This window comes from Varanus komodoensis, unplaced genomic scaffold, assembly GCF_004798865.1.
Source record: "Varanus komodoensis strain SLA01 unplaced genomic scaffold, ASM479886v1 scaffold33, whole genome shotgun sequence".
Classification (NCBI taxonomy): domain Eukaryota; kingdom Metazoa; phylum Chordata; class Lepidosauria; order Squamata; family Varanidae; genus Varanus; species Varanus komodoensis.
In genome coordinates, this window is record NW_025335817.1 from 10,738,249 (window position 1) to 10,881,920 (window position 143,672).

The window sequence follows — 143,672 nt, forward strand, 5'->3', positions numbered from 1 at the left end:
ATAAATTAAAGGAGGGATTTCCTGCAGGTCTAACTTAGGGAACATTCTTAGGACCTTTTCCACCACAAACTGCAGCTCTTCCACACTCAGTGGGACATCCCTGGATGCAACCAAAAAAAAAAGGCTATATCCCTTTAATTCATATATTGAGACCTTTCAGAAGGCAAGTGCACATTTAGATTCTGAGCAACATCAACAACAAGAATCCCACAATAAAGAGATGCAAAAAAGGGGCCAGAGAACTACCTGGCTGTGCAGTTCCTTGGTTTCTGAATCATTGGCAAAGAAGTGCCTGTGCCACAGACACCAGATTATGAAAGCCAGCTAATATTTTTACTTTTTTAAAAATTGCATTTATATTTTGCCTCTCCTCCAAAGCAGTTCAAAACAGCATACATTGTTCAGGACAGCCTTCATTCAATAATTACAGTAACACAGATTCAGCTGAGATACAGTGACTAGCCCAAAGTACCCCAATGAACTTAATGGCTGAGTGGGGGCATCAACATACAGCCCCCTGGTCCTGGTCTCATTCTAACCTCTCCCACAGTAGCCTTATGTCGCACTCCAAGAAGAGGAACAAAATTTAGACCACTATGACTATTCATGCCTCATCATCCTGCATCCTCCAGATGCACTGGACTACATCTTCCATCATCCTTGGTCATGCTGGGGTTGGTGGGGGTTGATTTACAACACATCTGGAGGGCCCCAGCTTGGAGAAGTCTGTTCATGCCTCCCTCCCACCACACTAGCTGACTCAGTCAGTGATGCAAAGGCCATCACTAATTCTTGGATCATTCCAAAATGGCATGGCCTTGAATCCTTCAGTCCAGAACCTTCTTCCCTTAAAGAATGCCTAGCCAACTAAAACCCCTTGCAGAGCGAAGGCATGGCTTGTAAATGAGGAGTCACTGCTTCTCTTCCCATTTCTCTACAAGCAATTCCCAAAGAAAACGCAAGTAAACCATAGACATTAGTTGGTTACCTGAACATAGAAGTGAGATGTATCACATGATGATGACCCCACCTGCCCAAATAAGAATCAGTCAGAGACTTCCAAATCAGAAGGCAAATTGCTTGGAGGGGGAAGAGTCTAATTACATTAGTATTGCTACAGCATAAACAAAGCCTTATGCATCCTTAAAGCCTAAGCAATACGTCATGCTTTGTGCGTGTGGATTCTGGTCTGCAAAAGCTCAGGCCAACAAAATACTAACCCATCCAGAATTCAATTAATAATTTTGCCTGAAACAATTAGAAGTATGCATGGATCACTTTTTAGAACAAAGAGCTATTCAAAGAAGGAAGTTACAAATGTAAACTCTAGTACAGAAGCTGCACCCTCATTCATCGATTACAAGGATAGCCATTGTCAGAACTAGTGTTTATTTTAAATCTTATAAATTTTAAATAACACAAAGCTCCATCCATATACTGTACATGATGTTTAAGCAAATAAAGTGTTGGTTCTCGCAAGTCCCTGCTCCAGTACATTTAGAGCTTAGTATTTGAATTTAAAATGGGGATGTCATAACACTTTCATTACAAAAGCCAAATTCCATTTTGAAGACCCCCTCAGGGGACACATTCTAATCATGGGAAGACCTAAAGGCAAAGAGGGTAGAGCTAATTTTTAAAGCATCTTTTTAGTTGAAAGCTCTTCCTGCTAGTAACTAACTTTTAGGAGAGGCATCTCAGCCTCTTTGAAGGTGCGGGGGGGATGCACAAAATGCAAGAAATCAACAAACAATTCGGGCGAAGGGAGTATGACTATCTGCAGAGATAAGGAAGGCTGTACTGGCCTGCAGTTCTGCACCCTTCCTCTCAAGCATGGCTAAGGGAAGTAAAAAAAAAACCCCAGCTCTTGCACTGTGAACCAATCTCAAGCAAAGCACAGAACTAAACATGACCTGACAAAGACATGCCTACCTGCTTGAGCAAAGTCGATTGATCAGCTGTTTCTTAAACTCTTCACCACTTAGCTCACCTGAAATGGGGGCAAATAAAAGAGAAGAAAGAGAACACACACAATACATTTATGTATTTGTTAATCCAGATGCTGCAAGTCACAGGAAGAGGAAGACAGGTGGGAGGACAAAAGGACTTACTGGTACCATAAACCAGAGTTTCTTCAGATGTAGCCAGAGCAGTCAGAACTGTAGGAAATATCTCCAAAGATTTTCCACTCAGCAAGCTGTCCCTTTTGATAGCTTCAATAAAGAAAGTAGCCAAGTCAACCAATGCAGGGCCTGGCAGTTCATGAGCCTAACAAACAGGGAACAAGATACCAAAAAATTATCAAAATACCAGTCAAAGATGGCAATGAAAATTGTGTTAATAGCAGTGGCGGCGTTTGCATACTAGAATGGTCTTCCCTAGGCAAACATGGGAAATACCACACTCACATTTTGCTGTATTTCAGCAAAGTATTGTTTAACAAAGCAGCTCAAAGAAATGAGCCCCATGTCAGGCTTTCAAACTAGAAAGACACAATGGAAAGGTGAGTGAGAGCAGTGGAGGAAAGGAGAGGGAGAGCCACTTTTCAATGTCAAAACAAGGTGACAAATTGCTAGCAAGCATTTGAATGCACTTCAAACCAGGCTGCTTCCCATGCTGTTGTTGTTGCTTGAATAGAAATTGATGGCTATGGAACCAAGTGTCCTTTTAGCAGAGTCCCCTTCAAATGCTCCTCCTTTGGAAAATGGATGAGCAAGCTTCACAAGCTTATTCCTGGGAAGCAGGGGATGCAGCCTCCCAAGTTGCCCTCAGCTGCCCTCCTCAGGCCAGAGTCTGCTTCCCTTCTGCTGTCCAACCCCAGCTTACTGTCATATGAAACAATAATAAGATGAAGCTCTGAAATGTTCAAATGGCCATAGCATGCACAGTATCTTGAGAATTATCAGTATGCACATAAGCATTACCATCCTTACAGCATTACCAGATGTTTAGCCTGACCCTGCTGCAGTGCCTTTCACAGCACTTTCTCGCACAGAAATTAATCTGGCATTTTTTTTCTCTGACAAGAAGGCAGACTAATGTGCAATGCATTGAGATGATGTCAAAGGACAAGTAAGTCCTATTAAACAGTATGGGCATTCTATGCTATATTGACATGCAGAGGATGAGGCTGCGTAAGAGACGAGCAGTGCATTAACTGTGTGCTGTACAATTCAAGACAATAAATTTGTATCTTAGAAATGAAAGGGAACCATCTTCTAACCTGAATGAATTTTTCCTACCTCTAACATCAGCAGCCTTATAATCTCAGACGTGATCTCCACATGAAGGTCCCCTGACTCCACTAACTGGATACAATGATGGTATACACTGAGCCTCCTCACAATACCATTCTCTTGGGAGCAGGGAGAACCTACAGTGGATAAAAGGCAGAAACTAAAACAATAATGTAGGTTATTTGGATGAACATTTCAAGTCAGCACTTCAGCAAAATGGGTCAGACTAGATGGCCCAGGAGGACCCTTCTGACTCACTCTGTTTCTGTTTCTCTTGAGAGTTCATTTTCATAGGCATTGAACTTTCATTCATACAATTTAGATGGCTAAAACATTCTAGGCAACTCAAAACCTTGAACATTCCCTCATCAACAGAAATGAGTCCAATTGAACAGTCCCCTTATCTTTTGCACATTTTGTATCTGCAGGCCAAAAAAGGTTCAACTGTCTACTATTACTTGATGCTAGCACATTCCAGGGATACTAAGAATAGAAAAAAACAATCACTAGGCTTAATTCAAGAGACAGTATAAATTTATTACTGAAGCCTCCCTGCTTTCCTAATAATAGCATCCAGAAATATGGATTATTTATAACATAATCCTATGTTTTGACATTTTAAAATGTTTACTGAATTGTAGGCCTTTGCAACTATATTTAAACCTGCACAGAATTGTGTTCTTAGTGCACTTGCTTAATATACCTGTTTGATTATACACAACCATTATATAAGTAGATAGGCTGAAAAGTTGAAGAAAGACAGCTCAGGGGTCAGTCTGCTATAGGTCATATCTTGGTACCTTTGAGGATCCCACTCAGAAGAGCACCAATTTCTTTTCCCCTCAGAGCATGCTTCGTAACCAGATCATTCAACTGGAGCAAGAAGAAAGGCATTGCAAGATGTATTTGTCATCATTTTAAACTTTTATATCTGATTTCATGAAAATAGTACATTCTACCCACTCACTTCCATACACTAATACAATGGGCAAAATCCTATAGTTTATATGTCATTCCACAATCCCCAGCATTCCCAGGTGGCAGCTATTTCTGTTTAAATGGGTATACAATTGTGTTCTGAAGTACACTTTATACCCCTGTGCACGTGCAACCACAAAATTAATTTCAAGCTCATTCATAGTTGCTTTAGTTATTTGTGAACAACTTTCCCACAAGCCCAAATTTTAGAAAGCTTTCTAGGACAGGATTTACAATCAGTCCTGAATGAGAGTAACGTATTTATTTCATTTTTATACCACCCAATAGCCGAGGCTCTCTGGGCAGTTAACAAAAGTTAAAAACACACAAACAAAAAATATTAACAAGAGACAATAAAAACACAGCAACTGATCTCATTATTGAACTGGTGTGAGAATCACATTAATCACTCACCTCATTTTTCTTCAGGTTTTGCAAGCATATCTGAAGTTGCTCCCATTTTTCATCTGCTGCTAGAACCAGGATTTTCTGGTCCATTATAACAGTATTGGCAGCAAGAACTTTTTTTCTCTATTGTGATCTATAACATTAGCAAAATTGTTTCATAAAGAAATACAGAAAGGAAGCTGCAACTTAATTTTCTTACAGCCCACTAAAGACCTATTTATTCAAGCCAGCAGAATCGAACAGGAAAGTTTTTCCCCTCTCCCCTGGAATGCACCATTTCACAGAACTAGTCAGCTTCATCAGAAGCATTATCCTCAGCTAAGTATGATCCTGTCCACAGACAGGTAGATAGATGCATACAAATATACATGTGCACATACAGCCAAAAACAACAAACATTGGCTAAATGTGGTGAAACATAAACTAACAGTACATTACATGACAATTCTCTGAAAACATTACTGTAAATGCACGTTCCTGCTAATTGAATACAAGAATGCTCAGGTATTAGTACTTTACTAATGCCATTTGATTTATTCACATCTCTCCTTCACTTCCTATCAGGGGCTACTGTATTTATAGCACTTAGCAGGTAAGCCTGGCAGAACCCTCGATTCCAGGCCCATCAACTACGAAGCTCACTAGGCCAATCTCTCTCAGCCAAATCTACCCCACAGTGTTCTTATGAAGACTAGAGGGAAATTGCTCACTGTTCTTTGAAGGTAAAGCAGCATAGAGAATGAAATGCATGATTTTAAAAAGGTACTCTTCTTGAGAGCCAGTGTGGTATAGCGGTTAATGTGGACTGGAACGTAGGTGATCTAGTCACCCACTCAGACATGGATGAGCCAAGTGGGTGACTTCGGGCCAGTCACAGACTCTCAGCCCGACCTACCACCCAGGACTGTTGTGATAATACGAGTGAGATGGGGAGGAGAAATGTGCAAGCTGCCTAGAGTTCCTTCAAAAGAAAAATGGGGGGATATAAATATAATAATAACAATTATGTGCTCAGAAGCACCCTTGAATCCCCCCCTTCCCTGCAAGTTCCCTGTCACCTTTGGCTCATGGGCATCAATTACCTCTCACCCTGGCCATTCCACCCCGGGCTCCCAGTGACCCCTCCCTTGTATTTGCGGACGACCCCGCGACCTCTCGCCCCCGAAATCCCTCTCGCTGTGACGGGTGGGGACGCCGCCCCGCCGCGCCTCCTCCCCGAGCCCTCGCGCATTACAGGCTTCCGCTGTGCTCCGGGGGGCCTTTTCTCGGCCTGCCGGCCCCCTTCTCCCGCCCGAGCACGGCGCCGCCCTCTCCTCCAAGCCTCCCGCGCATCGAATCTCCCGCCCGGAACCGCTCGGCGTTGCCCGGAGCAGCAGAGCCCGCCCTCTCGCACCAACTTCCTTTGCCATAGGCGGCAGAGGCGACCCCCTTCGCAACTTCCGGGTTCCTTCGCCTGGCGGGAAAGGCGCAGGGCGGTGCCGTGGCGCAGCGCGGAAGGGGCTTCGCGTCCGCCTGAGCCCAGGCGATTTGTGCACCTTAGTGTGGCTCCCGAAACGGAGCGCGTGTCGTGGTCTCCTCCGTAGTTCAGTGCACGTCTTTGTGACCGGTTTGTTCCTGCGGGCGCTCCCCGCTCCAGCCGGTGGCTTCGAGCTCCGATCATCCAGAGCTGATGCCTCTCAGTGATCAGTTATCTGTTACATTTACACCCCTGAATTGGAAGGCCCTCCGCAGGGCAGTTTGCACGGTCCTCCCGCTCTCCATCTTATCCTTACAGAAATCCTGTGAGGTAGGTTAGGGTGAAAGCAAGGGACTGACCCGAAGTCACCCTGTGAGCTTGATGGCCAAGTGGGGACTGAGTCCGTGCACAGGAGTATAACCACTACACAACACTGCCTCTAACTAGAGCCCTGTGGTTCATAAACTCACCTTAATTATTTGCTTGCTTTAAGCAGGTGGCTTTCCATTTGCACTGGCCTACAATAGCCATCATCCTCAGCAAGCCTACACATACCCTACTGATGGGTGGATGGAAGTTGGAGGCAACACATCTAGAAGGTGCTGATCGAGGGAGCCTGGTATGAGCTTTCATGGACTGGAATTTCTGCACAACAGTTTGGAGGCTATTTCACAGGTTACGTGTTTTTGCATCTTACACTGGAGTTTCACATCTCTACTATATTTTACCATGATGTGTTTTATGGCTTTAATTCTTGTGAGCCACTACCTTTGACCATTGAGTGGTATAGAAAAGTAATAAATGAATAAGATGTTTAAAAAATATATTAGGGTATAATCCGCTGACTGTTTAGACAGGGAAGCAATGAGCAATTGCATGGCACTTCAGTTTCAATGCAAGTACACCTGGAACATGCAGCAGCATTGGCTTCCCCCACAGCTAGAGATACAATTTATAGAGACTGGAGAAAGAAAGTGGAACCCTGGGAAAGGAATGTGAGAAGTCAGGACAGCATTTATAGCGATGAAAGGATGATTTGAAACAAGGAAACAGGAAGAGTAAGAATGTAACACAAAAAATTGCTTAGCCATTGGAGGAGGCGGCCAGGATCAGATGGCAGGAGGGAACTGGCACATAGACAAGATAGCAGGACCCTTGCTCAGTGACCTCATGACTATTCATAAACACACCCTGCATAGGAAATAAGCTCATTATAATTCACCTGGGAGGAACAAAGTGGGAGGGAAGAACAGGTATTGGAGCAGCATGGAATAGGTGGAGGAAAAAGACTGTAACCTCCCAGTACCCTGGCCAATGAGGGAAAAAGAGGAGGGAAGAAGCGGCTGGGGAAAGGGCATAAATATGGGAGGTGAACATGTGCTTGGCCAGCTGGCAAGGGAAAGGAAATTCTGGAACTCCAGTTATTGCGATAAAGCATCAAAAAGAACTCTCTGTTGCCTGGTGCATTTGTTCTTCTGAGGGAAAGGAAAGGGTGTTACCAACAATCCCTAAAAGGCAAAACCAGGGACGATCATAGGGGCGGTGATTTATGAGAAGAGAGGTCAGAAAAATAGAAGGCATCCCTCATAAGCAGTCTTTCTGTCAGGCTCGCCCTGCCCTGCCATTCGGCCGGTCATGAACGCCAGCCATATCAGCAATGGGTGGCCATGTGTTCTCCTTGACAGAGGAGGGCTCTCTGCTCTGGGTTCTCTGCTTGCAGGCATCTGCTATCTTAATAGTGAGCGACTTGTGCCCCTCCAGATGTTTTGGTTACAGCTCCCGCAATCCCTCACCATCACTTTGCTGGCTAATGTCAAAACGCCTGGAGGGCTGCAGGTTGCCTGAAGGGGAGCCCAGTGTTATTTCCAGTTTGAAAGAACTCTCAAAAAATTCGAAGTTGCCCATCAGCAGTTGCAAACTGGGCAGGCAGCTACGCTTGCCTTCTGCTCCACAGAAACTGAACTGCATTTCTATTTAAATGAGAGATATGCTTCCAAACGTGCATCTGTACCTATAGGGTGTGCACAGCCAGACTTTATGCAACACCGTGTTTCCTTTGCCCCATTTTTTATAGTGCTTTCCCTGGTTTTTGGTGATGCATAAGTGGGTAACCTGCACCCTGCAACTCCCTGGACTGCTGTTGCCTTGACCTCATTCAGCCTCAGTCTGAAGAACAATCTCATCATTAGGCATGTCATTTACATAATGTTTGCTCCAATATAACCCTTGAGTGACTTTTCAGTTACGAACTCAAACAGAAGGCCCATTCAAGAGCAGCCAGGAACAGACCATTCTTATTATTCCCCATGCAAGTTGTTCTTTTCTTCCTGGATCATGGATCACACGTGTACCTTTGATAATTAATGACAAGCCCCATATGCACCCAGAAACAAGGGGAAGCCTTTGTTCCATGAGATGATTTTAAGCTGAATTTAAGAAGCAGGGATTAACCAATGTGGCCGCTCTGCAGCAGCATACAGTTTAGTTTTGAAGCTTTCCACAGAAGCCTGAGCTTTGGTGACTAAATTTGCAGATGATACGAAAGTGGGGACAGTGGCCACAACTGAGGAACAGGTGAACCAGATCCAGAAGGATCTGGACAGGCTGTGGAAGTGGACAGAGGAAAACAGGATGGCATTCAATGTGGATAAGTGCAAGGTCTGGCACTTGGGACACAGGAATAGATGTCACGGGTACAGGGTAGGGGAGAAGTGGCTGGAGAGCAGCACTTATGAAAGGGATTTTGGGGTACTTGTCGACAGCAGGCTGAACATGAGCCAGCAGTGTGACGCAGTGGTTAAGAAGGAAAATGCCACCATTGGATGTATAGCCAGAAGAGTGGTTTTCAGATCTAGGGAGGTGATGATACCACTCTACATGACTCTGGTGCAGCCACAACTGGAGTATTGCATCCAGCTCTGGGTTCCACATTAAGAGACATAACTAGGTTAGAATCGGTTCAGTGCAGAGTTGCAAGAATGGTAGCTGGGTTGGGAGGGATGACATAAGAGGAGAGATTGAGGAACTAGGTCTTTTCAGCCTGGAGGGGAGGAAACTCTGAGGGGATCTTTTAGCAACTTATAGATCTGTGAGGGGATGTCATGTGGAGGAGGGCCATGACCTGTTCTTCCCTGCAGTGGAGGGCAGGATGCATTCCAGTGGGGCAAAGCTCAAAGAACCAGGCTTCAGGCTGGATGTCAGGAAGTACTTCCTGACAGTTAGACCCCTGAATGGGCTTCCAACGGATGTGGTTGTGGCCCCATCACTGATGGTGTTCAAGGAAAGATTGGACAACCACATGTTAGGCATTACATGAACAGAGCCAGCTGGAACCAGGGGTCAGGCTAGATGGCCTGGGAGGTCACTTCTGACTTGCTTTGTTTCTATGTTCAATGACAAGACCCATCTCAGTGCAGGAGAACAGAACAGGCTGGGTTCCTATACATAGCAAGCCAGAGTTTGGGTTGAGTGTGGGCTGTTGATGAATTGTGGCTTGTTGTATGAACCCTACTTTGCTAACAATCAATGGTTTGTTAAAGACAAACAACCCACAAAAAGACCCATGGTTTGTTGTTGAGCTGTTCATGATTAACCAACCACAGTTTCTTGTATTGTTGGTTTCATACAACACAACAGCCTATGATTCAAAAACAACTCACAATCAGCCATTATGCTGTCTTGTTGTGTTGTGTGAATGGGGTTAATGAGAGGAAGGAAATCACAGGGCTTGGCCCTACAATATTCTCCAGAACTTTATTATCCATCCTTCTATTTCCACTTATCAGGCCACAGCAGTGTTGCTTAAGTAGCCAAAATAGCATCACAACCCTAACTACAAGACAAAGTTTTTACAGGATTGGGGAAATAGTGAGATTTGCAGAAATACAAATAAGTATTTCAGGGGAAAATACCTCAAATGAGAGGAGACCCCTGAAACAGCTCAGTGGGGATCGAGTGTGCTTGGTTGTCACAATGCCAACAAACTGCTGTGGTCAGGGAATGGGCATTAAAATGGGTTGGAAGGCTACACTTCCCAGTGGAGAGTTGGAAATCCTGAACAAGGAGCACTAAACTCACTTCTTATTGTAAGTATTGTCATCAAGGATTATTCTTTATTAATAAGCTTTTCTTCTTGGTAATTCTAGTGTTTACTAAAACAGCTGAACTGCTTCATCCAGAGCTAGCTGAAGCAAAATTGTTGGACTATAAATCCCATTATCCTCCACCATTGGCTATGATGGCTAGAGCTGATGGGAGATGCAGTCCAACAACAGCTGGAAGGGCACACAATCCCCACTGCTACTTACGCCACATCTGTTATAGCAGGAGTCTCCCACATCCCTAGCAGGAAACCACTTTTCCCGAGGTCAGTGCGATCTCTTCCTAGGACTGGGCAGACTTCATGCTGGCAGGACCGACTCTGCATTTTACTAGATCCACCAGGCAGAGGATGGTGCAAAAGATACACATGTTAATAATTCTGAGATCCAGAACTGATTTTAAGAATGAGAACGAAGCAGGGCTCAGCCTTCTTACACAAACATACTTACAGTAAAATACAAAAAATGAAAATACTTCCATACCTCCCCAAACTACTATCTTCATTTCAGCAGTAGAATTTAGGGTAGAGGTGGGCGTCATCTTGTTCCTAAACACCTGGGAGTCAGAAATCCTGGCCAATCTGCCACTGGAAACCATCCAGAAATCTACCAGTTTCCTCTACCAGATCTGCCTTTTGCACACCTGTGCTGTATTCTGCCAGTCACCCTCATCCAGGCCCTGGGACAAGCCACCCTCCATGGGCCTGCCGCCTCAGTTTCCTTCACAGTCCCACTGCGGCCTGCCTCCTCTCCATCATGACTTCCACAGGCTTGCCTGGCCGGTCTGAAGCCCATGAGAATGTCATGGGCACCCAGCACCTCTGCCTGCCCTCCCTTGTCTTCTGGGCCAGAGCAAGAGGCTGCAGAGCAGGCCAGCTGCTGTGGAGGAGCCACCTCAGGGGCTTGTGGGTGCACCCCCAGGTGTCCAGCCTGGCCTGCCTCTGATGCAGACCACACTGCATCTTCCTCCATGCAAACATGTGCACTTCCATTTCATCCCATTCCCTGCTCCCAATTTCCACGCCCCAAATTCCTTCCTAGTACTCTGTATTTTACACTAATGAGTGTGGCCCAGTTACACAATAAGGAGCTTTTATACTTGGCTAATCGGTCCCAGAATCCCGTCAGCCCCCCCCCCCCCCATGTGCTTCTGCAAGCCAAGGCCACTTGCTGTCCCTCTATCTCTCTCTTGCATTTTGCAGTTTTTAAAGGGTCCCCTCGCCCGGTTTGTGCTGACCTAATTAAAGCACTGCTGTGAGCATGGCCTTGTGATGTGTAATCCCGACCTGGTGACTCTACAAAGCTTTTGCCTGTGTTTCCTCCCTTTCTGACTTCGCCCGCTCTTGTGCTTGTGCTGCCTTTTTGGAGCAGGACTCCGCAGGATCACACACTGACCGTCGGAAACCATCCAGCTTCTCCCGTGAGTACTGGGGCCTCTTCCACCCACGCCTGCTTCAGCATGCCCTGCTACCATCACCACTGCTTCGTGCAGCGGGGGCCATGCTGAATGCAGCACCTTGGATTCCCACTCCCGGGGCTGGACTTACTGAATAACCTTATTGATCTCCTTCAACTCCTCCGTTTCTAACTTATCTGAGCATGCCTGCCTTTGCCAGCGTCAAGGGAAAGCACCTTTGGGCACCTTCCTAGGCTCACAGTCTAACAAGGATGCCTTCATAAGCACCTGGAGCTGTTCTTCCTCTTCCACCTTGCAGCCTAATACTTCACCCACCTTTCGCTCTGGCCCAGGCAGTGGTGGTGGTGGTGGTGGTGGTGGTAAGGAAGAGGAGGAGGAATGGGAGATGCCCCAGTCCGCGTGTCCGCTGGCTGCCAGGCAAGCAGGTGGTAGCAATGCTGCGAGCAGCAGCAGCTGGGCATGATGGTGGTGGAAAGGGAGACTTACTCAAGGAGGGGCCCACTGAGGGCGTCTTGTCCACAGGCCATCCAAAACCTGGAGCTGGCACTCCACAGAAAGGCGGGCTCCATCCATTCAAGCTAGGACAACCCAGGAAGGTGCTTTCTACCAGGTTGGGTTGTCCATCTATCCCATCCAGCACTGGCTGATCTGACAGACTGTGGGGTCTTCAGTGAGGAAGGGTCCTTCCACTGCTTCCTACCTGCAGATGCCACAGGTGGGCCCTGGGATCTTTTGGGTGCAGAGCACATGTTCTTTAGCCGAAACAAGAATAGCAGCCAGTTCCTTTGTATGATTATGCAGAAGTGACCCTAACCCCCCCTCCCCCTCCCCCATTTAACAGGACTAACAGGATAAAATGGGTGGCACCCTCTGAGTCCTTGTCAGGCTTTTGTCCCTTCCCCATTTAGAATGAAATTCATCTCAGCCACTTATAAGTGGCTCCCTGCAAAAGAAAAGAAATAAATTCTCAAAAAAATGAAGGAGGAAGACCATGATCTGAATAGTAAGTGCATTTGCTAATTTATACAGAGAGATGAACATGTAGACATTGGCACTGCGTGTTAAATGGAAATCTAGCCATGTGTGTTCTGTGTACTGGACTCATACTGACGAGCCCTTCAAAGAGAGGACTGTCTTCTGTGAAGGAGGACAGATGGCCACCCTACCCTAAGCGTTCTGCAGCGCTGAGCATGCACAGGTCTCAATCAGGAATGGTCTGCATTCTGCCTTTCAGGGGCTGTGTGGAACGGACGGAAAAAATGGCTTCAGTGGTGAGTACCCATCCTGCCGTATCAGAACCTAGGAAGCGGCCTTGTTCTGACTTGAACCTTTGATCCAGCTAGTGCAGTCTGGTTGACACTCAGGCTTCAGGCGGGTACTTTTCCAGCCTGAACATGGGTCCTCCCACAGGTAACAAGAATGGTCTGCCGCTGAGTTGCAGCTCCTTCCCCTGTTCTGTTCCCCACTTTCCTGATTATTCCCATGGTGGGTAATAGACAAGGGAATCCTTGGCTCCAGTCTGCTTTTTGCAGGACAGGGGTGGGGCGGGGGGAAGTAATGGGCACCCACAGTCACTTAGCAGGCCCTGAGCCCAAACAGGTCTCACTGTGGAATGCCAATTCGGCCCTCCCACCTTGTTCTCCTGGAATTAATAGCCACCATTCGATAAAATACATTTTGTGGAGCAGGAAATGAACTGGCTGAAAAGCCAATAGTTATGCAGTCCTAGATGCCCTAGGCAGAAAAGAGTCCTACAACTCCCAGCATAACTGACTGGGAAATGCTGGGAGATAACAGGACTTATTCTTCTCTCAGAAGACACTTAAAGTTGTGCCCTGGATGATTAATACACGCAGGAATTTGGGTTGCCAGTTGCCACTGCTTTCTACTTGCATTGCATCATGGTGAATCTTGTTAATGTTAAGTGAAATTTCCTCCTTCTCAAGAGTGGCTGGACAAAGCTTGCTCAGCAAATCGTCTCCAGGGCAAGTTGTATATAAAGATGGATATAGAAAACTGTCCGCCCTGTTAAATTTCCCATGGTGTCCACGCTGGCCAAGATGATGGAGGTGGTGAGGAGGAGGAGCAGGAGATTCTGTGGCCTCCTAGCTTGCCAACTCTTTGCCTGCCAGGCAAGTAGGTGGTAACAAGGATAGAAAGATGCTGAGGTGGTAAAAAGGAGGACTTGCTGCATGAGGAGACTCAGGGAAGCTGACCTGTCCAAAGGCCTTCACAAACATGGAGCCGAATCTGGGTGAGGACAAGGAGTTTAACTTGCTTTGTCTTTCTCTCACTGCAACGGTCCTGCCCTCATGGCCCAGCTCTGCTGAAGCTACTCTTTGCATCCCAAGCAACATTTTTCCACGGCACAGACAGAGAAGTGTTATGCTTCCCTTGTTATGCACACTACCCCGAGGCTGCACAGGTTCCCTCCACATGTGGCTTTTGTTGTTGTTGTTAGTCGCGAAGTCATGTCCGACCCATCGCGACCCCCTTCCTGTCCTCCACCATCCCCTGGAGTCCACTTAAGCTCACGCCGACTGCTTCAGTGAATCCATCCAGCCACCTCATTCTCTGCTGCCCCCTTCTCCTTTTGCCATCTATTGTTCCTAGCATCAGGGTCTTCTCCAGTGAGTCCGTTCTTCTCATTAGGTGGCCAAAGTATTTGAGTTTCATCTTCAGCATCTGGCCTTATAAAGAGCAGTCAGGGTTGATCTCCTCTAATACTGACTGGTTTGATCGCCTTGCGGTCCAAGGGACTCGCAGGAGTCTCCTTCAGCACCATAATTCAAAGGCCTCAATTCTTCAGTGCTCAGCCTTCCTTATGGTCCAGCTTTCACAGCCATACATTGCAACTGGGAAAACCATAGCCTTGACTATACGCACTTTTGTTGGCAGGGTGATGTCTCTGCTTTTTAGTGTGCTGTCTAGATTTGCCATAGCTTTCCTCCACAGGAGCAAGCGTCTTTTAATTTCTTGGCTGCAGTCCCCATCTGCGGTGATCTTGGAGCCCAGGAAAATAAAATCTGTCACTATCTCAATTTCTTCCCCATCTGTTTGCCAGGAGATGATCGGAGTGGATGCCTATTCAACTAATAACAAAAAGGGTTTCCATTAATTCATAGCATTCATCTAATTAACCTGACACATGTCTGGTTGGGTCCTCAAGTTCCTGTCCCTCCTGATGAGGATTGAGACATTTGGAATCTTTTTTTAATCAAGGGTGCCTCCAGTGTTATGCTAGCATATCTGAAGAATGTCTCAGGTCTGGGCCCAAGAATCACTGACCCTGCAAACTTCTTAATGTGGAACTCACTATCTCGCTTCCCCACTCCCCACCCTCCCCAGACTGGCACGTTTAGGGTTGTTTCAGAGGAGGAGCAAGCCCTGAGGAGCAAACTTGAGCGCCTGACCACCAAGGACCATGGCCACGTCTTCGGGAAGTGTGAGAAGATCCCAGCATACACCTTGCAAAAGGTAGGAGTCACTGGGCAGGGTCCAGAAGGCCAAATACTGGACTCAAGGCCTACACACAGCTCTGGAGAGTGGCGGGGCAATCTGGTTGGCCCCCCAAACTAGCAAAATGGAGCCAAACAGCATTTAGGGTAGCCTCTTATGCATCCCCAAAAAAGAGGACAAACAAGGCTACAGATTTGCCTAACATTTTGATGGGCTAATTTCTACACATGCACACTCATTTTGGAAGAATAGCTATCATTTAAACGGAAATGCAGCCCCTGATGGCCATCTGTGACCAGTTGACCCATATGCTTACCAGTCTCGTCTACTGTCCAGGTGTTCACTATGGACAGGCAACGTCAAGGCCCCTGCTCTGATTTCTTTCCATTTCCTATTGCAGCAAGAACAGCAAGGAGTCTTGTGGTACCTTACAGAAAAGCACATTATTCTGCTATATCTCTATGGCTTATGGTCCATGTCATCATCCACAAGAGGGTATGATGGAATGAATGTGTTTGTCTTTTAGGCGCTGCAAGATTCTCTCCTGTAGCAGAACTCTCTGTACAACAGATCTAGACAGGGAGTCCCTGAGATAATGGGCATCTTCTAACAGCCCTTCAAATAAGGATTGTCCTCCTTAAAATAGATCACACAGTCATCCTACCATCATTACCATTCGTATTAGGTTGGCCATATGTCTTACTTTGCAGAAGGAAGCCCTTTCTATCCTGAAGCAGCTCCTCAGTGGTGAGAAGATGGACAGCAGACTGACATCTCTAAGATATTGTGTACCTCTGTTTATAAGAATTCTAAATTTGCAGCTGTATGCATCAGTTACCATACGCAAATTTCACACAACTAGATCTCCTTAGTCTTCTTTTTGGCAATGCATAAATGGCCATCCTGGCTTTCATTTTGCATGGAATCCCTAACAGTGTCCAAAGTCGCCAGATAGAATTCTCCATCAAGATGTCCCCTCTTCTTGAGGTTTCATTTAAAGGGTCTTGCTAAGCGATATGGCCCTCAATCCTAGTGCTGGCACCACGAGTAGAATATCTCAGCTGGAGAGCCTTCTATGGTGCAAGAGTGGGCAACTGTGTGCAGCCCCCTCCCCATGAGTCCCCCGTAGTCTCTGATTCTACCACTGTTCTGTCAAACGTGGTGGCGGTGGCAAAAAGTGGTCTGCCGCTATTTTGCGGGGCCCAAGCTGGCACAGTTAGCTTGGATGTAAGCAACATTCGGCATCTTCGGCCTTCTGTATTCATTCACAGCTGAAATTCATTGGCAGACCACCTTTTTTAGGTTGGGGAGGCATTGTGACTCATTGCAGTATGACAGCAGGGGACACGTGTGACCACTGCTGCCTTAGAGAACACTGTGCCCCCGATGAGGTGCTTCTGCCCCCTTGCTTCCCATCTCAACTTTGGAATCACCTGCTTTTCCACTGCACTTGCAGTCCATTTTATGATTTGAATATATGGTTTGTAAGCAGGCAAGTAGAGAGTTGAGTAGACAGTTGCCTATTGAGGTGCAGATAGATCACTTTTACCTCTGGCCATATGGGGCCACGGGGTGGCATCCTCTTTGGAAAGGCCTGTGAATTACTTCCACACGGGGTAAGCTTTTATCAATCACTAAGCATGCCCCTTCCACCTTGAGAACCTCACTGACCAGCTTTGGCCACTGGGTGGCACCAAACATCCAAGCAGAGGCAAAGAGGGGTCCTGCAGAAAGCTGCCGAGAGAGGCCACTGGTTCATTTTGTTCAGAAGCGGGGGATGTAATGCTCTCTAGTTGTTGTTGGGCTGCAGTTCCCATCAATGCTAACCTACATAGCCAGTGGTGAGGGATAATGGGAAATGTAGTCCAACAAAACCTGGGGAGGGGGTGCATCTTCTCCAGGCTGATCTGGCAGAGTAATCCAGGACCTTCTTCTTCTGAAGGTCGTGCTTTGCCACTGAGCCAAGGCCTTTCCATGAGGCTTTCCATGAGGCCTAATCTGGCAATTTCCAGATGTGTTAGAGAGCTGCTCACATCATCTGCAGCAAGTAGCACTCCTATTCTACATGTGCATGTGTCATCATAGGTCAATACCCCCAAAGAAAAACATTTCCCTCCAACATCCCCCCTTTCTCTCTAGGGCAGGGATGTTGAACCTCAGGTAGTGCAACAAATCCAGCTTGTCCAGGGTCCCCAGCCCCATCATCTTCTTCCCAATCATTACTCAATGGTGGCTTCCCAACTTTTGCATGTTTTCCTCCCCTCAGCTATCCTAAGGGATTAACATGTCTTGTAGCAGAAATTTCATCCCATCCCTTTCCCTCCTTTGGCACCCCCACCACTGAAATGTGGTCCCCAAGAGGGTCTCTGCAATTGAATGCAGCCCTTGGGTTGAAAAAGTTTCACCTGCCCTTCTCTAAGGTCCGCTGGACCCGGAGTGGCAAGCCACCAATGTTGGTGGTCCCATACAAAGGTCTGCAAGGTGATGCCAACCAGAGGCCTCCTTGGTGGAAGGACATTTGCAGTCCGCAGCATCGTAAGGACAAGTGACTTGTTCAGCACAGAAGTGGCATCGTGAGACTCAGGGCCAAGACCCTCTTCCATTTCATGGTCAGCTTGTGGGTTTCCCATAGGTCCCTGGTGCTGAATGTTGGATTACAGAGGGGAAAGACCACTCACATGCCCAACACACGGTCCCCTATTTCTGCTCCCATGCAAATTGTTTGCCCCAACATCAGACCTGGCCCAGGCCCCATAACCCTTGGTGTGGTTCTGCTGGACAGGCCTGTGTTCTTATCTGGGAAGGGGCTTGTGCTGGTTCTCCCAGGAAGGAGCAAACGGAGAATGCCTCGCTCCAGGTACCTCCTCTTTGCCCACTGCCAAGCTACCCTCCCCTCCTCTCTGCAGGCCAAGGACGAACTGAATGAGACGCCGGAGAGATGCGAATCTGCAGTGAAAGAGTTGCAGGAGCTTGTCCAGGAGAGAGCCAAAGGGGGGGAGGATATCTGCAAGGTGGTGGCTGAGAAAGTGAAGGGGAAGGACGAGGCCTTCTTTCTCCGCTTCATCCGTGCCCGCAAATTTGATATCAACAGGGCTTACGATCTGATTAAAGGTGAGGCTCCTGGCAGCTGAGTTCCCATGTTCCAAGCTCCGCAGGCCCACAGCTGTTCCCAGTTAAATCTTGTTAAGAGGTATGAGAACGTGGGTGATTGTGTGTCCATTTTCCCAGAGTCTGAAAGGCTGCTCAAGGACCATTAGCTATTTAAAGCCATCCTCTGTTGGAAGGGCCATCTTGGCCAATTCTGGTTTAAAGATAAAGAACCCCTGGAATTGGTGCTTGTCCTCAGTTAGCACCTGGACATCAGAGGGAACAGACAGGCACACCGTGCACCTGACTGTGGGCCTCCCCACCTTGGTGAGAGGTACTGCATTTCTATTTAAGTGGCACAACAAGTTAAACCGCTGAGCTGCTGGGCTGCCGATCTAAAGGTTGCCAGTCCGAAGCCATGCTATGGGGCCAGCTCCCTCTGCCTTGTCCCTGGGTCATGCCAAGCTAGCAACCAAACAGCACCCCATGATGTCATGCTGGCCACATGATCATGAGAACATTTTTGGACAGCGCTGACTCTGGGCCTTAGAAATGGAGACGATCACCGCCCCCTATAGCTGTTTGGCTAGTGGAGTAAAATCTGCATGGACTCTTTTCCTGTCTTTATGTTTGTGTGTATACATTTAGAACAGCATGTGCACATTTTATGCAAAGCACAGTCCTTTTTTGTGGGGGGTATATATGACCTTTTTATGGTGGTGACACTTATGTATTCAGTCTTTAAAAATAGGGAAAGGGAAAGGGCAAAGACACATGTTGTACCTGGCCAGACAACTAGCCCTGGTAGCATGGAGCAAGACTAGCCACCAAGCCTTGTCACAATAGCTGACTGCTTAGGCAAAACATCAAGCTACAGAAAATGAGGTATGCTTGAGAATTATGAGCCAGCTGGGTCGTTCCCATCCCGTTTGTTTCGATCCATTCAGAAAGCGTGCGGGTCTGCTTACATTGCTTAAGGCCAAAAAGGGAGGACCCATGACTCCGGAATGGTCAGTAGTCTAGACTTAGGATATTGCAGAACTGCTCAGCACTGTTTACATACCTCTGTATACACAGATGTCTGTCTCTGTATACATATATATAAAATATATACATGCGTGGATGTTGAAAGCTTCATATATTTTATCGTCAAATAATTGTGGCAGGGGAGCAGGACAAAGAGCAAGAATATTATTTCTCTGAGGATGTTTTCCTTGAATAAGGCTGTGTTGCTTTTTCAGCTCAAAAGGCAACACTCAGAGCAAACTGCAAAATGATACAAAAACATGCAAGTTTGCCATTAAACAGAATTTAAAAGCAAAACAAACACTAAAGCCCACTAAAATGTGCACACACATACAGAGAGAGTTTGGGGAGAGGTGTTTAAGCCAGGCTGTTATTCTGCAAGCTTTGGTCGGCCTCTGCCTTTTTCAAAGATACATGTGAAGATGGGGGTGGTGGGGGAGATTGGGAAGGGGAACAGTTTAGAACTAACACACTAATGTTTGCTGGTGTGTCCCCCCCCCCCCCCCGCCTACTTCTGTAGCTGCACTGGCTCTTATTATGTTTTCTGATGTTGTACAGTACTTTGGGTGGGCTCTGGAAGGCAAAGAAGAAATATTTTAATTAAACAGAAAAAAATAAAATGAAATAATTATACCACATAAAATAAAAGCAATCTCAAAAGATTGGCTAAAGCTGGAGAGGAAGGGGAAAAAAACATTTCTGGTCACCAGGAGAAAGTATTTTGGAGAAGGGTGTCTCAAAAGGAAGACACCGCTGTGCACAGCCACGAAAGAGCTTGCTGGGCACCCTTTGGGTTTCCCAGTTGGAAGATGGACTAGGCAGTTCTCTGTGGAGTTTAAAATGGGAGGCATGTGGGAAAAGAGATGCTTTGTTTTATTGTGGCATCCCAATTGTGGGTGCATCCAGACAGAGGACTTTTAGCACTCATCCGCAAAATGCACTGAGGAACTTTTCCTGACTGCTTTGTTTATGGATAGAACAATGACGGGAAAAGTGACGGGGAAACATGGGAGGGATGCAAATGGGAGACTTCAGCGACTAAACATGCCGTTCACCCAAAGTGAACTTCAGGAACGAAGCAGTGCGATGGGACAAGTCTGGAAGCGCTCCCAACATGATGACGCCAGGGCTGAGGACCTGAGTTCGCCACGGAGACGTCTAAGGACACACAAAGAGGGGCAGGCAATTTGAAGTGTGTAAGGGGATGGGCTATTCACACTCCCCCTGCTCACCTTCTTTTCCTCCATAACTCTGCCCCCACAGTTGCCCTTCTCCTAGTAGGGCTAGCCTGCTGCTGTGGTGAAGATTCGCACTGGCGTCCCAGGGTAACAAGTCTGTGCATGATTCTGCCCCCTCCCCATTCGCTTTGGTGCTTTAATTTGCTTCCTCACTTTTGGGAGAGAGTCCCTGAAAAACCTCAGGCAGTGCTTTCACAAATGGCTTGGCAGGCCGTGCTTTGGGCACTCCCGGGACATGTCCTAACTTTAGCTTCAGGGATCATGTGTACTTGGCAGCACAAGTCAAGTCCGTATTGCAGCAAAGCCTTGCACCTCCAGCGCAGGTGCGGCCAGGAGGACCATCTGCCTGGGGCTCCAAGTCTGAATGTGCTCCAACAGGTCAAGAATGACTGCCCTTCCACTGTAGGACAAGATGGTTGGAATGCCCTTGCAATGCGTAGCATGAGCTAAGACACTGCAAGACAAGCAATGGTTCTTACAGCACTGGGTGGGTTGGTACAGGAAAAAAGCTAGAAAAGCATGTTGAATAATAAATTGAATAGCAGTTTTTGTAAGCCTGCTTTGACATTTCTTAATCCTTTCATGTACCATAGACATATAAAAACGCAGAAAGAGAGCAAGTCAGAAGGGATCTCCTGGGCCATCTAGTCTGACCCCTGGCTCCAGCTGGCTCTGCTCATGACATGCCTACCAGGAGGGCATCAAAAAGCAGACAGGGCCTGATATAGCCTGAACAGAGGATAATGGGAGAAAAAATGGGGATGGAGAATTTAATTCAGTTCTGGAAGAAAGAGGCCAGGGACTGGGTGGGGAGAGGTTAGCCGCTGGAATACAGTCCCCACAAACTTCCCTGAAGTGGAGTTTGGCCCTCAGGCTGAGAGAGGCTCTGCACCATAGATTTAAGCATGGTTTCCAGATGCAGAGCTCATGCATGCCCTGGAACATTCTCAGCTTTGGGTCAATTGGTGGTGCAAGCAACCGGCTGGGTATCTGCCACAAGGCCACCATAGAAGGTTCATTTGCCCCTCCCTAGCTTGGCATTCTGCTTTCTTTTCTCTCCCTCCCTCCCTAACTGCAGGCTATGTCAACTTCCGCCAGCAGTATCCAGAACTTTTTGAAAACCTGTCGCCTGAGGCCGTGCGCAATACCATCGAGGCTGGCTACCCTGGCATCTTAAGCAACAGAGACAAATACGGGCGGGTGGTGCTTCTGTTCAACATCGAGAACTGGGATTACGAGGAGATCACCTTTGATGAGGTCAGCATCTTACAGCAGAGGGCTTGCCTCAACCACAAACAGCCACCTTATAGAAACTTCTCGTGAAGAAAGGGTCTGTCACTAGACTACAGTTCCCAGCACTCTTGAGCATTGGCTATGCAGGCTGGGCTAGAGGAAGTCAGAATCAATCCGTATCTGGAAGGCCCCACACATTCCTCATCTTTGCTTAAAGAAACTGAAAGTTTCCTGTTAGAGCAGGGGTGGGCAACCAAAGGCTGCATATGGACCATGCTATCCATCTCCTTGCTGAACCAGACTAATGTAGCAGTAGTAGGAATTTTGGAGGTCCACCCTCCCTATTTTTTTAAATGGCACTTTTAGGACTGCAGAGTGCTGAAATAGTCAAATGTAGCATACATGCAAGCAAAATTCAGTGCCTTGGAGTGCTTTGCCACGGATAAGATAAAATACTTCAGGGCACCCTGCAGAATGCAGCTGGGAGGAATGGCCACCAAACTGCCTGCTGCTGCCCACCCCAGTGCTGGAGGCTGGGTCGAGAAAGGGGCAGTTCCATCCACTCACCCTCTCTTGGTCCTTGCTCAACTCTGCCTGCTGTGTGCTGCCAAAAGCTGCAGTGGACAAGGGGTTGGACTGGGTGATTGCCTTTGCCCCTTCCACGTCTTTGATTCTATGATCTTTCCCTTTGGTTCATTTCCCGCTTTTCTTCTCCCCTTCTCAGGTGGAGGTTGAAATCCAGCAAACTGCCCTGAATTAAAAGGATGGCTGAAGTCATCCTGCCATCCCTAATAGCTGCAAAATCTAATCGGGAAAGCGTGTTCCAGGATATTTTTCATTGTTGTGAAGTCGAATTGCATAGCATCTCTCAGCTGAAAGAGCCCCTGAGGTGCACTGATTCACATCCTGCCCTAGAACCCAGGAGACTCAGGTTGAAATCTACAAATATGCAATGATACAGATTTTTTTAACCATGTTTGTGAAAATTGAGAGCTTCTGTACATGAAGCATTTATTGTGCACTCATGATGCACCACTTATGCTAGTTTGCAAGTGCTTTGTCATCCTTCAGGGCTTCTCCTGGGTTTTGCAGCCATTTTCACAGCTTTTCTTTTTTTTAAAGAGGGGAAAGTCAGGTATTATTTCCTGATCTTGTGGGAACACACATGAAAAGTGTGTGTATTTTTGTAATTCTGCTATACCACAGCACCACCTTGTGGTTCTGTAATGGAATATATAGAAAGAAAATAAAACCCTGTGAGGAAAAACACAGAAACAGGACCCATTCTTCCTCCTGCAAAGCAAAAGCCTCAGTAAAGTGGGAAATTAAAATCCTCATGCAGAGAAGCCCTAGAAGTGCCTATGATCTATCTAACCTAGCCTTTTTCTAGTTGTTTTGGACTACAACTCCCAGGATTCCTGACTATGCTTCAGGCTGGCTGGGTTGGCAGCCTGCAAAATTCCTGGAGAGCAACTGGGATGGGGAAGGCTGAGGCCTACTGCTTTCCATTCTGACAGGCAGGACGGAAAGCAGTAGCCTGACCTAGCCTACTTCCTAGCCTGGCTGGCCACAATTCTATCCAGAGAATCTGGAACAGAGTGTGAGATTTTGCTCAGATGGCAAAAGAAGAAGGGGACGGCAGAAGATGAGGTGGCTAGATGGAGTCACTGAAGCAGTTGGTGTGAGCTTGAGTGGACTCCGGGGGATGGTGGAGGACAGGAAGGCCTGGAGGAATGTTGTCCATGGGGTTGTGATGGGTCGGACATGACTTTGCGACTAACAAGAACAAACCCTGTACTCAGCTCTGCAAGCTATGGACTTTAAGTGGCTTCATCTTCGCTAGTGCTATCATCTGATGATGCTGGAACCAATCTATCAGGCTGGGACTGTGTTCACGCACTGGCCATTCAAGTCCTTCTGGGAAGCAGGGCATGAATGCAATGGAACCCTCCCACAGGTGTTCCCTCTCAACTGGTCCTGAGAGCAGTGCTGTAGCGGCCAATTTTGAAGAGTAGCCCCTGATCAGGACAGTCTTCATAGGCACAGCCCCAAGGAGAATCCAAAACTTCAGGTGCCCATACCAAGAAATCTGTCTTAGCAGTCTTTTCTCCACTGTTAGTTGGTCTTTTGTACAGCAGATGGCTCTCGTTTGCCCATTTATGGTCAGTTCAACCCCAAATACTTTGTATTATTATAGGGGACAGTAAATTCCTGAGGAAGCTCATTCTCCCCTTCCAGCTGCTCTGGGAATTGTAGCTAAATTCAAAGGGAGAAGGGAATGCGATGCCATCAGCATCTGTGCCCATAAAGGAAGTGCTACTGCCGGGTGCCTGCACATCCTGGCTCCACTACACGGTGTCCCCAGTAGTGCAGGAAATATACCGCCATCACAACAAGCAGCCATTGTTAACCTTATCTCCTCTTCCCCTGGGGAAACCACCACGGAGAACTCTACTTGTACAAGGCTTTTACTACACAACTTCAGTAGCAAAGCTAAGAATGGCTCATCAGGTGCTACTTCTGATGCCAAGGTGGGTGAGGGGATCCCAGATGCATTATGGTTATGAGTACTGCCCATCGCTCTTCTCTCCACCCGTTTTTTATCTAGATTCTCCGTGCCTACTGTGTGATCTTAGAGAAGCTCCTGGAGAATGAGGAGACTCAGATCAATGGCTTCTGTATCATCGAAAACTTCAAGGGGTTTACCATGCAGCAGGCTGCCGGCATCAAACCTTCTGAACTGAAGAAGATGGTAGACATGCTACAGGTGAGACCGACCTGTCCACAGACCTCCCTGGCAAGCTGTGGAGACAGGCCAACTGGGCTTAATTGCCAGAGACAGACACTCCCTAAGGCAGGGGTGCAGCACATCAAGCTTAGGGGCCAAATGGCCACATCACTTCCCTCTGGCCTCACTCCCTTTCTACTCACAGTGGCAGGTCTGCAGCTTTTAGCTGGCGCAGCCACTGGCTGGGGATGAGCTCAGTTGTGGTTCAACACAAAAGGAGGGTGCTCTCCACCTCCCAAACATCTCAGAGACATAACTTGTACATCACTGCTGTCTCCCCACAACTTTTCTCTTTAGACGCTTGGTGAGTAACACGCTCTTTGACTTTCCCAGGATTCTTTCCCAGCACGGTTCAAGGCCGTCCACTTCATTCATCAACCTTGGTACTTCACCACAACCTATAATGTGGTCAAGCCCTTCCTGAAGAACAAGCTGCTGGAAAGGGTGAGTTACACTGCAAAAGCACCCAGAGCACGCTTGTTTTCTCTTCTTAGCACAGCAGCATATGTGACACAACCCTGGGAGGGCAAAAGTGAGCACAGGCATTTGCCATCACAGGTTTTTAATTTCTAGGGTTTGCCTGCCTGCTTTTCAGCCATACAGGCTAAAAACAGGCATGGTTTTGTTTGAATCAAGGGTTGAGAATCTCAAAGAGCTGAACTCTGTGTCTGATGCCATGTTCCAAAGGATGGCACTCTTGCAGAATTGCAAGTGCATACCACAAGGCCACCATGGAGAATGGGCAAAACAATTGGGATGTGAGCAGACGACTAGGACGAACCTCGATTTCCACTAGCTGATGTCAACCAGTATGTCAGAACAGTGCAAAACAAATTAGTACAAAGAGAAGCCAAATTATGCCCCTTTCCTTTGTCTTTCTGCACCCAGGTATTTGTGCACGGTGATGAACTTGACACTTTCTACCATGAGATCGATGCTGATATCCTGCCAGCAGATTTTGGGGGCACCCTGCCAAAATATGATGGCAAAGCTACTGCTGAAAAGCTGTTTGGGCCCCGGATTGATGCTGAAGACACAGCTCTCTAAATAGCAGCAGCCCAGCAGAGAAGACAGGTCAGAGGAAATGATCAGTCCCAACCATATTTTTAAATGTAGCGTCAGTCCAAAAGATTGCGAGCATGCAGTCTTCACTCCTCTTCATCACCCTTCCAAACAGAAGAGCACAGAAAAGCCCCTACAGTTCCAACTCTCTGGAAGGATCCTTTTGTCTATTCCCTCTCTTCACCCAGGAAAGGAAAACAGGCAAGGGACAGTCTATGACTGGGCCAGTACAGAAGAGGCAGTCTGGCTGTTTACTTTCAGCCACAGCAAGGGCCTCAGTTGGTTTACTGGTTAATCTTTTAAGTGCTGGGGAAGTGCTCTCTGTTCCATCCACTCTGCAGCTACAGCTGGTTTTGGGTGGTTGGTTAAGGAAGAGGGAAACAGACCATTGCATTGTAAACGGACCCACCAGAGTCCATCACCACAGGAGCATTTAAGCCAAGGGGCTGTTTTCTATATAAATACTGAGAAATAAAATGTTCCAATAGCACAGAGGCTTTGGTGTTGCTTGTGTGTAATAATGGAAAGCCCCAGTCGCCAGGCTATGTCCTTTGAATTTAAAAGAGAAACAGTACATGAGAACACAAGATAAGCCCTACTGGACCAAAGGCCCACCTAGTCTAGCACTCCGTACACATGGTAGCAAACCAGCTGCCCAAGGATTGCTCAGGCAGGATGGGTGCAAGGCCTCCTCCTGCCCAGCTCCTCAGCAACTGATGAATGCAAGCATGTGACCTCTGGTAAAGGAGGAAGCACAGAGCTCGCAGGGCTAGTAGCCACTGAAAGCCTCTTCCCTCGTGAATCTGTCCAGTCCCCTTTTAAGTGCATCCAAGTTGGCAGACATCACCATTTCCCGTGGCAGAGAATTGCATAGTTTAGACGCTGTGTCATGAAGTACTTGCTCTTGTCTGATCTAACCCTCCCACCAATCAGCTTCCATGGGATGACCCTGGGTTCAAGTGTTATGGGAGCGGGAGAAAAATGTCTCCTCTGCTTTCTCATCACTACAAACATTAGTTTAAGCACCTCTATTGTGTCTTCTCTTGTTCATCTTTTTTCTAAGCTGAAGAGTCCCAGTTGGCATAGCCACTCCTCATAAGTGAGCAGCTCTAGCTCCCTGATCATTTTCTTGCCCTTCTCTGTGTTTTTCCAGCTCAGCAATGCCCTTTTTCAGATGAGGTTCAGTTCTGGTCACCTCATCTGAAGTGCAGTCACACCAGAGATTGGTAGAAGAAAAGTAAGATTCTGGCAGTTCTATTTTCTGCCTCGTTCCAAATTATGCCTAGCATAGTTTGCCTTCTTCATGGCAGCTGATCCCTGGGCTGACATTTTCATTGATGCCTCCACCACGGCCCCACGATCCCTTTCTTGCTCGCTCACTGCTAGTTCAGATCCTGTCAGTGTATAGTTGCACGTGGGGTTTTTTGCCCCAGCATGTATCACTCTGCACTTGCTTATATTCTTTAGTACAAGCTGAATGGTACAAATTAGGCACAGCTGAACTGTTGTATCATGTAGCCGCATAAGAAGAGCCATGCTGGATCAGGGCAAGAACCACCCACTGTGGTGATCTGTTAATGCAGTGCTGAACTAGCTGTCCAAGGGAAACCCACAAGCAGGTCTTGAGGGCAATAGCTTGCTCGGTGAGGTGGGCCTTCTACCTAGGGTACAAGTTTAGACTGAAAGAAGGCTTACCACTTTGCTGGCTGGGAGATGCAGGTCTTTTTTCTGGCTATAGTTACATAGTTGGTACCTTCATTTTGTTCTCTTCTGGCTAGTCATGGTAAGAGGCATGAAACTATACAGAGCACGGAAGTCCCGTACTCAGGCCATAAACAATCTTAGGCTGCAGAGGATACAGAAGGTCCTGGTTAGACATTTTCAAGAGCCTACTGGTAGCCATGAGGGCTACAAGATTTTGTTTTTAATAACGCTTATGTTCTTAGGAGCTTTAATTCTGTGGCCAATTCCACACTGATATTTTTCTGCACTTGCTTGGAATCACAGCACACACACAACCTGTCAGCCACCCCTGAGAAAAACTGGTGAAAGAACAAAGAACATGGCAACCAATGGAAGCAGACAGGGCCCTGACTTGCCTCAAAAGTTTTAAGTCTTTTTCACCATTTTCAACCAATCTCTATTTGATAGAAATTACTTTTGAAAACATATTCAAAGGAAAACACTTTGGATTTTTAAAAAAATAAGCAGAGTTCACAGTGTTTGTGTGCACACACAGCATGCTTAGCCACCTCGTAAGAACTAAAGCTTTAAAAATAGCACACTAAGCACTAGTTAGTACAAAAAACAAAAATGCTTAGAAAAAAGAATCCATGCAACCATTACTGCAAATAGTGAGGCACACTTTGAGAAACCGTACAATTCAAGTGCAATTAAGTGGCTCCCTCTGTTCAGGCAGATGGAAAACTGAAAGTTTATGGACAGCTATTATGTTAAATGCAGCTTTAATGCATGTCCCAGAAATAGCTGCTTGGGAGTAGTATTGTGGCCTTCTTCAAAGCAAGTGAATTGTCTAGTCTAGCCTTATGTGATCAAATTTATGCCACCAATGGTGATACAGGCAGAATGCAAATGGTTGGTGAAAATACTAAAATGGTCCCATGAAAACCTTATCACGGTAAGCTTCAGGTCTTTATGGGCCCCTCAGTGAGGGATGTACACTGTACAGACCCTCCAATGAACTTCATTAGTGGTTCACTTACACAATTATTGCCATTCTTCCATACTGATTTGCTAACAGCCAAAAAACAAGAAGGGGGGTTTCAGATTGTGCTTTATCTGAGGCTAGGCAGGATAAGCCATGAGCTCCAAGGTCAACACAAGAATCTGGAGATGTTCATCATGCCCTCAATTGAGCAAACATGGCCTTTAAACCTGACAATGAGTTCACTGGATTCCCAGCACAGTAAAATTCAAATCAGTGTTGGGTAGTGAGATGATCAATGGACCACACTATTCATACAATCCATATTTAGAGTGTATTTCCTTGTCGCTTGTCAAGGCAACAGGCTCCAGCACAAACAGGAAGGAGAAATACTATCCAGAGAATTTGATTTTCTCTGTTCTACTCGTTCTATAAAATTAGATCTATGACCATCTCCACCTCCCACCCCACTTCCTCTCCTTCCAGATAAATGCCAGGCCTGTTTGATTTGCAAAGCAAACCAGCAGGGGTCCGTCTGAAAGTGAAAGACCTTGAAGAAGCCTATTCATTAGACCACTGGCTCTCACTCAAGCCAAACAGGATGTCTGTTCCAAAGCTGCATGGGAGTGGGGAGGTTTCTGAATGAAGAGCAGGACAGAGGCTGGCTCAGCCTCCCACAGCAGCAGCACAAGTTCATTCTACCAAGCAATTAAGGGGCCATGACAGAAAAAGGGATGTGGGTGGGGTACAATGTTCCTCTTCCACTCTTCTGAATTGAATTCTACTTTATTGTACCTACGTTGTATTTCTGCTTGCCCTCCTTCTGTTATCGGCGCCAACTCAGCTGACAGTAGCCAAGCCCTTTTGAGATATGGAAGCAGCTTAGCCAAGATGCCACCACCATAAAATCCAATGGAGCACTACAAAGATTCCTGTTTAACTTTGAGGAATTTGATCAGAACACACATCAATTGCAATTGATTACCAAAGCTGCATCTCCTAAGGGACAGGTGAACAGAAAGTAGGATGGAATGTCTTGATAGAAGCAAGTGATTTTCATTTCTCCAAGAGCCTGTGGATTCCCAGTAACTTAAAAATGGCAACCAAAACTGCAAGTTACAGCAAAACCTTTCATGAGTGATCCTGTATGCATTACTTTTCTCTCATTCTCAGTGCTCCTCACCTGTACAGTATGAATGTAGCTGTGGATTGCTTTTGCTGGTCCGGTTTAGAGTGATGTATCAGATTCCCTTATCTGAAGTAACATTCGTATTTGGTATGTCCAAGCTCATGTGGGTTTACGTTAGGGAACTACCTCTGCCTCAGAGTTTACACTTTGCATCCAGCTTAGTCACATTCAGTCTTTATTTTGCACATATCCTTGATTGGTGGAACTTTGGATTCTGGAGAACAGCACAGATCCCACAAGCCTCAGTGTGCCCACCCATATTCTAAGTCATGAGCAACCAAGCGATGAGACACAAAAACATGCTCTGAACTCAACTGTTCTTTATTTTTTTAAGCAAAGAAATTCCACTGATTCAAATAACAAAATTATTCTGTTCTGCAATGACCTCTGTTTATTACACACAAAACAGAAAAAGAAAAACGTATTGACACACTTTTATAATTTGAATCCTTAGCAGATTTAGAAAAATTGCATTGCTAGTTGCAAATCTTCTTCCCCCAAAAAACTGGTTCCTAAGATTCCAACAAGGAACCAGTGGCAATGAGTCACTTACACAAATGAAACCTTTTCAGGGCAGCATTTTTGTTTCCAAGTAGTTAGGAATGCGGAAATAATGGTTTCCAAAATATGTATTTGGAAACAAAAATTGCCAAAACAATTAAACTTCAAGAGACATTTTAAAAAAAACTTAAAGGAACCACTTGATTTACTCTGATAAGGCAGCTGCAGTGACAGAAATCAAGAAGAGTGCACAGGTACAGGTCTAGCTTCCTGAGGTACTGGGATATCCTTCTGCTTGGGTATGTTGAAAAGAAAAAAATAAGGGCCACCTCTTGAAAAGTTGTGCTTCTTAAATCAAGAGGGAGAATCTGTGAATTCATTGAGAGAATGAATCTACAGATACCAAGCATGAATGGTTCAAAATAGCCATGAAGTTAGATTGGAAGGATGCAGATTCCTGTGGACTGGACACTACACCTTTGATAAAACTTGGTGGCAGATTAAATTCTCAAGGTTTCCAGTTCACACAAATGTTTGATAAACAAAGCTTTGATATTAAGCTGCTTTGATATCAAAGTATTTGATATGTGCCTCCTTCAATAGGGAAGGGCAAAGCTGTCCATATAAGCAGTGATACTGTGCATACAGCCTTATCAAAAAAAAAAAAAAAAATAGAAGCCTTGCTATTGGCAAATCAGTATTTATACAAAATGATAAATGCCATATCTCAGGAATTTTGACACACTGGGTGCTATACCTGGTCTAAAATCAGCAAAGTTGTAGGGAATTGGGTGGCCCCAGAACTCAGGAGTTAAAATTAAGTTTTCCTGCATAGAGATTAGGGAAAAAAAGGAAAAAGTGGAGGGCAGGGGAGAGGAGGGGAAGGGGAGGAATGCCAATTCTCAGATCCAGCTTAGAAAATGCCCTTTCATGGTTGTACCCTTTAATGTAACCAGCAAAAGACCAGAACACCAGATGTTTAAATGAGTTATAGTATAGTTCCTGATAGAAAAAAAGGCTGGAAAACCCTGCACTCAAATTCCCTCCTTTCCACCCAGATGCATTTCTCTCATTTTGTCATGCATCCACACCACAAGGCCCTGCAAGAGAAAATTAGATTTAAAGAACATTATTCCAGACAGGAAGACATACAGAGAAACATAATGTTAGTTAGCAAAGACCAAAGGCCACAGACTCCAGCAGCATTGAATGGTGCCCCTATTTCAGTGGTTTTGCCCTTTAAGATGAGCAAATAATCCCCCTTTCCAATCAACAGCAAGGTGTAGTTTGCCCTTATTTAGATCAACATCAGTAAGTGCACCTGGTATCCCACTAAGATCACTACATAACATACAGCAAAGGAGAATTGCTAATAAAATCGGTATATGGAAGGGTTTGCAAGATGTGGCTTGGACTCTTACCACCTTACAACAATTGGTTACTATTACTGCTATCATGACTACAAAGTTGGAACCCCTTTCTCAGTTTCTTGGTAGAGGTGCTGCCATTTTCTTATGATAAATCCTGGATATGGACTTGGAAGTACCATTTCGGCAGGAAACCCAAAGGAAAGGCTCAAGCCAGTAAAACAATGCAATCTGTGGAAAACAGCTTATTGCAGGCTATATGTATATGGGAGAAGTATATAGCCATATGTAGGAGTATCTCCATTACAGCAGATTTGTTCAGTGGAAATGCCGATGGTTGGTTTTCTGTTTTTATTTTTTCACCATGTCATTGGGATGAATAGAGTTGCAATCATGATATGCTACCTAATCATATAAACCTTTAAATGCAGATCAAAGCCAGTTTTCAAAAATAAAAAAGGTCAGCCCCAGGATTCCTTTGTGAACCAATCTATATGTGGGATTCACACATTTCACCCAAAGGCAAGCTACTTTTAATACAGATATCAACAAGCTGTGAAGACATTACTCTGAACAGACTTAAAGCTTACAAAATGGTCTATATTACCAGGGAAAACTTAAGCTTTACAGTCCATCTGATGAAGGTTGTTTTAAAAATCACTCAATATGATGGCTCCTGCCACACAGCAAACAATGTAGCAGTTCTTCAAGGGGTCACAAACAACTTTCAGGAAAAAGAAATAATCTGGATGTGAAATGGTGCAAATAATTTGAAATGGTGCAGATAAAGAGTTCATGTCATGAGCTGTTACACATTATAAACAATTGCCTGCACACCGGAACCAGCACACACAACCCTTCCCCAGGATGGAATTGAACATACAAAGAAAAAGTCCTTCTAGTGTAGTGCATCCATGAAAAAATGATAAGCAGGCCCATTTTACTGGGGGGAAGCGCGAGGTGGAAAAATGCTTCCACGTACACCGTATCCTTGCTGACTTAAATACTACTTTTCAAAAGAAATTTGAGACAGTCCAATCTACTTACAACAGCAGGAAGATGCACTGCAGCAACATCCCAATTTCACTGAAAATGTGAACAGAAGTTTAACACTGTTCACTTTTTTTAAATAATGGAATTTGTACAGCTACTTCCTGGCCAGGCTCTCCTCAGCTCCTACAGAAGACTCTGTTTTGGCATTCATTTTCCTGCAGACCCTCAAATAAATTGAAAATCTCTCTCCTGTTTGACTGAAAGGGCAAGGGAGAACACCAAGTTTATGACATAAGATGCATCTCTGACCAGCCATGTTAATGAAAAAGAATGGTCTCTCCTTGTACAGCTTCATTTTGTGAGATGGGAACAAAAGTCTTTTTATATTCTATGAGCAAAAAATCAAGATGATTTCTAATGGTTAGCGGTTCCTGTTTCTATTCCAAGATCTACCATTCAGAAGAATGTAATCACAGAAATGTTCTTTATAATTGAATGGACATATATTCCCTGAGTACCAAAGATTAAGAATGCCATCAAAATTAGGCATCAACTCATTTTCATGCCTGCATACAAAACCAATCTGTAGCTGGTTCAAAACTTTAGAAAGTTACACTTACACCCACCCTCAGAAAGTGGTGATAAAAGCCTTTATATGCAAAGAAGCTCCCCCCCCCCCCCGTTACACTGGGATCACTGGACCACATGACAGCCCACTATAGGTCCTTTAACTTGTGGTGTGAGCATCTGCCATTCTGAATATGCAACCCCACCCAAGGGGTGTCATGCTGTGCAAATCCAGCAAACAAGGGTTTCCTAAGGGTTAAACCCCCCTTCCATTACCCTAAAGCAGACTGTGAGTTATGTAAGAGCTGATGAACCCTTGCATAACCCATACTCACTGAATTAAAGCAACACAAAAACAGCTGAGCAGAAATTGGCTGTACAACATGGAAACTATGGGCTCCATGCCTTACCATGAGCTAAATATGTTAAATCTGGTCTATGTGATTCAAACACAACAAGGTCTTCTTCCCTCAAGGGAAAATGCTATTTTCTTTCTGTTAAATCTAACCATACAGCAGCCACTTTTGGAAAAGTGAGGTTGGAAAGAGATGGCTCTCAGTGACTGATCCAGGACACCATTTTTGTAATTGGTTTTTAGGAAAGGTGAATTTGGTTAAAAGGCTGCAAGAAAGGGAAGAGAGCAAGCTAGTATGTTAGAGACTGAAATGATGTGAGCCAACAGCAAATTCCTTTTATAATTTACTTCCTAAAATGAAAGTTGATAGAGGATAATTATGTGGCAGTAACTTCCATTTTATATATTGTAGGTACCAAAATTGATTTAAGTGTTTATTTCAAGTAGAAGAAAAATTCTTAGTAGTTCTATATGCAGTGCAGTTTGTTAGTCTCCTTATACTGTATTTTGGCTCTTTGAGGAAGTAGCAAGAAATGGTAAACATCAGCATGTGAACAAAAATGTAAAACATACTGTTTTGGAGTGGGGGTAGGAAAGCCATGAACTCATTGACTAAATCTTGAGCTGTCTGGGTTGGTTACATCCTCAGATCTGGAAGAGTAGAAAAGCCTTCATTCCCTCACTTGACAAACTGTGTTCAGGCTAGTTTGCTGAACAGGCCTAGGCTGTTGGACTAAGGCTGAAAGAGTTTGATTCCTGACATGAAATAAATGCACCTTTGCTACAGTAGCTAATTATTGCTCAATTTTAAAAAATTAACCACCCACAAATAAAACATATACCTTTTTGAATTTCAAAGCTGGTGCATGAGATGATGTAACACAGTATTTAAGTTCAAAAAGAATTCCTACCTACACAAGATAGAAACATACAGTCAAACCCATATTATAATTAAAGTGCCTAGGTAGCAGAGTTAAAGGTTAAAACAATAAAGTGCGAATTGGTACGGAAAATGCAATGCAAGAAAATGTTTGTAAAGACAGAAGTGAAAAGGAGCCATAAGGAGGGGACAGTGAGCTGACGGTTTTGGAGGGAATCAACCACAAAGTTTCATTGTCCTTGTAAAGCTATCTAAATAATCCGTTTTTTTAAAAAAATACATTGATGGTGTAAGCTTTTCTCTTCCAGGGAGGGAACTCTCTGGCTTGGTGCTGAGACCGTCTCCAATGCATTATAAAAGACATCGCTTCTTTACTGTATCCCACCCCATTGCAATGCACACCCTGCTGAGGTCATTGTGCTAAAGACTACAGAGCACTGGACTCCCAAAATCATCCGACAGAACTCAGTAACTGTAAAGGCGTTTAGTACAGGTTGGTTTTTTTGTTTAAATCAGCATTGCAGACACCTAATGCACAACTCCTCTAAAGCAAGTCATTGTAGGGATATATTTTTATATGCTGCTCTATATGAGTAGTGGGTGAGGCAATAAAGAGCATGATATATTATCTTTCACACACAAATTTCCTTAAGAGCATTTACACTGATTCGCTGTGAAGTACTCAAAAAGAAAAGAAAAGAAAAGAAAAGAAAAGAAAAGAAAAGAAAAGAAAAGAAAAAGCCCACAGGTTGATAGTAATTGACTTCCAGTCAGGGATCATATTAAAAGGCCTGGGTTAAGAGCACACAGAAGTCTTGGTCAAAGTAGGTTCCTCTCCTCAGGAAAGGCAGGAATCACAAAGCCACCTGTTTAGTCTCAAGTAGAAACACGGCAGAGAATCCACTGGTTTGATCAAGCCAATAACCATCTATGTGTGAAGTCTCAATGGAAAAGCAAAACATACAACAATCCACCCAGCCACTGCTCCAAAATCGAAAAGCAACGGCTGTGCGGATAACTCTCCAGATACTTTCAAAGCAATCTAAACCCTAGAAGTGCATTAATATGAAAGAGCAAAGCCCCCCTCTCACAAAGGGATGCCATTCTGGAAAGTCAGCACTCCACATCTTTCCCCTTTGCTTTGTGGGTAGTCGTACTGAAGACTTGCAGACATTAACAGTTACTTTCTTCTAGACTGATATATATTTCTCACCCTGCTGGTGGGGTGGTTGTGGGGTAAGGACACGCAACCACAAAATAGAATACAACTCCTAACTCACGTCACTGACAGCTATACAAGTTTTGCAAAAACCAGCTGAGGTTATTATTGTTTGATTTCTGATCAGTGAACATGTGAGCAGAGAGTCAAGAGCACTGAAATGTCTTGCTACTTTCAAGGAAATCTTGTTGTTGCCCTTTTTTCAGAAACTTGAAGTGAGCAACCCACCAATACGATGCGTGAGTCCTTTCAATGCGTGAGAGCACTGCAAATGTCCAGGCATATTTCCAAGTTGCTCAAAACCAGATATTAGCCTCTCTTCTTGTAACTCAGCTTTGGCATGAAGCACTGTGGTTGAACCTTCTAGATGCTCAGAGGACAGGCTCAGAAACGGGGAAGAATAGAGGAATTCCAGAAGATGGAAACTAAGGTGAAACAACCTGAAGATTCTTTGGGACCCTTTTATTCTTGGCCAGATGATTGTTCGGTATCAGAACACTGAGAGGTATTCTTCTCCCACTGACAGATGGCATTAGCATACTCCACAACAAGCTTATCCATCCAGGTGAGGGGCTCTGGAAAGAGTACTGCACCCTCAAAGAAGCCCAGGTGACCCCCATGCAGTGGCAAAGCAAACATGACATTCTCCCGCTTTTCTGTAAGAGTAGAAAAATTAAAGTTAAGAACTCGAATAATTCTGCATTTTGCTAGAGTACAGTATTTTACCTACTGATTGATATATATTTCTCACCCTGCTGGTGGGGTGGTTGTGGGGTACGGACATGCAACCACAAAATAGAACACAACTCCTAACTCATGTCACTGACAGCTATACAAGTTTTGCAAAAACCAGCTGAGGTTATTGTTGTTTGATTTCTGATCAGTGAACATGTGAGCAGAGAGTCAAGGGCACTGAAACGTCTTGCTACTTCCAAGGAAAGGGGAAAATATCCTTTACTTGGTCTTGACCAATAGGGAGAGACGAATAGATGGGATGCAGATTAGGGGAGCTCTGGATCCAAGTGAGCACTCCATTCTTCGCTCTGAGATCAGGGGAATGGGAATGAGTGGCAGGTCAAGTACTAGAAGCTGGGACATCTTGAGGGCCAACTTTGGCCAACTGAAGGCCAGACTGGGGAAAGTCTCCTGGGAGAGGGGACTGGAAGGGAGTTGAGGAGGGGTGGATGGCACTCAGCAGAGGAGGCACAAGCCTTGACAATACCTCTAGTCAGCAAGGTGGGAAGGCAAAGGAGAGCACCACCGTGGATGTGAAAAGAGGTGATAAGAGTGATTAGATGTAAGAGGAACTTCCGTAAGAGATGGGCACTGGGACAGGTGGACGAAAGGGTACACTGGGGGAAGGAGGCCTGTTGCAGAAGGATTCTTTGCAAAGCTAGGGGTGATTATGAGCTGAGACTTGCAAAGAATATCAGGAGCAACAAAAAGGGCTTCTGTAGATATGCAAAAACCAAGAGGAAGGGGAGACAGGCGGTGGGACTGCTTAATAAGGAGAAAGAGGATATTGTGACCAATGTGAGGGAACAAGCAGATGTTAAATGATTATTTTACCTCTGTGTACTCCCCAAAGCAGGATGGGGGAGATCTACATGGGGGACAGGATGAGATTAGAATCACCCCCCTACAGGCTGAGAAGCTCCTCAGGGCACTGAATGTTACAAATGTGCCAGGTCCTGATGAGTTGCACCTGAGGGTACTTAGGGAGTTGGCCAGGGTACTCTCATGTACACTGGTCTGCATTTTTGAGGCCCCGGGGAGAACGGGTGAGGCCGTTCTAGAGGACTGGAGGGTGGCGTCAGTGGTCCCAATCTTCAAAAAGGGTAGTAGAGGGGACATGAGGAATTACAGGCCAATTAGCCTTACATCCAATTCTGGGAAAGACAAGGGAAAGGTTCATAATAGTGAGAGATCTAATTTGCAGACAATATTAAATGGAGGTGGTAGCCACCACTGAGGAACAGGTACTCCAGATCCAGAAGGATCTGGACAGACTATGAAGGTGGGTGAGGGACAAGGGGATGGTGTTCAATGGAGATAAGTGCAAGGTCTTGCACTTGGGGCATAGAAATGGATGTCATAAGTACAGGTTAGGGGAACAAGTGGCTGGAGAGCAGCACTTATGAAAGGGATCTCGGGATGCTGGTTAACTGCAGGCTAAACATGAGTCAGCAGTGTGATGCAGTGGTCAAGAGGGCAAATGCCACCCTTGGTTGCATATCCAGAAGCGTGGCTTCTAGACTGAGAGAGGTATTACTGCCACTCCGTACGACTCTGGTGTGCCTGCAGCTGGAATACTGTGTTCAGTTCTAGACCCCTCATTACAAGAGGGATATAGCCAGGTTGGAATCGGTGCAGCAAAGGGCCACAAGGATGGTGGCTGAGGGAATGGGGTCTTTTCAGCCTGGAGAAGAGGAGACTCCCAGGAGATCTGTTGGCGATATATAGGTACACGAGGGGGTGTCACATGGAAATGGGTCAAAACCTCTTTTCCCCTGCAGAGGAGGGCAGGATGCATTCCAGTGGAGCAAAGCTCAGGGAACTAAGGTTCAATTTAGATGCCAGGGCCCCTGGGTATGGAATGGGCTTCCATACCCTCCCTTCCATGGGAGGTGGTTGCAGCCCCATGAGTGAGGGTGTTCAAGGACAGGCTGGACATGCACATGGTAGACATGTCATGAGTGAAGCCAGCTGGAGCTGGGGGTCAGACTAGATGGCCTGGGAGACCCCTTCTGATTTGCTGTGTTTCTATGTTTCTTTCTGTACTCTGCAAAGCGTATGTGCATTGATGGCACTATATGAAAAGAGCTACAACATGGCACATTCCAGGGGCTGCAAATACAACGTGCCTCCAAATCCCCCCACCCCAGTCTAGGTTATCACAAAGCACCCCTGCTTGCAGACTGTTTAGGATCCAGAATCATCTTTCAGCAGAGCCTAAGAGGAAGGAAGCAGGCTGAGCTTATCCAGGGCTACATTTACTTTTCCATGATCTGGTATGGTTCAAAAGGGAAAGATTGTTGATGAAACTTTCAGTTCACCTGAGAGGGCTCTTGGTATTGACAGTAGACTATCATGCACCAAAGGGTCATCAGCAGCATTAACCAGCAAGAGAGGAACCATGATCTACAGGGGGAAAAGAGAACAAAGCCATGTTTGAACATATTTCTTTCAGCAACACAGAGCAACTATTCCAAACCTACTTATGACTTCACAGTTGAGAGCTCTAAGCCCTGCACCTGTAGGACCTGGAAAGCCTGTGTGTTGTAATGATTCGAGTGCATGACTGGAACCTGGCAGATCCAGCTTCTAGTCCCTGGTCAGCCATAAGACCTCCTGGGTGACTCTGGTCACAGATTCTCAGCCTGTCAGGGTTGTTGTCAGGATTATAGGAGCTACATAAGCAGCCTTGGGTTCCTCACAAGAAGAAAAAAGGAGGGATATAAATGCAGTGTAGTAGTAATAATAGTAATGACTAACTCTATTGCACACTTGTCCTATTAATATTCATCTAAAATTGATAAGGTAAGCTTTTCAGTGTAGCACTTGATAATCCAAAGCTTGTTAAAAGGCATTCCAGTTATGGTTGTGGATTCTAAGTGTGATTAATGCATATAACTCCACTCACATTTTATTTAATGCTTCCCAATTGGATAAGCACCCAGACCATGGGCTTGGGTAAGCATGGCTTTTCCCAAATTATTGCAGGAGTAAGTGTATTTCAAATACATTCTAGCATTGCATTCAGCTTAAGCCAAGTGCTGCTGAGAATTAATCTAACTGAAGCACAGAAAAGTTCTGTCTCATCTACAGCCTTCCAGTGTCTCTTCTGCAGGCCACTTCTTTTACAGCAAAATCCATCTACTACAAGGTAGTGAAGAAGGGCTTTTAAGTAGTATAAAATTCAAGGTTACAACAACTGCAGGATTACCTAAGATGGCATTATTGTCAGTGAAAACCATCTGCTGCAACCTAAATTTGACAGGAGTGGAGGCTATGCTAGGGTATTCCTAAACAAGGGCTTTATCATCCAATAACCCTATCTCAATACCATCCACACAATATCATCTTCCATTTGTAACCCTGCCATGTTTTCTTACTGTTTCTTCATTTAACAAAGGAATCCTTTAAGGAGAAAAGGCAAAATAACTACACAATGCTTTTGATTAGTAACAGTAGGAGCTGCACATCTGGAAATCAGTTGTTGGTGACTTTTTAATTAGAATTCTAGCAAGCAAACAAACCAGTCTGTGTCCTTACATTCAAGAGTAATTCAGAAGTTTGTTCTATGGAATCTCGAGAATAACTGCAGTGGATTCAATTGAAACTGTAAGAAATGCAGATCTACCTAACTACCTAAAGTTCTATCTCTTCCTAGCCAAGACATAGAAGCATAAAAACAGAGTGAGTCAGAAGGGACCTCCCGGGCCATCTAGTCTGACCTCCGGCACCAGCTGGCTCCGCTCACGACATGCCCGCCATGTGGACGTCCAGACTATCCTTGAACACCCGCACCGATGGGGCCTCAACCACCTCCCGGGGAAGCCCATTCCACACCCTCGGGGTCCTGACTGTCAGAAAGTGCTTCCTGGCATCCAAATGGAACCTTGGCTCCCTGCGCTTTGCTCCATTGGAGCGCGTCCTGCCTTCCTCTGCAGGGGAGAACAGGTCTTTACCCATCTCCATGTGACATCCCCTTAAATACCTGTATGTCGCCAACATATCCCCTCTGAGTTTCCTCTTCTCCAGGCTGAAGAGACCCAGTTCCCTCAGTCTCACCTCATACCCCAACCCCTGCAAACCGACCACCAACCTTGTGGCCCTATGCTGCACTGACTGTAACCTGACTATATCCTTTCTGTAATGAGGGGCCCAAAACTGAGCACAATACTCCAGTTGTGGGTGCACCAGAGTCATATAGAGTGGTAGTAATACCTCTCTTGATCTAGAAACCACACTTCTGGCTATGCACCAAGGGTGGCGTTCGCCCTCTTGACCACCACATCACACTGCTGACTCATGTTTAGCCTGCAGTCAACCAGTACCCCGAAGTCTCTTTCACAAGTGCTGCTCTCCAGCCACTTGTCACCTAACCTGTACTTATGACAGCTATACCTATGCCCCAAGTGCAAGACCTTGCACTTATCCACATTGAACGCCATCCTGTTGTCTCACCGCCCATTTCCATAGTCTGTCCAGATCCTTTTGGATCTGGAGTACCTGCTCCTCAGTTGTGGCCACTGTTCCAGTTTTAGTGTCGTCTGCGAATTTGATCAGCAGACTGTTCACCCATTCTTCCATGTCGTTAATGAAAAGATTAAACAGGATTGGCCCCAGGACAGAGCCCTGGGGGACTCCGCTTGTCACTGGCCACCATCCCGATGATTCCCCGCTAATGGTTACCTTCTGCTTTCGGTCAGTCAACCATGCCCTAATCCACCGGACAGTACTTTGGTGTATCCCAAAACTCCTGTTTCTCCACCAGGATATCATGGGGCACTTTGTCAAAGACCTTGCTGAAATCCAGGTATACCACATCCACTGCATCCCCTCCATCTAGCCATCTCGAATCCTTGTCACAGAATTCCACAAGGTTTGTCTGGCAGGACCTGTTTTTGCGGAAGCCGTGTTGTGTGGCTCTCAGCCTCCCTTCCCTATCTAGCATCACTAGATCTCTATTATGAGCCTTTCCATTGTTTCTCCTACAATGGACGTAAGGCTAACCGGTCTGTAATTCCCCACGTCCTTTCTACTACCCTTTTTGAAAATTGGGACCACTGAGGCCACCCTCCAATCCTCTGGAACTTCACCCGTACTCCACGAGGTCTCAAAAATGGAGGCCAGCGGGCGTGAGAGAACCCCTGCCAACTCTCTAAGTACTCTCGGGTGTAACCCGTCAGGGCCTGGTGCCTTTGTAATGTCCAATGCCCTGAGGAGCCCCTCGACTTCAAGGGGGGTGACTCTAATCTGTGCCCCTAAGTCCCCAGCCTCATCTAATCTATGCAGATATCCCCTGTCCTGCTTTAGGGAGAACACAGAGGCAAAATAGTCATTTAGCATCTGTGCCTGTTCCCTTATATCAGTCACTGGATCTCCTTCCTCCTTATTTAGTGGTCCCACCACTTGTCCCCCCTTCCTCTTCCTATTTACATTCTGAAAGAAGCCCTTTTTGTTGCTCTTGATATTCTTGCAAGTCTCAGCTCGTAATCAGCCTTAGCCTTGCGAAGAATCCTTCTGCAACGGGCCTCTTCCTCCCGGTATACCCTTTTGTCTATTTCCCCCAGTACCCATTTCCTACAGAGGTTCCTCTTTCATCTAATCCCTCTAACCACCTCCTTTCGCATCCATGGCGGCACTCTCCTCCGCCTCCCCACCTTACTGACTAGAGGTATCGTCAAGGCTTGCGCCTCCAAAACCTCCCTTTTGAGTGCTATCCACCCCTCCTCAACTCGCTTACCTTCCAGTAACCTATCCCAGGAGACTTTCCCCAGTCTGGCCTTCAGTTGGCCAAAGTTGGCCCTCTTGAAGTCCCAGCTTCTAGTGCTCTACCTGCTGCACGTCCCCAGTCCCCTGATCTCAAAGCAAAGGATGGAGTGATCACTCGCATCCAGAGCTCCCCTAATCTGTACTTCATCTATCAGTTCCTCCCTATTGGTCAAGACCAAGTCAAGGATGTTTCCCCCCCTCGTCGCCTCTCAGACCCTCTGTGTGAAAAACCCTCCCTCTATAGCGTCTAGGAAGCGATGTGACCTGGCTGTCACCGCTGAGTGAGTCTCCCAAGTAATATCTGGGAGACTGAAATCTCCCATAATTACTGTGTCTCTCCCCTGAGATATCCTTAGAATCTGGCCTGTCAGGTCATCATCCAGGGTTTCAAGTTGACCTGGAGGGCGATAACATGCCCCCACTGACAGGTCTCTTTCCCTGTCAAAACCCCTAAGTTTTACCCAGACTGCCTCCACCAAATCCCCATCCGTGCTGCATTCTATCTCACTGCATCCTATCCCTTCCCTGACGTATAAAGCCATGCCCCCACCTCTCTTTCCCTTCCTGTCCTTTCTAAAAAGGTGATACCCTTCTATGTCCACATTGCAGACTTGACTTTCATCCCACCAAGTTTCTGTGATTCCTACCAGATCATACCCTGCTATTCCCAGGAGAGCTTCAAGCTCTTCCTGCTTATTACCCATGCTCCTAGCATTGGTGTACATGCACCTCAACTCCTTCCCACCGCTTCCTTTGAGTTCCCAGCCTCCTCCTTCCTCCCATCCTCCCTGGTACCTGGCCCCTTCTCTGTAGGAGTCCTGTCAGTCCCTGCAGTATCTCTAAAACCCTGCTCCCAGAGCCCTGATCCTCCCCTCACACTTGTCCAGTGCAGACATGTTACTGGGGGGCCTGAACACCCCCCCCCCCAGCTCAGTTTAAAGTCTTCCAGACGAAGCTCGCTAGAGCTTCTCCAAAGGACCTTTTCCCCATCCTCGTGAGGTGTAACCCGTACCTTGCCAGAAGTCCACTGGCAAGAAAACGAGTGCCGTGGTCAAGGAACCCGAAGCGTTCCTTCTGGCACCACACCCTAAGCCAGTCGTTCACCTTGGAGGCCCTCCTGTCCCTTCCTGGCCCAAATCCCTGGACAGGTAAGATCGACGAGAAGGCCACTTGGGCCTTCAGCTCCCTGAGTTTCTTTCCCAAGGCCTCAAAGTCCCTGGTGTTCCCAATCACACCCTGCCTGGCCACATCGTTTGTGCCCACATGGATCACTAGGAGCGGCTGGTGACCCCCGGAGCGAACAAAACGCTCCACTCTGTCCTTCACATGCCAGATGCGTGCGCCCGGCAGGCAGCAAACCTCCCTTGTCTCCAGGTTGGGGAGGCACACTGCCACCTCAGTGCCCCTCAGCAGGGAGCCCCCAACAACAATCACCCACCGCCGTACCTTCCCAGTGCTGGTGGGCGGCCATGCCCTGGCCCTCGCCTCTCCTGCAGCAGCCCCCTTGCCGCCTGACGTCCCAGGCTGGGGGTCCTGCTGGTCCCCCAAGGCCTCATCAGCCCCAGCCTCCCCAAGTGGAGAGAACCTGTTTCCCAGCTCCAGATCGGTGCCAGGAGGAGGAGGAGGCCGTGCTGGCCTCCTCCTCCTGTGGGTGACATACCTCCATGTCTCCGCAGCTGCTCCTCCTGTGGTCTCTCCCTCAACCCTCTGTCCAGAGGGGGGCTGTTCCAGTGGGGCCTGGAGAGCTCTCTCGGCCCTCAGGCACCTCACCTCCTCTTCTAGCAGGGTCACCATCTTGCACTGAGGGCAAGTGTATCCCTGCCTCTCCTGGGGGAGAAGGGTGAACATGTCGCAGCTCTCGCAGCGGACAGCAACACCCGTGACTCCCGCCAAGGCCATCTCCTGGTCTGCCATCAGTATCCCTTCCGAGACCTTACCTTGGTCCCCTGCCTTGTTTGTCCTGCAGTTCCTCTCACTCGCCCAGTTCTCCCAGGCAAAAACCCACTCGCACACACACACAAGGATAAAATAAACTTAAATTTAAATTGGAAGAAAAACAAAGCACAGCACAGCACAAACAAAAACAAACAAACAATCAAACCTCTGTCTCAGGGAAGGGAGTCTCTGGACAGCCCGGGCCGCAGCTAAGGGACGCAGACAAGGGAGGATGCCTTATCAGCCCCTCTGGCCTGTGGCCCCGCCTGTCCGCTTCCTCCTGGCACCTCTAGCCTCTCTGGCCCTGCCCCTTCCTCTCCGCTGCTCCTGGCCCTCTGCTCCACTGCCCAGCTCCTACCTTGCCTTCGCCAGTCCCCTGGCCACTCAGCACTCTCTCCCAACCTGTGCCTCTGCTGCTCTGCCACTCTGCCAAGAGGCCAGAGCCAAAAACTATTTTGGCTCCAAAATATTTGGGGTATCAGATCTACATCTTTTTACCAACTGACTGTACCATAATTTTATAGCAGAGGTCCGCAATCCACAGCCCTCAAGTTCCTTCGGTGCAGCCCTCCAACCTGCTTGTTTATTTATGGCTATAACCCTCAAGGCCTTTTCCCTCAGATCCACACTGTCCATTCTGCCTCAAGCTTGCACCACCTACTGCTGTTTTTCCAGTCCCTTTTTTACACAAACCACAATATCAACATACTTCTTTTGGTCTCCACTGTTCCTTTTGTCAGCCCCCTCTTGCTCTATCTTCCCTACTAGCAACTTGGCGATTCTGGGTACTTTCTAGCCAGCAATGCTCAGGTACTCATCCCACTCAGCCTTTTCACTCCCCATACAGTACCATGTTGAAGGCTATATATGTGTGTAAGGAAGATTATTTAAGATGGGGCCCTCTTTAGGCATTGGGCACTCTAATGAGGTCCCCATGTCCTAGAGGCTGGGGACCACTGTTTTATAGTATTCACTGCAAGGCCATGTATAACTCTACATAATGCCCTACATAAAACCTTCTGACTGGACTCTTCATTCATGCATATATGCTACAAACCTGGCATGCTGTCCCTATACTCTGTTTATTCCTCAATGCACTGGGTTGCTCTCCACCCTCCTCATGTATACACAGATGAGTAATGCATGTTAAGGTGCCAATACATGTTTTTTCACTCCAGTTAAAGGAACCAAGGTAACAATATTTACTGTGTTAACTTACTCTGTGCAAGTAGTGCAAACAGCTTTCCTGTTCATAGTATTCTTTTAAAGAACTGTAGCCATGGAATTTCCTGAGACACAGAGAAAAACAATGTAAGTATGGGAGGGGGGTTGCTACTGAATTACATGTTTCTTCTAATTACATTACAGTTTCTTCTAATGCCTACACCCAGAATCAAACATTTCCACAAATAAAGTATTTGGTATTATCACTTCTATGCATTTAAATGCTTGAAGTCTTTAAAAGGAATTGTTTGATGGAACATCTAAAGAATACAGAGCTATTTACAAATTCCTCTTGTTCTTAACAGCCAAGTACAATCATTCCTGGATTTTTCTGGTGAGCATCAAAGAATAGGATTATGGGAGAGTTTAAGTAAACTGTTAGTTAAGAAATAAGAGACTAGACAAGGAAGGTGTAAGATGGATGCTCAGTAAGGGTATGTATATATTATATACACCTAGGTACTTCCAACAAATTTATCCTTTCTGATTGACCAGCAGTGACTAAAATTAAAAGCATCAGGCCCAATTACATTACTAGTTCTTCTTTGGATGGAATTTGTCCTAAGCCACTGAACAGACTGTTTCAAAATGGAAAAGGGTCAAAAACTTTATGAAGAACTTCAAACCGTAACGTTATAGTTCTCTGCAAGTGCAGAACTAACTTCTCTTAGGTCATACTCCTGCTTCTTCTAAGAGTCTGTATCGAAACCTACCTGATTAGTAAATGCTAACATAACAATGATGATTGTGTTTTTATGAGGGCTCAGTTATTTCCATCTATTCCAAATACTAACCACAAACCGGCCACTGATCAAATGCTCAAAAAATGATGTGCAAGAAGACTCCTATGTTGCTTATTTTTGAAACAATTTTTAGAGAAAGAGTACTTGGCAGCAAGAGTAAGTGGAATCCCCTTCTGACAAACTGATTTTTTGCCATAATGCAAATAAGGGAAACTATTTCTAATCAGAGAAGGCTCCATCTAAGCTCTACTGAAGGCTACTGAACAATATTGCATTTCTGTATTGGAAAACCTACCCTTGGTATGCCAGAGAGAAATTCAGCTATGTAACACAATGCATAGAAAATTATAAACATTGATAAAAAGCATTTTCTTTTGCTAAAACAACGAGGCAGATCACCTGTATCCCTCAAACTAATTCCATGTGACTCTCACCTAATTCCAAAACTCCAATACATGTGATCAGATCAGCTGCTGGTTGGTGAGAAAAAGGGTAAAGTGACGGGGCTGTCTGAAAGAGGACTGTCCACATTCACTTTGGGCTCTGAACCTGTCCACCATGGGCATGCAGCCATTGGCAGAGAGCCTATCCAAGAGAATAGCAACAGAAAAAAAGAACTCCGCATCTGTTGTAATATGTCAGTAGACTGTAATTACAGTTTATTAGTGCACATTTCCTTCAGACATACTTTCTTTCCCATCTCTAACTATTTAAGCATGGATGCTTAAAACGCCTAGCATTCGGGAGGTGTGTGTGTGTGGGGGGGAGGCGTTCCTAACTGAGTGATGCACTTGGCATCAATACAATAAGCCTACATCAAGCAGTCCCTCAGGTTTTAAGCAGCACCACCAGATAATACAATAATGTGAATTACCTAAATGAGCTTTGTATTAACACAGAGAAATGTTTTCTAGCAAAGGCTTAAGAATGATTTTGCACAAACACTGCATACTCTCAACTATGTAGTCTAAACAGTCAACACAAGAGCCCCACTTCACCCACCAACAGTGTTGCTATACATTTGCATGCTAGACTGATATGGGGAAAGCAAAGTCTGTACACAGGTAATAAGAATAGCAGTAAAGGAGTTATATGTACAATGGTGAACAACTTGGGACCAGGATAAATGAAGGAGCGCTTCTTTCCTTCATGCCCTCACGCCCTGTAAGATCTGCGGGAGAGGCTCTGCTCCAGGAGCCCTCTTTAAAGGAGACAAAAAGAACAACTACCCGGAGCAGGGCCTTTTCTGCGATGGCACCCAGGTTATGGAATGCGCTCCCTGGAGGGTTGCGCCTGGCGCCAAGTCTATATTCTTTTCGGCACCAGATTAAAACCTTTTTATTCAATGGCTATTTTAAAAATCAATTTTATCATTAACAGTCGCTTTTTTGCTTTTATATAATTTTACTGTTACTGTTTTATTGTTTTAATTCTATGTTGTAAGCCGTCCCAATATCCTGAGGCATGAGGGGACAGCATATAAAAGTTTTAAACAAACAAACAGCAGCCTGCATTTCAGGAAGGAATAAATGACAAATCTTATGTACGTGAGAAAGATACCACAATTACATCCTGGCATACCTCATGATATTGTCATCAATCTGCATGAGGGATGTTGCCATGTGAAGTCTACCCAGGTCTGTTTCTGCTAAACTGTGGGGCCTTTTGGGGTTCTCAGAAAACAAAGCTTGTCTGAAATAAACAGGAACAACAGTCAATGCAAGAATTTTATGTAAATATCAAAAATACCTGCTGAATTTACTTTTGATCCAAAGTTTGCTTCAGAAATTGCTTTTAAAATCCATGCCAATATACCTCTGAAATGCGCATTTTGTATCAATTTCACAAACAGTTTTGAATCATCCCTATGTGAAATTAATACAAAGCTTGAGACTGCCAGAAGTATTAACATCTATACAGATAAAAACATAAGAGTATGACTGAGTCAAAGTCAGAAGTGCTGAAGAACCAGTGTGAAGCAGTGATCAGGATGCTGGCCTTGAAACAGGCACCCAAGTCCAAACTCCCACTCAATTCTAAACTCATTGGCTTGCCTTGAGCCACCTATTTCTTTGAATTTCTGTATCTGTATTATTTGTATCTGTATTTATATTAGTTTTTGTATTACTGTAAACTTTGTTTACAGGATTGTTGCGAGTATAAATTGGGTATGGGGAAAACGCATTTACATGGGCATTAAAAGGGCACACATTTTTGCTGCCTTGAGAACTTCATGAAAGCCTGTTAAGAACAAACATCTCACATCTTACACTGTCTGCAGACATTATGCAAAGCATTTTCTCCAGTTAGAAGCAACACTCTGCAGCAATCCAGCACAAATATGGTTAGCTTCAGCAATCACACCAAGAATATGAGTCTACCTACTTGTTTTCTTTGGTAAAGGCAGGTTGCTTTTCTGTAATTGCCGTTCTTCAAGCGTTCATCTGCTCATCCACACATGTGGGCATTGCTGCGCAGTGCAAGGCCCGGATCGGAGAGAAACTTCCAAAGCTAAATGTCATCGAGTGGATGGGACCACCCCTCACTTTCTGGGCTTCGGGTAAGAAGGGGGAGCTCCTGCCCACTTCCTCAGTTGTCTTGCAGTGAGGGAGCCAGCAGTGCTTCGATGTCCAGGGTGGGCGGCCGAACATGCAATGGTTCAGTCACAGGCAAAGGGGGAGTGGCCACATGGCGCTTCCTCCTCTTCTTGGAAACAGTGCTAGTGGCGGCGGTTCTGCTTCCCAGCTCGCATGGTCTTGACCACGTAGGAGCCCTCAGGCCTCTAGTTTTGCATCAGCTATATGGAGGGCCCACTGACATCTGTTTTTTGAACACCTGGCAGTGTGGGCAAGTCTCTACTACATGCCCCTTGCCAAGGCAGAGGAGGCATAGGCAGTGGCCGTTGGCGGCAGGAGACATGCAATGCACAAGGCACAGCTACGGAACACTGGGTCCCTGGCCATTTTTGGCTCGAGGAGAGGAAAGCAAGAAAGACAGAGAAGAATGGAGGACAGGTGTACCTCAGGCCACGGGGGCAGCTGCAAGGAGCAAGCAAGCGTGTAGCAGGAGAGGGAGGAAACAATATGGGAGTGTGGAGGGTTTTTTTTAATAGGAGAAAAGAAGGGAGGGACACAGAAGGAAACAAAGGATGAAAGGTGTGAACTTGGTCACTTACCTATCAGCAAGGTGTGTAGTTGGAAAGAAACTGAGGAAGTGGGTGGGAGCTCCCCTTCTTAGCCAAGGCCTGGAAGGGGTGGAGGGACTCCCACCCCACTTTATGACATTCAGCTCTGGAATTTTCTCTCCGATCGAGGCCTTGCACTGCGTGGCAATGCCCAGATGTGTGATGCACAGAGACCACAAAGAACGTTAGCTTACTCTAGTAAACCACCCAGAATGGTTATTTCAACGTATGCCATTTACTGGGAATATTTGCCATGATATACATTAGACCTTGGAGTGGCTTGCATGAGTAAACCATGAGTCTGACAGCAGAGGATATACGGAGCCCAAAACAAGAATTATAGAGCAAATGCATGGGGGAGAATTTGGTTTTGGGGACAGGGGGGAGAGAGCAGTCTTACAACTCAAAAGATCCCTTATTACAGAAAAAATCTTTCAGATTAATTAAGTTGTCCTTCAAATCTGATAAAGGCTGCTCATTCTTACAAGTGAGAACTCTTTTAACAGGGAGATTAAAATACTTTCAGCTTACATTTTCAGAATAATTAGTTATCTGGCATGAATTAAGAAGGCTTTATACCCCATGTATAATTGGAGCCTCTTAATTCCATAAAGATTTTTTTCCATTTTGGCTCTGACGAGTACCAATACAGCAGCTAGTTACAAGGTTTTGACCCCCAGCCAAAATACCACGGACCTTCTTTAAAAACATGCATGGTTACCATTAGATACAGTTTTTAGTAGCTACCCATTGAAAAGGAGCTCAGTAGATTTTGTTGGAAGCTTATTCAATCTATAGAAGCCAGACTGGGTCAATAAAGCTTGTAATCTGAACACTGTACTTAAAACAGTTGTTTTAAGTTGTATGACCAACTGATGTGGAACTTTATTTATAATGTAACAGGCATACTTCTGTACCTGTGAGACAAGATGATTTTTTTCATGTTGTCTGCCATGAGGAAGTTGTAAAATCTCCGACACTGATCCCACTGCATAAATGTTTCCTGTGCCCTAAAGATAAAGATAATGGGAGGGGAAAATAAATTAAAGCAGGCAAAGAAAGCCTCTGGATCATGGCAAAAAGAGGTAGTGTTATGTAGATGGCAGTGTCTCTACATAATTGGTTTAATTCCTTCAAAGGACCACCAGAAGCTATCACAACTTTCAGAAGAGTGAACTCAAGAGAATCTCTTTGAAATTCACTTTTTCAAATACACATCAGCAAATGCCTAATATGGACCTGCTATAAAAAGACTGAGCCAGCAGGGGGAACAAAAGCTTCCAGATTTGGAATACAAGACAACAAACAGCTTGCAAAACAATATTCTAGGAAGTATTCAAGCTCAACATTGCCTCAATAGGTAAATCCTAAATTCATTTGAGTTAGGAGACTTTATGAAAATGGGTGAAAACACACAGAGATGAACTGGAACCTGTATCTGAAAATTACTTGGAACAATTAACAGGCAAAGAAAACCACAGGTACAGTATGCAGATGCGAGGTTTAAGATTTTTCAGGAACTTTCCAACATCCACCTCTTTTTATGTCTTAACCTTCCCATCCTGACTGCACACAAATACCAAAGGTAGCACAGTCTTGAGAAGTAATTTGCAAAAAAAAGTACACGTTAGACCCATCTTCTAGTTAAGTATAACATTCTCTTTTTCTTAGCTTCCAACAGTATTTGACACAGAATTTTTAGGAAAGTGGTGGTTGGAGGGGAAAGACAACGTGGTATGTTAAGCTTGTGGTGTTCTAATTTCTAAGTCTCTTGCTTTTAAAGATTTAATCCTGCCAGAAGATTTCCACAGCTGCAAAACGTTAAGCATAAAGGGAGCCTTTGTTGTCTAGTCAGAAAGCAGAGCTAGATCAAGATGTGTTCCGATAATATGGAGGTCGCTATTTCCTTAGCTTAACAGTACTGCTCAACATTTTGCCAAACCAGAAATAATTATGGACTATTTATTTTCAGTTATAAACCCCCTCAATTCTGGCCAGCATTCAAATTGCTTTAGTTAAGATACAACTGCAGTCACAGCACTGTAGAGTTAACAGATTTCTATGACACTTATTTCCAAATAAGCATGTTAATAATTGCAGTCTTAATTTTATTATTTGATGTTAAGACTTTCCTTATATAGATCTTTACAAATTAGGTGAGCACACCTAGTACTTGGCTAATATTCATAACAGTAGTCTTCCCTTGGATTCTGGCTTTAAACCAAACTAGATAGCCTCTGAACTATAGTCCACTAGGACTGGATTACATTTGCCAACTACTTAATCAAATCCGCAAAAACAGCAAGAAATTCCCACTCCTCAACAGCTTTCCCTTGTTTGAAGACTGGTAAGAACAGTTTCACTTAAGGTCTCCTGAAATACCATTTAATATCCCAGTAAAATCTTGTCTTGTAAAATAATACTATGCCTCTAAATGCCATAGCATAAACAGGCAGCTTAAAGAGTTTTTTTTAAAATAGCTTTCTATTTCCCAGAATATAAGTATAAGAACCAAGAACACAAGAAGCCATGCTGGACCAGACCGATGCTCCATCTAGTCCAACACCCCATACACACAGTGGCAAACCAGCTGTCCAAAGGATCATTTCAGCAGAATGGGTGCAAGACCGCCACCTGTCCCAGCTACTCAACCACAGGTGTAAGCAGGCATGCCTCACTGCTAAAGGAAATAGTACATAGCTAGTAGCCAGTGATACCCTTCTCTTCCATGGATCTGTCCAATCACCTTTTAAATTGGTGGCCATCACTACTTCATATTGTATCATTTCATAGTTTAACTATATGCTGTGTGAAAAAATGTTCTTTTGTCTGTCCTAACCCTTCCACCAATCAGCTGCATGGGATAACCCTGGGTCTGAGTGTTATAAAAGAGGGGGGAAATACCTTCCCTCTCCATTTTCTCTGCACCACACCATACATTATTTAAAAAAAAAATCTATCATGTCTCTCCTAGCTCAATTTTTCCTAAGCTAAACAATCCTAGTTGTTGTATCTACTTTAAGAAGGGGAGGGGAGTTGCTCCCGTCTTCTGATCATTCTTGGTTGCCCTTCTCTGTACTTTTTTCAACTCACCAATGTCCTTTTTCAGAGAAGGTGATCAGAACTGAACACAATATTCCAAGTGCACTCGTACCAAGAATTTGTATAAAAGTAGTAAGATTTTGGCAGTTTTATTTTCTATTCTGTACCTTATTAAGCCTAACACAGCATTACAGCATCACCTCCTATTTCTCCAAAGTACAACTTCTATACACACACATAATCTACCTAACCAGGGATCTGTTATACTAGTTTGCATGTAACATCTAGTTCACGCCTAGCTTGCAACTGACATTACATAGCAATTTGGCTTCGTTAAAGACTTGGATGTGCATCCCAGCAAGGCCTGGGATGTATTTGCCATCTTCACTTGACCACTGCAATTACTACCAACATTTTCTCTCCCACCTTTCAGGAAAGGTTGTTCTCCCAAGAGAATAAATGAAGTGCTGTGGTCCTGCAAAAGTATCAACAGGCTGAGTACAAAGCTGGAGAAAGTGGCCTGTCCCCCATACCTAAGTAAAAGCCATCAGCAATAGCATTGACTTCCAGCTCTACAAACCCAAAGCACGATCAAACTTACCTCAGTGCACTGTACCCCTGACATACACTAACGCAGCACAACACACTGTCCTGGTTAGAATGGTTCTCCCCAAGGTATTTGCACACTATATTTCCACCTAGACTGAAGCCCACAACAACCAGCTTAGTCTGGGGATATGCCTTCTTGATGTAGTTCACCATGGCTCCAAACTCCCATGTGCACCCTGTGAAGCAATAAAGAAATGAAGCAAGCTTTACATGACAGATTCATCCAAAGCCCCACTCTTTCCCCAAGGTGTCTCACACATATTTTAAAAAGGCAGCATTTCTAACAACATAATTCCCAATTGGAGAAGGATGGGTATTTTAGCACAGTCACAATATACCACTAGATCACAAAACACATGTGCAGAAGCAAAGAGAATGGTGAAATATTCATACACTGTTCAGAAGAACTTTTTACTGCCTTATTAACAGAACCTCCAGCTGTTGGCAGCTTTTAAATACTAGATCAAAGAGAGTCTTTCAAAATGCCTCTCTCTGTTCACCAGCCATCTAGGACTTAGCCAACAGCAACAACTAAAAATAGTCTTCACAGTATCACTCCCATCTCAGTAACAGAAAAGAAGTTAATAAAGGGAACGCCACCACTGCTTGCCACACCACAATTTGTTATCCCAAGTGCATAGAAAAGGATCCAGTGGAGGACAATAAAAATGACCCATGATTTGGAAATACTGCTCTATGAGGAGAGACTATGAGAACTGGGCATGATCAGCCTTGAGAAGGCTAAGAGGGGACATGATGTCCCTTTATAAGTCCCTCAAAGGCAGTCACAAAGAGGACAGTCAAGATCTCTTCTTGCTGATACTAGGAATAATCAATTCAAGTTGTTACAAACCAGATTCAGGCTGGATGTTCCTCAGTGTCAGAGCAATAGGACAATGGAGCCAGCTGCCCAGGGAGGTGGTGGGCTATCTCACACTAGAGACATGCAAAAAGAAACTGGACAGCCATCTGAGTGGGATGGCATAACTTGGTGTCCTGCAATAGCAGGGGGTTGGACCAGATCGCCTTCATGGCCCCTTCCAACTCTGCTATTCTATGATTCTTATGAGGGAGTTTTTAATTTTTATTTTTTGGGGGAGGACTTGTTGAGGTAAGAAGAAAAAGGTAGGGTTAGAATAGGCAAATAGTGAAAGAGGAGACAAGAATGAAAAGACTATGTAAGGCTTTGAGGAAAGTACTGAAGCTAGGAAACCTGGAGTGCAGCAAAACAGCAGTCAAAAGTGAAGTGACAAATGGCAGGAGCCCTGCCTATTTATCCTAAGAGGGAAGGGTTTGAGGCCCCCGCCAAAAATTCTAGGTTTAGCTAGGAAAATCTTCTTGAATGAAGTGCGCAGGCACAGTGCCCAGATGTGTGATGCACAGAGACCACGAAGAACCATGAGTCTCATCACAAATAGCAAGGTAAAATTAGTGGCAGGAGTCAACTGGCCTACAGCAACAAAAGAGCTTGTATCCCACTTTGGTATGAGCGTTATGCTTACTTGCTCTCTTAAAAACTCTGTATCACTCATTTTAGGTAGCAGCTCAGGACAGAAATTCTATAGGATTACCAGTTTACAAACATCTGTATGTCCAGTGAAGATGCCATCTTAGGAAAAAAATAGCTCACTCAAACACTCTTTTCTTCTGTTGACCCCATTCTGCTCCATTATATATGGATGAACATTGATGAGATAAGAGCTGTCTAAACTCACCAGGTTACTCTTTTGCTATCACTTTTCTTTTCTAGGTGGGTTTGACAGCACATCATACTTCCCTATGTTTTTATACTGTAAATAGAGGGCTTTGAAAAATCATTACTTGGAGGCAATATATGAATGCCAGCTTAGTTCAAGTAATGACATATGCATCAGTTGTGAAGTGCCTTTCTGAAATACTGCTTGGTTTCAAAAAAGAAAACCAAACAAGTCATCTTGTTTAGAAAGTAGTGAGAAAGGCTAATGTGTAACCACAAAGGGTACTCACAAGGTCCTAGAGGGATAAACAAGCTTATGCTTAAGCCAAATCTAGCACATGCCTGACATTAGGATGCTTGGTCCAACTGCAAGTTAATGCTGAAATGCTGCAAATGCATTTTGGAAGAACTAACAAATATTTACCATAAGTGAACATGCGTGGCGAAGTCAGTTCGATGTTTGGCAGGGCTCCCAGGTGGTTTAACACAGCACATCGATAACCATTCTTCTGGGCATAGTCAACAAAAGTGCGAATATACTGCTTCTCACTGTGATTGGCTATACCAGGGCAAATTACCATTGTGACATCTTCTGTATGATAAAAATAGTTGGGAAAAGAGAGTTTAAGAAAGAATGGAAGCTCAGTTCAATACATCACAATTTTATTCCATCCTATTTTATTCACCAAAGAAAGTAAACACAATGTTTCAGAACAAAGCAATTTCTTTTAGTCACACACACACTTTGTTCAATGTGCGCTCATATATTACACTATACTTATATCATAAAGGAAAAGAAGAATATGCCCTATGCAACTTCAAAGTTAATTGACCCAAGTTTTTCAACCAACAGAAGACGATTGATTGATTTTATTTTATCAAGCTACCATAGGCACCATCCAAGCCATTCCCTCAGTTATCTGATCACTGACAAAGCTAGTTTCCCCATCCAACACCAGTTGCTATAATCCTAGAAGATTCTGACAACCCCACTTTCCCCCCTCACTTTATTATGCATAATTTAATATATGCAAAATTGTAGAGCTAATTTTAAAGTTCTTTCAGTTTGGTTTTTGTAAATTGTTATAAGTGACAAAATATATATTCCTACATTGCTTTTCTTGGAAAGATTTGAAACAACTGGCAATAAATTATATAAAATAAACTATTCCTGATGTAATTTACCTTTGAATCTCTTGATACAGTAATGTAACATATCTCATTAAAAAGACAGGTTACTTACATGTAACTGTCGTTCTTTGAGTGGTCATCTGTGCATTCACACATACAGTATATCACAGAAGTGAGTACACCCCTCACATTTTGTAAATATTTTATTGTATCTTTTATATAATAAAACTTTTGTTGCTAGCAGTTTAGACATTAATGGCTGTGTGTTGAGTTATTCTGAGGGGACAGCAAATTTACACTGTTATACAAGCTGTATACTCACTACTTTACATTGTAGCAAAGTGTCATTTCTTCAGGGTTGTCACATGAAAAAATAAAATATTTACAAAATTTGAGGAATGGACTCACTTCTGTGATATACTGTATATAGGTGCTGGGCCTGTGCAGTGCCTGTTGCTGGGAAGATTTAAGAGCTTTAATGGTTTTGGTGGGAACTCCATGCCCCCTCCCCACAGTATAAATGGGCAGAGTCCCTGCCCTCTCACCAGTCAGCTGAAGACCACCTGTTTGCCTCCTGCTGGAACTGGCAAGAGAAAGCCGAAGTACAAGATTTAAGGAGACACGTACAGTAAAAAACTTCTATGTACCCAGTCACCGACACCAAAGTGGGGCCAGTGGGCGGGTTGTGTGAATGCACAATTTGTACAGTGTGACCTTGTAGGATGGTTTGAAAAGAACGTAGTGCCTTGCATACAGTGAGCAACTCCAGGTAGTTGCTACGCCTGGTCGTTTTGTGGCCGTGCCAGGTGCCCTGGGTTCGGAGTGAAGAGCAGTGTGTACCCCACGCAGTCAGAGAAGCGTTGGTATACAGCATCACGGTTGGAGCCGGTGGTTGGAACGGTACCCTGCAAGACAAGTTGGTGTTGACTGTCCACCAGGAAAGAGTTTGAAAGACTGAAGGCGGAGGTAGTAGCGGCTGGTACAGTAGATCGCACTCTGGATGGAAGCTGCGGCTGAACCACAGTTGGACCGGTCTCATCCACAGCCTTGCATTTGGTACCACCAATACTGCAGATGCCATGTGACCAAGCACCTGTTGAATGGAATGAGCTGGGGCAGTGTGTCTTGTGGTGAGGCAGCTCACAGAACATATCAGTCTTTGGAGTCAATCTGGTGAGAGGAAAGCTTGTGTTCAAAGTGAGTCCAGGTGTGATCTGATGTAATTGATGACCTGGGAAGGAACAAGGCATGACTTCTCATTATTGATGCATAGTCCCAATTGATTAAGCAGGGAACAGGTAGTTTCGATAGAGGCTAAGAGGTCCACTTTAGAGGAGGAAACAAGGAGCCAATCGTCCAAGCAGGGGTAGACTTGTACTCCTTGAAGCCTGAGGTAGGAACAAACTGGAGCCATGCATTTTGTGAACACCCTCAGAGCGGTAGTGAGGTCAAAGGGAAGGATGTTGTATTCAAAGACCATGGTACCAACTGTGAACCGCAGGAGGCGCCTGTGAGCAGGGTGGATGCTTATATGAAAGTCCTTTCAAGTCCAAGGATGCGAACCAATCTTCTTTCCTGAGCAACTGAAGGATACTCTGGAGCGTGGTCATTCTGAATTTCTTGGTTTTGATAACTTATTACATTCACGTAAATCCAGAATGGGGCGAATGCCCCATCTCTCTTCGGTACCATGAAGTACCTGGAGTAGAAATTGTGCAATCCTTCTGAATGACCAACTTTTTGAAACGCTCCCTTACAAAGCAGCTCGGTGACATCTTCCAGGAGGGCTAGTGAGGCTGCTGTATAGCGGATCACACTGAGAGGAGGCACAGTTTCAAACTCAATTTTATATCTGTGCTCTACAATGGAGAGATCCCACTCATCAGATGTGATGGACTCCCAGATGGGGAGACAATGTTGGAGTCTATCCCCAAAAGGGAGAGGTGGGTTTAAGGAACAAGGAAAGGTTCGCACAGCCTGTCAACGTTGGCGCTTGTCATTGTCAATGTTGTGAGGCTGAGGTACTCCTTCCTAACAAAGTCAACAAATCAGACAGTTGGAGCTGAAATCCTTTTTTCTATGAAATGTTGCAAATACATTAACAAGGAACGACGAAGATGATAATAATGATGATGTTAATGGCGAAGTTGTCCTCTCTTAAGGAGAGGGATCAGATTATGAAATGCTTTTGACTCACCTGGGCTGCCCCTTGATGGTCGGGTTTGAGAAACTTCTCTCCCTCCATCTTTCTAACTAGTCTCCAATTGCTCTAGTCTGTGCGTGTGTCTGTGAGAGCACATCTTCCATCCAGCGTTCTCATGGCCGTTATCTTCAGGCTCCCCAACTGTTTCCTCGGCAACCGCCCGACGGCCTTCCGACTGCAGTTCACTATCACCTCCTCCCTGAATCCTACTCCCAGCTGCACCTTCTCTTTGAACCGCTTCGTCAGGGAGTGGGGGGGGGGGGCATTTGTACAACGGGCACCAGAAACACATCTTCTTGCACTGAAACCTGGTTCCCACGGGAAGTCTCCTTCTCCCCTACGTGCACCAAAGACTCCTCTGAGTCAGCGCACACGACAGTCAGTGTGTCTATGGGGCTGCTGGCAGCGGGGTGCTTTGCTGTGTTGGGGATGAGGCTGCTGTTGGTTGAAAGGCTGGCGTCCTGAGGGGTAGCCCTGCTGATAGAGTTGGAAGGGCTGGAACTGAGTCTGTTCCAGGGCCACTTATGTTTTGTCTGTGTAGAAGCCCATCCCATTCTTCGAGCAGTGAGGCAAGCTTTGTGTATGGAATCCAGCTTGTCATCAGTCTTTGAGTGAAAAAGACCTGTGCCATCAAAAGGCATATTCTCCACATGCTGCTTCATTTCCTGTGGAAGGTTGCCAGCTCTCACCCAGGTGTACTGCCTGAGAGCCACCGCACCGACAAGCGCCCTTGAATCATAATCAACATGGTGCCTTGCTGTCGCCAGTTGTTGCTTAGAAAGCTGCATTGCCTCGCTGATGAAGATTTGGGCCAGTTCTCTCTGCAGGTCTGGGAGGAATGCAGCGAGGGACCCAATCTTGGGATTCCTTTGAGCCTGAATCGGAATGGTAGGGAGGGCTTGAGGAGGAAGAGCCGGCAGGAGACCGATCAGCGTGAGTCATGGCTGCGGCTGATGTGGATGGCACGTTCCTTGATGCTGAAGGAGATGAAGATTGTCGGTGACGCGTTGGTAATAATTGTATGCCGGGTAGTACTCCCATGGGTAGGTTGGGTCCAGCTGGTCAGGATCAAAATCCCTGTATGGTAATGGCACCCAGTATCTAGATGGCTGTCAATCAGGTGCTTGTGGTGGAAGAAACACCGGTGGGTGCTGGATGGCGGTCTCATGGTCCTGACCCGATGGTGCAGGTGATTTTCCAATCTCCCCATCAGAAATCGAAGCCGAAGCCATTGGTTCTGGGTGTTCTGGACTGGAATGAGGGGAAAGTACTATGCAGGCAGGTGATGACAGTGGTGTCACCTGCATAGCAGACTGGCTACCTGATGGCTCCAACAGTACCGATGTCATAGGCAGAGTAGATGGTTCCTGCTGAGGCACCCAAGGGTGCTTCTTATGACAGCACTCAGATTTGTCCTTTTTGGGACGCTTAACTTTAGCAGTCCCCTCAGTTTCAGTGTGCTTTCCTCCTCTTCTTTCATTTCCTAGGATAGGGAGACCAAGTGGAGCGCTTGCTGTCAGTACCAACAGTATCCCCCCAGGATGGACGAGAGGGAGTGCTCTTTCCAGAAGCAGGAGTGGCAGAGGAGGGAGCTGCTGTGACCTCCTTCATTGCCAGAAGAGCCTGATCCCAAAGCATCTTCTTTAATCTGTTCTCTCAGTTCTTTTTAGCCTGCCAGATGAAGGACTGGCAATGGCCACATTTATCCATTCAATGGCCCTCTCTGAGGCAGAGAAGGCAGGGAGAGTGCAGATCAGTTGGAGACATTTTTGCTCCGCACTGGGTGCATTTACAAAAAGCCACCCGCTGCACCATTGAGAAGAATAGAAGAAGATAGTCAACAAGGTAGGAAGACAATAGAAGGTTTTTTTTTTTGTATTTTCTAAAAATAGAAGTTGTGAGGGGAAGGGAGGATTGTAGGAAGAAGCGAGTAAGAGGGATGAGTAAGAAGCAAAGTGAGGCAAACAGAGAAAGACAATTAGAATAGAGGTGCTACCCAGACAAGAAGCAACAAGTTAAGCAAAAAAGTCCAAGGCACAGAGAGTGACAGTCCAAGCAGATTGGCGAGAGGGTGGGGACTCCGCCCATTTATACCGGAATGAGGGGGCAAGGAGTTCCCATCAAAAACTGTTAAAGCTGTAAAATCTTCCCGACAACAGGCCCTGCGCAGGTGCAGCAGCCATATTTGTGTGATGTACAGAGACTATGACAAAGAACAGACAATATTAAGTAGTCTTTCAGGAAAACTAGGAAAAGCAAGTAGGTAGGAGGAGGAATCGTTTGGTTTTGGCAGGTAAAGAGTCTAAATTGACCCACTTATCGGGAAAGTGGTATGTTCTTTTGTGGTGCTTTTTTCAAAATAAACTTAAGAGACAACTTAAAACAGTTCAGCTCTTTACACTGTTAGCTGCAACAGAAGAGTTGTCAGTAGCTAAAGTCAACTCTGTTATTTATCAAAAGGTCAATGCTTCAGAGTAGAATATGTAAAGTGACACCTTTCAGTGACACCTTTCTAAACTCCTGGGCAACATTTCAGATCTAGCTGAATCAACATCTCCACATGCTCTGCCTTCAGGAGGACACCACCAAATACAGTATTAGAATGCCTCCCTAAATTCTGATGTAATATTTACTGTCTTGGCACATACCGTCATCAGCATCCAGATTTAATTAACCACTTACACTCATAAACCTCAGCATTATGTCCTTCATGGGTCACAGGAATAGCACTTCTATGTCCATTACTTAAACTGGAAATCTAGACCAGCACTGCATGTAATCTGTTGGCTGTCAAAATGCTGTACATGATTCATAGCAACACTAACTCACTCCAAGCTTTGATAGACCAGGCACAAAAAAGGATACTTAAATTTATTCCAGATTTATAAGTGACACCTCAGCCTATCTTATGGTAATCAAAAGTAGCAATATATAGCAAGGCTATAGATCGACAAAGAATGGATGAGCATAGCTGGTCATCTAACCTCTAATGCAGTTTTCAGCCAGTGGTTCAAAGAGGTCAAAAGTTGCTGTTGCGCCATCTGACATTGTGAGGTACTTGCGGAGTCCATAAGGATGTGGTGATCTTACTCGACCCATCTTCCCATAAAGGGCAGTCTGGATATGCCCACTCTTTCCCCAGATCAGAGGTGGAATGTACCTAAATGTGAAATGCAGAACACAGTAATATAGTTACTTTTTTAAAGGCAGATTTCATATCTGAAACAAGGACACTTTGCTCTTTGGGTAGGATTTTGCAATGTTCCAAGCTGTTTGCCAATTCATCTGGTCTACTTAGTTTAAAGAAAAGGAGCAACTGCTCAATGCATGCCAAAGGAAGTAGATGATAAATCCAGACCACCACCCTGCTGATCAGATGTAATTTAGTAACCTCTGAGAAGTACCACACTGGAGTTTATAATGCTTTTTTTTCCTTTAAGGAAGGAAACAGCATATGTACTATGCTTATTAGGAAAGAAGTACAGCTTGGTGCCAGACCAGATGGCCTTTATTTCCAATATATGGTTCCTAGTGAATTGGAGTGGATTTTGGGGGGGGGGGGGGCGGTGATAGAGACAGAAAGACAAGAGAAGGGTATGGTGGATGGCTTTGTCTGTTAGCAACACTAATACAGCAGCTGGGAATCAGCTGGTGAGTAATCCCAAGCTGCCTGATAAGAGGAGCCTTTTCTGAAGACATATCAAGAAGTCTAGCACATAACTTTAAGAAATGGTCATCCTTAGTAACAATACAAAAAGTCATGAAAATTTTCAGAGTGGAAAGAAAGAAGCCATGGAGACATATGCTTACATATACCAGTACTAGGGCTGCCATTTGATCAGTAAAGCAAGTGTTCACTTGGTCAATTGCAGTCAGATGATAGTCAAACACGTTAAAACACTGATTTATTAGAACAGAAAGTAGTAAGAATTATTTTAAACAACAAGAACTATAGTGGCTCATGAATACTCCAAACCAGTCACAACCTCTCTTCTTCTGAGGTAAAGCAGTGGTAGTTCTGATTCCTGGGCAGTTTTAACTTATATATGATCAATTCATGCTTCCTTCTGAATTTTATTCCTGTTTATTTATGGGTGCTGTTAGCAGAAGACACAGCGATACAATAAAAAAGGCTTCCACTTAACACAGAGAATTTGTAATTTCATGGAAACTTAACTGTAATCAATTAACAGGTAATCAATTAATTAGCATTGTGACCCTTTCCAATTAGTTCTCAGACACATTCATACATCTTTCATATCCTGTTTGGTGTTCCCAAGAGAATTATTTATAAAGGTTCATCAGCATGATTTAATTAGGCATTTAATACCAACACTGGAAATACATTTTTGATCAGCTTAGCTGTGCTTTCATTCTCATAATGTGTTTTCAGCCAATAGCCACAATACACTAGAATTCTGAATATACTTTGGAGCCTTATGGTTAATAAATCCAAAACATGAAACTATTATGAAAATAACGGAGAAATCATGATAACAGGCAACTGAAACATGATATAGACATTATTTTCTAGTTTCCATTTCAACATAATCTGAGTCTTTTTCCATAGCCTCATCCACACCCAAGGCATTGTAGATATAGAAACATAGAAACAGAGTGAGTCAGAAGGGTTCCCTGGGCCATCTAGTCTGACCTCCGGCACCAGCTGGCTCCACTCACGACATGCCCACCATGCGCATGTCCAGCCTATCCTTGAACACCCACACCGATGGGGCCTCAACCACCTCCCGGGGAAGCCCATTCCACACCCTCGGGGTCCTGACTGTCAGGAAGTGCTTCCTGGCATCCAAATGGAACCTTGGCTCCCTGAGCTTTGCTCCATTGGAGAATGTCCTGCCTTCCTCTGCAGGGGAGAACAGGTCTTTACCCATCTCCATGTGACATCCCCTCACATACCTGTATGTCGCCAACATATCCCCTCTGAGTCTCCTCTTCTCCAGGCTGAAGAGACCCAGTTCCCTCAGTCTCGCCTCATACGGCATCCCCTGCAAACCGGCCACCAACCTTGTGACCCTATGCTGCACTGACTGTAACCTGACTATATCCTTTCTGTGATGAGGGGCCCAAAACTGAGCACAATACTCCAGTTGCGGGCGCACCAGAGTCATATAGAGTGGTAGTAATACCTCTCTTGATCTAGAAGCCACACTTCTGGCTATGCAACCAAGGGTGGCGTTCGCCCTCTTGACCATCGCATCACACTGCTGACTCATATTTAGCCTGCAGTCAACTAGTACTCCGAGGTCCCTTTCACAAGTGCTGCTCTCCAGCCACTTGTCACCTAACCTGTACTTATGACAGCTATTCCTATGCCCCAAGTGCAAGACCTTGCACTTATCCACATTGAACGCCATCCTGTTGTCTCCCACCCATTTCCATAGTCTGTCCAGATCCTTTTGGATCTGGAGTACCTGCTCCTCAGTTGTGGCCACTGCTCCAGTATTAGTGTCGTCTGTGAATTTGATCAGCAGACTATTCACCCCTTCTTCCATGTCGTTAATGAAAAGATTAAACAGGATCAGCCCCAGGACAGAGCCCTGGGGGACCCCACTTGTCACTGGCCGCCATCCCAATGATTCCCCGCTAATGGTTACCTTCTGCTTTCGGTCAGTCAACCATGCCCTAATCCACCGGACAGTGCTTTGGTGTATCCCAAAACTCCTCAGTTTCTCCACCAGGATATCATGGGGCACTTTGTCAAAGGCCTTGCTGAAATCCAGGCATACCACATCCACAGCATCCCCTCCATCTAGCCATCTCGAAACCTTGTCATAGAATTCCACAAGGTTTGTCTGGCAGGACCTGTTTTTGCAGAAGCCGTGTTGTGTGGCTGTCACCCTCCCTTCCCTATCTAGCATCACTAGATCTCTCTCTATTATGAGCGTTTCCATTGTTTTTCCTACAATGGACGTAAAGCTAACAGGTCTATAATTCCCCATGTCCCTTCTACTACGCTTTTTGAAAATAGGGACCACTGATGCCACCCTCCAGTCCTCTGAAACTTCACCCGTTCTCCACGAGGCCTCAAAAATGGAGGTCGGCGGGCATGATGTACATCTGCAGTAAATTGTTACTTTAGAGTTATAGTTTCCAAAGTACGTTTATTTGGCAGTTAACTATGGGAGAACGCTCAAGATCATGTACATGGAAACATGACAAGTTTTATTCCAGTATCACACTGTCAAGGTCCACAATTATGTAACAATTATCTAATGTGTAATATGTACTCTCTTCCAGATCACCCTGAGAGCAAGCAATAATAATATTGGGAGTATTTGTGTCTCCCCTTTTGGCCACATAGTGCAATTTGCAGTTATACAAAAACAAAAAGTTCAACTGAATTATTTTATTTGAGACAAGCAAAGTAGCATTGTGTTGTTTTACCTATAGCAAAAACATTTAAGTGTTGATCATGCACCGCATGCACACAGTTTCATTGCAAAAACAAACAAACTTACATATCACAGCAACATAGCAAGTGTTCACTACTGCTGCTGATTTTGAACAAGTGCAACACAAAGTGATATTAATGCAAATATCGGTCATGTGGAAGGTGAAATACAATCTCATCAACTGTGCTATCATTATATTCCAGGAAGATTTTTTTTAGACGCTTGACCGCTGTATATGCTGACTTTGAGAAGAGAAAGTATAGTTTGACCAATTCTTTCCCTATCTGTCCTGGCAGTCCTTTAAAAGCTAGAAGAGGCATGCAAAGTCCCTTAAGCTCCAATAAGAACCTTGGAATCCCACAAGGAACATAGCAATTAAAATTCCATACATTTTGAACCAACTTTAAAAAGCAGTCATTTTTTTCTGTTTGTGGCACAGCTCAAGCTTGGGCATGTTTTCTCAGCAAGTCCCTCTGTGTTCCAAGTTTGCTCCTAATTTTTAACAAAAAAAATCATGCATTTGATTTTAAGGAGCCCTCAGATACAGAATATCAAAGATCACCACACAACATACAAAAACAATCTGAAAAAATAAATACATTTAACCACTAGTTTTAGGCTTTATGATCCACTTAGGCCTACTAAAGTGATCATTCAGTTGTTGATGGATTCTGGTCAGCAATGCAAACTGTGGAAAAAATGAGTATAAGCTACAAAACTTCAGATTTGTAAGAGAAAAAGCAGTATAAAATCCTTGTATAACTGTAGTATATACTGTATACGCTGTAGTAAAACTTGTATAATCTTGTATAAGTGTGCAAAATCCTTGTATAACTATGCTCTCAGACACCTATTCTCAGATAGTCCACTTTTTACTAGTATAGATAACAGCTGAAGACTTGCACATTCTTCCAAGCCAGTGGTCCCCAAACGTTTTTGGCCTGTCCTCCCCTTTCCTCTTGGCCAACAACCCTATATTAGGTCTATTGCTCTACTGCAAATCTAAACCAACCAGCCTGGCACTATAAAGTTAAACACATGTTATTTCACAAAAAACCCTTTGTAAACAATTTAGTATTTTTTCAGTTAAAATGTATATCTTATCTGTAAATAAACTGTTTTCATAGTATTAATGTGCTTGCTGCAGAGATATTTTTTCAGTATCAGGCTGGAAGACACTAGGAAGAAGTCTTAGATCCCTGCATTCAGTAATTTTGTTCAGTCTGTTTCTTCATTTGAAAAGAAGCTAGGCAGCTGCACTGAAGCCTTGCTCTACTAAATACGATAAAGTACATCTTGACTTTGTTCCACAGTTCAGAGAAGTAGGCAGAATGTTTTTCTTGTAACCAAAAATCTTGATATGATTTTTTAAAATTTGGCTTCAACTCAATGTCATTTTAGAGTGAAATCAGTACTTCTTCCACCATTCCTGTTTCCTCATTGCTGATATCAAGGAATGGATCGATCATCCAGTATAGTTTTTTAAGCAAAAAAGATCCTGAAATCTATCAGACATGTCCCTATGCAGCTCATCCAGATGTTTATAATAAACTAAAAGGTCATCATCTGATATGCACTTCTCATCCTCCAATTCAGAGAGGCTTGGAAACTAGAAGAATTCACAATGGGCTACATTAAGTTTGAGTAACTATAAGTTGGACAGAATGTGGAGAGAGCTGATTTAACTTGGATAAGGTTAACTGTTTTAATTAGAATTCCCCAGAAGAGGGTGAATTCTCTTCAGAAACCACATGGAAGCCAATTTCATTTTTAAATTTCCAAACTCTAGAAGCAGGAATCAATTCAAGCAGACAGGTTATCTTCAGCTGTCCCCTGGAGAAAATGCTGCCTGGGGGGATACTTGGAGTTGTAGGAGTCTAACCATGTGTAGGATTGTTCCCTCAGTGCCCCTGACTGAAGCAATAAAGTGGAACATAATCTGGAAATCTCAGCATCTCAGACCCAATCACTGCCTATGTGCAATCCATAATAGTGCTTTTTTGTTGCTGTTGTTTTTGGTTTGGCTCCAATTTGGACATTTAAACATTATTTTCCTATATCATTGTAATATGGGCCACCTTACCAGGCCAGCACAGGTAAGATGTGGGCCACTCCTCAGGTGCAGCACAGAGACTGAAGGAGGTGCGACATCGGGCAGGAAAACCCTCCCTGCAAGCATATCTATACTGCCCCATTAGCAGAAAACTCTGACGCAGTTTATGGAGCTCTCTCCGCACCAAAAAGGGGAGAGAACAAAGCATGGGTTAAAATACCGAGTTTGTGCTCATGCTCTCTCTCAAAAACCAAAAGTTCATGCTAATCAAATCAAGGACAAGACATGAGTTGTTTATCTCTGCCCAGCTACTGCAGGAGCAATTAGGCAGCAAGAACCAGCACCCTACTTCACCCCTGCTTCTCGCACAATAACCCAGGGTTTAAAAAGTCCTGGGTTGTTGTGACATCTGAACAATATCTTCATGTTATTAGATTCTAACATAAAAAGGTTGCCCTCCATGGTACTGTTAACCATGTTATCTCACCATACATTGCCTTCCAAAGACAGTATATTATCTTATGTGTAACATAATAGACTTAGTATATGAATATTTGAAGGTATTTTATGTTGGTTTACTACTTACTCTTTGGTTAGAAGAGGGCATGACTTCAACAGGAAGCGGGACAAAGGGGTATCCTGGTATATGAGCTCAGGAGGGGCGGTTGGACTCTTCAGATTCAAGCAGCGGACAATAATGTAGAGAACAGCAGCTACAGCAGCTAGCTTCACCCCGTCAAATACTGCCGGCAGTTCAGGGGTGTCCATCAGGGAATTCATCTTGAAATCTGAGTAAGAAAAAAATCCTTGAAAAACTATTCTCAGCTGCCAAGGAACACTTCCAAAGTAGGGCAACAGGTCTTTTGCTAAGTTCAGAGTTAGAAATGCTCTCAAGTGAGAATACCATTCATAAAAAAACCAGCTAAGGGCAAGTTCATACAAAACTGATTATTCAATTTAGCTTTAGAACCGTCTATATATTCAAGAAGTCTCATGGTTTTACACCAGGAAGCCCTAGAAGACAGCCCTTATCATGGACTTTTACCTCTGTATTAACAATTAAAGACAAGACGGTTTAGAGAGCAACTGTAAAGCACCACAATTAGCCACTCCAGCAGAACTGCCCAGAATTCTGTTTTTCATGCTGTGCTAAAACAGTGCAGGATATTTATTCCAGCAACACAACAATAAACTGAAGCTCAATCCAGACAAGACGGAGGTCCTGTTGGTGGGTGGCTCGGGCTTCGGGGTGGGGGACTTGGGCCTTGTCCTAAATGGGGTTGCACTCCCTCTAAGGGACAGGGTCTGCAGCTTGGGAGTGCTCCTCGACCCTGAGCTGTCACTGGAAGCTCAGGTGATGGCGGTGGCGAGGAGCGCTTTCCTTCAGCTGTTTCATCAGCTGCGCCCCTACCTGGAGTACGACTGCCTGGTGACAGTGACACACGCGCTGGTGACTTCCCGTCTTGACTTCTGTAACGCGCTCTACGTGGGGCTACCTTTGAAGACGATCCGGATACTTCAATTGGTGCAAAATAGAGCTGCCAGATTGCTGACGGGGACTGGGCGTTGTTCTCATACAACCCCAGTTCTCCGTCAGCTTCACTGGCTCCCCATTGAAGTCCGGGTCCAATTCAAGGTGTTGGTTATGACCTATAAAGCCCTTAATGGCTTGGGACCTGGTTACCTAAAGGAACGTCTGCGTCCATATATGCCCTCCCACCCCCTACGATCGGCAGCGGATGCCCTTCTCCGGGAATCCTCTGTGAATGATATTAGTCTTGGTTAATAAATAACTCCAAGCACGGGATTGGGACCTGGATTTTGGAAGTGGTTAACGCTTCTCTGAGGGAGGGTCGAGTGCCTGCCCCTTTAAAGGAGGCGGTAATACGACTGGTCCTGAAGAAAGCGTCACTGGATCCAGAGATGGCCACTAACTATAGACCTGTGGCCAACATCCCGTTTCTGGGCAAGGTGTTGGAGCGAGTGGTGGCAGGACAACTCCAAGCACTCTTGGATGAAACTGATTATCTGGATCCTTTTCAGTCCGGCTTCAGACCCGGGTACAGTACTGAATCTGCCTTGGTCGCCCTGTATGACGACCTGTGCAGGGAGAAGGACAGGGGGAGTACATCCCTGTTGGTTCTTCTGGACCTCTCGGCGGCTTTCGATACCATCGACCATGGTATCCTTCTGGATAGACTTGCGGGATTGGGGGTTGGAGGCACTGCTTTGCAGTGGTTCCGCTCCTATCTCGACGGTCGATTCCAGAAGGTAATGCTGGGGGACCATGTCTCTACGTCATGGCAGCTATGCCATGGGGTACCACAGGGCTCCATTCTATCCCCTCTGCTATTTAACATCTATATGAAACCGCTGGGAGAGGTCATCAGGAGGTGTGGGCTGCGGAATCATCAATATGCTGATGATACCCAGCTTTACCTCTCATTCTCCACTAATCCAGGTGAGGCAGTGGCTGTGCTGAACCGGTGCTTGGCCGAGGTAAGGGAATGGATGAGGGCCAATAAACTGAAACTCAACCCAGACAAGACGGAGGTCCTGTTGGTTGGCGGATTGGGTTTCGGAGAGGGTGGATTTGATCTGGTCCTGAATGGTGCAACACTCCCTCTTAGGGATAAGGTCCGCAGCTTAGGAGTACTCCTCGACCCGGAGCTTTCTTTGGAAGCTCAGGTGACAGCGGTAGCGAGGAACGCCTTCCTTCAGCTTCGGCTGATTAATCAACTGCGCCCCTACCTGGAGTACGACTGCCTGGCGACGGTGACACACGCGCTGGTGACTTCCCGCCTAGACTTCTGTAACGCGCTTTACGTGGGGCTTCCCCTGAAGACAGTCCGAACACTTCAATTGGTGCAAAATAGAGCTGCCAGGTTGCTGACGGGGACGGGGCGTTATGCTCACATGACTCCAGTCCTCCATCAGCTTCACTGGCTTCCCATTGAAGCCCGGGCCCAATTCAAGTTGTTGATTATGACCTACAAAGCCCTAAACGGCTTGGGTCCTGGCTACCTGAACGAGCGCTTATGTCCGTATATGCCCGACCGCCCTTTGAGATCTGCGGGAGAGTCCCTTCTCCGGGAACCCTCCATGAAAGAAATTAGGAGAGTAAGTACCCGGAGGAGGGCTTTCTCTGTGGTGGCGCCCAACCTATGGAATTCACTCCCCAAAGAGGTCCGCCTGGCACCGTCGTTACTGGTTTTTCGGCGCCAGGTAAAGACCTTTTTATTTAAACATCATTTCAATTGTTAAAACATATGATCTGGCCTGGGCAACTTCTTCTTCCTTCTCTTTCTCCTCCTATATTTTTATTTTATACTGATAATTTTAATTTTGTATTTGTAAATCAATGTATTCTTTGTATTTTTATATTTAATGGTAATTTATTATGTACTATTGTATTTCAATGTATTTTATCATGTTGTAAGCCGCCCCGAGGTTTCGGCAAGGGGCGGCATAGAAATGTTATAATAATAATAATAATAATAATAATAATAATAATAATAATAATAATAGTAGGGTGAGTACCCGGAGGAGGGCCTTCTCTGCGGTGGCGCCCCACCTATGGAATGCGCTCCTCAGAGAGGTCTGCCTGGCACCATCATTATTTGCTTTTCAGCGCCAGGCGAAGACCTTTTTATTTAAAAGTTATTTTAACTGTTATTTATTATTATTGTATTTATAGATTTTAATATATATAGCCAAGATGGTACCAGTTTTTAAATTATTAATTGTAGTTTTTATGAATGTTGTGAGCTGCCCTGAGGCTTTGTTGCGATGAGGCGGCATAGAAGTGTTTCAAATAAATAAATATTTTTTTAAAAAAATTGAAAACTATTAGTTGTTCCATCAATACTGTCAGAGACAGTAGAAGAGAGAGAAAGAATTCTGGTAGCTATTCTCAACAGAAAATAAACTACAATAAGATGTAACACCACCAACTCCAGTTAAAGGAGGCTATTAAATCAGAGGATTTGAGTCCAATATATATTTACACTTTTTTTTTTTTTTTTGCAAAACACTGGTAGAGGTTTATGGAAGGCAGGGGCATTGAGAATGTCTCAGGATAAATCCATTCTGAGCAAATCTACTGGGTTGTCTTAATCCTTTCCACTGGACATAAGCATTCTGTATCATGGGAAAGGATATGCTTATACTCATTAGTTAAGTAATAGTAAGGTATTAGTAAAATAATAAGTTAGTAAAGCTTGTTAGTAAACTAGATTTTCATCAGTAGTCACCCGATCCATTTGGGTGTGATGCAGTGGTTAAGAGTGTGGAACTGGGACTCAGGAGATCTGGGTTCTAGTCCCCCATCAGTCATAGAGTTCACTGGGTAACTTCGGGCAAGTCACAAACTCTTGGCCCAACCTACCTCACAGGGTAGTTGTTGTAAGAATAAGATGGGGACAAGAAAGAGGAGAATTATGTAAGCTGTCTTAAGTTCCTTGGAAGGAAAAAGAGGAATGTAAGTATAATAAATAAATATAAATCAGGTTACCAGTTTAAGCCTTCAAAATTTCTCTAGAACTGTTATTTTGGGAATTGTTAAAACAAAAGTGATGACAATTCAATGAAGCAAGATGGAAGGAAAATGTACCATCTGTTTCAGATCTACTTCTGTGCAGTGCAGTATGGATTCCACTAATACTTTTTTTTGACAATTTTGCTAACCTAATGACTCCTGGTGCTAACATAGTGTTCTGCAGTAATTAAGAACGAGACTGTAAGAAATATACAGACTAAGCATACAGATGAGCTTTCCTTAACTTTCAACTCTGGTTTGGTCTCTGCTTAGCAAGAAAAGCACTACTAGCATATTTACATACTGAAACTTTAGTACTCTTCTGCTTGGAATGTTCAGCAACTATTTGCAGGATGTTCGGGGTAGTCTTTGACACCTCTCAAACAATATATTCAAACCAAATAAAACGCACCTGTGTGGTGTGCCACTTATTCTTAAATACGGGAAACTCAGGAATCTTCTACACAAATATTTTGTCCAAGTCAAAGTTACTCTATAAAACACAAACAGATTATACATCATTTCATTTGAAAAAGTCATGATCCAACAAAGTACAATACAATACAGATATCCATAGATATCCATTTCCAGCTCAGGGGTGAATATAATTTCCACGAAACTCTCAAGAGCTGTGTTTTACTCTTGGACATGGAAGAAAGCAAAAGACAAAAAGGATCGGGGCAAAAAAACACAAAAATCCCCACATAGTACAGTTTAGAGATCTTAGAGTTAGTAACTAGGCCTTAGGAGATGCATTCCAACCTTTCAGAAGAGTATAAGACCTGCACAAAAGCAGGAAAACCACCAAACCATGGCAGATTTGGGGGAAAGGGATTAGAATTCCAGGTCTGAAGTTCTTTAGTCCTGTTACAGAGCACAAAAGTCACCTGAAAATCCAGAGGACTATCTTAGGCTTACTAATCAAGTGCAAAACAACTACACAGAGGTTACCTGAAGATGATCCACAGAAGCCATGGTGAGAAGCATTTGCACACTTACACTACCCTGCTGGTTGCATAGCCATGAAATCTCACCAGAGATTCAGGTGCCCCACAGTCCTTGAGATCTTAAGAAAATGATCTCCCCTTTTCCATTTTGTCACTGACTCTATGTCCAGGTCCTTGCTTACTCTTAAAAAAGATTGTGAGGATTATGCCTTTCTCATTGAGACATTTCCAATAGCAGAGTGAGATGTGGCTATGGTCAGACTCCTCCCACTCTAACATCCAAGGAAAAGAACTGAGAGGAAGCAGTTATACATCACTACATTTTGCCAGAAGGGGAAAGTAGGGCCCAGTCTAGTACACCAAAAGCGTCTCAGTGAATAGATAAAAAGTTTGCCCACCCCCCCGCAAAAAAGGGGGAAATTGCATCATTAAGGCAGCTTTTCTTGCTTTTATTACTCCAGTTTCTCTGATAAGACTACAATACTTTATGATCTATCCCCACCCACTGCTCACCCACTCATATTCAAGGGAGAAGAAAGAATGTAGTGCATTGGACAACTAGATAACTTACAAGGCGGGGTGAAATATTTTAACTCAAGCAACACCCTCACTCATATCTGCCAAAACAGGGTTCAGAAATGCAACTGTCCAGGGTACAATCCACATATATGCTGTCAGCTATTGGGTCAATATATTAAAGAACTTTGTTCATCACTACAATAGAGTTACATATAACAGATTTTATCTATCAGTATTATTACACTGCATTTATATCCATGCTTTTTTTTCCTTTTGCAAGGAATCCAAGGTGGTTTACATCAGTGGTTTTCAATCTTTCCACAGCTGGGCATCAGTAAAAACAGAAAAACCAACTCAAGGACAACTGAGGCAGAAACAAAAAGCTATTTTTTCCCTCCCTGTCTCCCCTGGTGCACCCCCCACAAACATGATCCCAACCAAGGAAGAGGTGGTGGAGAACAGCCAAGAGCCTTATTTATATCTTTTTCCTTCCAAAGAACTCAAAACAGCTTCCATACTTCTCCACCCCTCCTCTCAATCAACCCTGTGAAGTAAGTTGGACTGAGAGTCTGTGACTGACCAAAGTCACCCAGTGAGCTCCATGGCTGAGTGGGGACTAGAACCCAGATCACCTGAGTCCCAGTCCCGTACTCTTAACAACCATGGCAAGAATTAATCTGATCTTTGTCTGAAGTAATCTATGAGGGCAGCCATCACCACATCATGTGGTACCAAATTCCATGACATAACTTCACTGCATTAAATAGCACTCCATATTATCTGTCCTCAGTCTCCAATCATTCAGTTTTATTGGGTGGCCCTAGAGAGTCCACTATTATGAGACACAGAAAAGCTTCTCCTAAAAAGGCAGTTTTATACACCTCTATAATACCCCCACACCCTTCATTTCCCCCTTTTCCAACCTAAAATGTTCCAAATATAGTCTTTCCACTTCAGGAAGTTATTATTCTGGTTGCTCTTTTCTGCAACTTTTCCAGCTCTATTATTTGAATCATGGTGGCCAGAACTGAAAATGGCGTGGCTGTATCACAGATTGATGCATGGGCAGTTCTTTTAGGTTCTTTCCCTTTTTTAATTTTCAGTACCTTTCCTAATGAGCCCTAGCATGGAACTTAACTTCTTCACAGCTGTCACATATCTGGTCAGTGTTTTCACCATAACTCCAAGATTCTTTTTCTTAGTCACTGCCAGTTCAGATACCATAATTACATTAAGTTTTTTTTCCCCCTCAGTGACCAGTACCTTACATTTGACTTACTCAGAGCTCCATGGTACATACCCAAGATTTAAAGAATATACAATAGATGTTGGCATCAAACATTGTGTGTAAAATCATGTTACTACTTCGGAAAGAGTATGGTAGGCCTCTATTGGCAATTCAATGACAGCTAACAGTCTACAAGTAGACAGGAAATGCTGTAGATTCAAACTACTGAAGATGTATAATCTGCATATTGCAATAGGTGATGCCAAGTTGTTGATTCTATGCTCATGATGATCAGCTGACAATTAAACCACCTGTTTTAGGTCTTATTGTATCCTATAACACCAGGGAAAAATAGTGGTTTGGCTTCATATTACACATCTGACAAGAATTTGTATGACTTCGTATGAGTGAGTGTGGGTTCTAGTTCTGTAAGATATTCAGCACAAGAGATAGATGGCATAATGGGAACTCAGGAGGTATCACATTCAGCACCACTTATTTAAAATAAAAATGCTTCAAAAGGTTTAAGAGAACATTTCCAGGAGTACTTGTAGTCCCTTTTCTCTGAAACAATTCAGCAGAGTTACTGTGGTGCTCTGTCCAGAGTTTAACCATACAGTCATTGGTTTAGTAGGTCCGCGACTGCTGTTTTAACACTGGCAGTAGCTAAACAAGCAAGGAATACTCTGTGCTTGGGTTGTTTACTATGACATACAAATCAAGAACTCTGGCTTACTGAAGAAAAGACAAGCCAGATTTGAAAGCCAGAGTTAGCACACTTGCTCATTTTAAAAATTCCTGGATAGATGTGACAGGCATATTGTCAACTAACAAATACACAGAACCCACTGAAATCCTCAGACAAATTTTTCCTCTTACTGTTTGGGGCTGATGGTTTTATGCAAATAAATACTTTAAATGCATCCAATGGCTTAGGAATACCCCATAGAATTAAAAATAAAACAACCAAAACTATTCTGCACTCACTTCTGAGTGCTTGTCTAATCGAACAGTACAGCAATTTTTAAAAAATCAACTTTAATAGCAGACCTTTCCTGCCTTCTATATTACAATCTGCTTGGCAAATCTACTTTGAAAGTTATTTGCTTTTTGGCTTGAGGAACTGTTTATATGTGTGTGTGTGTGTGTGTGTGTGTGTGTGTGTCTAATACATGAAACTAGTATAGTGCTTTTTGGGGTTCCACTTTGGGGAAGGAGGAATGAAGAGTCCAGCTGCTCACTTATTTAAAATGACCCATCTTAAAATAAGCTTACCTTTTTTTCTCATTTTCAAATAAAACCTTGGTTGATTTCTAGAAGCTGTTAGCCTAACTTGCACTCCACAGTTCCAAATTCTAGTCTGAGCCTGGGCACCTCACCCAATTCATACATCATTCTTTGCAGACCCACACAACATTCTCATAAGCAAATGACTCTGCATAATCTTGATAACTAGGTGATCTGCATTTCTATTGTACATGCTGGACAGGAAATCAACATGCACCTCTGTACAATTAAAATGCAAAGAATGTTAGTCACAGGGCAGACCAAGCTGCTAATAGTGCTGTTAAGTACCCATTTTGTATTTGTTAATTCTTACCACTGTCTTATTTGTAACTGTTTAGGCAATGTAACTTTTAAAGTATATTTCTGAAAATAATCACCCAAGTTTTCATACAAAGTCATAATGGTTCCCGTAATCTCTACCACATTAGTTTAGAAAACCACTGGAAGAATGCTGAGAGTCAGAATTTGAAAATTATGTTAAACTCCTCTGTTAACACTTCACCTCCATTCACTTTTCACTTAAAATTAGTATTTATCCACAGTCAACATTTTCAAAGTACAATAAGAAATTTTACATGCATTTCTGAAAGTTACTCCAAAAGCAAAGCCCCCTCTTCCAATCAGTATGTCAAGTACCAATCAAACCCTCAGAAAATTTATAATTTGATACAAAAAAGTAGCAAGAGGAGTACCAACAATGAAATACAGTAGATGCTACAGATCAAGACTTGTAGGGAAAACCCATCTATTAGGAATCATTATAATATTTTGATTAGAACAAGATATAAACCTACAATGTTTGCCAAAGCCTTTGCAGTTTCTACAGTTACAGTTCTGTACTTCAATTTTCTACCTGAGACCACAGATCACCTATGTATGAGCATGTGAATCTCACTTGGGGATGAACAGTGCCACGTATTTATTTTAGCAGATAGGTATTCTGAAAGTATACACAGTTCTGCGCAGATGCAAGATACAATTTACAGTGCATTAATTTATCCATACAAACCTTAGAAGGTTACGACACCAATGAAAAAATAATAAATCAAAAGCAGGAAGTGAGAACAATCTATATAGCTGTAACAGTGCTATAGGCGTGCCACCAAAAGAGTTCACCACCCAACAGAAATATTACATTTAGAACATGATTAATTGCTGAGGGCCATAAGGAGGTTGCTTGACAACACTATAAAAACAAGTAGCAAAAGATAGGAAAATGTGCTCAGCTTTGACTGTTTCTGCATGGATTGAGAATAGACATTAAAAAAAAATAAGTTTTTTTCTTTTATAGCATATAATGACATCAAATTCCCTATTTTGTTTGGTCAGGTTACTGACTTCTAAAATATCATTAAATAACAGGTCTATGTTACCCCTGTGACATGAGAGAAGAGCATGAAATTAAAAAAAAGGCATACATCTATACAGTAACACCTACAAAACACATTAAGATGACAATTTGATGAGGGCTAATAACAAATATTAAATATTGAACCAAGAACATTGGAGCAACACCTTCTGCAGGTTGCACATCTCCCAAAAAAATAGCTGTAGATGTAAATTACAAGGGAAATCTTAGGCAATCAAGAAATAAGGAATATACATAATGTGTACTGTTAAGAATCACAGAGCTGGAAGGTCACCTAGTCCAACTGTGTGCCAACACAGGGGATCTGCATCTGCAGTCCTGAGACCCCTCCAGTCTCTGCTTAAAAACCTCTAGCAAAGGAAAAACCACCATCTTCTGAGCAAGTATACTCTATACCATCTTCCTGAAATCCCGTTTCTTGCCATTTAAACTCACTGATTTGGGTTCTATCATCTGAGGCAACAGATAACAAATCTGCATCATCTGTCAGACAGCCCTTCAAATATTTACTTGTTAGGTCATCTTTGCGAATGGCTAATATATACCTTTCTAATATTCTCCTTCCCTGATAGGGACACAGGAAAGGTGGACAACTGCACTTCCCACATAAAGGGCAGTAAGCACAAAGCTGTTCACAAAATAGTTTGAGAGAAGTGGGTGAGAGCAGCTGAATCCTCAAAAGCATTAGCAGCAAAAAGAAATCACTAAAATGTGTGTAACAGAAATGTAGGCTAGAAAGTTGCATGTGAAAGGATTTGAATGGGCAGGGGGATGAATTTCATAAAAACTCTTTAACCAGCAAAAGAAATGAAAAAATGGGGGGGGTCAGAAACCCCCCATCACACACCTTGAAGGAGACCCCCAGTCCATAAGAATGTAAGGATAATCTGAAAGCAGCCAAAACCCCAGGTAGAAATGGAAACAGCAGTGAGGTGTGGCATAGTTCTTTGACCTAAACCAACCCAGGAAAATAAGCAAGTCCTTGAAATGGGTGAAAGGGGAAACAGAAAAGGAAGTAAAGAATCTACACCATCACTGACTTATTGGGCCATTGTGGAAAGAAGAACCGGGATACACCTCTTTCTCCTTATACAGCAGAACACACTGATCAGTTCTGAAAAGCATCTGTGTAAATGCTCTTTAAATGTCTCTTTTTGGTAATTCGATCTTGATTATATTCCAGGACAGGCCTCTGAATCTTAATGTGAATCTTACTTGGACTTTACCCTGCAAACAAATGGAATTAAAGAGTACAACAAACATGGGAGGTCAAAGCATTCATGCCTTGTCTATGAATTTCCCAGAACATGTGGGTGGTCCTGTTGAAAACAGGATGCTGATCTAGATAAACCTTTAGGAGGATGGGGTGGGTGTTTTAATGCTCCCTCTGTGCACTCAAGTGTTACTGACATTTCTTCCCCCTTTCAAATTTGAAGTGATGCACTTGATCTCAGTGTTGTATCATAGGAGGCCAAAACAGAGATGTGCCTTTCACTACTTGCTTATCACAAGTAGTATATTAAATTAATATTCAAATTGTTAAAAGGTAAGGGGCAGTGGCCCAGAGAAAGAGAGATGAAAAGCTCTCATAACCTGTTCTTCCTTCTTGTGAGAAAGACCGCGTACAACCCTAACTTTAAAATGTGTTTAAAACAGACATTTATGTCAGTCGTTTCTATCGATCTAGTAGCTTATTCTAAATGCTTTAGCTGTTTAAATTGCTTCAGATTTTGAATATTTTAAAAATTTGCATTGCAACCCCCCAGAGAACTTCAGCTACTGGATATCAATTCTTCAATTTATAAAAATAGCGAGAGGGAAGTTGAGAACGAGGGAAAGGTGGCCGCAGAATCCAAGGCGACAAATATTCAGGACGGCCTCTCCCCTGCAGGGAGCAAAGGACGGCCACCCGGGACGTGACCGTGAGAGAGACGGCAGGCAGAGCGGGCAGGCGAGGGAAGGAGAGGTGAATGGACCAAGGGCAGAAAATCGCTCCTCGTGTTAATGGATGACGGCGGAAGCGGGGAGCTTCGCCAAGACAGGAGGGGGATTCAACGGGGAGGCCGCGCTCCTCCCAGCCATCTACTCCCGGCCTGCCATTCCTCCTGGTCCCTCGGGAGGAAAAGGAGAGACGACCACCAGACCCTGAGGAGCGGGCGTCGCCTAGCTAGGGCCCGGCTTAGGAGCTTCCTCCCAACTTCCTCCCAGCTCTCTTCGCCGCAGGCCCCTGCCCAAATTTTCGCCTCACCTGCGTAGGCCCAGCCCGGGCGCTCCCGCCAGTTCCTGCCCTGACAGCGACTCCCATCGAGATGCGCCGCCACGGACACACTCGCATGCCCAGCCCGGCACCCGGCTGCCCCCTCCCTCTCTCCGCCGCCGGCTATGTCATCCTATTGGCTCTGGCGCCTGCCACTCTGTGCCGTCCACCGAGGAGCGATTGGCTCGCCGAAGCCTGCCTCTCACCACAGGGAAAAAAACAGTACCGGTGGAAAGAAGAGGGAGGGCTTTAAGGTGGTTAAGAAGGCAGCGGCGCCTCCTGCGCCAGCTCGGCGAAGAGGAAAAGCAGTCAACTATTGGTTCCTTATGACGCAGTTGGGTGGGGCTACGAGGCGCCATTGGTTCAGGTGGAATGCCAGCCAAGAATGAAAGGCGATGTGATTCGCGTTGAGGGACGGGGGTGGGGAATTGCAGAAGGGGCGTGAAGGGGATGGCGGCGGGGCGGGGCGGGCCGTGGGGGTGCTCACGTGGGGTTGCAGGTGAGCTCGCCGGCCTGTGCCTCCAGGTGCCATTTTAGTTTAATTCATTGTTGCCTCCGGTTATCAGCGGAACAGCGTGCCCTCGATGACATGTCTCCCAGCCCGGGGGAAATTGCCGCTCTTCCTGAGCAAACACGGATTGCCACAGTTTGCAGGAAAAACAAACGCTGTTTTCGCAGTATCCATATGTCGCAACAGCCAAAACAAAAACCCACGACAAAGAGGCTTTTGTTACTTTAAAGTGTAACAAAAAAGCCGTTTTTAAAATGGTCGATCGAGCAATAAATAAGTAATAAAAATAAAACGATGAGGGAAATTATCCCTGAAACTTGGAACAGATTCACCCTATCCCTAAATAAAAATGGATTAGTTAAACTTTTTAAAATTTTGTGCCTTTTAACAGCAGCAGTAAGAATATTAGGCACTGCTTCATTTCTCCCCCACCCTGCAAATCCATCATTTTGCATTTGGGAAAAACACCTGTCAGAGTTCTTGCTTTCTCATAGGTTCCCTGACAGAATAAGATGTCATATTTCTTTCCTAGCAAACAAGACGGCGTCCATATACTTAGGCACCGGCATTATATGAGCAATCATGCTTGGCCTCAATGCATGTTTGGCCACATAATCTGACCCCCAGGCTTGGTAAGTCTCTGTAAAAACAATGGTGCAAACACATTGCAAAAGCACAACAGAGGCCTTAGCATTTAAAAGTGAAAAGAGGAAATATTAGAGCACCTTTTTCTTGCTGGCTTTCTCTCACATTCTAACTTTGGATTTATTTTTGATGGCCAAAACAGCAAGAAATGTTTTACTATAGCTTGGCTAAAATTTTATGTGGTCTATTTGGCCTAGGGGTTGTGCCGTTCCCTGCTTGAAAATTTCAAAAATTCTCTGGATGACCTCAGGAACTGGGATTCTGAGCTGCATGTTACATTCTGCTTCTTCCCAGTGAGTTATATTGTTCCCTGCTAGCATAGTTGCAGACGGGTAATTCCAAGTCTTGACAGTAACCTGGCTGATCCTGAGCTTGTTTTAGGACATGAGCCTGGGGATCTGTTTAACTGGGTCTTTTTCGTGCACAGGGAAGACTTGTTTTTGCGTCATACAGCTGTGAGGTTGGAGGACGGCATGAGCTGTAGGGTCCTCCACAAAGATCCACATCAAGTAGATTGTACCGTGCCTGATGGGAATGTGGAGTTCCATACATGCTCTTGCTTTATCCTACCAGACTTTGCAAGTGCAGTTCTAGCACATGGCAGCTCACGTGTTTATGAAACAGTACTTGTGCAATGCCAGTTAGCATCCTCCTCTGAGTGCAAATCCAGCCTGTAGGCTGTAGAAGGAGGCTGGACTTCACAGAGTGAGTCATGGCCTCTTTCATTATTCACCCCAGTGCCGCATGCAGAAGGCTTGAAATAAAGGAGGCAGCCGCTGTGAGCAGACTGCTGATGAGATGAGAAAGCAGCTCTTGCCCTTCCTGCTTTAGTACAAATCGTGGATGGAGGCTGCCATAAAGTGCTACCCCTGTTTCTGTGTCTTTTGCTGTGCTCCTGTCCTTTTTATATCAGACTCTTTGTTAGAAGCCAGACTGCAAAAAATACAAAGCGGGCACACTTTAGAACAAAAAGTATTTGGGAGAGATCAGGACATGCTGAGATAAAACCATGTCTGCCCTGACATTCAACTCATTCATTGCGAATGACTCCAAATCAGTGTCCCTTCCATTAAATAATTTTATTGAAGTGACATTCACTTCATAACAGTAATGCATGCTGTCTCACCACCATGAATGCTAAAAACTTCATAACGCCACTTAGAATTCAGCCATTTTTAAGGAACCGAAACTGAAGCAATGCCTAACGAAACAATTTGCCACAATTTTTACAGAGAAAGAAAGGGCCAGTATGGTTGACATGTTGGCTCCAGAAAATGAGGGAGACAGAATAACAGTGCAATCGTTGAAATCAGTGTTTTTCAGGCACCATAGGAGATTTCTCCCCATCCATTGGTGGGCTGCATCCCACTTGCTGTGGACTAGCACAGGGACTGGCTGTGCTCCCCCAGTTCTTCCTTGGTTAGCATTGCATTTCTGGGGGTGTGCCAATGCTGTGGGCGGGGGAGGGCAGGAAGGGGAGAGACGGCTTGGTGGGAGCCACGCTGCAGCAATTCCAGTATTTTATTATATTGTTGGCATTTTTTGTCACTTAGTTTCTGGTTGTTTTGGAGAATTTTCATTTTTTGGTATTATGTTTGGAAGCTAATACACAGAATACTGATTTTTGTATATGGTGCCTTTTGCTTCCACTTCAGCAATCCCTGAGGTGGTTTTCCTGTTTTTGCTGCTTTCCAGCTGTAGAAAGGTTGAATAACATTGCTTTAAATAGCTTCTCAGAATTGAGACCCATTAGGTTCAAGTAAATGTTTATAGCATCCTTCTCCAACCTGATATACTTTAGCTGTGTAGAATTATAACTTCCAGCATTTCCCAGCCAGCAGGGGCATGCTGAGAGTTGTAACTTAACACAGCTGTAGGGTGCCAGGTTGGGAAAGTTAGTTTATAGGATTTCAGGCTTAGGATGCTTCCAAGTGAGATGTTTATCATCAACTTGTTTCATGCAATATTGCGGGGGATCCAGTTGACTTCCGCATGTAAATACACACACACCATTTCCCCACCATTTTCTGTCTTTTTTCTTAGCTTACAAAATCCATTAAGAGGAACAAGGGAGCAACTTACACAATGCCTTTTAACTGGTAGTGGTAGGAGCCATCTGAAAGCACCAACCATATGCTGGTGAAAAAGGATACTGAATGTAGGGTTTTTCCTATACAAACTTCTTGAAGGAGAGGAAGGCAGGCTAACAGCTGGGAACTTGATCTGACTCATGCCTCTGTACTCTTTAACCTCTGGAGCTTCCTTTACATCAGCTATTTTTGGATAAAGAAATAGCTGTTGCTTATCAAAGAACATATTCATGACATGCATTAGGAATTTCTATAATAAATATTTGGACCGTGACTCAAGATTCTTCATCCTCAGCTTAGTAGAAAGCAAATGTACTTAGAAAAGTGTTTAGCAGCAGTAGTGAAAGGCAGTGACAACCAATAAGTATTATGAACTGACCTGAATGCTACGACTTACAAAGACCAGGGAGGGTTGAGGTGTTTGTGGGGTAAAAGAAAAAGGGAGAATTTTAGAAAAATCCTATGTCTACAGCTATTCGGTCTTGAAATAAGTTTTGGGGTAACCTCTCAAATAATTTAAAGATTGTTTATATGAGTTTTCAGTAAAAATATCATTATCACATTTGTATCCAGCCTTTACACAAAGAAGCTCAAGACTGAACATTGTTGTCATTGTTAACTGCGAAGTCACGTCCAACCCATTGCGACCCCATGGACAACACTCCTCCAGGCCTTCCTATTGTCCACCATCCCCTGGAGTCCACTTAAGCTCACACCGACTGCTTCAGTGACTCCATCTAGCAACCTCATCCTCTGCCGTCCCCTTTTGCTGTCATTTGTTCCCAGCATTAGAGTCTTCTCCAGGGAGTCGTTCCTTCTCATGAGTTGGCCAAAGTATTTGAGTTTCATCTTCAGTATCTGACTTTCTAAAGAGCAGTCAGGGTTGAAGACTGTACATACATGGTTCTTTTATTTTATTATCACAATGACTCTGTAAGTAGGTGAGGCTGAGAAGCAACTGCTAGCCTAAGATCATACACTAAGCTTCCTGCTGGGAGGTGAAGGGCACAGGGAACAAGCCATGCTGGGTGGGTTACTTGCTTATGGGCTCACAATGGGTACCAACAGACAACCGGGTGCCTGACTGGACATATAAGCCATTGTGAGTTGTTTCATGTGAACCGATGAGTGTATGAATGTACTCATTAAACCCTCACTTTTCAGAAAAGTCAATTTTGATAGCAAATATCAAGCTGCTTCTTCCCTCATGCTTCTGGCTGGGATCCCAGGGAGCAACAGGTCTTTTCTCCGTTCTTCTTTGACTCCATGCCACTACAGCATGCCCAATCGGCTTCACCACAAAGGCTGAGGAGCCAGGATTGCTTCATCTAAGAGTGAAGGCTGCTGGAGCAGTTCCCCCTTCCTGCTGCCATGACAGGGGACAGAGTTCACTGAAGCTGGGTGGCTTATGCAGTCCAGGGGCCTGCATTCACTGATGCCCCAGCAAGCCCGAAAGGGCGCATAATGGCAGCAGGGAGGAGAGGAAGTCTGTGACAGTGCCCACAGATGCTGCATGAGCACTTTGAAAGTGACCAGAGGTCGCGCTGGCCCACTGCCTGCTTGGAAAGGGCAGCAAAGGATCGCATCATTCTTGCCATTTAATTATTACACTTGTGTGCCGCACCTCTTAGTCAAAGGTTCTCAGGGCAGCTTACCTAAGCAATAGTAAAACACCGATAAAACTGTTTGATTAACCAAAAAATAAAAAATAAAATAAGAGAATAGAACAGCCAAAAACTAGAAAAGTGAAGCTAATCGATAATAAAACCATTTAAAACATTAACCCTAAGATTTCTCACCCTTCTTGGACTCTTTTTTCCTTAAGACTGAGTTGCCATGGCACTTCACTTATCATTGTTCTGAGTTCATTAAAGCTGGCTTTCTTGAAGACCAGGGTACATATCTGGCTGCAGTTAACCTTTGTCTCCTTTATAATTGATAATTCAAGTATCAAGTGATCACTTTCCCCCAGAGTTCCTGTAGCTGCTGTTTGGCCCACCAGGCCATCTCTGTTAGTATTAAATCAAGGATCGCTGATCCTCTCATTCCTTCCTCTACATTCTGCTGGAGGCAATTGTTGGCAATGCATGTCAGGAATCTCTCGGAGGGGCCATGCTTGGCAGAGTTTGTCTCCCAGCATATATCAGGAAAACTGAAGCCTCCTACCATGACTGCATCATTCTTCTTGGAAACTAGCTGGCAAGTTGCCTCTTGAAGGTTGTATCCGTGTCCTTTTTTGACTGGGTATTTGGTAACAGATGCCAATAACTAGGTTTTTCTTATTTTTTGTTCCTTTAAATTAAGCCAGATGCTTTCAATGGGGCTACTAAGCTCCTCTTCTTGTATTTCTGAACAGAGATGTGTCTCTTACGCATAGTGCACCTCCCTTTTTGTCCTTTCTTGAACAGGTTGTATCTATCAATTGCAGAGTTCCACTCATGTGAGTCATCCCACCAAGTTTTGGTTATTCCTATAATAAGATCATAATTGCCCTCATGTACCAAGAGTACCAGTTTGTGTTGTTTGTTTCCCATACTCTGAGCAATGGTGTGGAGGCACTGAAGTTCTTTCTCACTGTGTCCTGGTTTTCTTACATTGTTTAGGAGACTGGTGTTGAACCTTGCTTGAAGCTTTTGTCTGCTGAAATATGTAAGTCTTTGTCAGGTGATAGGGTGCCATGCTGCACATCTTTTTTCCCTATTTATTTCAGTTTAAAGTCCTCCTTATGATTTTTTTCATGCAGTGGCCAAACACCTGCTTCCCATCCTTTCTGAGGTACAGCCCATCATTAGCCAATAGTCCATCTTCCAGGAAGCTTAGCTTGTCATCCCAGAATCCAAATCTCTCTTCACAGCACCACCATCATAGCCAGTCATTCACCTGAAGGATTTCTCTTTCCTTCCCAGTTCCTCTGTCACATACTGGTAGGACTGGGCAGAAGACTATCTGGGCCTCAAATTAGTTTTGATTTTCCTCCCTAGAGTTTTGAAATCTGGTATAATTTCATCAAAGCTTCTCCTGGCTGTGTTATTAGTTCCCACAAGGATGAGAAGGAAGGGGCATTTGCCAGAGGGTTGTATGAGTTGCATGAACTTATTGGTTATATCTTTAATCTTGATGCCAGGGAGGCAACATACTTGACAATTCTCTGGGTTGTTGCCAAATACATATTTTTCCATCTTGTGCAACAGAGAATGTCCCACAATTTTCACTCTTTTCCCTTGTTGCAAATTTTGGTATCTTTTTCCTTTCTTGATTGGCCTTTTGTCTCTTTTTCAGAGTTATACAGTATGTCATATAGTTGTCGGGAAAGCCACGATGGCAGCCACAACAAAGAAAACCAGGCTTAGTTGGGGAAGAACCACTTTGCCTCAAACCTCAGCAGTTTTATTGAAAGATCACCCAGGGCCCCTGCAGTTACTTGCGACAACATGCTACCGGGCAGTGGTCTGCACCACCAACTACAAGCTTTTAGAACATATACAGAGTATTATATAGATTCTGAGTCACACAGGTCCAAATCACTCCAAGGCTGTGAACCTTGTCCTTTAGGGGGAGTGCTACCCCATGCAGGACAGGTTGAAAAGTTCCCCAGCTGAACAGACGGACTCCCCACTAACAGTACCTCCATCTTGTCTGAATTGAGCTTCAGCTTTTTGGCCCACATCCAGTCCATTACTGACCTCATATGCTGATTTAGAGTGATTACTGCCTCACCTCGATTAGATGAGAACGAGAGGTACAACTGAGTGTCAACAGCAGTGTCATGGCTTAAAATCATGGTAGGCTGTTCTGTCATGTGAATGCAGTTATTGTGTACAAACGCACACATTAAACCCTGATGATTATTTTATTTTTAGAAAAATCCATCTTGATACCAAGTATTATGATGTCTTAAAAAACCATTATCATTTGCTTAGTATTAGCATAATCATTAAAACATTAAGTAATGTGATTGCTACACTAGACCTTTATAGTAGCAGTCAGAGCTGGCACTTGCTGCTTCAATGTGGCATCTCATGTCTATCTTGGATTCACAGTCGCTTACAGAACAACTGAGTCATAGGCTTTTCCTGCTGCCTCTTGATAGTGCCATGACAAAACCTCAGTCTTCCCACTTACTTCAGAATCATCCTCCTGAATTCAGTGGAAGTGTTCCAAAATAGCTTCAGAACAATGCATAAACAAGTATTTAGTTTGCTACATTAAGCCAAGCTACAGCTGGTAGTTGTAATTAAAACCTACTAGCAAATAATAATAATTAAAATTAACTCTGCTTCCTGCTTGCAAATGGGAGACCTATGCAAACTCCGACTCTGCTTCATAAACAACATACTTTTTTTTCTGCCAAATTTGTTTGCAGACATAGACTAGAGTCCCTGGGAGGGATGGCCCTGATCACAGGCATATTTGCTCTTGCATCACCTTCGCAAGGCTGTGTACAAAGTGCAGTCTTTGTGGACTGTTGAAGTAGCTGTGGAAGCACCTTTTGCTGTGTTGTGCTCACACGAGGCCCAGCCTTAAGGATGGGTCCTCACTCTGGATGCCAGGATAACAGGTCGGAAACTGATCTTGGAGAAGATTTCTTTCTTTCTTTTTTCTTCCCAGAGCACAATTTTGGAAAAAAGTAGGAAATGTCTACACTCTCTCCCTACCTCCCATGTTCTACAGGTTGTTTGGGAACAAAGTACAAAAATGAAATTCCATCAATTAGATTTAAAGTCTTTTCCCACAATTTCTTGTTTTATGCCATTCTAGATAAAAAATAGTGGTCCATGTAAAAGAAAAAAAATCATTTTTATCGTAGGACCAGCCCTGATACAGAGCAGTCTTGGTGCAGAGCAGTTTCTTCAGCAGGTGAGCTGAAGGAATCTGTTTTTGTCCGTTTGTACCAGAATCTGGAGGTTCAGAACACTGGCTGGCTGGCTGCTGTAGTGTCTTTTCTTCCCATGGGAGAAACATGATTTTGTTTTCAAAAGTCTGCACTATTCAAATGAATAAACATTTCAAATGGACAGTCAATCCACCTGAAACAGGGTGGTGCTGAGTATCAAAAAGATCCAGAGCGTAGGTTGAGAGGACAAAAAATAAAAACAGCAACAGGAAAAAACACAATTTTGCATATGCGAATGAACATACGTCCTATAGTTTGTACGGGTCTTCAGAGATGCCTGTCCTAAAGACACCTCTATTTGTAAAAATAGATCCAAGAAGAGAACATTTCATTTCATGAAAAATATAAAAGATAAAAACATCAGGCAGGAAGAGGTGAAACACATTTAGGCAAAAATCTAGCTAATCAGGGGCCCTATACTTTTATTTCAGCACGTGCCCCTTGGACAGCAAAATCTCCCAGAGATTTTGGGATCCATCTCAAAGCTTTGGGGCACGCTCCCTTAGCAGGCTGTCCAGAACACTGGCTTTGATCTGAAACATGGGGGTGTGGGGGAAGCACAAGATATTTACAGCTATATTTGTTGTAAATGTTATGCATGTTTAGTCCAACACATTATCAGGGCAGGGAGAAACTAGTCTTATTCCTTAGAAGAACAGTAAAGAGTCCCATTGAAAGGGCCTCCGCTTGGAGAGTCTTCAGACTAGTAGCAGAATATAACATGAATGAATGAATGAATGAATGAATGAATGAATGAATGAATACAGGCAGATTTTGTTCACACAAAGTCCCTGAAACTCAACATACCCAGAGGAGACGTGCCATGGCACCAGAATAGCTGCTTTACTAAGAACTAGCTCAGCTGCAGCTCTTCTGCTTCTGAAGTCAGCCAGACCACTTTGGACTATGCCCGGTCTCTTAACTACATCTCCCTTAGATATATAATGCTACACTAGCCCTAGGCTACTATGGCTGTTCTAACCATTCCTATGCTGCTTGTGATTTTGCATAGGATGCAGCTTGTATAAATATGGCACATTGGTCTTTTTAGGCCAACTGGCAGTGGCTTGTCAATGTCTCAGGCAGATGTCTTTTGAATCATCCCCTTCCTGATCCTATGAATTTAAAAGGCCAGGAATCGAACCAGGAAACTTGTACAGGCATCTGTTGACTCAACCAATGAACTACAGGCTTTTTCCAAAAGAGGCTTTCCGGGCATAGTCCTATCATGTTGGCTTGGGAATGCTGGGAGTTGTAGGACTGTTTTCTGTCTATACATGGCTAAGACTTCACCCTTGTGGTGCCATTGCTCTGCTTTATTCACATTTTTTTTGTGGGGTGGGGGGAGACCAGACAATATTTTCCAGATACATGTTTTTCCACCAGTTTTTCACCCTACTGCCAGAAATACATTCAGGAAGAAAGACCGAATTGCTGCACAATATGGTACCAGTGGAAGCCCTCCACCTGGAAGCACCAATACTCTGTTCCATGGTCAATGTTTAATGCAAACCAATTGCCTGAGTTAAAAAGAAGCTTTGCTTACCAGCCCATGTCATGCAGATCTACTCAGTGCTGTTCTATATTAATTCTCCTGGCTATATTAGTAAAATAGCGTTATTTAAAATTATCCCCTCTCCATTGTTTTTTATATAGTAGAAAGACAAAAACAGGTTTGTAAGAATGTAGTCAAATTTTCCAAAGGGTAGTATATTTATCAGTATGACTAAGTCCCAAAGATCCTGAGTCATCCTTGAGGAAGGGAACAGATGTATCATGAGGCAAACTATAAATTAAAAACAAGCAGTCTGATCCCATGTGTATAGGCTTGCTGAAAATCAATGTGCTTAGCCATGTCTAATTCAGCATTGGATTACAGCCTTAGTTATAGCTCCCATTACTACTATTCTCATTAAATTTCTTTTTCCTTGTTGCAACTATGGATTCCTTGCCAGTAGTTTGATCTTCTTACAGGTTTGCCAGTATATACATGATCCTTCAAATAATATGATCCCAAATCTTTTAGGACTCTAATGGTTAACACCAATACTTCACATTGATCCTGAAAAGCTTTTACTACAAGCTGAGGATCCCAAACCATCTTTAAAGGCTGCCTCACAAAGAACATATTCCAGTAGTCCAGCAATATGCAGACTGGTACCCTCCAGATGTTTGGGACTACAACTCTCATAAGCCCCAGCCAGTATGGCCACAGATCAGAGGTTATGGGTGTCATATTTCAAAACACCTGGAAGGCACCAGGATGCACTTTCCTGCAGTGGACTGTGATGTATGCAATTAGGACATGTAGAACTGAGGCATCCTCAGATATGCAGATGATCCCAACTCTAATGGCAGAAAGTGAAGAGGAACTAAAGAGCCTCTTTATGTGGGTGAAAGAGGACAACGCAAAAGTTGGCTTGAAACTCAACATTAAGAAAACCAAGATCATGGCATCCGGTCCTCTCACTTCCTGGCAAATAGATGGGGAAGAAATGGAGGTAGTGACAGATTTTATTTTCCTGGGCTCCAAGATCACCGCAGACAGGGACTGCAGCCAAGAAATTAAAAGACGCTTGCTCCTGGGGAGGAAAGCTATGGCAAATCTAGACAGCATACTAAAAAGCAGAGCCATCACCCTGCCAACAAAAGTGTGTATAGTCAAGGCTATGGTTTTCCCAGTTGAAATGTATGGCTGTGAGAGTTGGACCATAAGGAAGGCTGAGCGCCAAAGGATTGAGGCCTTTGAATTGTGGTGCTGGAGGAGACTCCTGCGATTCCCTTGGACTGCAAGGCGATCAAACTGGTCAGTCCTTGAGGAGAGCAACCCTGACTGCTCTTTAGAAGGCCAGATACTGAAGATGAAACTCAAATACTTTGGCCACCTAATGAGAAGGAAGGACTCCCTGGAGAAGAGCCTAATGCTGGGAACAATAGATGGCAAAAGAAGAAGGGGACGGCAGAGGATGAGGTGGCTGGATGGAGTCACTGAAGCAGTTGGTGTGAGCTTGAGTGGACTCCGGGAGATGGTGGAGGACAGGAAGGCCTGGAGGAATGTTGTCCATGGGGTCGCGATGGGTTGGGCACAACTTCATGACTAACAACAACAACTTGGGTTGATGCTTTGCACCAATGTCTATCTCCCAATTGGATGAAATCAGGTTCTGTGCTTCACTGTCTGCTCCCCCTGCAAATTCTTTTGCAGAGAGCTGAACAAACATCAGCAAATGCAAATGCCTGACTGGCTGGTGATTTCTACACCCCAATTGGCAAAGATATTAGCTGCTATGCTAGGAAGATCCAATTTAGTCTTGAGGACAAATAGTACCTGCCCTGGTCCTCCATGGACAAATTATTATTATTTGATTTGATTTAGTGATTTATATCCTGCCTTTTTCCTACAAAGGGCTCAAGGCAGCTGACATCATTCTCCTCCTCCATCTTATCCCCACAACAACAACCCTGTGATGTAGGTTGGGCTGAGAGTCTATGACTGGCCCAGAGTCACCCAGCTGGCTCCATGGCTGAGCAGGGACTAGAACCCGGATCGCCTGAGTCCCAGTCCCGTGCTCTTATCCACTGCGCCACACTGGTTCTCACACCACACTGGCTCTCTTATTAAATCGACAAGGGGCGTCCCTACTAAATCTGGCTTTTAAGTATAGGCTGTGCAGCTTCCATGGCTCCAGTTTTGACAGATGTAATGGGCATTATACTTTTCTAAGCTCACCTGGAGCCAGTGTCATTGACTACATTTTGATCTCTCTCACATTTCTTTCTCAGGTGAGCTCCTTTGATGTCCACAAGAGAACAGAGTGATCGTACACCTTTGGTTTTGACGTTTTGGGTTTATAATCTCCCCTGCCGCCACTGGTACCATAATCTCGATGGCCATCACACAGGTCAAATATTGTCTCAGATGGTTCCCTGACCTCAGAGAGAGAGTCACTGCTTTTTAAAATACTCCACAGATGTTGGTTCCAAGGCATCTTGCATTACAGCCAAATTCCAACATAAATTGTATTTTTAGTTCAATTAATATTGTGCTAAACTCCCGGCTTCCTACCACCTGTCTCCCTAGAGGGACTCATACAAGAAAGGGATGGTTCAACCAAGACTGTAGGAATAAAACACAAAACCTGAGAAAGCCATAGAGGAGAGTTAGAGAGGAAAGAACAGATTCCCCGATTCAATAATCGATCCAATTCTGATCCCAATATAAGAAATTATTAAAGATTAAGAAATTGTCTTACTATAGGGATCAATGGAGGGAACTTGCTCTTATCCTAACTCAGTTATAGTGAAAAATAACAAAAAAGAGAGAGAGAGAGAGGAAATTTTGGGAATTGGTGGCGAATGGTATTTCTACACACCATACCACTCCTCATGCATGTATTCCAGCACAAAACTGGAGCCAGTATTTATTCTCCTTTTATAGCTGCCCATACACTGAACCAACAACAGTTGCTATCAAACTAAGCACATCGCCAGAGAGGTTAGCTGTCTCAAAATCTGAGTGTAAGCAGCTGATCTCAGTCTTAGCCCTTGGAAAAGTTCCTGGACAGGATATGATTCCCTCAGAGGTACAAGTATAAGATGACTTATTCCTGGGGAGTCCCTATCTTGATTGGACTCTTCTCAGAAATAGATAAAACTTGAGTTGTACCTCCCCATTGGAAACAAGGTGTAATTTATCCAATTTTTAAAAGGGCAACTGGCAGGAAGCTGCCCAATTAGTGCATAGATATTTATACTAAGCTTTACGCTAGACATCTTCCATCCCGAGGCTTATGCGAATGGGACGGCATACAAAAATTCCAAATAAATAAAATTCCAAATAAATCTTCTGAATAAACTGGAAGACTGGAAGGAAGTAACAGAAGTTTTTCATCCTGAACAGGCAGGGTTTAAAAAAGGATGCAGCACACTGTACTATTCTGAAGGTCCTTATTCAAAATATACCAATGGGCTTTCAGAACAAGTTTATATTACTTTCATTGATATTACCTGTGCCTTTGACTTCTTTGACAGATCTCTGTTATGGGAAAAATTAGCTTGGACTGATATTGATAAGCACCCTCTTATAATTGAACTACACACTGATATTCCAGCTAGAGTAATATTAGTGCGTATACAAGGGTCCTTGTCAGATCCTATCTCATTAGAAAGGTGTTAAGCAGGGCTGTCTACTTGCTCCCCTTTTATTTAATTTTTTATATTAATGATATTGTAGTGGCCATGAAATTACAAAGTTTTTTCTCTTCTTCCTTCAATGGACGGAAAATCTTTATGTTAATGTACGCTGCTGATATGGCTCTTATTTCTTATACTGAGTTTGGATTTAGAAGATTAGCTGTTTACTGTGAAAGGGAAAAACTAAATATAAAGCAAAGAGTCATTTTTGGCAAAAGTAATACCAATCACAGATGGACAATGAATGCCCAACAAATAGAGCAATGCCCCTCTTCTAAGTACTTGAGCGTCACTTTTTATAAGTTCATTGCATGGGAAGCAAACCTATCTACTGTTTTGACAACTGCCCAGTGTACAAAAGGTGCTATTTTGGCATTCTTTTATTCTAAAGAAGGGCAATTGGTCACCCCTATACTTAGAATATTCCAAGGCGATAGCCCAGATGCTGTTTGGAGCTGAGATTTGGGTGGGATGAGAAGGTCATTGCCCAATTGGAAGCAGTCCAAAATAACTTCATAAGGAAGGTCTTGAGCTGCCACCACTCACCGTCCAGTGCATTCCCACTGTCTACTTAAGGATGGAAGTGGGGCGACCTTCCATTGGTGGTAGAACACACCTTGCTCTGCTGGGGCAGTATAAGAAACTAGAAAGCCTTCAAGAATCCTATCCTGCCAAACTGTTTTCTCCATTATGCAGCCAGGAATCAATGGACCAAACTTCTGTGTCCCTTTTTTCATATGTGTTCCCTACCATCCTCAGGAGAACTTAGAGCTTAGGACAGAAAAAAAAAAGAGATTGGCTTTTTGAAAAGGATGCTAATAAAGATGCCCCTGTAGTTCAGTCATCCACAATTTCACTCTGGTATCATTAGTATAAAAAATATAGAAGTCTTTCCCAGTGTTCGGTTAGCATAACCAGTGCCCCATTGGGAAAGGCTCTGACATCCCTTTGCCTGCAGACAATGGCCTCTGCAGATCTTGAAGGGCGATTTTGTAAGCTCCCTGTCGAACAACACCTCTGTCCATGTGGTGTTGGTCAAGTGGAGGATGTAATCCTCCACTGCCCCATTTACAATGAAATCAGGGCCACATTACTAAAGACAGAAGTACCAAAGGGCTCAGACCTTGAAAAATTGATCTGTCTTCTTGCAGACGTGCTTCCATCTGTTAGCAACCAAGTTGCCACTTTTGGTCTGCTGTCATTTAAACTCAGAAAGATAGTTATAGCTTTGGCCCTACTTTGTTGTAACTTCTTATAAACAATATTTTATTCCTTTATTTTATAATTTTATTACTTCATTGTTATTATCATTTTATGGTATCTCATGGTATTTTTATATTATAACCTGTGGTTACGACAGTAAACTAATCTACTACCTCAACTACATAAAATGTTTCCACTGCAGTATGTTATTTTCATTGGAGGAGTGAGGAAATGCAAAGCAGTTGGGTAGAATTAAGGGTGCAGGAACAGGCACAGTGCATTTCTAGTACTAAAAATGTAATGCCGCCACTGAATGGCCATGTTGCTCTATAGTGGTTACAAACAAGCGCACAGAAAGGCATCACTCCACCTGGGCGTTTCATGCAGAGGGCCTTACATCTGGGCCTATTATCTAATGTTTCATCTTTACTGGCTGCTTCTTTGTTTCCAGAAACAATTTCAGATCCTGGTTTTGGCCTTTAAAGGCATAATGGTTTGACCTGGGCATCTTAAGGACCATTTTCTTCCATATGTGCTCCCACAGATACCCTATTCAACATCTAAGACTTGATCTGCATGCCAGGACCAGATAATGCTTATCAGGCATCTACTTCCCTGTACACGTAGTGACACTGACACAACTTGTGGTGACAGCCTCCAGCTAAGATGGCTTTAAAAGTCGATCAAACAAATTCATAAGGCTACTAGTCCTGATGACTATATGCTATATCTAATTTCAGGGACAGCATATTTCTGAATAGCAGTTGCTGGGGAACAGCTGTGAGAGTAGCTGTTGTTCTCCTAATGCCAATTATGGGCTTTCTTGGGGTGGTCTTTGGGGGAAATAGAATGCCAGTCTAGATGGGTCATTAGTATGATCTAACAGGGATCTTATGTTCTTACAACAAGCAGAGCCTTTTTGGTAGTGGTGCTAACTCTATCGAAAGTGGCCCTGTAGAAGAGCCACCTTTAATTTAAATCTGTAGCCACTATGACCAATGGCCAGGGACACATCTGGACCCCATTTGGCAACAAATCTGGAAAAGCTCAGGGTAGGAAAGGCTGTTCTAGAGATTTGTTGGGCCCCTATTTTAGATACTTGGCTAAGTCCTGGCCATTTCCAAAAGCTTTTGGCTGATACAATTTGTTTTTTAGGCTCCCATAACTGTTAGGATTGCACTGTGGCTTAGTATAATGCAATGCTTTTGGGAGAGCATTTTTATCATGTTGCGATTTTGCTGTTTGACATTTGCAATAGTTGTAGTGAGGGCTTGCTTTGTGCAAGCAAGAAACACCTCTGCTCAAACACGATACAATTCTCTTTCTTTCTTTCTTTCTTTCTTTCTTTCTTTCTTTCTTTCTTTCTTTCTTTCTAACTTCTATACCACTCAACAGCTGAAGCTCTCTGTGCAGTTTGCAATAGAAGAGCCCCCTCCCCCACCTACTCTTGCACCTTCTGCCCCAGTAAATGCTATTTCTGAGAACTGGGTAACCTCTGGATATGACACAGAGGACTGCAGCAGGTGCCTTAACAGCAAAAGCCCCACCTTGTGCAATCAAAGCTGTTTCCCGCTTGTGCAAGGCCAAAGGCTATATTGCCCTCAGTGCAGCTAGGCTGCTGTTTTCAGGCACCTAGATAAAGCTCAGGGAGGGGGAGGGAATAGAGATCCCCCATTCATGCCGGTCATTGGCTCAGCCTGCCCCCTTTCTCCCCTCTCAAACACATCTGCAGCCTTGGGAGAGAAAGCAGCATGGCTCTTTCTGTGCCAACCATGAGCTGAGTGGGGCAGGAGCTCCCCCTCCAGAATGCAAGATTCTAAATAACCTGTGACCACCCACAGACAAGTTACTACAGGGTTATTTTGATTAAGAAAAATGGGACACCATTTAAAAATACTATTATTGGCAACAATGCAGCATAATTCCGGAAGTGTCAATCAAATCTGCATCGGGACTGTACACTCTCATGCTTGTCTGGGAAATGTGTAGTGTACAAGAAAGCCAGAGAGACATTTGAGGTACTAAGACGTGCTATTAGGATGGCTATTTGGAGGAGGAGGAGGAGGAGGAGGAGGAGGAGGAGGAGGAGGAGGAGGAGGAGGAGGAACACATCAAAAAGAAAACAAAAGAAGGCACCTATCTGCATACAATTTCTATATGTTCATTTATAATACAGGTGCACATTTAGAAAGAATTATGATTTAAACAGAAATAGAATACAACTCACAGCAATGGCAAAGCTTGTGACAGGGTGTCTGCCTGCTTTATCTGGGTGTTTGTCAGTGATAAGAAACAGCCAGGCTCCTGCCTCCTTTCTTTCTTTAAGTCAACTGCAAACTGAGAAACCTTCAAATAGAGGACTGTACTCTGATACAGTCAAATAAAGGGCTGCAAAGAAGGATAACATTCACAATAACTGCTAATACCATGCATGTCAAATAAAAGGATCTGCATTTTGGCCTGATCCTGTCTCATTCCTCAGCTGTTTACAGTGGTTTGTTTTGTTCATTTTAGCTTCTAAAATGTCAAGTTAGGAAAGCCCCATCCCATGCGAGGACTGTGAGATAAAAACAATAACACTAGAACCATTGTTCATTTAGTATGTGCTCTGTTGATTTCTGGGACTAATGGATAAGGTGTCTTGATTCTGAGTCAGAAGATTGAAGATTTGAGATATGGGGTGGCTGCAAAGCCCCGGGTGGCAAGGGCAAACCTGTATTCTGGTAGAATGATGCACATGCTTTGCATTAATGAGGTCCGGGGTTCCCCATCAGCATCTCCACTTACAGGATCTCAGGCAGCAGAGCTGAGAAAGGGCCTCTCTGAAATCTGGTAAGGCCAGTCTAGGTGGATCAAAGCTTCAGTGTTTCATATGCTTAAGGCAGAGGCAAACCAGTGCCCTCCCTTTGTTCTGTGCTGTAATTCCATGCCCATCAACCCCTTATGATTTGCCATGGGGTTGATGGGCATTATAGTCCAAAACCTAGGGAGAGCAGCTAGGGAAAATGATAAAGTCTCCTTCCATCCTTCCAGTAGTCATGGATGCATATAATCCTGCGGCATACAATTTAGATTCTATAAAGGAGGCTATCTCTTGGGGACCTGCTTTGGGTATTTGCTTTGGGCCGTGCCTCCTAGCAAGCTCAGAAAGGCAATTTACATTTGGTGGGTTTGTCCAGGAACATGAACACAAACACACCAATGCCTAAAATGAGTCAACCTTTCTGGCCCTGAGTACTACAGGTAATACTAGAATGAGGGGCTGCACGCCTATGCACACACATTCCAGCATTCTGCATGAGTGTCTCTGGGGCAGCGAGTAGAAAGCCCCCTCTCCTTAACTACCTTCATGCAGATCGTTCTGTCCTCGCTGCTGGCAGCTGCAGGGAAATGGTGGTCTATAAGGATCTCTGGAGAACACAGTGGAGAAGACAAGAGAAGTGGAATTTGGCAGTGGTGGTGGGGTTGGGAGGACTGCTGCAAAAGCTGGCAGGGCAAAGGTTATTTTTTCCTGCTTTAAGGTATCATAATAATCTTTGTGACTTTGGTTGCAACAGATCAAGATGGCTGTTCCTCTAGAGATGAGTGGATCAAAGCACTCATTCCTGGTAGAAGAAAACAACCCATTACTTAATGATATTTAATCGACCATTGAACAGAAATGTGGTAATCCAACAGGAAAACCAAATGCTAGAGCCTACCCCATCTTCAGTAATTGAATATCAAAAGGGAAAAACTCAATACTGTGCTTGTGCCCTGTGAGAATGCTAGGGGGCACTGTATGACAGGAAATAGTGATTACTCTGGTCTCTGCAAGCTAAAGATTTTCCTTCTGTGTCAGAACTTTGCTGGCTGCTGGTCTTGCGTTCTTTGGAGTATGAAATCAAAATTTCATAGTCCTTTATAGTGATGTTTTTTTCAAAGATTGTCTGAATTCTACAATAACCAACAAAAATGATTTTAGGAATGAGTACTGTGACAATTCATTCTGGTGCCTCTGTTGTTAGCTCCATGCTAAACTGCCCACATGGATGCTGCTACTGACACTTTCACCTGAGTGAGTTATTGCAAGGTAGAATGTTAGAAAACACTGCTTTAAACTAACAAGATTTATTTCATCATCTATCAAATTATGTAATCATTAGATAATCATCTATCTCAGCTTTTCTCAACATGGTGCACTTCAGAGATGTTGGATTTCAGTTCCCACCATCCCTAGTCAGCATGGAAGTGAGCATGCAGGCAGGCAGGATAGGAGTACAAGTCCAATCCATCTGGAGGATACCAGCTTAGAGAAAACTGCGATCACATGGCAGTCAAACTTGCCATCAAAAAGGTGGAGATCCAGAACTGAAGCTCCTGTCTGTTTAATATTTTGGTAAAAAGCAGCCATGTAGGAATCCCTGCTCAAATAAGGATGTGATACTGGGGTATGGGAAGAACATAAGCTTTCCTTAATAGGACAGACACATCTTGGGAAGGGAAAACAATTTCCATCTTGAAATCTATTCAGAGGAAGCATTAAACACAATCTCCCAGCCCTGTGGTAGCAATTCAAATCTCTCTCCTAACTCTGCTTTTTGCTAAAATGTAGGAAGACTGGAGTTGCAATCACGGATCTCCATTGTTGGCTGGGGAATCCTGGGAGTTGGAAGACCTTTTTCCTGCTAAACATGCATAGCACACCACCATTATTCTAACAGTAGATCACCAATAATTTCACTGCTGCTAGAATATCCACAGCTATTTCCAAATCCATATTGTTTGCTTCATATAACTCATCTGGAACAAGGGGGTGTTCAACCTCTGTCAGTCCAAGGGCAGAATTTCCAGTACAAGGGAGATGTTCTCAGGTGTGGCATTCCAGTGGTGGGAGGGGCTGAAGGTAGAAGGGGCAAGAATAAACACACAGAAAGTACCAGCATCTCTGGATTGAAACCTCTCACTGGCACTAATTAAGCCTTTGCAGAGGATTTCCACCTTTTAGAATTGGGTGGGAAGTGGCACAAAAGATAGAACACCACCGAGTGATCAGAAGTTGAGGGAAAGGGGTGGGGTTAAAGAAAGGGGGTGTGGGCATGTGGGGGCCACCAGAAAATGCTCTGAGGCCCTGGACTAAGGCTCTGCAACGCTGTCATAGACAATTAGAAATGTTAGAACAGCTCTTAGTCAAGCTACCATGGGCAGCAGCTCATTTCCAGTATGTCATGCAAACCTTTTGGCCACTGTTATCGCATTCCTGGGAGAGCAATGCACTGCAAGCTGAGGGTGAAGTTTGGGAGGGCTATTCTTGTTTCACCCACTGGAAATTTATCAGCTGCTCATCCATTTTGGGTGAGTGACTGACACAGAGGCTTGGGAAGGAGTGACTTGGAGCCAGGAAACAGGAAAAGGAGAAATAGAAGAAACAAATCTAAATCAAAAAGCAAACAGGAGAGAAATAAAAGGAGAGGAAGAAAAACAACAGTGCAGGAAATATGGGAGATGAAAGAATAGAAGAGATTAGAAAAACAGGAAGAGTAGAAATACTTAAGCAGCATTCTCCCATGAGTATTTTGTGTGTGTGGGGGGGGGAGGGTGTTGAATGAAGGCTCTCTTCCAAATGCTCTTCTTCAAAGACATAGCTAGATTAACCACGGGCTTCTCTACATGAGGCTTTTAACCAGCCACTTCATGGAGGCTTCTGCTTCCAGAATCTTTGCAGAAATAACATCAGCTCCTTTCGGGTGTCCCCCTTCCTTGCCTCCACCTTTCTATATGTTCCATTAATTGCAGGGAGAAAGTCTAGCAGAAATGTGCAAATACATGAGGGTCTCCTTCTGCTTCACCCTACTATTTCCATGTAACAGCACATTCGCCTCCATCTTAAAAAGAAAAAGTCGCAAGGTTGCAAAAAATGCGGCAGAGCCCAGGGGGTGATTGCACCTGCAATCTAATATAAAATAAGATTCCTGAGTGTGTGGTAAATGCTTCATGCAGAGAAGCCCAGCATCTTTGCGGGTGAGCAAAATACTGTTTGCTCTCTGGAACATGTGAGAGGAAAAAGACCTAGGAGAAAGGACTCCCTAGTTGCCACTGGTCTTGTGTAGGTATCCTTTCCCAAACTGGTGTCCTCCAGCTTTGTTGACTATAGTTCCCATTGACCACAGCCATCAGGCTGGCTGGGAATAATGGGATTTGCAGTGCAACACAATGAGAGGGCATCAGGCTGGAACAGTTTGATCTAATGGTAGAGTTGGATCATACATGCAGTTTTCCCTAATCACAAGTCTCTTTTATCCTGTTCTGCAGGCCCAGCTCTGTCCTTAAACAGAGTGAGACAGTCAATTTTAGGTGCCATTAAACGGCAATTGTCAGATATTTAATTTCCAATTGTTATTTTAAACTTCAAGTACACCTCTTCATTAGCAGGTATGCCAACTAACTAGAAAAACTGAGCATAGCCTTGGTTGCTCTTTTCATGACACATTGCAAAAATCAAATGGTGATCTTCACAGCCCAGAGAAAACCCTTTGTTTCTTGTCATAGCGGTGAATGAAGCTGTTGTTAAAGACACAAGGTCCAGCTCAAAGATGGCCACTCAACTTTACTAGAAAGTCAGCTATCTCAAGCAGACTTTGCTCATCTTAGCCCCATGGGCATCCAGAATCTCAAAGGGGAGGCGTATTGGAATGTGATTGCTGCTGGACCTCACAAATCCTGCTTCTGTTTCTCCAGGTGATAGCAGATACTGGCCACAGCTACCACACTGCAGACACATGGCTTCTGCCAGCTGGCTCAGTCCCTGAGAATAGCTGTCACAGACTGGGAACAACAGATCATTTACTTGCTATTTGTCCTTCTAAATAATTAAAGCTGCAAGAGGATTATCTTCTGGTATCTTAAAGGAAATCATGCCAGAACCAAGTCAATTCTGCTTTTGTAACATGTTTCCCACTTAATATTTGACAGATGTTTTTAAAATGTATTACCACTATTCTCATAAATATTATAGCAAAATAATATGTACTCCTGTATATTTTATGCTGTACACAGGGGTGAATATATAGGAGTATGTAGTGTACATGTGTTCCTTCATTAGAAAAATATTATTTGCAACACATTGCAATGGGAGTGCCTGTCTGCATCGTTCCAGGCAGCCCTCCTTTCACTCCTTTCCCACCCAGCTTCCTGTCCCCCACTTCAAGAACCATTCATCATTTTGTGGTGGCTGAGCATACTGAGTCCTCATTGGGCTGTTTGGGCGGGCATTTTCCTCTTAGGATTCCCCCTCCCTCCCCATGACATAGGAATCTGCAGGCTTGGGGTGGTTCCATTCAAATATGCATGGGTGATACATTTGGCTGTATAAGCAATGCCTGTACACAGGAAATAGAGGAAAATAGTGAGGAAGAAGACAACAATGAAAAAAGGATCCTGCCATAACTCAGCTTGCACTAAATACTTGTTCCTCAGGGTCTGCATTTCTGAAATGTACAACACAAATAGGAATTAGGTTGCCTTTGACCTGGTACTGGTGTTGCTCTACAGGTGAGTTTTTAAAATTTGGAATTAGAAACCCTGATCTGTAGTAAATTGTATTTGTAGACACAGGTTCTCCCACTGGATGGGTCATGTGATGAACTGAGTAATTTTCTTCTCTGACCTATCATTTCCCATCTGGCTTGAGGTAGGAAATCTTGGGGTTCCAGCACAAGTAAAAATGGATTCCCCGAACTTGAAGTCTGTCCACCTCTGATGCAAAACTTCAAGCTCAAAAGCAAACCTTTGAATAATGCCCATACAGTGACTGGTAATCAGTGCAGTTCTTTTAAGGTGCAGTTGTTGAAGCTTTCAGCCTGAGAGCTGAACCAGATGTCAGAGATGCTCTCCAAGGAGATAGGCAGGTCTGAGGGCAAAGTCACAGGGCCAAAATGCCAGCATAGTTTAGCTTAAGATTCTTGCAGCCAGAAACTAAGGCTTAGGAGAGACATTTCAACCTTTTAGAATGTGTAAACACTGCACAAACTTTGGGAAAGCACCAAATGATTAGGGGTTAAGAGGAAGATTGTGGGTCAGAGGGAAGCATGTATGGCCCGGTAGAAAGCCAAATTTGGCCTATGGATTCAAGGTAATATACTCCTCTCGGAAAGCTGTCTTAACACCAAGCCACCTGGGTCAATCTTATCTTTCTTGCTTCTTATTTGTGGGTACTCATGATAAGAACTTATCAGAATCACTGTGTTGAAAGGTGAAGAATATACAGAGCTCAAAAACATTTCTAGATCATATTTGCTACAAAGATGTAAAGATCTTGGAAAGTGAGAAGGATACGATTTCCTCTTAATTGCTTAGCTAGCACAGTGCACATTGAAACTCAACATTAAGAAAACCAAGATCATGGCATCCGGTCCTCTCACTTCCTGGCAAATAGATGGGGAAGAAATGGAGGTAGTGACAGATTTTATTTTCCTGGGCTCCAAGATCACCGCAGACAGGGACTGCAGCCAAGAAATTAAGAAACGCTTGCTCCTGGGGAGGAAAGCTATGGCAAATCTAGACAGCATACTAAAAAGCAGAGACATCACCTTGCCAGCAAAAGTGCGTATCGTCAAGGCTATGGTTTTCCCAGTTGAAATGTACGGCTGTGAAAGCTGGACCATAAGGAAGGCTGAGCGCTGAAGGATTGAGGCCTTTGAATTGTGGTGCTAGAGGAGACTCTTGCGAGTCCTTGGACCACAATGCGATCAAACTGGTCAGTCCTAGAGGAGAGCAACCCTGACTGCTCTTTAGAAGGCCAGATACTGAAGATGAAACTCAAATACTTTGGCCACCTAATGAGAAGGAAGGACTCCCTGGAGAAGAGCCTAATGCTGGGAACAATAGATGGCAAAAGAAGAAGGGGACGGCAGAGGATGAGGTGGCTGGATGGAGTCACTGAAGCAGTTGGTGTGAGCTTGAGTGGACTCTGAGAGATGGTGGAGGACAGGAAGGCCTGGAGGAATGTGGTCCATGGGGTCGCGATGGGTCGGACATGACTTCGCGACTAACAACAACAAGCACATTGCAGCTTGCAGACATGTGGAATCCACCCTGTACATTTCCTTTTCCTTCATTTTCTGGAATGCAGTATAAGCTGGGCCTTGGCATAACAAACAGCAGATCCTCGTGGTCCCGAGCCTTGCTGGGAGATGTTGGCCAGGGACAATCAGCACATGGATTTCATTTGGGACATATGGTTGGCTCAGGGCTTGTTTCTGTGAGAGGTTCTTCCCTCCCTTAAGGAAAGGAATAGTCATACGGAAGAAAGAAGAATGAGCCACCAGCCAAGACATTTCCGAATGTGGGGACTTGCTGTGCATGCCAGACTCCTCCTGCGGTTTCTGTGCCCTGCAAAATATGCAATGGAAGTTGCAGCGAGGCTTTAGCTCTGCTGGAGAATGACTTTCAGAATTTTCACTAGCTTCCTATTCCTTTCTGGGCACCATTTAATGTGCTGCCTTTGACCTATTTAATTCCATGTGATTTGGATTACATATAATAAGTCCTCACTCACTTCCTATCTGAGGTAAATTTGGATGCATGGGCACTCATCCATAGCCATAGTCTGCATAGCCAGGACCCTAAGGAATTTCCAGAAAGGCAGGCAGCTGAGATGCTACATACCGTCAACCCAATTTAGCCACTTTCTTCTCCCCCAGGAGAAGGCCTTGCGTAAAGTGAACGGTTCCAGATCGCCCATTCCAGACCAGGCTGCTCCAAAATACTGTGCATCGTGGCAGGGATGGCTCACCACTAACTGTTATTGCTGAGGACATTCACTCCCCTGCTTCCCGTGCTCCCACCGCATGCCCCAGGCTACTGCGAAGACTGCAGCCAAACACAAAGGAAACCAGGGAATCCAGAGGGCTGGCAGATGATCAAAAAGTGTTCGTGCTGTGGCTCTCCTAGGACTGTTTCTGGTCCATCACTGCCTGTGCTCTCAAAGGCCAGACAGGAAGTTGATACAACTGTGATAGAATGGGAGGGATCCATTAAGCTTCCACACATACACTTGTGTGCATGCATGACGAGCAGTTGCATTGCAAAAGTTCTGGAGGGAATCAAATTGGAGGAGTGGACTTGAGGGAGGAGATGCCTAACTGAGGTCACAGTTCCATGGTGCAGTGCATGCTTTGCATGTGGAAAGGCCCATGCTCAACCCCCAGCCTTGTCAGGTATGGCTGTAAAAGCCAGTGACAACCAGTAATACTGGGCTAGATGGATCAATCATCCTGAGCTTCTCTGCATGAGGCATTTATAGAGTGCTCATCATTTCCAGCTCATGGTCTTTGTTACCTTCCCATTTTGTTTCCATGTCAAAAGACCATCTTTAGTCGGTTTTCTTTTTAAAGCAGGGAAAATGTAGCAGTGAAGAAACCCCTTTCATTTGTGCTGATCCACTCTACCATCATACCACCTAGACATCATGGAATGGGGAAGGAAACTCTCTTCATGTATGTAGCTCTCAGATCTCAATTCTCTAATGAAACTAGGAGTAAATACAGCAGATTAACAGTCCCATGTAGAAAAATTCCTTCTGTAACCTTGCCCCTCAGGCTGTTTTCTCAGTATAAATTGCCACCACCCTGAATTGCCATATGTCTCATTAGAGAACACATGGAAAGCATACAGGCACCTCTGTCAGGAATGGGGAAATTCTGGCTGGCCTGAAAGGGTCTCTCATCTACCTTGCCAGCTTCCTTCCCAGACACAGAGAAGACAAATAGAGAATCTGGTGATATGGAGTGTGTGTGTGTGTGGGGGGGGGGGGTACTTGTGTGAGACAAAGATGGGCCATCCTTGCATTCTCCACCACAATTCCAAGGCAGGCTTCTGTTTAGTGTTATTTGCAAGCTGTTCCTTTAAGAGATTGCTACTACCTTTGGTGGTAAAAGCCTTTGCAGAATGGGGCTCCCAAGGCTGTTCTTGGGCTAACAGCTAACAAAACTGATAAGACAGCCAGACAAGTTTTTGTAGCAGTATTGCAATCACCTTCATTTGCATGCCAAGACCCACAATAATCCCTGTGCCTTAATGATCATTATATTAACCTCATGTAATCAAGGCTATTGTATTAAGTCTTCTCTGCAGATCTCTCACATTCTTTGCACTGTGTTCCTTCTTTGGTCATCACCTGATCAGCTGCTTTGTCATGCCACTCAGAATCTATAAAACACTCTGTATATGTTCCAAAAGCTTGTAGTTGCTGGTGAGGACCACTACCTGGCAGCGTGCTGTTGTAAGTGAACTGCAGGGGGCCTGGGTGATCTCAGCAATAAAAATGCTGGGGTTCAAGGCGATTAAAATCTTTTCTATGGGTCCAAGTTTTCATTCCTGCCATTGGTAAGGAGACTCTGACACTGTTCACTTAGAGAAATTGAGGAATAATCATTGTTATTTTTCACCAGCCCTCATGTCCTTAAAATCTAGTAGAATTAGAACTGATTCTCATGCCATAGATATAGCTTTTCTGGCCCCTGAGAAAGTACCCAGTGCCTCCCATTTCTGCAGAAGCGGAACTGCCTTTGTTTTGTGTATTTCTGCAAGAATCACAGGGAAACTTATAGAAGCTCTGTTCTGGGAAGGAGGAGGACTTATTCTTAACTTTGCTCAAGAAGGATAGGATGACAGCAATATTCCCATAGTGGAGGCCCTGTTCTATGGAGTACTTAGCATACTAGTGAGTATGCCCTTGATAGTTCCCCACCTAAAAAGGCAGACATGGAAGGGATGGGGAAACAGATGTTTTCGAACACCCCTGCTGTGTGCCACAACACGCATAAAGCACATATCTTTCCCTTTACTACCTCTTCCTGGTCAGGGTCTGCTAAGATGCCCACAGGCTGGTGTCTGTAATGCAAGAGACCACAAGCCCTGCTTGTTCTAACAGAAGAATTAGGAACAGGTTTAATCCTTTTTGTGACCACTGCCAATTGCAGTGTCTCCAACACAGGAAACCTAGCAAGCACATGTACAATGCCGAGGCCAGAGGCTCAGTTTGATGGTCCTGGCAAATTTCCTTGGGGGATCAGATAATGGGTTATGAAATGTAAGAGTTCATTGTACTGTTTTGACCTAGTCTGCTCAGCATGGGGGATAGATTGGTCGTGACAAAGCCAGAGGGAGATTGCCCCAGGGAAAGATAATGGAGAAGGTCAGCTTTAAGAGGCTTAACACAGGAGAAGTTAACCAGAAAGAAGCTTGAGCTGGGATCCAGTGGTAGAAAGGAGATGCTACCCAGATGAGGTATTATTTCTCAATGTGAAAAGCAGATAGAAACTTAAAGAAATTTTAGAGGGACTTCTCCCAGCCTGATGCCTGCTAGATATTTCAGGCTCCAGGTGAATCTTCCTCATCCAACATGATCAATGGGCAGTAATACTGGGAGTTGCCATTCAAATTATGGGAGGATACTAACCTAATGAGAAGGAAAGACTCCCTGGAGAAGAGCCTAATGCTGGGAACAGTAGATGGCAAGAGAAGAAGAGGACAGCAGAGAATGAGGTGGCTGGATGGATTCACTGAAGCAGTCGGCGTGAGCTTAGGTGGACTCCGGGGGATGGTGGAGGACAGGAAGGCCTGGAGGAGTGTTGTCCATGAGGTTGCAATGGGTCGGACACGACTTCGCAACTAACAACAACAACAACTAAGTTTGGGGCAGCTGATTTGAAGTCATGCACAGCCCTTCCTTTCTTTTCTTATTTGAAAACTGCCATTTTGGAGCAGGGCCATGATGAAACCATGCTCAGATGTTCTTTATTTGATATTTTAAGGCAAGCTCTATTTGCCTTAAAAGTCAGAAGCCAAACCATTCTTCAAGAAGGAAGGCAAAGAATGTTGCACATAAAAGCAGCTGGCACTTTTCCTGTATATCCTGTGGAACTCCCAAAGTATTTCTGGCCAGCTTGCTCCAGTTTTGGAGGAGGGAAAAAGTATATTAAAATCTACCTTCTCAACACAGCTCTTATGATCTAGATGAGAGATAGCAAAAGGCATTTTGCCCCAACTTGCTGTACGGATTGTCCTTCTTCTTTGTATTAGTTTAAGCATTTGATGATGTTTGGTTTTATTGTATTCTTCAGGTACTGTACTCTACTTGCTAACAGTAAAATGATAGCAGAATGCGATACACCAGGAGTGTACAATAAGACCCATCAAAATTAAATGCTTAAAAATTAATATGACAAGGAAGAACAGGATGTTCAGGTATTTGTAGCTGTATCAATAGCAATATTAAGGAAATTGTCATTTGTGGGGACTAATTTTAACAGACTAAAAATATCAATAAAATAAAATAAAATAAAATCCAGTAGAATAAAGATAAGGAAGACAGATTGTTTTTGGGATCAAAGAACTGCTTTTAAGACATTGCTACAATATTTTAAACCTTTTTCCAGAAGTGAAAACTGAGGAAAAGGCAGATGGAACAGAGGCTGTACCACTGTTGAGCAGCCTCCTCCAGGCTGGCTCTCATCAAGTGTGTTAGACTGCAGGCCCCAGCGTGCCCAGCCAGCACACTGGGAGTTGTGTTCCCTTCATCTGATAGCAGCTTCGGCTGTTCTGAGCAAGTGTGAAAAGAGGTAGCCAGTTTATTCCACAACACGCATTTCCCCTCCCAACACACACACTCAGTCCAAAACCTTAACATCCTTAGATCAAAACTTGGTGGTAATGTTTCTGAAAGACAACATAAACTGCTCCTGCAGAGCGAGTTAAACTGTACATCACTTACTTCACCAGGATATAAACAGATCTTCTCTAAACAGAAGTCTTGGCTGAACTGTGAAAACATCTTGGAGATACACAGAAGAAAGCATTCTCACTATTTCATTATCTGGCTAAACTGTCCAATAAGCTAGATTCCTTTCTTGGTTTGCCTCTCAATAAACGACTTGATTTTTTCCTCTGTCCATTCAGCCTGCTTAATCTCTTGACCAGATTCCCCCCACCCCCATTATTATCTCTGTGAGTTTCTGAATTCCTCTGTTTTCCATGGTTCCAAGGTTTATTTTGGAAAATGCTGCACAATGTCCTTATTTGGCTGTCATTTTTTCCCCTTCAACCCCCGCCCCCTCCGTCACATTAGTTCTGTGTTTGTGACTTGTTTATTTTATTCAGGCATCTGTGACTCTTGGGAGAGTAAGAAGGAGAAACCTGCACTTTTCTTTTTCCAACAGCAGCCTGTTTTCCTAGGGCTTACTTGCCCTGTGACACGGTCAAGAGTGTAAACACCAACCCTCTGTGGGCAAACAGTCACCCACACTGCCCTTCCCATTTCTGACTTCCTTCACTGTACAATTTCTGCTTTATGCTGTCCCCTAAACTAGGGATCAGCAACAGAGGGCCCCGGGGTCAATCCATTGCACTGATCAAGTACCTTGGCCCTTTGTCAGCTCAAAAGCAAGAGAGGAGAGCACTCTCCGCTCCACGTGACATGCCATCTATTTCCTCCAGTATTTGAAAGAGCTAGAGGAAATGACCACCTGTTCCTGCAATCTGCTACAGTCTTGGAAGTCAAAGTTGGAAATTTTAGATGACATATTTGGCTTGCATATTTTGGGATTTGTCTTCCAGCCATTTGCTGGCGTGGCTCTTCCTCAAGCCAGGGGTCATTGCAACAATCTGGGTTTTTCTTTTTAGTCTCCCCAGGGATTCCAACAACTGCAATCCTCCAATTTGTGGGAGGTGCAGATTTTATATACCTTTTAACTCTGCCAGTGCCCCAAACATAACAAGGAAACAGAATGCTCCTTCTACCCCAGGCCATCCCAACACAGCTTGCTGATACTTTAACTGGAACTTTCTCTCTTAATTTAGCTCCTCAGGACCAATCTGTAACATTTCTCCAGAGACTTGTGGAAATTAACTTGGGCACTCTGGAAAGTTCAGACCCAGCCACTGTTGGCAGATAAGTCTGTGTACTGGAGCGAGTGGGAGTAGATGCAAAAGAACATAAGAGCCGAAAAAAAGCCCTGGTGGATCAGATCCAAGATCCATCTAGTCCAGCACTCTGCACACATGGTGGCAAACTGGTTCCCCACGGGATCCCCCAAGCAGGATGGGTGCAAGACCTCCCCACCCTCCAGCTCCTCAGCAACTAGTATATGCAGGCTGGCCACCTCTGTCAGTGGAGGCAGCCCACTGCCATCTAGGGCAGGACCCACTGACAGCCTCCTCCCTCATGAAGCTGCCTAATCTCTTGTTAACATCATCCAGATTGGCAGCCATCACTCCTCCTCACAGCAGCGAGTCCCATGGTTTAACTCTGCGCTGTTGAAGAAGTACTGCTTCCCCCCCGCCCCGTCCTAAATACGCCACCGATCAGCTTCATGGGATGACTCTGGATTTGAGTTATAGGAAAGGGGAAAAAAGGTCTCCCTCTCTGCTTTCTCTACACCAGGCGTCTCTGTGTGTACCTCCGTCACATCATCCCTTACTTGCCTTTTCCTAAGCTGAACAGCCCAGTTGCCATAGCTGTTCCTCATAGGGGAGTGTCTCCAGCTCCCCATTCATTTTTGTTGCCCTTCTCCATACTTTTTCTAGCTCAGTAATGTCCCTTTTCAGGTAAGAAAACGGAATACAATATTCTAATTGTGATTGCACCAAGGATTTGTACAATGGAAGTAACACCTTCACAGTTCTATTTTCTATCCCATTCCTAATTATGCCTAGGATGGTGTTTGCCTTCTTCACAGCAGCTGAGCACTGGGTCGACATTTTCACTGAGCTGTTCAGCACTACCCCAAGATCCCCCTGGGGAGGCCCTTCTCTGTTTCTGCCTGGTCCTCCAGCTCTCCCCTTTTGGCCAGAGACTTCCAGCATTTGCATGGAAACACCTAAGCACAGTGCCCCCCTCCAGCCGCAGGCCACGGTTGTTCTGGCATTGTTTTCCTCTCCAATTGTTTATGGTGGCTCACCTACTCCCACTCCTCCTATTCTTGGGCAATCTGAAAGTCAGGCAAGCATTGGCTTCAGCACCAGCACCAGTGGACTCCGCTGAGACCAAGGATGCGATGCGGCATGCTAATGCTGCCTCAGCATAGCTCTGCACCCACAGCCATGGACCCTCACTGGGATGAAGGCTGGCTCTTGAGTTCCATATCAAAGAAGCTCCCAGGAGCTGCATTCCACTGGTCAGCCCACCAGCATAGTAGGGCTTAAAGCTCTTACTGCAGTAACAGAACCTTAGGAGAGGCTTTGCCACCTTCTAGCACGCACAAAAGCCAGATAGCCCCCAGAAAATCAGTGGTCAAGGGGAAGGGAATGGGAAAAGGGGTTGGGGCATGGCCTCCCAGGAAACTCCAGAACGCCAGACTGGGGCTGCAGGGAGGCTCCTACACCTGAGGTTCCACGCCCTTGTCCTACATAACATCTAACTTGGTTCTAGAAAGTCTTTATGTCCAATACCAAGAAGACTTTCCCACATGGATACATTCTGGTTTCCTCTTTCCATTTTGGTTTCCTCCAGCATCTGCAAGAGAGGTATTTGTCTCCCTTACCGGATGCCCCACCATTTGCTCTATTGGGAAAAATCACTACACTTTCCCATTGTCCAAGTAACATTTTCATTCAGCGGATGCTTTTCTGCTATTCTTTCTCAGCTAGGCAGAGAAAAGAAAAGGACTTTGCACTTTGCAAAGGTCTCCCCATCATCCCCTGCTGAACTTGGCAGGGGGAGCCCTTGGTCCATCCAGCTCACACTGCTCACGTTATCAATGACCTTTTGCTTCCAGAAATATCAGCAGAGGGAATTTATCAGTTGTATCACTTACCCCTGTGGTCAGGAAGACCCAGAAAGTCCTGGCACCATGTGCACAAGATTAAGCTTTTGTCAACAAATCACAGTGAAAGAAAAAGGACTCTGTTAATGACTGCAACCAGAGCACCCTGTTTGATATCACGAGTACATGAGCAAGCTTTTACTAATGAACTGTCTGTCCCATCTTTTCCCCATTTTCTCTGTCTAGGCTCTGAACTGTTTATTGTAAGCTGTCCTGAGATGTTCTGTAGGGGACAGGATAAAAAACTTTTTAATAAGCAAGCAAGCAAGCAAGCAAGCAAGCAAGCAAGCAAGCAAGCAAGCAAGCAAGCAAGCAAGCAAGCAAACTGTTTCAGGCTTAGTTCTGATGAATGTCAGGGTTATTGACTTGTGTACTAGATGCTGGCACAAGGTAGGGTGGCACAGGTCCTTTTATTACAGACTGCCTTCTGTTTGAAAGCGTCCTCTATGGAAGGACCATTCAGTCCAAGTCCACTTTAAAGGACCAGAAGAACAGTGGCCCCTAGCAGCTAGCACACAGACAGTAGATGTTACACACAGACAGACACAGATTGCCTCGCCCCCGCTTCACACATTGTGATGGGAGTGCAGTATTTTCATTAAGACCATAATTGCGATGTCTACATTTGCATCTGTGCAAAGACATCAGCATTCGATGGAATGCTATGACAAGAATTCTATGACAAGGTTTCGAGATGGCTAGATGGAGGGGATGCAGTGGATGTGGTATACCTGGATTTCAGCAAGGCCTTTGACAAAGTGCCCCATGATATCCTGGTGGAGAAACTGAGGAGTTTTGGGATACACCAAAGCACTGTCTGATGGATTAGGGCATGGTTGACTGACCGAAAGCAGAAGGTAACCATTAGCAGGGACAAGTGGGGTCCCCCAGGGCTCTGTCCTGGGGCCGATCCTGTTTAATCTTTTCATTAACGACATGGAAGAAGGGGTGAACAGTCTGCTGATCAAATTCGCAGAAGACACAAAAACTGGAGCAGTGGCCACAACTGAGGAGCAGGTACTCTAGATCCAAAAGGATCTGGACAGACTATGGAAGTGGGCAAGAGACAACAGGATGGCGTTCAATGTGGATAAGTGCAAGGTCTTGCACTTGGGGCATAGGAATAGCTGTCATAAATACAAGTTAGGTGACGAGTGGCTGGAGAGCAGCACTTGTGAAAGGGACCTCGGGGTACTGGTTGACTGCAGGCTAAACATGAGTCAGCAGTGTGATGCGGTGGTCAAGACGCTGAACGCCACCCTTGGTTGCAAAGCCAGAAGTGTGGTTTCTAGATCAAGAGAGGTATTACTACCACTCTACACAACTCTAGTGTGCCCACAACTGGAGTATTGTGTTCAGTTTTGGGCCCCTCATTACAGAAAGGATATAGCCAGGTTGGAGTCAGTGCAGCGTAGGGCCACAAGGTTGGTGGCCGGTTTGCAGGGGATGCCATATGAGGCGAGACTGAGGGAACTGGGTCTCTTCAGCCTGGAGAAGAGGAGACTCAGAGGGGATATGTTGGCGACATACAGTTATATGTGAGGGGATGTCACGTGGAGATGGGTAGAGACCTGTTCTCCCCTGCAGAGGAAGGCAGGACACGCTCCAATGGAGCAAAGCTCAGGGAGCCAAGGTTCCATTTGGATGCCAGGAAGCACTTCCTGACAGTCAGGACCCCGAGGGTGTGGAATGGGCTTCCACGAGAGGTCATTGAGGCCCCATCGGTGTGGGTGTTCAAGGATAGGCTGGACGTCCACATGGTGGGCGTGTCGTGAGCAGAGCCGGCTGGTGCCGGAGGTCAGACTAGATGGCCCGGGAGGTCCCTTCTGACTCGCTCTGTTTTTCTATGTTTTCTATTTGCCCATTTCCCTGTCAGCTCAGTACCTGCAAGCATGCGATCTCCATGCCCCCGGGATCTGTGATTCTTCTGGCCATGTTTAAACTGTGCTTTCAAGGAAGCATCTTTGTCATGCCACAGTGCTGGGACCCTTCTTCACTTTAAGGTGCATTCCTAGGTAAGAACACAACAGTGGGCGCATGGCCAGCCCAAAGCAGTTTGCTGTTTAAGGGGAAGGGGAAGATGGTCCGCTCTCCTTTCCGCATAAAGAAGCCAGCTGGAGTAGCAACTGAATTCTGCTCCAGCACAGGCAGCATCCTGCAACATAACCGGGGGTAGCACATTATCCAGGGGACACAGTGCAAGTTGCAAGGCACACGCAGTCCTGTCCTACAATAGATGGACTTGTGCATGGCCTCTGCCTCTCGAGATAGGACTGGCCCTGGATGGATTCTTCTGTTACTCCAGCAGTCTGGGGAATGCTGCAGGGCTACTTGGAGGTAGGCCTAAGACATGTGGAAAGAGCTTTTCCAGCCCAGGCCTGTTCAGCCCTCCAGAAAACAGAAGGCATTGCAGCAGGCACTTCCTGCCTGGTCTGGGGCAGCCTGGAGGCTTCCACTTGTTTCAGAGGAAAACTTGCCATATTCCCGACTACTGGTCATGTTGCTGGGAGTTGAAGTATACACTAGCCTCTGTTTGAAAACTTTCAGCAGGGGATACCCCACCCCTCCAATTGTCAAATGGCTCTTACCATCAAGATGGTTAACCGAAATATTTCCTGTTGTAGCAGAAACCCAGAGCTTTTCTACATGTAGTCATTTATCAGCTGTTAGTCTGCTTTCAGTTTAATCACAGAATTTAGATTTCAGCACTGCATGAGCATTTCTGCTCGTGTTGCCACTATGTAACCTCTAGGTGGCACTGTGGGACATTAGCATAGCACAAATACATAAGAGGAAATCACCCTTTCTTTCATATTGACAAACTCTCCCTGCTCCAAACAAAGCAAAAACAAAACCCCTTCCAAATCTTACTGAAAGTGCTGGTTTGACACAGAAGAGGGACTGGTGTGTCAAAAGTGACAGAAAGAACCTGCAATCAAATGTGCACTTATCATTCTCTACCCATGATAAATGTCTTGTGCAGAAAAGCCCCGACTCCTGTCGTCTAGGGGAGCAAGAACAAGTCTTCAGCCTCTTGTGGAAAAGAGCCCTTTGGAGCTCATTTGGCTGGGTATTTTTGTTTGCAGAAATATATGTGCCACTGAACTTACGCTGCAGTAGTGTACAACATGAATAATACACACATACACAAAAGAGTAACAGTGACACAAGAAATAACACTAACCTGTGTAGCATGAGAGAAAGCCTCAGTGGAAGAAAACCCTGATGTTTTGAGAATGTGCCTAAAAAGCAGATCTCTCAGCACCACCCGATACCAGCAGGATGGGAATTCTACAAATATTTCAAGAGTGCTTTTGCTACTTACTTGGACTGAGGGAAAGCTATAGGCGATCAGTTGGAGGCAAGTGATATGCCATGCACCAGTTTGTTCCAAGCCCATGCTGCTGAGTGGGATGAAGTGGTTAGACTAGGACTTCAGAGACTCAGATTCAAATTCATGAAGTTGTCTGGGTAAACCTGGGCATGACACTACCTCTGAGACAAAAACAACCTCACAGAGTTGTTGCAGGGCTAGTTAAGGGAGGTGGGAGGACTACATATAATGGCTTGAGCTCCTTAGAGAAAAGGCAGGACCTGTGCCTGCCAAGCATACTGCACATAAGCGGCTTTTTTAATGTTGGTAATACGATCTATTTTTTATTTATTCAAAACATTTTTATCCTGTCCTTCATGATAAAACATCTCAGGATGGCTTACAAAACTTAAATAGCAAAAAATGAATAAATCACATTCATAAAGAAACTAAATAAAAATGTGACTGTTACCTTAAACATCTAAAATCCCTAATTCTTAAAATGATGGTTAAATAAAAAGGTTTTCACCTGGCACCGAAAAGAATAAGCTCGGTGCCAGGCAAACCTCTCTGGGGAGCCCATTCCACAGTCTGGGTGCCACCACAGAGAAGGCCCTCCTCTGGGTAGACATCTTCTTTACCTCCTTCAGATAAGTGTTCCCGGAGCAGGACCTCTCCTGTAGATCTTAAGGGGAGTGAGAGCATATAAGGAAGGTGACGTTCCTTCAGGTGTCCTAGTCCCAAGCCATTTAGGGCTTTATAGGTTAATACCAGCACCTTGAATTGGGCCTGGACTTCAATCGGGAGCCAGTGTAGCTGGTAGAGGAGTGGCCCCTGTCAGCAGCCTGACAGCTCTATTTTGTACCAATTGAAGTATCCAGATTGTCTTCAAGGGCAGTCCCATGTAGAGCGTGTTGCAATAGTCCAAACGGGAAGTCACCAGAGCATGGATCACCATTACCAGGCACTGCTCATCCAGGTAAGGATGCAGCTGATGGACCAGCTGAAGCTGGAGGAAAGGGCTCCTCGCCACTGCCAGCACCTGGACCTCCAGGGACAGCTCTGGGTTGAGGAGCACTCCTAGGCTGCGGACCCTGTCCTTTAGAGAGAGTGCAACCCCGTCCAGGACAGGACCAAAACCACTTACCTGAAAGCACGAACTGCCCATCAAAAGGACCTCCGTTTTGTTTGTTCTACGATAATGTAATAGCCACAATGATTTAGAACAATAAACACTGGAATAGTTAGTATTTTATCCTGTTGTGAATTCTAATTGGTCCTTGGATTTCCATTCTTGTGGAGGGTGGGTTCAATACAGAATCTTTCCAGATAGAATAAGCCTTGCAACAAACAGGGTGATGTCATGAAGCCAGAAGGGATATTGAGAAAGGAGCCCTCTTTTCTTATCTTGCTCCATTTATCCTGGCAAACACAAACCATTGTCTACATCTTTGTCTCATGCATGAAGAAGCCTGGCTGAGTGCAAGCTGGCTAACAGAACAATATGTCACCAAACACAAGCAAATCTGCAATGATAGCAATGGGAAGGATAAAGGAAACGAATAGGTGAGCTTATAAGCCCTTTACTGGTTGTGAGGGACTTGGGCCCAGTAGCCAGACAGATACTTTCAGAAAACACACACACTCAACTCCACCCTGTTGTTTGTCCCTAGTATTTGGCATTTGCAGGCACACTGCCTTCTGCATGGCTCTGCTTGTTATCATGACATCCTGAGACCTTGAATAGCTCGTGCTGTTGTAAGACAAAGGTGATGAACCACCTTGGCCAAAGGGCCAAATTCTGTTTCAGAGATGGGATGAGAGTGCATTGCAGGCATGAGTGAGGCCAAAAGTGTGGGGTGTGACACCCGAATATTCTACCTTAAAACTCTTCCGGGCAGTATTTAGGAAAGGTATCACAACCTTTTAGAATGGAGAGCAAGGAATACAAAATCCAGGGAGTATCAGATGATCAACAGCTGAGGAAAAAGAACTGAACCAGAGAGATGGAGTGTGGTCATCCCAGAAACCCCAGAGAGTTGGAGCAAAAATGGAGGAGGGCTGGATGCTTCATGTCAGGACGTCCCAATTATCAGCCATGAGAAGGAACACTCAGATCCATAGGGAAGACCTGGTTGCCTTGAAGCACAGCAATTTTATTGGTGAGAATGACCCTTGTAGCCCTCTGCAGAGGACAAACCTGCAACAGAGCTGCCGGGTAGAGGTGCACACCCAACTACAAGTTTCTAGAGCATATACAGAGTGCTTTATTGGCTTCTAGTCATGTACACAGGAATAGAATAAATGGTGAGAGAATATGGGTCCACGAAGTGAGAGATCAGCAGAGGGGCAAATATTCATGATTACAGGATTTTGGCATGGCAATCAGGTCTTGGGTGTGGGTTTTGACATGCAAGGACAGGTGATTTCAAAAGTACAGGAAACTCTAGTCAGGGCTGTTCTCAGCAGGCCAGCAGCTAACTGGATGTGAAGTTTCAAATAATGAGTAAGGCAGAAGCAACCCCCTCAAGCCAGTGGAGAGTCCGAGTCTCTTAGCTTCAGGTAAAAGGAGCCTGGCTTGTAATTCTGGAGGTCTCTGGGCAAGAAGAACAAGGACACTTGACTCTATATCACAAAGGTACCCATAAGCAACCTTTCTCTATAAAGATTTATTTGGATTTTCCCAACCTTCACCACTGATTTAGAAGTCTTTTATGCTAGCATAACAAGATCTCCATGAGTCCCTACATCAGCTACAATAATGTCTGTGAAGTAGAGAAGTACAGTATTAAATACAACAAATTAATCCTTTGTATGAAGAATTTTTGTTCTAAGCATTGAGCAGTACTAGTGTAATGGTAGTGTGACAATTTGATAATATCATAAAAGTTGTAAAGGGCTGAGAAGACTTTTCTTGAGTCTCCTATTACTCCCAGCTGGTCTGCATGATTGCACTAGTCCTAATCCTTAATTACCTGAGGCAAATCCTGCAAGTATTTCTAAGATAGATCATTCTGCCTTCTCTATCAAGGCCACCAGGGGAAGTGTCATCACCCTTGAGATTCTGACAAACTTCTCCCTGTTCTTTATCACTTAGACCCAAATCTAGGTAACTGTAGCAGGCTTGGGGCCTGGATGGTCAGCTTTAAGATAGAACCTGTGTTTTGTTTGATTTTCTGCACAGCCTAGTTACTCTAGTTGCCAACACCAGTACAACAATATAAACAATAGCTATAGTGTACTTTCAAGAACTATAATTCAATAAATACGCATGAAGCTGTCTTGTGTTACTCTGTTTGTTTTGAAGCCTTAAAGAAAAAAAACCCTTTGCTATTCATTCTACAATGTGAAGAGCTAGAGATGTGGCCATTTGTGTTCTCTAGGGTGTGGTGTCATTTTGGGTTGAGGCCCATTGTAGACCAGGCATATCACAAGCAGAGTTTGCCAGCTTCCGGAAAAATCCCCCGTCACTAGCAATTAGCAGTGCGTGCAGCTTCTTTGCTTGCCTTTTAATTTTACTTTCCCACCCAAGGGGAATTTCCATACCCATGACCCACTTCTCCTCTAGAAGTTTTTCATGAACATCTAAAATAACAACAATAAATATATAAATAAACGGGCACCCTTTGCTTTTATATCTCCACAGGTTTCCTTTTATCTTGTGTGAGATTACAGACAACCTATCCTCAGAAGGAACACACCCCTATGTTTCCACATGGCTAATTACTTGTGGCTGGCTTTCTTGTTGAAAGCAGGCCAGCCTTGACTCACGCAGAGACGCAATGGAGGAGGTGCCTCTGCTTAATCCTGCTGCTTGCCTATATAAGCAGTGCAGGAGTACTCTAACAACATCCAAGCTAGAGACTGGCTCCAAATTTGGCACACAGCATAGCCTGTGGAGTTAATTATGAGGAAGTCAGTGAGTTTACAAGGTTATGGGAACTGCTAGGCATGGTACTTTGTTTCCCGAGGTCCTGAATCTATTCCACAGAGCCCTAAGGATCCATTGGCGTCAATGAAAGATTGCCTTCTTTTTTAAATTGTGATGCAGAGAGCAATTTTCAAAGGGGATTGTACTCTAGGATGGAAGGTTAACCTTCCTTGTATGATGGAATACGGTACTCCCCTAAACCACCAACCCATCATAGCAATTAAGCAATGCATGCCCCCCCACACACTCTTCTTCTATGCTTCAGCACGAGATGCATTCTTCCTGCAGTCAGTCCTTCATGTGCAAAGGGTGTGTCTGCCCATATCTGTTGGGGATTGTAGGGTGGCCAGGTGTCCTCCTTTACAAAAGAAAGCACTCCTTTTGATAGTGCTTTCTCTTAGAAGGGCTCCTGGTGCAGTTAGAAGCCAAGAGGGTAGTGGGGCACTGAACTGGGACCATCCCACTAATACAACGTACTAATTGCAACACCGTGGTAACTGCATGAGCAACGCTGGTGTTATAGGAGACTGCTGGAGCTGGTGACCCATATTTCTGGAAAACAACCTGCCCCACAACCTTGCTGTCTATGGGCCTAGGAGCTTTGGTGATCTCTTTCGCACCTGATCCCTCAGATGAGCTGGCTTTCTGCTCACAGGGGCTCCACCTCCTCTTGCCTCGTCTCGAATCTTTCGGAGTTTTGCTAATCCTGAAAGCAAATGCGACTCTGCCTGTTCCCACGTGCCCTCTTTACAAAAAGGAGGGTCCCGAGGAGATAAAGGCGCACAGGCGGAGAAAGATAGTTCGGTGCATCACGTAGCACATGCTTTAAAAAAACGGGTCCTGCGGTCCCGAGCCCCGCAACTTTTTGGAGCGAAGCACTGGGCCCGCGCCAGGAAGTACCGTCCGCGGAGCGCCGGCGGCGCAGCCCCCGCACAGCGAGCCCGCCCGCCCGGCCGCTCGCCTGCCATTCACGCCCGTTCCCGCCGCGGCCCGCCATTGGCCCGCCGGCTGCAGCACGTGGCGGCCGAGCCGCGGGGAAAGGAGGGGCGGGCGGCGCGCTTCGGCGGACTGAGTCATGCGCTGACTCGGGCTAATCCCTGCGAGCAGCCGCGCGCAGAGCCGCCCGGGAGGAGCTGGTCGAGCAGGACGCGGCGCAACCCAGCCCATCCGAGGGAGCAGCATGAAGGCGTCCGGCGCTCTGCCGCTGGCGCTGGGGCCTTGGCTCGCCGTCTCGCTGCTGGTGGTTGTCCGCTGTAAGTAGGCACCGATCCGCGGCTGCTCCTCCTGCTCCTCCTCCCGCCCGGCTCCAAAATATTTCTCGCTGTCACTTGTGATGGTAACGGGTGAGGTGCTTTGCGCGCTGGGGCTTCGCTGACACGGGAGAAAACATGCCTGCGGTTCCAGTTCAAGCATCTCCTCCTTTCCCAAAAACCCTCTCGTAAAACTTCGGGTCTTGCGCAGCAATCTGACCATGTATACGCAGTGTCAAACTATTGTAGAGATTGTTATGTTAGATATATAACATTGCTATTGCTTTGCATTTATATTATGACTATGCTATTTATACTTTTTGTCTTGCAAGGAACACAAGACGGCTCACATAATTCTCCTCCACTCCATTTTTATCCTCACAACACTCCGGTGAGGTGGGTTGGAAGCCAGATTTCTTCCGGTAGGCATGGGAACCCGGATGTCTGGAGTCCTGGTCCAGCACTTTTAACCATCACACCACACTGGCTCTCTATAAAATGAAAGCCAGAGTGTTGTAGCGGCTGGAGCTTTGGAATGGCGCTCAGGAGATTCGTGTTCGAGTTCCTCACTCAGCCATGAAACCTATGGAGTGTCTTTCGGCTAATTGATGACTTTCAGCCTAATCCACCTCGCAGGGTTGTTGTGAGAATGAAATGAAAAAGAGGAGAAAGATTATGTAAGCGCCCGCAAGTTCTTTGCAGGAAGCAGGGCATATATTGGTGGAAGACATTGTTGCCATGGTGGCTATGAGGAAGGCACTCTGCCTGCGCACATGAGAAACTTTGTTGTTAATTATTGTTTCTCACGCTCTGGCTTTGTTTATATATTGTATAAAGGAGGATTGGGAGAAAATGGACCTCCAGGTGTTTTCGACTCCCCACTCCCAGTATTCCTGAGCATTGGCCACGCTGCCCGGGTCTTCTGGAAGTTGAAATTCAAAACATCCAGAGATCTACCTTATGCCTATTCCTAGTTTAAGGTGTGTGCTTTGAAAACTTTGCCCAGATAGGCACCTCCTGGATGTAGTTATTTATGGTAGAAAGGCACTCTTTTCATGCTCAGATGTCTCTTGTCCTGCATTTTTGTGGCTGAAAAGATCTTGACTGAAGGCAGCAACAGAGCTCTCACCTAGGTTAAGGCACAATCCTCTGCATATTTAGGCAGAAAAGACATGGGAGGGTGGGAACTGTCGGACTTTTTTCCTGTCTAAACATGCGTCTGAACAGTTTCCAGAGAGTCTGGATCAGAGTTGTGTTAGGATTTCAGACTGGCTTGGAATGAATACCCAGATTCAGTGGAAGCATACAATCAAGCACTCAACAGCTTATTTGCAGCAACAGAAATCTGTAAATTGCAACAGCACTGAAGGGTAGCAGTCTACACAGAACAGAGCATGGACAGAGTGTGTTTTATAAGATTGGGGTCACATCCAAATAGTAGGGAGAAGAATGAGTTTCTGGATGGGTGATAATGCAAGAACCATGTAGAGGCATAGAAACACTGAGAAATCATTAGAGAAACATTGGAAAAACATCACAACCCATCAGGATCATGAATAGCAGATACAGAGATAAAACAAACAGAAGTTTCAGAATTTAAGAGGCTTCAATGTTTGTTTTTTACAGTCTGAGGTAGGAAATTGCAGAAAGACAATTGGGGATCTAGCAGAAGGGGTCTCTGGCAAGATTACATATGCAAATAGTATCTATTTGCATGTCTTGTGGCTTGTGGCCTATTCCCATAAAAGGAACCTGGATGGAAAAACCCTACAGATTGGAGCAGCACAGAGCAAGAAAAAACAGGCAAAGTTTTCTATATTCTAAAGTATAAAACTTATCACTTTTATTAGGGTATCTCCAACAATTGTTGCTTTGTTCTGTTTGTGGAGGTGGCAATGTGGACTGGGAAGCTAAAATAAAAAAGACTATCCAGATCAGATAGAGACAATTCTGGGTGCCCTTGGAGCAGTTCAGTGCCTCAGAAAGTTGTTGTTTTAATTGCAGTCCCCTAACGAGCTCTTACCAAAATACCTGTTTTAAAAAACTGCCAATGTTGCTGGCCAACACCAGTTTTTACTAATCATACCTAATTTCTGTCTTGGCTGGGGCCTGGCAGTAGAACCCAGCCAACTTTTCCAATATACAAATCTCCTTTGTAGTGTGCACACGAGGGTGCTTGTATCGAGCTCAGGTAAATGGTGTGAGGGGCTTTTTATAAGCTCCTCTTCCAGAAGGGCTGCAATGTGGTTGCCTCGAGGCTGTGTGGTGTAAAGCTTCCAGCATCGAAGTGGCAAAGGGAAGGTCAGAGTTCAAATTCCCTCTCAGTCATGAAGCTCAACTGGACACCCCCAGGCCGGTCAGTGTCTGGACTTGCACATGCTATCCTGAACTCCTTGGGGTATAAATGAAGTTGACAGCTCTTGGAAAGTAAATTCTTTGGAAACCAAAGAGGTTTCAAGAAACTTGGGTTTCAGTATGGGACAGAAGATCCCTTTTTGAAAAGAGTGTGATCTCTGGTGATAGATCAGACGTGGGGAATCTATTTTCTGCTGTGGGCCTCTTTCCTGTGGGGGTGATCTGTTGGGGAGGGGCCATTCTGGTGTTGAATGGCGCCAAAGCTAGGCTGCATGAGGTCTGAACTCTCCTTTCTCTCTCCCTCACACTTTCTGCCTCCTTCCCTCTCTCTGCCCACCATCCTGCTGTCAGAGGGCCAAATGAACAAACAGACATCTGAACAAAGTACTTGTAGGGAAAAGCACTTTTGGAAAGCAGCCAAGAGCAGTAGCTGGATCACTATTGCTTCTAGACAAGGCTTTAAAACTTGCCATGGCTCTGCCTGATCCACACAATGTTCTGGTGGCAGATGCAACTCCACATACAACCTTCCTGTGCTTTTCCACTTCTTCTTTCATTGTTTTCTCTCCAAAAAACCAAAAAACCAAAAAGCCCAAACCCCTAAGTTAGTGGGGGGAAAGACAGCATAAATGTCCAGTGGTTTCTTGTGTTAGGACCCCCTCTTTCTCATCATTCATGGAGAACCAGCGTGTTCTAGAGCAGTGATCCCCAACCTCTTTGGCACCAGAGACCGGTTTTGTGGAAGACCATTTTTCCATGGACTGGGGGCAGGGATGGTTTCGGGATTATTCAGGCACATTGCATTTATTGTGCATTTATTTCTATTGTTATTACATTGTGATATATAATGAAATAATATACTACAGCTCACTATATAATAATGTACTATAACTCACAACTCAGTATAGTGCAGAATCAGTGTTAGGAGCCAGGGCGCACGGTGGGGGTGGGTGGGAGGCAGGCAGGCAGGCAGGTGAGCAAGGCCTTGTCTGTGTTTCTGGCTGCTCCCCAGAACTGGTGTCACTGCCTCAGCTCCACCTTGGATCATCACGCATTGGATCCTTGTGGGAGCGCATGGCCTGGATCCCTCACATGCGGGGCTTGCAGTGGGGTTTGCACTCCTATGAAGAGCGCTGGCGGTGCTCCTCATCAGGACCCGGTAAGAGTGCTGTGCTCCCCACCAGCCCCAGTGATTCAAGGCAGCCCCTGCCCATCTGCCTGTGAGTGGTACATGGCGCTTCCCCTGGTGAATGGCGGCCTGTGCTTTGCTGGTGTCCTTGGGTGGCTCTTGGGTTCGTGGCGCATGCCCTGCCATGGCATTTCATCTGACAGAGCAGGTGCCCCTTGAGAGCCAGAGCAGCGGGAATGGGTCCCCTCATCCTCTGCCACCATCGCCCCCTGTTCGGTGTTGCAGGAACCGGCTGTGCACCTCCGCATGCCCCTTCCTGGCCAGGAGGCTCCTGCTCCTGTGAAAGCGTGAGCCCCACTGTAGACTGGAGAGGAGGAACAGGAGATCTGAGCTGCGTGCTCCTTCTGCAGCCCTGGTTCTGGGTGGTCTGGGGTGGTGGTGCTGGCGCTGGGGAGCGGCTGTGAGTGGGGCTTTGCTCGCTTGCCCGCCCCCATCTTCCGCTGTGTGGCCCAGTTCCTAACAGGCCATGGACTGGAGCTAGCTCGAGGCACAGGGGTTGGGGACCCCTGTTCTAGAGGGCAGAGCAAGTGATGGCATCTCAGGTCCCCCCCAGTCCATGCCTCCTTCCTTACTCTCACACCCTTTTCCTAACCATTGGTCATTTGTTGGTTTCCCTGTTTACGTCCTGCATTTTCCTCCATTCTTAGATATTGAAATGCTTCTTCTAAGGAAGATCTCTCCTGGCAGGAAGATCCGAAGATAAAATATGTTGATCATTTTAGGTATTTTGGCCACCTTCTCCTCCCACAAGCTCCTTTCTAAAATTGGCTTTGGCCTTTGGGCTAAAATTTGTTCAACATCCTTGAGACAGGCTGTTCTATTTCAATCAAGGAGGCCTGAGTTTGTCTCTCCCTCTCAGTCATGAACCTTATTTGTGGACCTGGGAGCATCCTGCATTTTTTATTCTGGCCCACCTCACAGGATCGTTGTATAGACAAGATTTGTATGTGTGCATGTGGGAGAAAGAAACCACAGGCTATCATGAATTCATTGGAGGAAGAATTGGATTTTTAGAGAGAGGGTGTGAAGGCACCTATTCCCTGCAAGAGATCTTCCATTGCTTAGAGTGCTCATTACCATTGCCACAGGCAGGGACTCTTTTCCAGAAAGGTTTTTTTTTTTTTTTTAACCTGGTACCTAAGACAACTACTGACGCTTGCTTTTACTTCTGATTGATGGTGACGCGGGGAGGAGCTGGTTTAAATTCCTACAGTGGAGCTCTGATGAGCAGAGGCTTGAATGAAATGCATTAAGCATGGATCTGCCTGAACTCTTCCAGAGTCAGCACTTTTGGAGAGGAAAACAAAACTGGGTGCAGTGGAGGGAGTCTAGAGATGTTTCTGGAAGAGTTTAACCTGATATCCACATGAATGAATATCCTGGAGGAAGATGTTGTCAGTGCAACCCTGGCTTAAAAGCGGGACAGTGTACAATCAAGCCTCTTATCCCCCACTCCTGAAAACAGTAAGAACAACAAAATAATCAAAACATTAAATACAGCAATGAAAATGTCAAAATATTACAGCAATAAAGAGGCAGCAATACAATTAATAAGGAGAGCAACAGGTTAGAGATCAAATATCTGCGGGAAGAAGGAGGTCTTAACCTGGTGTCTAAATGTATCCATTGAAGATGCCAGGTGGACCTCCTTGGGAAAGGCAGTTGACAGAGAGGGCCCCTGCAGAACAGGCTTTGGCCTTGGTCGCCACCCATGACACCACTGTGTGCAGTGGCACTTGGAGGAGAACCTCTGGAGAGGGCCTTGACAATTGGGCAGAAGATGTCATTTCAGGTCCCGCTAGGAATAGAGGCACTTGCTTTACAAAGCCACCATTCATGCAAACCACAGTGCTGGGAGATTCCCTGGCCACCCTCACAGCACACCCTGCCTGGGTTCACCAGGTGACACGCCACGGCGTGCTCTCACATCCACGGATACTTGCACTTTTAGCATGGCAGTGTGTGCCGCCACAGCAGCACAACTTGCCGAGAAATTATTCCCCCGGGGCTTGTCAGCCAGGTCAGTCCAGCCTAGATTTTTTTAATACTGACCCACAGTGGCTCTCCATCATCATCATCATCATCATCATCATCATCATCATCATCATCATTTTAATTCTGGAATTGGTGGAGTAATGATCACAGGAAGTACTACCACAAACGCTTCTGCTGTGTCTGAAGCCTTTAGCAAAAATGTTGGGTGTGTATTCAACAATGTGCTATGCATTCAAGAGGTCTAGGAGCTTGGTTTTTTTTCTAACACAGTTCCTGGTTCTGCAAAACAAAGTCCATGTTCTTTGATATGCTGATCATCCAATTTCATTGCTTTCCCAACAGTGCATAAAGGGATAACTGGAAATTGATTCTAGTCTGACAACCCTAAAGATGATACACATCTTTGTTTTAAATATTAAGCAATGCTTCCCTTACTGGGCAGATGATGGTAATCCTCTGTCAGTTAGATAAGTTTCTGTTGCATTGTGTGCTGGCAATTTATCTGAGACTCAAGGAATGGGCTTGTGTGTGAGCAGTAAATAAATGTCAAAGGGCACTGCTTTGGTGACTGAAGCAGGAACTGGGAAGGGACAAGAATAAGGACACACCCAGGGGTGCTAGTTGCACACACTTTATTCCAAGGGATGGTGGTGTTCAGGCTCTTCAAGCAAACACAAAAGAGTCTTGTAGCACGTTAAAGATGAACAGTTTTATTGTAATATAGGCAATTTGTTTGCACTGAATTAGACCATCTGTTCACTGCTGCCGGTTTTGACTAGCAGGGTTTCTCTTGGGTCTCCAGCCGGGATTTCATTTCACCTGCTACCTGAGCCTTCTAACTGGAGTCGTCCAGGATTGAACTGGGGACTTCAGCAACCTGGAAAGATGCCACACACCAGACCTGGTTCCTTCTTGCCAATACTGACTGGCTGAGTTCTCCAGGAGTCAGGGAGGAATAGAATCCTGAACTAATACAAACAAATGTTTAAGTAGAAGCTCTTTGCACTTAAAGGTTGCATTGTCCAAGGTCAGTGGGAAAGTAGCAGCTGTTAAGGCCCATCTGCAATATGGCTTTTGAAGATAAGGGGGTTGCATCTTAAAAGAAGATGGAAAGATGCCATTTAACAGTGACCCGAAATGGTTTATGAGAGGCGTATAAGTGTTTTTAAACCATGTGTATGACATTGGTCTGGTATGAATATGAATTTAACTTTTCCCAGCTCATCTCTACTTTTGCACTTCCTGATTTCTGTATGTGTAACACTTCCCCCATTTGGATATTCCCCCATTTGGATGTTCCCCCATTTGGATGTTCCCCATTTCCCCATGGTTCTCTTTTCGGTGAAGGCCTATAAACATTCTCTAGGCTTATGTGCTACAGTTCCCCTGCCCTTTGGTGTCAGAGGCTGGATGGTGGTCATATGGACGGATTTCACTCTCTCAGGCATTTCAAAAGTATTTTAACTCTCCCTTCTTATTTTTTTAACAGAATATAACATAAATACAGACAGTTTAGATACAATTCATATAAATATATCAATAATATTAACATCAATAACCCAACTGATAACTAAAAAAACACAACACAAAAAAAATTGTGCGCCAGCTCCCCAGGAGACCAGTTTATATCTCCATTTTACTTCATATAATATAACAATTAACAATATATAAAATACTTTAGTTAAACCCATATCCCTTCCAAAAATTCATATATTATTGATTAGGCTTACAACCTTTCCCTTCCATCAGTACTGCTTTTACAAAATCTTCCCATATTTAATTATATTTATTTACTTTCATTACCCCTTTTTAATTTTTATTTCTGTTGTCAATTTATCATTAACAATCATATTCCATATTTCATTATACCATTCATTCCTTTGTATAACCCAGTTCTGTTTCCAATGTTTAACCATTACTAACCTAGCTGCTATTATCAGATTTAGGATCAATTCTTTCTTAACTTCATTTATATATTTTAACTGCTTGATTTTTAATATATGGAATGCTGCATTTTAAAATCATCTTTAGTTTTAGCAGCTGAGTTATCTATCTATTTTAAATGCTGTTTTTGTTGTTGTTGCTTTTAAAAGTAGTATTTTAGTGTGCTTGATTATTGGTTTTTCTTGATTTTGCTTTTATTATTTATGCCACCTTGAAAGCTTTGGCTGGAGGACAAATGAGAAAAGAAAAGAAAAATAATAAATAACATGAAACATTTACATTCATTATCATAGTCCAAGAAAAGCTGAATCTGTAAGTGCAAACCAAGGTTCTGTGGTCTTAAGACTTGTAAGCCTGCAGACTCAGAGGTTTACCTGCATTCTGTGTCTGGGGCAACACCCCACAGTGGCCACCTGCCATGCTTCCTACCAGACATCTTATCTAGCTGGCCATTTTCAGCAATCCAGCTAAAGCACCAGGGAATGGGAGGAAAGGAAGCCAAAATGGCAACAGGAATTGGCATAAATTCTTTGTCCTAACCTCCTTGCCCCTTGGCAAGCCTCCTTTTTCCTCTCTAAGGCCCACCAGCTATGAGGGGGCAGAGCAGAGGCTTGTTCTCTGGGGACCCAGGATCCTGGAGCAGCCGTTCTGAAGAAACCTGCCCCCCGCCAGGCCATGACAGGAGGCTACAGGATTGCTACTGAAGCAGATTTGACAAATGTACATTATATTGAGTGATTTCTTTTGTCATGTTTACTGTTTTGCATCTTTAATTCTAGTAGGCTGGGGGGCTGTCGTTGTCAGCCCTCAGATACAAGAAATCAGCCATGTCTCTGGCTTCTGAGACCTCAGCAGGCACAATCACCATACATCCATTTTTTTCCAGTCTGAAGGACTAGAAGCTTGGCTTTTAAAAAACAAAAAGCAAAAGCTGAGATGATCAAGCATTTTAGTGCTGTAAGCAATAAGTAGAACAGTGGTGCACACACAGTCCTACTGATGAAATGCATCTTATTTGAACATCTCCTTCCACTTTTCTAAACATGCTGCCATCCAGCTGGGTCAGAGTACAACTCCAATCATCTGCAGCTAGGTGGCTGGGAAGATGGGACTTGTGGCCCATCACAGTTGGAGGGCACTCGGTTAAGGAAAGACTGTGCTGACTGACTGGGGCTGATGGGAACTGTAATCCAAGGCAATTGATGGGAACCAGGTTGGGGAGGCTGCTCCTGTGTGTGACCTTGACCTAAAACTGCTAGACAGCGCTTGAGAGACAGACCAGAGGGATGTGAAAGCAGCAAAGTCCTGCCACTCAGTGCTTTGAGTTGAACGGGGAGGGAAGCTTCTACTTCCTGTCCTCTCTAGCTGTGGGTACATTGATGGAGGATGAGATCATCCCAAACCAACCAGGGCAGTGATACAGGCAGTAACTTGATTTGCTCCCGAGCTCTGCTGTTTTCTTTCTGTTTGGCTCTGGGAGCTGCACTCACCACAGGACTGGCCATTTGGAGCTTGGTTTTCTGCTTGGCCCATTTGCTGTGGAGTGGCAGGAAATGAGATTAAACTCCAGGGACCTCCTGCTATAAAAAGACTGGTGAGCAGTAATACTCTAAGCTCATGAAAGCTGAATGTCCCAGTCCAGCTCTGTGGGCAACACACCTTCATTGGAATCTCAGAAGATAAGGGGTTCATTTGAGAGGCTCTCCCACTACAGCAAGCAAAGGGTGGGGGATTTGGGATAGGAAGCTGCTTCAAACAGGTAGCCAGACAGTCTGATTAACTGTGGATAAGGCATGTGCCAACAGCTCTTGGCTCAGATTACTTTAAAAGGAGAGTAGGCCAATTGATGGAGGATACCAGCTACTCGTCCTGATGGTTACATGTTATCTCCAGAATTGGAGGCAGCGTGGCTCTGAGGGAAAAAGGATCTTGCCCATCTATTCTGTTTTTGGGATTTCCCAGGATAATTTGGTTGACCTTTCTGAGAAGCAGGACGCTGTACTAGACCTGCCTTTGGTCTAATCCAGCAAGGCTTTTAGGTGTCAAAGCAACCTCCCCCAACCTGGCACCCTCCATATATTTTGGACTATTGACTCCCACCGGCATCTGGCAGCATGACAAGTGATCAGGAGTGATGGGGGTTGTAGTCTGAAGGGCACCAGTTTGCTTTATCACTGAACTGTGGTCCCTTTCCAGGGATGTCTTCCATCATCTCTGGCATTGGGGACTTAATACAGAATACCAAGCAGTTTTTAATTCAGTCTAGTTTTTGACGAAAATGTTTTGGATTTTATATTTAGCTGTTTTAATTTGCACACTGGAATTTTAGACTGTGTTTTATCGTATTTGCATTTTTATTATATCTTTTGTATTTGATTAATGGTGGTGAACTGTCCAGAGAGCTCAAGCTGTTGGGAGGTATAAAAATGGGACAAATACACTGGTAAATCATCAAGTTTACTTGACAATTAATGTTGTCATGCCTAAAGGGAGAATGGCCTTTCCTGGGCAGCTATAGTTTGCACTGACTTTGTGCCCTGTGTTTCCCTCAGCTGACTTCTGTGAAGTGAATCACTGTCAGAATGGAGGTACTTGCCTCACTGGGATCGATGACTCTCCCTTTCTCTGCATCTGTCCAGAAGACTTCACTGGGATTGATTGCAATGAGACTGACAAAGGTATGTATAACTGGAGTCCAGACAGCAGACCTTCTTGTTACTTGGAAAACTGAATGTGCCACGTAGGAAGTCATGTAAATTTCTGCTTCTGAGGGCTCCGTGTGCAGTTTCGTCTGTGGCTGCTCTCATTCCTTGCTTTATATCCTCTGCTTGCACTCAGTGCTTACTCTTAGCATGCCACTGATCCCACCCCCCTTATGCCCACATGCACGTGTGCAGTTCAGCAAGTGCTCAACATTCAGGTAATGCTACTTACTTTCCTTTGGTAGCTTTTAACATTTCTATGGGATGTTCATAAGCATTCCACAACACCACAGTAGCGGAACCCCTGGCAAGAGGTGAAGAGACTCACTTCAGTCAGTGGGAGCTAGAGTTCTTATAGTCAATAGCACATTAAGCCAAGGGCCTGGCCCACTCAAGGCACCTCTCCTTTGTTTGGAGGAGGCATGGGAAGAAATGAAACTGCCTGTGTCAAAGATGATACATCGAATATATGTTGTATATATTGAATACAATATATATTATACAATAATGTATATCATTATTGAATACAATGATAATATAAGGATGCAGAACATAAACAAGCAAAAGAAAGCTTGTTTCTTATGTTTCCTTTCTCTGTGATCTGTTGGCTCCCTGAATAGGCCTAGGGAAGTTCGGTGAGGTTCCAGTGTTATGTGGGTGAGGAATGCATCAAAATTTCTCTCCAGTCTGAGAACCAAGGGAACCACTTTTTACCATGGGTTTTAGAACGTTCCCACTATTGCAGAGTCTGTCTGGGCACACAAAGGCTCCCCATCCTCCATCTACATTGGTTGCCAGTTGAAGTCCAGGCCTGCTTTAAGGTGCTCACTATAATGCCTATAGCCCTAAATAGTTTGGGACGTGGATATCTGATGTAATGTCTCATCCCATATACAATTGACCAGACCCTAAAATCATTGTTGGAGGTCCTTCTTCAGGAGCCACCTCCAAAGGATACAAGGAGGGTGGCCGCAAGGAGAAGGGCCTTCTTCGCCATGGCACCCCATCTATGGAACCAGCTCCCCAGAGAGGTACACCTGGCACCAACCCTTTTGGCTTTTAGGTGCCAGGCTAATGCCTTTTTATTCTCCAACTATTTTAATTGTTGACTTTTATTATTATTTTATATTTTATGAAGGCACTGTGAATTACTTGGTTTTATTTGATTATTGATTTTTAAATTTATTTTACTTAGTATTATTGTCTTTTTTATCTTATTGCCATTGCTGATCACTTTATGGATTGTTATTGTAATGAATTATCTATTGCTATTAATTGCTGTTGTTTATTTTACATTGTAAACCATCCCAAGAGCTGTTAGGCTAATTTGGTATGGTATAGAAGTGTTTAACTAAATAAATAATACGTATGCTGGAAGATTATTGAAAGCTGGTCTTTGCCTCAGACTGGGGGTGTAAAAAGAGTAGTCTGCTTGCTGCTAGTGTGTCACCTCCAACCTGCCCGCCAGACTCCAGGAGGACCTGAAAAAGGGAAAAACCAAAAACCAATAAGAGCAGCCTCCGTAGGACCTGCCATAGAAGCTTCATTCCCACAGTATCACCTGAACACCTGAGAAGCAGTGCTGAGGCTCCCGCCTGCTTTCTAGGAACAGCATTCCTTTGAAAGGAACCCTCCCTGACCCTGTTTTCCCATAATGCTTTTCCCCCCAAACACATTCCAAGTAACAGGCTGCAGTATCAGGAGTGGATTATAGAGGCAGCTTTTTCCACCTCTGCAAATGTGGGCAGTTCCCCTGTTCTGTCTCATTGCCCTTGCTTTGGTTACATGGCTGTGGGCATTCACCACCTGCGTTTGCTGCCAGATTCTTTGAAAAGCACATTTGACACAGCAGGATGGATGATGCCATGGGCCACCAGGCCACTGGCATCAGGTGAATGGGCCATTTCAGGGCATAGAAGTCCAGTTCTGCCAGGAAAAGGGAATCCCCAGCCCTGGTCAGTGCTAGCAAACTTCAGCTTTGGTCCCCTCATGGGCACAGCTTCAGTGTCTTTTGCATGGAAAAGTCTGTGGAAAACGGGGCAGAGGACAGTTCTGGCTGCTTACCCAACATCTGCAAGCTAGCTACCTCTGAAGCAGCGGGGCAATACGCGTCCTGTATTAGAGTTGCTGCGCTGATGTAGATGCAAAATGCTTCTTTCAAGCTGAGCCCTGCAGCAAAGCATACAGGGGTTTCAGATTTCCTGCCATTCAATTTTTCCCCACCACCCTTCAACAAGCAGAATTTTGTGCCTGCTCACTGAGCAGGCTCTGTCCTCATTTGGCTGCTTTATCCCCACTCAACTTTGTTTTTTGGGCAGTGAAATAGACATATATGCCTTATCTCCACTGCATTAAAACCATTGATTTCTCCCTTAAGTTCCATGGGTAGCTCTCTCTTTTGACCCTGGGAAAATAGATTCCCAGTGACCTATTCAGAAAGTGAGGTGGTTCGTTCTGTATGTCCACATCCCTCCTTCTTTGCTTCCTGGCCACCCCATTCTATTCCTCAGCTCACCCTGTGGTCAGAATGTTCTCTCTTGTAGTCGTTCAAGATCCCATTCCATCGCACAGGATGGAACCTGCATAGTCCCCAAATCTCAGTCACAGCTGATCTGCGGATGCTGCTCCTGTGCATGGGGTGGTGCCGTTTTGCTGATACAAACATGGGAGCACTTACACTGCAATTAAAGGCAATAATTGGTATTATGCTACAGCCTATATATTGCATTGAGTTGCTTTTCTGTATTGATGGAACGCCAATCTTCTCAACCGTTTGGAAATGATAGCTGTGCTACCGTTCCATTTGCATTTTCTTTTTTGCTGTTCTTGCATTCATAATTAGTTTGCAGATCCCCTTGCTAAAGGAAGAGTCATGTATGTTTGGCAAGTTAAGATTAAATCCTGCTGTTACAAATTACATGTCGGATAGGACTATGGTAACGATTTGGTTATTTACTTTTGCTTCTTCCTCGGTATCATTTTGTCATCAGGTCCGTGCCACCCAAATCCATGCCAGAACAATGGTGTGTGCCAGCTGGTTCCCAACCGGGGAGATGTCTTCTCAGAATTTCTCTGCAAGTGCCCCTGGGGGTATAAAGGCAAACTCTGCGAGAGCAGTGAGTGTGTGACATTTTTGGAAATGGCAGCTCTGCAAAGGGAAAGCATGGCTCTTGCTTGCTGTGAGACAAAGACCCATCCAACCCATCCTGTTTCTGATAGTGGCCTGCTAGATGCCTCTGGGGAACTCAAAAGCAGGACTGGAGCGTAGCAGCCACTTTGGCTATGAATCCATTACTTCCTATCCAGCAGCTACAGCTTGTTTTCATTTTTACTTTAGAGTAAGTGCAGCTGTCCCACCTAGATTGGGACCCTAACCTGGGATGGGGCTGGAAATTTTAACCTCCTCCCCACTATGAGCTCAGTACTGCAGAAAACTGCACCATGCTATCTCTTCTTTTTATCCAAGAATCAGCTCCCAATGTTTTCAATCTTAGGAAATCTCCACTGATTGGATTTGGGGGTCAATGAATCCATGCTTCCCTTCTTTTGTCCTTAGACATGAATGAATGTGCTCTCCAGCCGTGCAAGAATGGAGGGACCTGCGTGGATCTAAACGGTGACTATGCCTGCAAGTGTGCTTCCCCCTACCTGGGAAAGACCTGCAATATCCGTAAGTTATTCTTTTGTTGCTGCTATTATTGAATTGCTTTTACATGCCACCCTTTCCCTCTTGTGAGGAACCCAAACTGGCTTGCATAGTTCTCCTCCAACCCATTTTTATCCTCACAGCAACAACTCTGTGGGTTAGGACTGGACAAACTGCAAACTCTCAGCCCGAGGCATACAGTGAGCCCCATGGTTGAGTGGGGACTTGGACCCTGGGTCTTCCAGTTCCCAGTCCATCACTTTAACCACCACCCCACTGCTATTCATGCTGCCGGTATGGAAGGGAGAGATGAAGTGCCAATAACAGCAAGTTAGGAGAAGCATTTCAACCTATTAGAAAAAGGAAAAACCGCACAAAGTCTGAGAAAGCAGCAAACAATCATTGTCCGAAAAGAAGAGAGGTGGTACTCTTGGGGAACGCTGAATTGGGACTCCAGGCTGGTTGGGTCCGGCCCCTGTGCCCCAGGCTGAAGGCAGCTGGAGCCAATGATACTGCAGTGATACTACATCAAGGGTATGATGGGAAATTCAAATAGCAGCTTTGCCAGCTTTTGCTTGGTGATGCCAGCCAGGGCATGTGGGCAGGGGATTAAGATGGACCCAGGACAGATACTATTCCCAGGCTTTGCTGAGGCATTGCGTCCCCGGCAGCTACTCAAAGGTGCCAGGTGCCAACTGCAGCCCTGGTCAACCACACAGCCTTCTGATCCAGGCTTAATGCTCCAGGCCGAGCAAGGGTTCCTATCAGGCTTACAGGGTGTAAACCTAACTCTGAAGTGCCTGTAATGATCCAGGCAAAGTACTGTCTCAGTATCGGCATGGAATGTCCCTCGGTGGGCTTCCTGGAGGTCTGCTGGAACTTTCCCTCTTCCTCCTGGTGCATCCCAGTGGCAAAATTTGGAGCGGCTCGCTGTCCTATCCATGGGAACATGCAATTCAAATCCAGGAGAAAAAGAGGGCATTCTCTTACCACTTTCTATTTATTTATTTATAAACATGAAAGAGATTCCTTTCATAGAAGCACAACATAATTCCACGAGAAAGGAACAAGAGCAACCAAAAATGCCCAACACAAGGGGCCATTGTAATATTTTACATTTTTGGTGTAATGCTTCCTAGAAAAAGTTCTTTGTCATTTTTATCTCATGGCAGCAACTGCTCCGTGATGCAGGTCAGGCTGAGCAGCAGTGGCTTTGTGCAGGCTGGGGCTGCTCTGTAGTCAATCTGTCCTTCAGGTGTTTCAGACCAAAGCTCCCTGCACCACTGCCCATGGCTTGTGCTTGCTGAGGATGATGGGCACTGAATTCTAACACCATTTGGAGGGCTTCAGATTGGGGAAAGCTGGAATAAGGAATCTGAGGGCATTTATAATTCCCCTCTCCCCGTGCTTTTTTTGTAAAAAAAAAAAAAAAAAAAGGTGCCGGAACTCATGTCTTGGGGTCACATTTTTAGACTAAAAAAGATTTTCAATTCACCAACTTTTTTTGAAATAAAGAACTTATTTACCTTTTGCACGTAGCCAGTCACTCCACACACACAAACATAATGGTCGCCGCTGGCAGCAAGCACTCAGCGCGCGACCACATGACCAGTCCCAAGCCAAGCAGTGTCTCAAGCTGAGCAGTGCCCTCACAATCAGCGCGGACACACAAGCCGCCCGCATGCACTATTTTAATGATTTTTGCCGCCAACCTGCTACGCTCGACAGCATTTTTCACTTGGAAATCTGCGCAGCATGGCACTCATGGGCTCTTCACGCATGCGTGGAGCATGGCCACTGACCATACTGACTAAGATGGAAGGATGTTGTGGTCCATAACGTCTGGAATGCACCGCTTTGGTTAAGGCAGAATACAGGATGGCTCGTGTGGGAGAAGATTTCTCTTATTCTTTTGCTGCTTCTCTTTTCTGGACTGCATCTGCTCTGCTGCATTCCCTCATAGCCATGACCTTTTCCTCCTCTCTCCTTGCCTTCCCCCCACCAACCCCGTTGGCATACTGCAGGCTGTGGGAATGCGCTGGGCATGGAGACAGGTGCCATTGCAGACACCCAACTCGCCGCTTCTTCTGTGCATTTTGGGTTCCTTGGCGTGCAGCGCTGGGGCCCTGAGCTTGCTCGCCTCAACAACAAGGGGATCGTGAATGCTTGGACCTCCAGTAACTACGACAGAAACCCATGGATTCAGGTATGAGTGCAGGAAACAGTGGAACGATCTACATGGAGTTGCAAAATCAAAGGGTGGGGGAGGTGCAGTGGCCCCTACCAGGTCAAACTGGGAAGTCCCATAGCCCATAGACTGACACAGGACAGTCTTCTGTAGCCTGAAGCCCCCCTCCCCACCCCGCCCCGCCGGGTGTCTTGCACAGCATCTGTCATGCTGGCTGGGCATTACGGGAGTTGTCATCTTCAGTACATGGAGGGCTGGCCCACAGTATGAATTTGAAACCTTTGTCCTAGGGGCGAGATGGTGCTTGCACAGCCTCCCTGACTTTTTCGGTGGCTTTCCCTTGTCAGCCATTTCCTCACGTGGAAGTTCAACTTCAAAAGCTTCCCTGAGGGCCAGTGGAAGTTTTAAGGAAGCCTGTCTGTAGCTGAAGGCCAGTTGGGTGGATGAAACAACCCCCTTATCCCATGCTCTGCACAGATCCACCCCAGTCACTCCAGTTCAAGTTGCAAAAAGACTTCAAAAAGTCCTTAAGAGCCTTGTTGTTGCACAGGTCAAGGAAAGGAAATCCTAAGGATTATTGCCAAGCAGCAGAAGTGTTGTTAGTACATGGCCATCGAAAGCCAGGGCCCCAAATCATTCTTTTGAAGCCCTGGATCTCTGGGCAGTCATCTCCCCACCACCTCTCATCCTCCTGGATTAGCTGGCTGTTTCCCTAACCTTGATTTTTTCTGCCTGAGGTTTTTTTCTGCCTGAGGTTATTCCTGTAACCCAATATCTTCATTACCCCTCTTCATAGAAATGAATGAAAGCCATACACCCATGTGCAAATTTGGCTTTGGGGGCAGGATCCTGTGCAAATTTCTTCAGCACTTAGCATCACCCTGCCAAACAGCAATCCAGACCGAACAGTCTGACAATACTTTGATTGCCAGCCTTGGACTCTGGGAGTCTCTCAACACGGGTGCTATTTTGCAGGCCAAATCCAGTCTATCCGGGGGCTAAATTTGGCCACCTGAGTTTCCCCAAATGGTTGTGCTCCTCTTTTCATGGTTTCCCGGCTTGTGCGTATCATCTCCCATTCCAAAATTATTGAAATGGCTCTTCTAAGCCTTAGTTGCCATCAGTCAGTTCTTTCAGCTAAAAAGGTGGCATTTTTTGGTCTCCCCCCTTTTGGCTTTGGCCCTGCTCACCAGTGGAATATGGGTCCTGAGACTGGATTTGTCTCTCTGGCTGAATGAGGTCCACACTCCTGCTTGAAATGAAGCGGGTTCTAGAGTCATTAAATCACCCCGCTTAGTAAGCATGGTATGTTACAGAAGGGTGCATAATGGCTGTTATGAGGGGCTCCCTTGCTGCAGTTTTTGTACTGTGCTGCCAGTGATCTTTCAGAAGGAAACGACTGAAGGCATTCAGAGGGTGAGCCAGAGCAAGAACTGGTGGAAGGGCTGCCCTCCATGTTTGCCAGTGCCCGTTTGCTTCCACGAATCCCAGCATGTTATCGGGAAGATAAGCCAAGCCCCAAATGTCTGCTTTAAGATGGATCTTCGCTGTATTTTCCTTGTTTGTCTACTCATTCAATGTGGGTACTTCTGCCTTCCCTGGGGCAACCTTTTCTCCACTCACCAGGTAAACCTGCTGAGAAAAATGAGGTTGTCTGGTATCTCCACACAAGGGGCACGCCGTGTAGGCCGGGCCGAGTTTGTCCGGGTGTACAAAGTAGCCTACAGCCTTGATGGGCGTGAGTTCACATTCTACAAGGACGAGGAGCAAGGTCATGACAAGGTGAGTAGTGGGGCTGGTGAGAAGGAAAGCTGTGGCAAGGGCTTATACAGCTTTTCCTTTGCATTTTCAATAATACATTTGACTGTTCTGAGCGCTTTATATTGTTCTCCTTGCAACAGGTAGTGTAGAAAACCCACCATATTCCAACCTGGTACCAGCAGAGAGCACTCTAGGGCAGCTGCCAAGACTTAGTGCTCCAATCTGAACCAGCAGAGATGCCTCTCCTGGGTCTCCCCACCTTCCATCACCTCATTTAAAAAGTGGTATTATAATCAGCACTGGACGGCCACCATTTTAATTTCCCATAATCTCCCTGATATAGTTTTGCTCTGCAGCACTGTGGGAAATATAAAATTACAGTTGTGCAGTGGTGATTGGGCAACACTACCAGGAAAGCCCACGGGGGATCCACCAATTTCTGAGGAGTCCAATGGAAAGCCACCTTGAACCTGTATTTGGCCTCACCCATATTGCAGTCCAGTGACTGAACCAGAGAGATATTGTCTTGCTCAGGGCTGCCTGAGCCAGTGGCAAGTGTCAAAGCAGGAATTTTCCCTTCATAGTGCACAGGGCGATCCAGTTCATATTTACTCAGCAATAAGTCTCCCAGGCAAGTGTGCCTAGGAATGTGACCTGAGATCCAATTCAGATGTAATAAGAACCTATGCTTTATGGCATGCCTGAACTTGCTGTCTCGCTCTGGCACTCTTTTGCCAGCCAAGGTGACAGAAGTACCAGCTTCCAGTTTTAAAGCTTATCATAGTTTCCTGTGACAGTCACATTCTGAGAACTTCGGCTTGTTTAAACTCTACTTCAGCTTTCCTCCATCCTTGTGCTCTCTCTGCTAGTTGACAATTAAGGGAGTTGCAGTCCGACACGTCTGGGGGGCATTGGGTAGGTATCATGGTCCACTGAAAAGATTCCCCCTCCTCCAAGGAGGAGGAGTTAGACAGGTCCCACCATAGGACAGTGCTGAGGGCCTGCCTACATTCTTGCCTGCTCAAGTTAGTGAAAGCAAACCAAAACACGGAGCCGTGGTTTGCAGTTGGCTTAATTGTTTAAACCAGAGGTGGGCAACTCATAGCATTCCAAATGGAAAAGCTGTTCAGTGCTTTTTGTTTGTTAGTCTCCCCCCTTCCCTCCAGATGTTTTGACTGTAATTTTCAACATTGCTGGCTGTGCTGCCTGAACAGATGGGAGTTGAAGTCCAAAATACCTAGAAGGAAGGCACACAATTGGGGAATTCTGCTCTTCGTTGCAATCACCCGTGATTTCCCTTTACTCATCAGCCACATCTCAGGGACAGTCCTGTGCATGTTCAGACGGAAAAGGCCTGCAATTCCCAGCATAGGATTTCTCTGTCTGAATATGCTTAGGACTGTATCTGTAAACACCTGGCCATTATACTTAAGCAGCTGATGAAACCGAACAATTCAAGAAAGGGGCATGGAAAGGGACCCTGCTCTCCCACCCTCCTCAGTTTGCTAGACTGTTGCAGCTCCAACCCTTCCCTACCAGAGATTTTAAAAAATATCACAAATGCTCATGGTGTTCAGTTTGCTTTGTTCTAGCTGACAGGTCCTTGCTTGCTTGTAGCTTTTCAGGAGGCTGCATGGAATATTTGGGAGTCCAGGAGTGCTTTGAGTTTTTCGACAAGCACTGACTAGCAAGAAAATCAGAAGCAGACTGCCTCACTGTGTAATTGCCAGTCTTCATTTCCTCCCTTAAAATGTTTTCCTCACCCAGTCACAAGGCCGACACAAAGCCCATGAGAACTGAGTTAGCAAGCTGCACACCCACCATTCCCAACCAAGTGGCAGGTTCCAACTGTACCGATTGCTCTTGGAATAAGCCCCTTTTGGAACAATTGGAATTGGTGAAGTTGTTTGCTAAAGGGATTGATATGGTAAGAGCTGCTGACTGACTTTTTACTTGTGCACAACTGCTTAGAAGGTAAGCATGTATTGGATTGTAGCCATAATCTATCCTACTCATACTTAGAGGGAGAGATGCATTCTTTTGATAGAAAAAATATGAAGTTCGGCACCCACTGAAATCCCCAATTTTGTAATTACTTTTGCTTAGTTATGCAATTAATTTTACCTTTCTTTACTTAAGTTTTTCAAGTATTTTTTGATAAAAGTGAAGGAAAAGGAATGATGGGTTAGGAAATGAGAAGTTATCTTCCTTTTAATAGAACGTAGGTAAAGTTGTCTATTATACAATTTAATAATTGGTAAGTCCATTAGTAATCTTTCCTTTGTTGTGTCTTATTACAGCAACAGATGATATCTGAAATAGCTTCAAAAGATGGCTCTGTGCCTTTAGCACATTTGATTTTGGTTCCGTTGTTGTTCCTGTTGTTGTTGTTATTGTCATCGTCATCATCATCATCTATTAATTATTAAATATTCATCCCACCTTTTGCCTCCAAGCAGACCACATAGACCAAAACATTCTCTCCATTTTCTCTTCACGACAACCCTGTGAGGTAGATTAGGCTATGAGTCAGTGAGCTTCATGGCCCAAAGTCTCCCTGTGAGCTTCATAGCCAAATGGGACTGGAACATACCATATTGTATTGGCCTATTGTTATAATTCTAACCATTCTCCATTGAGTGCAGGGCCCTGGGCATGGATGTGGGACACCCTGTCATTATCTTCACACCAACCCTGTGAGATAAACTGCAAGGGGAAAGGTAACTGGTGCAAGGCCATGGACCACCAGGGAGTTCATTCTGATCTTGCTGACCACAACACCACCCTGTTGCTCAGATACGAGATGCTTCTTTATGAAGGGCAGAAGTGCGTACACACAGCAGACCCTTTTGCTCACGTTAAGGGCTCTTGCTCATGTTGTGTTTTGCCTCCTGCAGGTTTTCTCAGGCAACATAGAAAATGACGGCATAGTGACCAATGACTTCAGTCCTCCAATCATAGCCCAGTATATCCGCATCCACCCTGTGCTCTGTCGCAGAGCCTGCACCATGCGCTTTGAACTGACTGGCTGTGAGATGAATGGTAAATGCTTCCCATTGATCTGATCTTGCTGGGCTGGGGCGGCGCTTTCTCTTGTGTGGGTAATCAGAAGGCAGCTGTGTTCTGGTGTCCTGAGTTCAGCCTGTGGCGGGGAGAAATTTGCTTCATTCATATACGAATGTAAACTTGCCTGATTTCACACTTTTAAGCCAATCTGCAAACTGAAATACAGTCATTCACTGGAATTCACACTTTTCTGAATTTTGCAATGAAGACAATGTTGGAATATTCTCTATAATAGGAAAATGTATATATTTTCCCATTATACTGACAAAAAATGTATTTATTGCATGTGATAGGAGAAGTGTGAAATTCTTAAAGTTTGTGATTGAATGAATTTGAGACTGGAAAAATAAGACGGGAATCAGAAAATGAAATGACAAATTTATCAATTTCTTCTTTGAACAATTTCCACATTGGGAATGCTTATTTCCTTAATGGGAAAGTCAAACAGACAAAGGAGAGCAAAATGCTGACACAGGGCAACCAGATTGCCTGGGGGATTTTGTCCAGCTGAAACGCTTGGCTTTGCTGACCTATGCTTTCCACAGTCTGTTGGCACATCCTGTGAAAACGGAATTCACCTCCCATCACCAGGGGCTTTGTGGGTAATGCTGTAATGCTGTACATGCTGTAAAAAGCTAAACTCTTGTGGTCCAAATTATGCACCAAGAAAAGTTGGGTTCTGTGAGCTCTGTATAAATTATGCAAATACAGCAGGTTGATCCGAGTTGCATAGGTTTAATCTGGCGTGGGTGGAACACAGAGAAGGGAACTGGGGCCCTGCTCTAAACCACTGGGAAACCAAATGAAGCTGGAGTAATGTACAGATCTCACTTGTGATTTTATGGGTGCGGCAATTTGACCACTTCTCTATATGTTTATCATGATTCAGAATTGTCCTGGACATGCTAAACTGCATCAGGACGGAGATCCCATGGTGAGGACTGGCTTGACGTAACTATACTGCCATTGACTAACCTAAGGGCAATGGAGTCTCACTGCCTCCTTTGGACCAGGCTGGAAGGTCCCCATGTACCTGGTTGTGGGTTTCTGTCTGTCCGCTTCCCACCTTTCCTCTTTGTTGCATCAGTCATCACAGTGACACCCACTGGTGGGTTTTGGACCTGCAAAATTGTTTGCTGTTCCTTTGCCATATCTGCTGTTTTGTTGCTCCATATGCTTAACATTTCACAGAGAGGCGTCAAAAAGTCCTGCCCCAGGGAACTTATTATTTATTTATAAAATTTGTATGCTGTCCAATTACTTGTGTCTCTGGACGGCTTACAACATAGATAAAGTGACAATCCACACTGGCTGCAAATTAATAAAATACAAGAATAAAATTCAATATTAAAACATATTAAAATATTGATTAAATAAAAAGGTCTTGACCTGGTGCCGAAAAACATATAATGACGGTGCCAGGCCGACCTTTCTAGGGAGTGCATTCCATAGTCAGGGCACCACCGCAGAGAAAGCCCTCCTCTGGGTACTTTGCCTCCGAATATCTTTCATGGAGGGTTCCCGGAGGAGGGCCTCTGCTGCCGATCTCAGGGGGCGGGAGGGCAAATAGGGAAAAAGGCGATCCTTTAGGTAGCCATTTAGGGCTTTATAGGTAATAAAGGTAATAATTATAGGTAATACCATCGACCATGGTATCCCTCTGGATAGGCTAGTGGGATTGGGGGTTGGAGGCACTGCCTTGCAGTGGTTCTGCTCCTATCTCAATGGCCGATTCCAGAAGGTGGTGCTGGGGGACTATGGCTCTGCGCCATGGCACTTATGCCATGGAGTACCGCAGGGATCCATTTTGTCCCCTTTGCTATTTAACATCTACATGAAACTGCAGGGGGAGGTTATTAGGAGGTGTGGACTGCGGAATCATCAGTATGCTGATGATACCCAGCTCTACCTCTCCTTTTCTACCAATCCAGGTGAGGCAGTGGCTGTGCTGAACCGGTGCCTGGCTGAGGTAATGGGCTGGATGAGGGCCAATAAACTGAAGCTCAGTCCAGACAAGATGGAGGTCTTGTTGGTAGGCGAATTGGGCTTCAGGGAAGGGGACCTTGACCTTGTCCTGAATGGGGTTGCACTCCGCAGTTTGGGAGTGCTCCTCGACCCGGAGCTTTCATTGGAAGCTCAGGTGACAGCAGTGGCGAGGGGCACTTTCTTTCAGCTTTGGCTGATCCATCAGCTGCATCCCTACCTGGAGAATGACTGCCTGGCGACAGTGACACACACGCTGGTAACTTCCCAACTAGACTTCTGTAATGCGCTCTACGTGGGGCTGCCCTTGAAAACGGTCTGGATACTTCAGTTGGTTCAAAATAGAGCTGCCAGGCTGCGGAGAGGGACTGGGCGTTATGTTCACATGACTCCAGTCCTCCGTCAGCTTCACTGGCTTCCCATTGAAGTCCATGTCCAATTCAAGGTGTTGGTTATTACCTATAAAGCCCTTAATGGCTTGGGTCCTGGTTACCTAAAGGAGCGCTTGTGTCCATACGTGCCCTCCCCCCTTGAGCTCAGCGGGAGAGGCCCTTCTCCGGGAACCCTCCGTGAAGGACATTAGGAGGGTGAGCACCCGGAGCAGGGCTTTCTCTATGGTAGCGCCCAATCTATGGAATGCGCTCCCCAGAGAGGTCCGCCTGGTGCTGTCATTATTTGCTTTTCGGCCCCAGGCCAAGACCTTTTTATTTAAACGTCATTTTAATTGTTAACATTATTTATTGATTTTATATCTTTGGCTAGGACGTCTCCAATTATATTGTTTTGTATGGTTAATGTGTATTTATTTATTGTTGTGAGCTGCCCCGAGGCTTCGGCGAATGGGGTGGCATAGAAGCTTGCTAAATAAATAAATACATACATACATACATACATACATACATACATACATACCAGCACCTTGAATTGAGCCCAGACTTTGATGGGAAGCCAGTGGAGCTGATAGAGGACTGGGGTTATATGAGAATAATGCCCAGTCCCTGACAGCATCCTGGCAGCTCTATTTTGTAGCATCTGAAGTATCTTACAGTCTAAACTTGGACAGAGGATGAGAGGCATTTTTTTCTGGACCCCGGGGGTTCAGTAGGCCTATCCAGTCCTTTTCCGTACTGCTCATATTTAGTGAATGTGCAAAGTGTATCCTGCTGCCACTGCGCAAGTGCAGGTAGCCTCAACAGCTCTGAGATTAAGAGAAGGGACTCCCAGGTCTGTTAGTTGCAGCGGATGCAACTGATTTCATATGATTACCATTTTGGCATTTCATGGTGTGGAGATCATGCAAATGGGACTCCCTCTGAACACTGGGGTGCTAAACATCATAGATTTTTTTCTGATGATCTTAGGCTTACCTTATTTATATATGAGGTAGCTGAGTTCCCCCCTCCCCCAAACTCATTTCTTTGGGTCTTTAAAATATATCACAGAAGCTCACACTGGTGCAAGGATCTGTGCATCTTTCCAATTGCATTTCCAGTTCCAGGCTGGGAAGGATGCTCTAACTCTTTGCATTTCGATAGGGAACAACACAGTGTTGTTGGGGAAATAATTGCCTCCCAGAATTGCAAAGAAGCTCAGAAAGAATAGGGAATCCTTAGGGGATGACAGATGATGCGGGCATCTCTGCTCCTTAAAAAGTGATGGCACCATGTCCTGTGACTTGTGATTCCACAACTCCAGTGGCTGCTCCATTTCTCACCCTTCTGTCACACCCATACGTGGACCTTCCTTTGGCCAAAGGGAGAAGGCAGGAGAAGGAACAAGCTGCACTAGAAGAGACACTACAGGGGACAACAGGCTCTGATTTTTGGTAACCCCCTGCAGGGCTACAGCCCTCAGTAGCTGCTCAACCACGCCAGTCCTTCAGGCTTGCCCTGTCCAAGCTCGTCTGGCCAACATTCTGCTTGAACTCCACATGTGGATAAGGATCCTCCCTGGAACCCACTGAGACTGGGAAGGGCTGTAGCTCTTGCTTTGCTTGTATGAGTTTCAGGTTTGATTCCAGGTATTTCCAAGCCGACTAGGAAATAATCCTTCCTGAAACTCTGGACAGCTGTTGCTGCACTAGGTGGGCCAGTGGTCTGGCTCAGCATGAAACAGTTCCCTGTGTTCCTCATGAATGTATGAGAAATTCATTTTAGGTAATTTTTGATCAGGATTTATACATTTCTGTAACTTCCAGAACTGAATGCAAATCCAAATGCAAACTGTGGTCGATGTCCATGCATTTCTAAGGATGTGATAATACTCACAGAACCAGAAAAGTCGTGCTTTCAAATATGTGCCTTTGAAAAATGCATTGGAAAAATGGCATCCTTTTAAAACATATACACAATCAATAAGAGAAAAAATGATCCTTTACAAAAATGTGCATAATTGATACATACATTTAGGAAGAATATGCATGAAAATCAGCAGGGATTTTCATGCAAAAAATAAAGAGAAACCCTCCCCCCCCACCCCAGCGCACAGTCTGATACAGACATGAGTCAGAATGAGTATGGAGATGGAATTTGGAGAACCTTAGTGAACTCTAATTTGCTGATTTGCACACCCCTAGTTGCTAACAAGGGTGTTCCATTGCTCTTGCAACATGAATCAACCTGGAAAGGGTTCTCTGAATCTGGAATACTAATGAAGTGACTGCTTCAGGCAGAGGGGGAACTTTGGGTTAGGGTTAGGTCTGCTCTGCGGTGCTTCACTTACGTCTGCTCTGCGGTGCTTCACTTTCTGTTGCTGTTGAGGCCTGGCTGCTTCTGGGCTGGTCCCTTTCACTGTTATCTGTAAACCATTGTGTTACAGTGTATTTCAACATGGCAGGTTGCTCGGAGCCGCTGGGCATGAAATCCCACCTCATCTCTGACCAGCAGGTCACGGCCTCCAGTGTGTACAAG

At 44.8% G+C, this 143,672-nt stretch overlaps 4 protein-coding genes across 7 annotated transcripts in view; 2 read left to right on the forward strand and 2 right to left on the reverse strand.

The window, feature by feature from the left end:
- Window positions 1-5,928, reverse strand: part of FANCI (FA complementation group I) — a 42,385-nt gene extending 36,457 nt beyond the window's left edge. The window contains exons 1-8 of one of the 2 annotated variants that reach the window (XM_044438707.1): window positions 5,857-5,928; window positions 4,629-4,755; window positions 4,037-4,109; window positions 3,243-3,373; window positions 2,112-2,268; window positions 1,933-1,990; window positions 989-1,030; window positions 1-100 (exon numbers count right to left, since the gene is read on the reverse strand). The exon at window positions 1-100 is cut by the window's left edge and continues 24 nt beyond it. In XM_044438707.1, coding sequence (XP_044294642.1) covers window positions 1-100; window positions 989-1,030; window positions 1,933-1,990; window positions 2,112-2,268; window positions 3,243-3,373; window positions 4,037-4,109; window positions 4,629-4,712 — 645 coding nt within the window. In that variant the 5' untranslated portion in view covers window positions 4,713-4,755; window positions 5,857-5,928. Of the gene's footprint in view, window positions 101-988; window positions 1,031-1,932; window positions 1,991-2,111; window positions 2,269-3,242; window positions 3,374-4,036; window positions 4,110-4,628; window positions 4,962-5,856 lie in introns of those variants that run through there. The other variant, XM_044438708.1, reaches the window with a different exon arrangement.
- Window positions 5,929-6,134: 206 nt separating this feature from the next.
- Window positions 6,135-25,978, forward strand: RLBP1 (retinaldehyde binding protein 1). The gene is made up of 8 exons (XM_044439027.1): window positions 6,135-6,408; window positions 6,572-6,697; window positions 14,944-15,072; window positions 17,961-18,165; window positions 21,484-21,662; window positions 24,247-24,405; window positions 24,760-24,870; window positions 25,315-25,978. Exons 1-8 carry the CDS (start codon window positions 6,292-6,294, stop codon window positions 25,471-25,473), a joined length of 1,185 nt encoding a protein of 394 aa, XP_044294962.1. The 5' UTR covers window positions 6,135-6,291; the 3' UTR covers window positions 25,474-25,978.
- A 3,669-nt stretch (window positions 25,979-29,647) lies between these two features.
- ABHD2 (abhydrolase domain containing 2, acylglycerol lipase) lies at window positions 29,648-78,232 on the reverse strand. Of its 2 annotated transcripts, XM_044438621.1 has the most exons (11): window positions 78,094-78,232; window positions 70,908-70,988; window positions 66,545-66,746; window positions 60,477-60,652; window positions 54,583-54,750; window positions 52,455-52,638; window positions 49,729-49,821; window positions 47,209-47,319; window positions 44,880-44,949; window positions 38,281-38,365; window positions 29,648-35,880 (listed from the first exon to the last, which is right to left on the reverse strand). In XM_044438621.1, exons 3-11 carry the CDS (start codon window positions 66,736-66,738, stop codon window positions 35,687-35,689), a joined length of 1,275 nt encoding a protein of 424 aa, XP_044294556.1. In that variant the 5' UTR covers window positions 66,739-66,746; window positions 70,908-70,988; window positions 78,094-78,232; the 3' UTR covers window positions 29,648-35,686. The 2 variants fall into 2 exon arrangements, with proteins under 2 accessions (XP_044294556.1, XP_044294559.1); XM_044438624.1 differs by lacking the exon at window positions 78,094-78,232 and having other exon boundaries at window positions 70,908-78,059.
- Window positions 78,233-117,783: 39,551 nt separating this feature from the next.
- Window positions 117,784-143,672, forward strand: part of MFGE8 (milk fat globule EGF and factor V/VIII domain containing) — a 31,292-nt gene continuing 5,403 nt past the window's right edge. Inside the window, exons 1-8 of one of the 2 annotated variants that reach the window (XM_044438815.1) lie at window positions 117,784-117,937; window positions 127,970-128,095; window positions 131,110-131,235; window positions 131,676-131,789; window positions 133,790-133,971; window positions 135,580-135,735; window positions 138,612-138,756; window positions 143,581-143,672. The exon at window positions 143,581-143,672 is cut by the window's right edge and continues 111 nt beyond it. In XM_044438815.1, the coding sequence (XP_044294750.1) occupies window positions 117,865-117,937; window positions 127,970-128,095; window positions 131,110-131,235; window positions 131,676-131,789; window positions 133,790-133,971; window positions 135,580-135,735; window positions 138,612-138,756; window positions 143,581-143,672 (1,014 nt within the window). In that variant the 5' untranslated portion in view covers window positions 117,784-117,864. The remainder of the gene's footprint in view (window positions 117,938-127,969; window positions 128,096-131,109; window positions 131,236-131,675; window positions 131,790-133,789; window positions 133,972-135,579; window positions 135,736-138,611; window positions 138,757-143,580) is intronic. The other variant, XM_044438816.1, reaches the window with a different exon arrangement.

Bases quoted from the DNA above. Each gene is read 5' to 3' on its own strand.
- ABHD2 (XM_044438621.1), bottom strand. From the start codon at position 66,738: ATGAATTCCCTGATGGACACCCCTGAACTGCCGGCAGTATTTGACGGG. The intron at 60,653-66,544 runs GTAAGTAGTAAA...TTTCACATTTAG, and splicing joins TGCCCTCTTCTAACCAAAGA to GTACATTCCACCTCTGATCT. The intron at 35,881-38,280 runs GTGAACTGAAAG...CTACTCTTACAG, and splicing joins AATACCAAGAGCCCTCTCAG to AAAAGCGGGAGAATGTCATG.
- RLBP1 (XM_044439027.1), top strand. From the start codon at position 6,292: ATGCCTCTCAGTGATCAGTTATCTGTTACATTTACACCCCTGAATTGG. The intron at 6,409-6,571 runs GTAGGTTAGGGT...GCTTGCTTTAAG, and splicing joins CCTTACAGAAATCCTGTGAG to CAGGTGGCTTTCCATTTGCA. The intron at 15,073-17,960 runs GTAGGAGTCACT...TCCTCTCTGCAG, and splicing joins CAGCATACACCTTGCAAAAG to GCCAAGGACGAACTGAATGA.